Source organism: Nycticebus coucang, chromosome 18 (assembly GCF_027406575.1).
Source record: "Nycticebus coucang isolate mNycCou1 chromosome 18, mNycCou1.pri, whole genome shotgun sequence".
In the NCBI taxonomy this organism is placed as follows: Eukaryota; Metazoa; Chordata; class Mammalia; order Primates; family Lorisidae; genus Nycticebus; species Nycticebus coucang.
Window position 1 is genome coordinate 52375002 of NC_069797.1, and position 144179 is coordinate 52519180.

Below are 144179 nucleotides of genomic sequence, written 5' to 3' on the forward strand. Positions count from 1 at the left end.
TCAGTGAGTAGGGCATCAGCCACATACACTGAGGCTGGCCGGTTCCAGCACCGCCTGGGCCTGCTGAACAACAGTGACAACTGCAACCAAAAAATAGCCAGGCGTTGTGGCAGATGCCTGTAGTCCTAGCTACTCAGGAGGCTGAGGCAAGAGAATCGCTTCTTCAGAACCCCAAGAATTTGAGGTTGCTGTGAGCTGTGATACCACAGGACTCTATTGAGGGTGACAAAATGAGACTCTGTCTCCAAAATAAATAAATAAATAAATAAATAAATAAATAAAAATAAAAATAGCCAGGCATTGTGGCGGGCACCTGTAAGTACCAACTACTTGGGAGGCTGAGGCAAGAGAATTGCTTAAGCCCAAGAATTTGAGGTTGCTATGAGCTGTGACGCCACAGCACTCTACTGAGGGCAACAAAGTGAGACTCTATCTCAGAAAAAAAAGGAAAAGAAAAAGAAAATAAAATAAGAGTATGAATAGTCACCTTTCCAAGGTGAATGCAGTTCTTTTCTTTATCCTTTTTTTTTTCCTTTGTGGATGCCAGGGTGTTTTTTTTGTTTTTGTTTTTTTGTTTTTTCTTTTTTTTTTTTTTTATTGTTGGGGATTCATTGAGGGTACAATAAGCCAGTTACACTGATTGCAATTGTTAGGTAAAGTCCCTCTTGCAATCATGTCTTTTGTTTTTTCTTAAGCTACTGGCAGGATCAACCAGGTGTGTGATGCATACCTGGGTTTTTTTGTTTTGTTCTGAGACAGAGTCTCACTTTGTCACCATTGGTAAAGTGCCGTGGCATCACTGTTCACAGCAACCTCCAACTCTTGGGCCTAGGCGATTCTCTTGCCTCAGCCTCCCGAGTATCTGGGACTACAGGCGCCCGCCACAATGCCTGTCTATTTTTTATTGCAGTTTGGCTGGGGCTGGGTCCGAACCCACCACCCTCGGCATATGGGGACGGCGCCTTACCAACTGAGCCACAGGCGCCTCCCATGGATGCGGTTCTTAAAGAGATGTGTTGTTTGATGAGAAGAGTTTATCAGTCTTATGTGAGGGCCTCAGACACTGTTGTTGTTTGGAGGAAAGGTTCTATACCTGGAAAAGTTTGAAATGCATCGTCCTAGAAGCTCTTCTGAAAAGTTTCTTTCATCTCTCAAATACGCTCCGGATCCTGAGCCTGACAGGGCTGTGACCTCTGTTGTCCACCAGATGGCAGCAACTTGTCTGCTACTGCAGGTGCCCGGCTGACCAGCACAAGATGTTCAGAAAAATAACCTAGAGAAGAGCAAAAGAATGTTAGCGCCAATACTGAGGCTAAGCAAATAGGTCACAAATAGGTCGAAGTGGCCCTCTACAGATGACTTTCTTATTTGGAATCCCTTGGGCATCTGTGGTGGTAAATATACCCACTGTCCTGCTTCAACCACCAGCCAAACTGGTACTGCTCAGCCCTCTCCAGGTGGGAGACCTCCTGCTTTAACTTTTTCTTACCAAGAAGGTGAGGCTTTGGTGGCCTGAGGTCAGGTAGGGGAGCTCACCCAGTTGTGAATGAATTATTATGACACAGAGGGGACATCAGATTCTCTTTCTGAGGCTCCAAGAGTTTCCTTCCAACTTCCCAAAATATTCACAAGGAAGAAAATTAAATCCCATAGGCTGATAAATACGAGGGGAGGCTTGATTTTCTATCTTGTGGATGCTTTTATGAATGAACAGATACAAAAAAGGACTAGTGCTGTGTACCCAGTTGGTCCATTCATTCAGACAACAAATGTTATTGAGTACCTACTGTATACAGTCCTGGGCTAGATGCTTCGGGGAATTAAAAGGTGAATCAGACATAGGCTTTTTTTCTTTTCTTTCTTTCTTTATTTATTTATTTAGCTGGGACTACAGGCGCCCACCACAACGCCCAGCTATTTTTTGGTTGCAGCCATCATTGTTGTTTGGTGGGCCTGGGCTGTATTCGAACCTGCCAGCTCAGGTGTACGTGGCTGGCATCTTAGACGCTTGAGCCACAGGTGCCAAGCCTTTTCTTTTTTTTTTTTTTTTAATAGAGACAGGGTCTTGCCCTGTCACTGAGTCTGGAGTGCGGTGATGTCATCATAGCTCACTGTAACCTTGAACTCCTGAGCTCAAGTAATTCTCCTGCCTCAGCCTCCCAAGTAGCTAGAACTACAGGTGCATATCAACCTGTCTAGCTAATTTTTCAATTTTTTGTAATATGAGGGTCTCCCTATATTGTTCAGGCTTTTCTCAAACTCCTGGCCTCAAGCAATCCTCCTAAAGTGCTGGATTACATACATGAGCCACCTTGTCCAGTCCAGACACAGGTCTTTTTGGAAAAGCCTAATACAACTTAGTCCAAATGACAGGTGATTGGGTCATGTGTATTGAAGGGCTTTATGTTGGTTTTCTTCTTTTTCTTCTCCTTCTCCTCTTCCTTCATTCTTCAAATTTCTGTTCCTCACTGTTTGGCTAAGGCCATAAGTTAAATGATGAAACCATAATATGGGAAGCAAATAGGGAAAGAGAATATTTGGAAGGAAACCAGAGAGGCCTCAAACATTTGCCATAAGGAATCCACATACTTAGCAGTCCTGTTATTGATATCTGCAGATCTCAAAGCAAAGCATTTCTCCCATCTCCTCTCATTGATTTTCATGGAGAATTAATAATCCTAGCTCTCCCTTGTTTGGGCTTGCTAATGCATACTGATACTTTAAATTGTCTTAAAAAGAAGACTTATTAGTTTAAGACTTTTTTTTTTGTAGAGACAGAGTTTCACTGTACCGCCCTCGGGTAGAGTGCCGTGGCGTCACACGGCTCACAGCAACCTCTAACTCTTGGGCTTACACGATTCTCTTGCCTCAGCCTCCCAAGCAGCTGGGACTACAGGAGCCCGCCACAACACCTGACTATTTTTTTGTTGCAGTTTGGCAGGGGCTGGGTTTGAACCCGCCACCCTCGGCATATGGGGCCGGCGCCCTACTCACTGAGCCACAGGCGCCGCCCAGTTTAAGACTTTTTTATTGGCTCAGCACCTGTAGCTCAGTGGCTAGGGCGCCAGCCACATACACCAGAGCTGGCAGGTTCGAATCCAGCCCAGGCCTGCCAAACAACGACAACTACAACCAAAAAATAGCCAGGCATTATGATGGGTGCCTGTAGTCCCAGCTACTTGGGAGGCAAGAGGATCTCTTAAGCCCAAAGAGTTTGAGGTTTCTGTGAGCTGTGACGCCATGGCACTCTACCAAGAGTGACATAGTAAGACTCTGTCTCTACAAAAAAAAAAAAAGAAAGACTTTCTTATTTTATTTATTTATTTATTTTGAGACAGCGCCTCAAGCTGTTGCCCTGGGTAGAGTGCTGTGGCATCACAGCTCACAGCAACCTCACTCTTGGGCTTAAGTGATTCTCTTGCCTCAGCCTCCGAAGCAGCTGGGACCACAGGCGCCCACCACAACGCCCAGCTATTTTTTTTTGTTGTAGTTGTCATTGTTGTTTTAGCTGGCCCGGGCTGAGTTCGCACCTGCCAGGCTCAGTGCATGCGGCTGGTGCCCTACCCACTGAGCGACAAGCGCCGCCCAAGACTTTTTTATTTTAAAAGATACAGGGAAATATAAAGAATAAAGCAGGGCTGGGCACAGTAGTTCATGCCTGCAATCCTAGCACTTTGGAGAGCTGAGGCGGGAGGAAGGCTTGAGGCCAAGAGTTCAAGACCAGCCTGTGCAACATAGTGAGACCTTGTCTCTAAAAAAAGAAAAAACCTGAATAAAATAGATTGAACCATAATTTCATTGCCCATAGGTGGTAGTGTTTTTAAAATGCATACAGCTCACTGTGTAATGCCAACAGTACAGAAAGGTAAATAAAGAAAAGGGAAAGCCCTCCCACTACTTTGTTCCCACAGTTCCTCTTCCCCAAAATAACCACAGTAAAGTTGCTTAAATTTCCTTCCAGAAAAAAAAAAAAAATCATGCATTCAGCAGCACACGTATCTCTAAGCCCATATGCAAATCTCCCCTGCTATTGTAGTTATTTGCACACACTATACACACTGTTCTGCACCTTGCTGTCTTCCTTTATTAGAATACCTTGGCTCTCTCACCTGGTAGCACATACTAATCCACCTCGTTCTTTTTCATTGTTTTCCCCAGCGTGGACCCATGAGGTTTCATTGTCACCAGCTGTTGCAAGTAACTGCAATGCAATGGTGCTTGGTTCTCCTAAGGGTCCAGCTATCTTCGCACCCCATTTTCCCACAGGGTTGTGCTTAGTGTCCTAGAAAATAACCTTTGGGTGGGGGATGGTAATGCTTGAACCCCTAGAGCTACCCAGTGACTTCATGTTATGAATGTGTGGCTTTGCCTTCTTTGGGGAAGTTGGCACTCCTCTCCCTCCTGTTCCTGACAAGCTGGCATGGGTGCTGCCAGGCTGGCCATCGGAGCATGGGCTATCCTGGGATGGAGTCTTTGTATCTTCCAGCTGGCTGAGGGCTTGCTGGGTCAGCAAATGAGCAACCTGGAGCTCTTGGCTCAAGCTGGGCTTGCACGGCTTAGGTGGTGTTCATGGCTGCCCTGTGCTACTCTGAGATTCACAAACAAACAGGAAGCTAGTCCACTTCCTCCTTGCTGGGGCTTGGGCCCTGTCCTTATCAGCCAGTTAGCCCAGAGGGGAAGGAGCAGCTGGGATTCAGAAGGGAACTACCTAGTAAAGGTGATGGGGAATTGTGGCCCCACTGCCAGGGTAGGCTCCCCATCTCTGTGCACCTATTTGCCCATCAGAGGCAGCCTTCTTGGTAAAGTTGGACTTGAATTCTTCCCTTCAGGAAGCTGTTTTGTTGTTGTTTGTTTGTTTTTTGAGACAGAGTCTCTCTCTGTCCCCCTGGGTAGAGTGCCCTGGTGTCATAGCTCACAACAACCTCAAACTCTCGGGCTCAAGCGATCCTCTTGCCTCAGGCTCCCAAGTAGCTGGGACTAAAGGCACTTGCCACAATGCCCAGCTAGTTTTTCTATTTTTAGTACAGACAGGGTCTCACTCTTGCTCAGGCTGGTCTTGAACTCCTGAGCTCAAGCAATCCACCTGCCTTGGGCTCCCAGAGTGCTAGGATTATAGGGGTGAGCCACCGTGCCTGGCCAGGAAGACTTTTCTGATAAATGCCTTCCCCTTGTCCCTTTGGTTCTGAGACGGAATTCATTTGAACTCGTAGTAAGCAGTTCTCTAGGAGTTTGTGGTGTTTTCTCCCTTAAGGCAGCACCAACATATTTTCTTCTGCTTTTTTCCCAGTGCCAACTGAGCACTGCTCTCTCTGTTCCTGAAGGTGCTCAATACATGTCGTCTGAATGACCAGTACTAAGGCGGTGCCGTGCAGGGTTGCAGAATCGGCTCATGATGAGGCAGGAAGGCATTGCTACTTGGGACTGTGGGGCAGCTGAACAGGAGGGAGTGGTGAGGACAGTTACTGGGGTGTGAGGCAGAGGTGTGGCTGGGTGGAGGCTGAGATGAGTGCTGCAGATACTCCATATAGTCCTCAAGTCCTGAATGCCACTGGACCATGCAGAAAAATTTGCTAATTGAAGAGTCACTCCATTCCTGATACAGGGGCTGCCCACTTTAAAGGAATTAGAATTTTTAAAGTACAGTCAAACATAAAAATAATGCTGAACACATTTAATCCTTCGCAGTGTGACTCAAAGCACACATTAGAACGCCTCAGTGCCTCTGGCGATCATTATGACTATCAATTACTTTAGAGAACATTAGATGTGGGCCTGGCAGCCTGCAGTGAGTCACTGTCAGTTGCTCAAAAGAAAAAACAAACTCTGATATCTACCTGTTTAGTAGCCACTGTTTTCTCTATAAAGAAAGCTGGTACAGAAATCAAATTAAACAACACACATGACTGCAAAACCCCAAATGCCCAGTTGTCTCCACATTGGAATTGTTTAGGATTCAAATAAAAGTTTCTCTTCGAAGCACTTGGGGATCAGAGAAGGGCAGGTGAGGATGGAGAAGGGAATGATGAGTGAGTCAGGCTGGGGGCTGAGGGAGGAGGACAAGCGGAGGCAGAGAGCTTCAGGGATGTGAGCTCAGAAGTTGGTGCAGATGATAAAACAGCAGCTCTGGAAGTCCCCAATTCCTTCAAAGGGCATCCATACTTATGATGTGGATCTCGAGGGCGGTGCTGTGGCTCAATGGATAGGACACTGGTCCCATATACCAAGGGTGGCGGGTTCAAACCCGGCCCCGGCCAAACTGCAACAAAAAAATAGCCGGGCGTTGCGGCGGGCGCCTGTAGTCCCAGCTACTCGGGAGGCTGAGGCAGGAGAATCGCTTGAGCCCAGGAGTTGGAGGTTGCTGTGAGCTGTGTGATGCCACAGCACTCTACCAAGAGCGATAAAGTGAGACTCTGTCTCTACAAAAAAAGAAAAAAAATGTGGATCTCGAGAGTAGACCAACAGATGACCTAGTGGTTGTTCCAGGGGCCGTGTGAAATTCAAGGTGCTCCTTGATCTTTACCTAGCTCAATACACAGTCTTCACAGCATCAGTCAGGCAAATTCAGCTCCCTCTGTACCCTATGCAGTTTCTAGAGCTTCTACCCAGGGCCAGTTAGGGTGTTTCCTCTGGAGGCAGAAGGGGGAGCTCCACAGAGAAGGATCAAGTAAGGGCAAAGGCTGGGCCCAGCAGGGTAGCTTCTGAGGCGCAAAGGCTGGGCCCAGCAGTGTAGCTTCTGAGGCTGGCAAAGGCTGGGCCCAGCACTGTAGCTTCTGAGGCTGGAGAGACACTCTTAGCCCTCCCAGCATGCCAGGACCCCCAGCCCAGTCCCAATCTGACATTTAGAAATGAGTGGAAACCTCAGGTTAAAAATACCCAGTCTTGTTGTAAAGAGAATAAGAACAGGAAGGAAGTGTGGGAAGGTAAGGCAGAAGAGAGAAAAGCCCCAGACAAGGAGCAGGAGAATGGCCGGAAGCTGAGCAGGTAGAGCAGATGGGGGCGCTCTTCAGGTGCCTGCGGGATTTGTAGGCAGGGGATGGAGGCGTGGTGGACTTGGCTTTCTTGAGCATAGGTCAGGCTGGTCCTCCCAGAGGAATGATTTTGGCCCACTGAGACCAATAGTCAGATCCCTACAAAGAGTCTTGGGTCAAGATATGAGTAGAGAAGCAGAGGGCCTTCTCCAAAAGCAGTGGGTCCTGGGTGACCTGAGGGGGGCCTGTCGTGTCTGTCATTCTCCTGTCTGGGAGGGAAGAGCCACCTGAACCACCAGAACTTCAGCACTGGGCAGGATAGAATGAGTGAGCATTCAGCTGGCCTCGGTAACAGCAGCCACTCTTGTCCAGTGAAACGAAAACGAGAAGGTTGAGGCAGCATAGCATTGACGCTACAGCACAAAGGTTAAGGTCAGGGATCTGGATCTAGAATGCCTGCATCTGCATCACCTTGGACTAACATGCAACTTTTCTGTGCTACAGTTTCAACTATAAAATGGGGGTGACAACAGGTGCTGTCAGCATTATAGCTGCTAGAACAGTATCTGGTTCCTGGCGTAAGTGCTTTTTAAGTGTTAGCTGGAGTAAAAAGGAGTGCCAGCAATGGATAGGAAAGATGTTCCTAATACCTCAAGTCAACGAAACAGCCTTGCACGGAGAGCCTGGCACCACACCGAGCCAGGAGGCAGCAGGGGAAAGGAGGGCATGGAGATAAATAAGACTTGGGCCCAAGTGCTCAGGAGCCAATATCCGGTGGAGGATACAAACAGCTAAGCAATGGCTTTCAGCATAATGCAGGGGATTCCTCCAACTCCTGGGCTCAAGCGAGTCTCCTGCCTCCGCCTCCCAAGTAGCTGGGACTATAGGGGCGCCCGCTGTAACGCCCGGCTATTTTTTGGTTGCAGCCATCATTGTTATTTGGTGGGCCTGGGCTGGATTCAAACCTGCCAGCTCAGGTGTATGTGGCTGGTACCTTAGCTGCTTGAGCCACAGGCGCTGAGCCTTTTTTTTTTTTTTTTGAGACAGGGTCTCACTATGTCACCCTCGGTAGAGTGCCATAGCATCACAGCTCACAGTAATCTCAAACTCTTGGCTTAAGAAATTCTCTTGCTTCAGCCTCCCAAGTGGTTGGGACTATAGGTGTCTGCCACAACACCTGGCTATTTTTGTTGTTGTTGTTTTTGTGATTATTGTTTAGCAGGCCCAGGCTGTGTTGGAACCCACTAGCCTCGGTGCATGTGGTTGGCGCCCTAACCACTGAACTACAGGCACCAAACCTCTTCTAGCTATTTTGAAATATGCAATAAATTATTATTAACTATAGTCCTACTGTGCTATTCAACACTAGAAATAGTAATAATAATTATATAATATATAATAATAAATATAATATATAATAATAATTATTATTATATCATTATTATTTTAGACAGAGTTTTGCTTTATCGCCCTTGGTAGAGTGCCATGGTGCATGGCATCATAGCTCACAGCAACCTCAAACTCTTGGGTTCAAGCAATTCTCCAGAGCCTCTCAAGTAGCTGAGACTACAGGTGCTCCCCATAACACCTAGCTCTTTTTTAGAGATGGGAGTCTCTCACTTGCTCAGGCTGGTCTTGAACCTGTGAGCTCAGGCATTCCACCTGCCTCAGCCTCCCAGAGTGCTAGGATTATAGGCGTGAGCCACCATACCCAGCCCTACACTAGAAATTATTCTGTCTTCAAAAGTTGTTTGTTTGTTTGTTTTTTTTTTCGTAGGCTGGGTGCGATGGCTCACACCTATAATCCTAGCACTCTGGGAGGCCAAGGTGGGGGTGAATAGCTTGAGCTCACAAGTTCAAGACCAGCCTGAGCAAGAACGAGACCCCATCTCTACTAAAGATAGAAAAACTGAGGCAAGAGGATCACTTGAGTCCAAGTTGGAAGTTGCTGTGAGCTATGACAGCACAGCACTCTACCCAGGGTGACAGCTTGAGACTCTGTCTCAAAAAAAAAAAAAAGTTTCTTTTTGTAATTTGTGGTTAAAGAGGCAACTATTTGAAATGTAGACTTCCACATCTATCATTGTTATTAATAAAAGCAAACTTCAGCCCAAATATATATTGCGTCTTAAGGGATTAATGATAGTAAGTCATGTATATAACTTATAAATAATTGAACAGATACCAACTAAGGGTGTATGCTCAAGTTTTATTAGTGAGGAGATCTAACACCTCAGTTTGGGGGTTGTCAATCTCACGTAGAATCTGATTTGGGCAAACATTCTGAAGTCATAGGTTTCAGGTCCCAGGGAATGAATTGGTTTCCTGCTTTATCAGTTCTCCACATCTGAAATCCCATGTATTATGCTTAACTCTAAGAACAAAGAATGCTTGTATTCTAGAGCGTGGCCGCAATGGCTCACTTGTCTTTCATCGTCTGGGTCCTTCTCTTCCTACTGGAGATGGGGAAAAGATTAACCAAGCTCCCTGGAGAAAAGCCTTAAGTAAATACAAGGTGTTGCCAAAGTTATTGTTACTATTATTGACAACCGTAATAGGCAGCAACATTGTATGATGCTCCAAGGAATTCAAGTTAGGACCCAGGAAAGGATTTTCTAATTTCCTGACACTACATGAATCCAGGGGTGACCTATGACCTGTGTCCTATGGGACATGGAGATGTCTAGGGCTTACACAAACTGAAGCCCTGGGAAGATGAGACTGTCATTCTTTAAGGGGGGAAGAGCACAATTCCTACTAGACAGAGTCTAAATTCTAAGTGAATCAGCGATGGATTGAAGAAAGCATTTCTGTCCAAGAGCCAAGGCCAGGGAGCTGATGCCTTTGCTGAGACGTAGGTACCTGCATCCCACCTGCAGAGGAAGCTGGGTGAGGGGTTTCCCTGGCCTTTGCACTCTTGCCCTCACACTCAAACCAAGAACATACACCCATAAAATTTTATATTAAAATAATTATTTTTACTTTTTTGAAGCACATTTGTGGGAGGTTAATAGAGTGGGGATGAATATTCTCTGCAATTTTTGTCTAACACTCATCTACTGGGCACATGCCCTGTGTGCAAGGTGCTATATTTAGGCACCATATAGATACAAAACTGAATGAGACATCAGCATACTGATGACCCAGAGGCCAGTTAAGATGTGCACATAACCACAGCACAAGGTGAGCACAGGGGCTGGATAAAGAGGAACCAGGATTCCAAGGTGGGATGAGGGCCAGGTGTAGTCATAGAGAAGACTCTGGCCAGGGCCTTGAAGGCCAGGAGGGTCTCGCCAAGTGAAGATGGAGGGAATGACATTCCCAAAGAAGGAACAAAACTCCCAAATGGGAAAGTATGGGATATGTATGATCCACAGTGAGACATTACTTCTGGCAGGCATCCAGAGGGTAAAGGAGAAGGGAGGAGGGTTGGTAAGTTATTAGAACCAGATTTTAAACAGCCACATGCTGGTCTACAAGGTTAAGTTTATCCTCACCGAGTAGTGAGGAGCCTTGAAAAGTTTTTGGGCAGGTGAGGCAGTTGAATCCAAAGAAGTTAAAAATAAAACAAAACCTGTGCAGAGTCCTATGGTGAGTGAGCTTGTGGTCCAGCCCAGACTTGAACCCAGCCTGAAACTCAGACTTAGAGTGACACAAGCAAAGTACCTGGTCCCCCACACTGACCAGAGACAGATGGGAAAGAGCTCCAGGCCAGAGGTGGGCAGACTGCTTCTCCCAGGAAGCCTGGAGGCCAAGTTTCCAAGGAGTTAGGCATCCTACCCTGCTCTGGCTTGGATCTTGTTAAGCTGAATCTTCCCATGGAAACTGGGTGGTGGACAAGCTGGTGGCTAGACTGCAATTCTTGGGAACCCAAATGGGTTGGGCTGGGAATGGCCCAGTGTGGGATCACTGCAATAAAATGAAGGGAGAGGAGCCTGTGCAGTGTCCTGGGGTGTGAGGCAGAGGGCGTGGGGCCTTGCATTCCTGGATGGTTGAGACGCTGCAGCTGATGACTATCATTATTATTCCTGCTTTGGCTTCTCTGAGCTTTCATCCTGCAGGACCCTGCTTTGCTGGGACACTGTCACCAGCTAGCAAAGGGAGGGGTGGGCAGCTCCTGTTTACAAGGGAACACATGACAGGAGAGTAGGCTTTCCCCCAGTGCTGAGCTCCTTCCTAACCAAATTTATCAAGAGGAAACCGAGGCATAGAGGTAGGGAATGATTTAGCTGAGGTCCTGTAGCAGAAAACCACCCCCCACCCCGCACTCAACCATCCCCTTCTCACTAGGCCACGCTTCTGTTTCCTCCCTCAGTTGGCCTGGAGGGGAGCCAGGGAAGGTGTGGGTTCTAGAAGAAAGAACTGAGCTGGGGCCAGGACAGCAGAGCTAGTACCCTCCGTGCCAGGTGCTGCAGGCATCATGAGGTCAGGCTCCTGGTTTCACATCTCTCTGGAAGGTTCTGCCATATGGGTGGATCTTCCCCAAGCCCCCGAGGGAGGGCAACACTGCAGACATGCAAAATGCCTCCCTCCCTCCCATCAGAGGCCAGATTCAGCATCCCGGGATGAAAAGAGCCTGGTTCTCATAAAGATGGGCCAGGCCCAGGGGCAGAGGGCCAGGCAATGGCTCAGAGACAGGGCAAGGTGTGTATGTGTGTGCTGTGTGCACGTTTGCTTCCAGTGACATGTCCCTGCCTGCTGAGAAGAGATGAAAGGGAGAAAGTCTAGAAGGGAACATGAACAGCAATCTGAGGACAGGTGAGGGGCTGAGTGGAATCCTACAAAATGCATGGACCTTGCCAGACAGACAGTGGGACCCAGAGGAGGAGGAAGTCCTGCCGCACCTGTCCCTTTCCTCATGCCTACTGTCCATGTAGAGAGCAGCAATATTTGGGAACATCTGGCTTCAAGGAGAGGTGGGACAACACAGACAGGTTGGCTGAGACGGCTAGAGGAGAAATGACAAAAGTGGGGCTTCAGTGGCCTCCAGAAATTCTCACAATAGCTGTGCCTGCCTGACAGAGTTGGCCAACCAGCAGAGCATTCCTGTATCAAGCTTTTATTAGGCACCTACTATGTGCAGGGCACCCTGTTGGCAGCTGTCGGTGCAAATAAATAAGACAAACTGGCCAGGTGCAGTGGCTGACGCCTGTAATCCTAGTATGGTGAGAGGCTGAGGTTAGTGGATTGCCAGAGTTCATAAGTTTGAGACCAGCCTAAGCAAGAGTGAGATCCCGTCTCTACTAAAAATGGAAAAAATGGAGCTTTCCAACTTGGGACCTGTAGGATGGCTCCCGCAAAGAAGGGTGGCGAGAAGAAGAAGGGCCGGTCTGCCATCAACGAGGTGGTGACTCAAGAATACACTATCAATATTCACAAGCGCATCCATGGAGTGGGCCTCAAGAAGCGTGTCCCTCGGGCACTCAAAGAGATCCGGAAATTTGCCATGAAAGAGATGGGAACTCCAGATGTGCGCATTGATACCAGGCGTAACAAAGCTGTCTGGGCCAAAGGCATAAGGAATGTCCCATACCGTACCCGTGTGCGGTTATCCAGAAAATGCAATGAAGATGAAGATTCACCAAACAAGCTCTATACTTTGGCTACCTATGTACCTGTTACGACTTTCAAAAATCTACAGACAGTCAACGTGGATGAGAACTAACTGGTGATTGTCAGACATATCAAATAAAATTATAAAATCAAAAAAGAAAAAATGGAGGCAAGAGAATCACTTGAGCTCAAGAATTAGAGGCTACTGTGAGCTATGACGCCACAGCACTCTATCCAGGGTGACAACTTGAGACTCTGTCTCAAAAAAAAAAGAAGAAGAAGAAGAAGACAAGTCCTTTGTCCTCAGGAGGTTCTCTCTGGAGAAAGAAAAATTCCTTTTTGGTTTCAGCCCTCAACCATAAAACCCATCTCTTGAACATGCACTGTGATTTTGGCCATTCTAAGACTCACTGATCTTCTGTGGTCTGTCCAGACCAAATACACCTTTCAGCCTATAAAGCCTCCACCCCCTTGTCTTTTCCCATTGGTAATCTAAAGAACCTGCTGCTTATCAGATACAATATGAACTTTTGGGACTATTTTCCAGGGCTCTCCCATGCATTTTTAGCTCTTATTATTACTAAACAGTGCCCCTTCTAATCCCCCAGTACGCAAGCGTTTATAATATAACTCTCTACATCTCAACAAGGGCAAAGCCTTTTCAAGGGAATCATTTTAAGGTTTAGAGCTGACTTAATCAACATTTACTGAGTAACTGCTACATATGAGGCACTGTGACAGGTACTAAGACAGGTTTTTTTTGGGGGGGGGGTTGAGACAAAGTCTCAAGCTGGTGCCCTGAGTAGGGTGCCATGGCATCATAGCTCACAACAACCTCAAACTCTTGGGCTTAAGCGATTCTCTTGCCTCAGCCTCCCGTGTACCTGGGACTGCAGGTGTCCGCCACAATGCCTGGCTATTTTTGGTTGTAGTTGTCATGGCAGGCCTGGGCTGGATTAGAACCCGCCAGCTCCAGTGTATGTGGCTGAGCCCTAGACGCTGAGCTACAGGTGCCGAGCCACTATGACAGTTTTTTTTTTTTTTTGCAGTTTTTGGCTAGGGCTGGGTTTGAACCCACCACCTCCGGTATATGGGGCCAGCTACTCCTTTAAGCCAGAGGCGCTACCCCCACTAAGGCAGTTTTGATGGCAGACACGAGCCTCCTGCCCTGAGGGAGTCCATGAACTAACAGGGATGACAGTCACTTATGAAAACAGAATGTGGTGCATGGTCAGATAGGACAAGAATCATGGGGTCCCTAAAAGTCCCGCTGTGACCCCACAGGTCTCTTACTTCCTATCTGGGTTCTTCACAGAGCACAGTGTGCCTTGCAGGGGAAGAAGGGAAAATGTTCCAGGATGTCCACAAGGCCAGAACTAAGACATTGGCCCTCAATCTCTTCTCCTACCATGGGTGAGGTCTCTCTCTTCCCAAATTCAATGTCCTCTGGAAGTGACACAGACAGCAGGGACAGATTAAGAGTCTAAGAATTCCTGGGTGGTACCTGTGGCTCAAAGGAGTAGGGCGCCAGCCCCATATGCCAGGGGTGGTGGGTTCAAACCCAGCCCCGGCCAAAAACTGCAAAAAAAAAAGGAAAAAAATAACTCTAAGAATTCCATGTAAAAACAAGCCCTATGGACAATGAAACTGCGAAGGGCTGTAAAAGGTACTTCACAATTTCACTGTGTTAGGAAATATCAGCTTCCACCACCACTCCAGTAAGCAGCCATCTTTCTGGGTGTGAGATCCACTCTTGTCTATTGTGACTAAATTGTCTGTGACAGGTGGAGCTCCCATGCTTTTCAAACTTGTCCATGAAGGAAGGCTCTAACTCCTCATGCAGTTGTTTGATGTTGAATCAGTGTTGAATGACTATAATTGGCAGAAAAGTCTGCCAACTGCTTAACCAAGATAGGTACAAATACTACCCTCTTGCTTATCAACTATCTCTGCAGAATGGCATAATAAGGAAAAGTTGTAAGTTTTCTCTACTCCAAATGCTCCATTAAAACTCCTATAAAACTGATACAAGTAAGAAGTCTTTGGATCTGATGACCCTTGTTCTCACTTGGGGTCAACATCCCACCACATGCAATGATGCAGCCTTGTAGTCCCAGCCACTCAGGAGGCTGAGACTCATCACTTGAGTCCAGGAGTTCTGGGTTGTAGTGCATGATGCCAATTGGGTGTCCACACTACATTCAGTATCAATATAGTGACCTCCTGGGATCTGGGAGCCACCAGATTGCTTGAGGAAAGGGGAACAGGCCCAGGTCGGAAACAGAACAGGTTACAACTCCCAGTTTGGTCAGTAGTGGGATTGTGCCAGTGAATAGCCACTGGGCTCCGGCCTCGGCAACATAGGGAGACTCCATCTCTAAAACAAAGAAAAATAAGTGTCAACATCCCATATGGACTTTTTTTTGAGACAGAGTTTCCTATGTCGCCTTCAGTAGAGTGCTATAGCCTCACAGCTCACAGCAACCTCAAACTCTTGGGCTTAAGCGATTCTCTTGCCTCTCAAGTAGCTAGGACTACAGGCACCTGCCACAATGCCTGGCTATTTTGTTGTTGTTGTTGTTGTTGTTGTCATTGTCGTTTAGCAGGCCCGGGCTGGGTTTGAGCCCACCAGCCCTGGCACATGGGGCTGGTGCCCTAACCACTGAGCTACAGGTGCCAAGCCACCATATGGACGTTTTCTGATGATGTGATAGTCAGGCGAGAAAAGGAAACAAAGGGCCTAGACGTGCTTGAACACAAGCCTCCCTGTGCTTTCCCAGGGCCCTCTCCTGAGTGGGATCTTCTCCCCACTTGGTGCCTCTGTCACCAAGGCACATTGGACTGGGAGTAACACTTTTAGTTGTGGAACTGGGGTGGATCCCAAGAATGCTGAAGCAGAGGGGAGATGTGCTTAAGGAGCACAGCAGTAAAGTGTTCCTTTATAGGTGGGCTGCTAAAAGTGAAAGTGATTTGAGCTCTAAAGTTAGAAAGGTAGTAGAGCCAATTTCCAAAGGCTGCTGCTTTCTTAAATCAAAGAGCCAAATCACTACAAAAGGGTCCCCCCTTCCTCTCCTCCCTTCCCTTCCTTCCTTCTTTCCTTCTTGCTTTCTTCTAGAACTAAAACAGTGAGTCCCCGTAGAAAGATGCCTTTGTTCTTGCCATAGCCCACAGCCTGGAATAGCCTTCCCCTTTCCTCTTCTGGCTTTATCCTTCCAGCTAAAGTCCAATGTCCTTTACATGGTCTTCCTCATCCAATCAAGCTCTGACTGAACTGTCCTCTCTCCGAATTAGCGTTTACTTATTCCATAAAACTATGTGGCTTCATATGATTACATAATGTCTCAGGTTCTCTAGCTGTATGACATGCATACAGCCTTGTCCTCCCGGCCAGGTTGTAAACATCTAGAGGGCAGAGACCATGCCTCGTGTTTAGGAGTCCCTCAGAACACTGATCACAGGGCTGAGGACATTAGTAGGTCTTTACTGAAACCTTCATTTGCCTTTTGCTTCTCATTAAACATCAGAGAATTCATCATGGAGAAAACTTCCATAAATGTAATAAATGTGCATAAAAGCCTTTATTTGGGTGGAGTAACCACCTTCTGCCCCATCAGAGAATTCCCACTGGAAAGGGGAAAGAAACCCTATGTCTGGCTCTGTCCATGGGAGAGTCCTTGGGGAGAGTTTGGAAGCTTGGAAGCTGTGCCTTGTTCAACATCCCAGAAGTCTATTACCTGAATGCAGTGGTAGTGGGAAAACCTTCGTTCAAGATGATTACCAGCACAGCATACTCCTTAGAGAGAAAATAAGAATCTGTAGCACTTAAGAAAGGCTCCTCTAAGATCTTCACCAATACCACAGAACCCCCCTGAAAGTGAAGCATAGGACCCCATGGGGTGCAAAGCAGACACCATTCCTATCTTCATGAACCTTGTGTTTAGACCTTTTTCCCTGTTGAAGAGACAGACACTTGGACAGGAAGTGTTATAGACTGTGGGTACAATTGAAATAATAAAAGACTTTATTAAGTGCCCCTTTCCTTCCTTCCTTCCTTCCTTTCCTTTCCTTTCTTCCTTTTAGTTTTTATGACAGAATCTCAATCTGTAGCCCTTGGTAGAGTGCTGCTGCAGCATCATAGCTCACAGGAACTTCAAACTCTTGGGTTCAGGTGATCCTCCTGCCTCAGCCTCCCAAGTAGCTAGAACTACAGCACACCACCACGCCCAGCTAGTTTTTCTATTTTTAGTAGAGAAAATCTTGCTCTCACTCAGGCTGGTGTGGAACATCTGAGCTCAAGCAATCTGCCCATCTTGACCCCCAAAGAGTGCTGGGATTAGAGGTGTGAGCCATCGTGCCTGGCACCTTTTTCTTTCTTGAACTTTAAGTACTTACTTCTATGTTTTTGTCTCTCACTAGAGAAGGGAAGGGATGATTCACCTAATACCTGTTATTAATGGAGAATTGGGGCCAGAGGGGCTGTACCCCTGGTCCAGAGCACACTGGCAGTCAGGATAAGACCTTTAATTCCTGGGAACCTTTATTTGAGCTGCTTGGGACCATGCTAGGTGCTAAGGGAGACCAAAGGTAAAAAGGAAGGTCCCATGCCCTCAAGTAGTATATGGTTCAGTGAGGGAAGGGACAGGTCCTTAATACTTTAACAGGGGTGGATAAAAAACACAACAGAGGGGCAGCACCCCCTCAGTGGGTGGGGCGCCAGCCACATACACCCAGGCAGGCGGGTTCGAACCTAGCCCGGGCTACCTAAACAACGACAACTGCAACAACAACAACAACAACAACAAAATAGCCGGGCTTTGTGGCAGGCACCTGTAGTCCCAGCTACTTGAGAGGCTGAGGCAAGAGAATCGCTTAACCCCAAGAGTTTGAGGTTGCTGTGAGCTGTGACGCCACAGCACTCTACCCAGGGCAACAGCTTGAGACTCTGCCTCAAAAAAAAAAACCACAACAGAGGTACAGGGAAAGGCGGCCTGAGTCACTTTGGGGCAGGAGTGTCCAACCTTTAATCTTCTCTGCTACACATTGGAAGAAAATTTGTCTTGGACCAACAGGTTGAATGCCCCTGGATGGAAATAAGAAAAGCTTCAAAAAGGAGGTCCTATATGAGTTGAGATGTAAAGGACGAGGATGAGGAGTTTGCTAAATAAACAAGTAAGGAGAGAGTGTTCCAGAAGAAAAAATGGCACAGGCAAAGGCATGGAAGTAAGAAAGGGGCTACTGAGGATGCTGGAGAAGTTCATTATGTAAAACACAGGGAGAATGAGGCTGGGAGGCAGGTAGGTGAGGGCCAGACAACATGAGGCCCTGAATACTTTGCAAAGCAGTACAGGCTTGACAATGGGAGATAATATCATTTCCTACCGCTACTATAACAAATTATCACAAATTATCGCAAAAAACAACACACATATATTGTCTTCCAGTTTGGGCTAAAATCAAGGTGCTGCAGGGCTGTGTTCTTTCTGGCAGCTCTTTGCCTATCTCAGCTTCTAGGGGCTCCCTGCATTCCTTGGCTCTTGTCCTTCTCCTGTCTTCAAAGCAAGCAATCACATCTCCCCAACTTCTCTTCCATAGTCACACCTCCTCTGACCCTAATGCTCCTGCGTCCCTTATCTAAGGACCCTTGTGATTACATTGGGCCCACCAGATAATCTCTGCACTTCGAAATGTTAACCTAATCACATCAGCAAAGTCCCTTTTGTCATGTAAAGTAGTATGGTCATATCTTCTGGAGATCAGGATATGGACATCTTTGGGGACCATTGTTCTGCTCACCATAGGAGCCATTGAAGAATTCTGAGCAGGAACTGTATTAGGGTGTCAGGTCTTAAAGCACTGTGGTTAAAAGAGCAGCTTTCGGAATCTGACTACCTGAATTCAATCCTGCCTCTGCCACTGAAGAGCTATGTGACCTTGTATCATTTCCTACTTAATGTCTCTGTGCCTTGGTTTCCCCATCTGTAAAATAGAGATATCTCCCTTAAAGGGTAGTTGAAAGAATTTTATGGGATAAACAGAGAAGAAACACTCAGGACAGTAGAAAGCACGCAATACATTAGAAACATCTTGGTGTTCAGTAAGTGCTAAGAATAGTGCCCTGGTCAGGAAAAAGATGTTTGTAGTTTATGCCATGCTTTAACAGAACTTAGCTTCCCAGGGGGCCCGTCAGCCAGGGAAGGAGGCATCCAGGCATCAGAGGATCCTCTGGCACACAGGAAACAGGCAACCTCTCTGAGAGACATCACATTGCTCCGTGCAACCCTCACCTGCTTCCTCTCTGTTGGCGTAAAGAAATGAGGGATAGAAGCCGGCCCCATTTTATGATCAGATTCTGTTGGGTGTTGGATGATATTAAGAGTAGATGATATTTTGCTTTAAGCTTTCTTTCCTGAAATCTCTGGAACAACTGTTTAATTTGAAAGACTTGGCAACACCTTACCTGTGTATCCAACGTGCTGGTGAGTATGTTTGTCAGTCACTGGGTACCTGCTTCTGGGTCCTATGCTTCCCTAACGTGCCTCAGACATCTTCGTCCTCATTTCCTAGTGCTAAGAAAAAGTATCTCTCTCCCTATTGACTTTTTCTCTGGGGAACTCTCAAGGAGTGGATATGGATCTCTTAGCAGTTTACCCGCAAGTAAAGTTGCTGGATAAAATACAGGACACCTTGTTAAATTTGAATTTCAGAAAAACAATGAATGATTTTAGTTCAGATTGAGTAACCCTTATCCAAAATAATGGGGAGAAGAAGTGTTTTAGATCTGGGGTTTTTGGAGCAGGGATACTCAACTTGTATAAATCCCAAATCTTACTATACTTTGTAAACCAGACTATTTGATTAACAAGAACATGCCATCCCTCAACTTAACACTTTACTGCGTGTTCTCTGAGGTATGTTCTCTGACACAATCTACAAAGTAGAGTTTGTTTGTTTTGAGACAGAGTCTCACTCAGTTGTCCTGGAGTTGATTGAATGCTATGGAGTCATAGCTGACATCAACCTCAATCTCTTGGCCTCAAGTAATATTCTTATCTCAGCCTCTGGGGTAGATGAAACGATAGGCATACACCTCAAAGCCCAGCTAGTTTTTCTATTTTTGGTAGAGATGGGGTCTCGCTTTGCTGAGGCTGATCTTGAACTCCTGAGCTCAGGCAATCCATCCATCTCGGCCTCTCAGAATGCTAGGATTATAGGCGTGAGCCACCGCACCTGGCCCCTGTTTGTTTTTTGAAATAGGGTCTCGCTCTGTCATCTGGGCTAGAGTGCAGTAGCATCATCATAGCTCACTGCAACCTCAAACTCCTCTTTTTTTATTAGTACTAGGAAATGAGGACAAAGATGTCTGAGGCACGTTAGGGACGCATAGGACCTAGAAGCAGGTGGCCAGTGACTCTGACAAACATACTCACCAAGGGCTCAAGCAATCCTCCTGCCTCAGCCTCCCAAGCAACTGGAACTATAGGCACCTGCCACCACACGTGGGTAATTCTTTTATTTTTATTTTTTTAAGAGATAGGGTCTTGGGCAGTGCCTGTGGCTCAGTGGGTAAGGTGCCAGCGCCATATACCGAGGGTGGGGGGTTCAAACCTGGCCCCGGCCAAACTGCAACAAAAAAAATAGCTGGGCTTTGTGACGGGCACCCGTAGTCCCAGCTACTTGGAAGGCTGAGGCAAGAGAATGGCTTAAGCCCAGGAGTTGGAGGTTGCTGTGAGCTGTGTGACATCATGGCACTCAACTGAAGTCGATAAAGTGAGACTCTGTCTCTACAAAAAATAAATAAATAAATACATAAATAAATAAAATAATAATAAAAAGAGATAGGGTCTTGCTCTTGCTCAGGCTGGTCTTGAACTCCTGACCATAAATAATTCTCCTACCGTGGCCTCCTAAGTGCTAGGATTAGTGGCTCTCAGCATTAGCCACTGCACTGGCCCGTGTTCTTTGATATTTGACTGGAATAATAAGGATGACTTGCACTAACTATGGGGCACAAATATTGATACAAAGTTTGTCCTGGGATTAGGTGCACATAATGTATAGTAATCACTGTTATGCCTGAATCTGCAAGGCTAGTCACTATTGGCCCCAAGGTTTGCTCAAGGCTTTTGCTCCCAGGCTCCATTCCGCGATTTCCCCAATCTAGAAGAACCCTCTTCTTTTTGCCTCCCTCAAGTCCTCACTCTAAATTTCCCTCCTTGGCCTGCTGAGACAGATGCTTGAAGTCTTGCCCCGTTTGGAGTCGAGGCTCAGCCAGGCAGGGCCTCACCATGCAGCATCCGGGCATTTCCAATATGCTGTAACATGTTGTTCAGCGTGGTGCTCTCAGGTGAGACTTGAATTTTCACATCAAAGTGCAGGCATCTTGTGGTGGTGACTTCTATTTTTGTACTCACTGCATTTAAGCATCATTTTGTGACTCTAAATAAGACAGTTTATGAAGCCCTAAAGGAGCTCTGGATTTTACCCCTGTGTAAATGAATGAACCCACCCTGCCAAAGACAGCAGGCCTAGGAGGCTGACAGCAGGCCTAGGAGGCTGACAGCAGAATGCCAGGTTGGTCCTCAAGGACCTTTCTTTTTTTTTTTTTTTTTTACAGTTTCTAAGCCGGGGCTGGGTTTGAACCCACCACCTCCAGCATATGGGGCTGGCGCCCTACTCCTTTGAGCCAAGGACCTTTTACTTTTTAGGAAAAAGTGGCCCTGAGGGGGCAGGGGAATTAATGACTTAATGCCTACAATCTCTAAGAAGAACTTGCTCCAGATAAGGTCTTACTATCATTAATTGTTATTGTTGTTATTAAACAATAACTTTGTTAACTATCTCAGGTGAGGGGCCTAATTAATACCTCCTGTGAATGCCTAGGCCTCAGGCACCTTGTTACCACCCCCACATCCGGGCTCCACCTCCTCTGAGCGCCCTCAGGGTCCACTCCACCCCCAGGTCCTCCCAGCCTTTACCTGCGTGACTCCATACTCCATTATTCTCACTCTCACCAACTACTCCCCTCCCCCATAATCTCACATACCTCCTTTTGACCTTCCCGCCCTTTTTCTGCCGCCCCTCTTCTGCCGTTACCTAATCGCCCCAAATACTTCAGAGCCAAGCCTTTTGGAGGTGATGAAAGTGAAAAGCAGCCCCAAGCCCTGCCCTTCCCTCTGACAGCCCCTCTTCCTGTACTGTTTCCCAGAGCTCCCACCCCAGCTCCCACGAAACTTCAGGAACTGTTCCTCAGGTGGTGAGGCCGGTTGGGTGGGTTGTCTGGTTTAGGGTTACAGAATTTGGCACTAACTACCATCCCCATGCAGCTGCCTTCTTTAATTAATTAATTCCAATTAAAAAAAAAAAACATCTCGATTGGACCTCAGTGCATGCCTCTGGGGCATATGTCACATCAATTAGAGCCAACAATTAAGCATGCTGCCTAAAAGAACCTGTGAGTCTCTTTAAAGACTCAAACACCATTCAGGCCTACCTACCTTAGATCAGATTCCTATATATATTTTTTATTATTTTGTTTATTTTTTAATTATTATTCTTTTTTTTTTGAGACAAGAGTCTCACTATGTTGCCCTTGGTAGAGTGTAGTGGTGTAACAGCTCATAGCAACCTCAAACTCTTGGGCTTAAGCGATTCTCTTGCTTCAGCCTCCCAAGTAGCTGGGACTATAGGCACCCGCCACAATGCCCAGCTATTTTTGTTGTTGTTGTAGTTGTCATTGTTGTTTAGCAGGCCTGGGCCAGGTTCACACCCGCCAGCCATGGTGTATGTGGCCGTTGTCCTAACCTCTGAGCTATGGGTGCCGAGCCAGACCAGACTCCTATAGATAGACCTGAGGCAGAACCCTCAAGGGAGGAATAGAACTGTTCCCTTAGAGATGAGAGGACAGAGGATGTCCTCCCTGCACTCAGCTGCCCACACCTACCCCGGGTTCCCCTCTGCCTGGATATCTAGGAAGCTAAGCTATTTGCAGGTAGGGTGGTGGCCTCACTTCACTAGGATAGGACCAATCCCCCTCAAAATTTTAAAGTCCACCTCTTCATTGTCCTACCTAGCCATCCTGCATAGACAAGGATGTATCTCTGGCCCTCTTAACAAGGGCATAGGAGTGGAGCTAGGAGAGATAGTAGAGATGGATGCAGAGTTAACTGATGTTTCCATCACAGTGGTTTGAAATATGGAAATCACTGAAGATGTTGCTTGAGGGCAGAGATGATTTTTTAATGGTCTTTGGTTCCTACCCTGTGTTAGGATGGTAGATACTCAGGGAAGCCTTATAGAATGCCAAAGACAAGAGTTTGCAATGCAGTTCCAAATATTTTGTCTTATGTGCAAAGCAAGTAGGCATGGACGGGACCAGCCCAAAACCTTAGTCTTATTAATTAAAAAAAAAATCATATTTTTATTCTCTTCTGTGCCCCACACCCTATAGACCAGGTAAACATGCCTTTCCTTATCTGTTTAACTCATTTATTTTTGGCGTATGTGAGTTGACAGTAAATCACTTTGTCCTTTCATGTTTGCTAGAATCGTGGCTGTCCATTTGAGTCCAAACTTTTAGAGGGCAGAGACCACATCTGTTCAATTTGCTTTGTATGGTATCCAGCAAAGGGCTGCAGTATGATGTCACAGAGAAGTCCTGGACTTGGACCCTGGAGACCCAGATTTTAGTGCTGGCTGTGTGACCCTTCAAATCTGGGCCTCATTTTTATTTGCTGTTAAAAATATAGTGGGAATGGCATTTTCTGTTCTTGCTGCCCAGGGTTGAAAGAAGGATTCAATGAATTGATGCAGAAGAAAGAGTAGTAGAACCTGTCACATAAATATGTTTTTTTAAATTATAGAATGTGTTTTGATAATAAGGAGACCAGAGTAATCAAAGCTCAAATTCTGAAATGCTTCAAATGGAGAAGCTGATGTGCACAGCAGACAGCTGCTGGCTCTGGCTTCAGGCTAAGCTGCAATAGCCCACTGGCAGGACAGGAGGGCAGTATCAGGTGGAAAGAAGCTATAGCTAAAATCAAACTTTAGACCTAAGTAACACCAGCTATTCCAATAGCTTCCTTATCTCTACAGCAGCGCTCATCTATCTGGCCTTTTAGTGCAAACTCTTTTTTTTCTTCTAGGGCCATCTTGGCTTTTATTTTAACTTTTCATTAGGATTTAAGTGGGGCTGGTGGGGGGTGAGGAGGCACAGAAGGTACCCACGGTGGGAGGTGAGGAGGCACAGAAGGTACCCATGGCCCACATCTCTTTGAAAATGGACTTATTCATACTTGCGCACACATTCATGTCTCTGTAACAAACCCTATGACAGAAAAGCCAGAAGTCCAGCTCTCTGTCCTGTCTCTGGACACCGCCACTTAGAGATATGAGAAAAAGTGAGTTAAAAATGGGAATCTAGGACAACTTTTTCCATTCTGTTTAAGTTTCCTGTAGGAAGGACTTAGGGAAGAGAATTGGACAGTCATTCTTAGGAAAGGGAAAGGATTGTGATATATTAATCAAGTCTTCAGAGTACAATCTTAGGTGTCAGGTCGGAGGACCCTAAGACCCAAAGCCTAAAGGGTGAAATGATTGAGCAAAGGCCAATTATGAGTATCTAGGAGGCCATGGCCAGCACTCTGGTTCTAAGTCTGATACTGCAGGATAGGGTAATATTAGTTAACAAGTGAGCAAGGGAGCCACAGTTGTTACCCCTAAATAAGTACAAGTAGTAAAAACTATTGTCCACTGGGGGGTACATTCCTCAAAACATAGGAAGTAAGGAAATGCAGTGAGTAGGGTGCTTGTATTAGGCCATCCAGCTCACCTTACCAAAAACCAGATTTCTCTGCTATTGTTTAAATTAAATGTATAAAGATTTTAAGAGTTCTCAAAATGGGCGGTGCCTGTGGCTCAAAGGAGTAGGGCGCCAGCCCCATATGCCGGAGGTGGTGGGTTCAAACCCAGCCCCGGCCAAAAACTGCAAAAAAAAAAAAAGAGTTCTCAAAATGTATAGAACATTTTAGTAAGAATTTATAATTTAGGCTTGGCGCCTATAGCTCAAGCATCTAAGGCACCAGCCACATACATCAGAGCTGGTGGTTTGAATCCAGCCCAGGCCTGCCAAACAACAATGACAACTACAACCAAAAAATACTGGGCATCGTGGCGGGCGCCTGCAGTCCGAGCTACTTGGGAGGCTGAGGCAAGAGACTCACTTAAGCCCAGGAGTTGGAGGTTGCTGTGAGCTGTGATGCTATGGCACTCTACCCAGCTTGATAGCTTGAGGGACTGTCTCCAAAAAAAAAAGAATTTATAATTTAAAAAATATGTTCTGGGCTGGGCACAATGGCTCATGCCTGTAATCCTAGCACTTTGGGAGGCCAAGGTGTGTGGATTGCCTGAGCTCATGAGTTCGAGACCAGTGTGAGCTACAGCAAGACCCTGCCTTTAAAAATAGCTGGGGCATTAGGGCAGGCACCTATAATCCCAGTTACTAGAGAGGCTGAGGCAAGAGAATTGCTTAAGCCCAGGAGTCTAAGGTTGCTGTGAGCTATGTGCCATGGCACTCTTACCAAAGGCGACAAAGTGAGACTCTGTCCCTCCCCGCCCCCAAAAATGTTCTGTTTGTTTCTGACTATGCATTAATGAATAAAATTAGTGAAGAACTATCCACGATCTGAAAAGCAGGATGTCAGAAGCCTCATCTTCCACTAAGGTCAGATATGGGTGCTAAATGTTGCCTATAATGACTGACTACCAAGCTGCAGTGTCAGCAGCTGAATAAGGGAGGTACAATAAAAGGACTACTCCTGTTGAGTAGTGAGTAACATTGGTGGGCAACTTGCTTCCTGTGATAGGTGTGTGAAGGGGATGATTAAAGTAAGGCAGAGGAACTCGAATCTCCAGTAGGGAACTTTATTAACCCCGAGGCCCAAGCATCAAAGTTTCAGATACACAGAAGAGAGAAAGAAGCAAAAAAAAAAAAAAATCAAAGGGATGCAGAAGTAGAATTGATTATTCAAATTTCTGTCCATCTCATGTCAAGGGCATCTGTTTTTATTCCACAGGAATATGTGCCAATTTTTCAGAGCAGGCCTGTCAAATTCTCTGAAGGAGTTAGAAAACCTGGGTCCTGGTTTGGTTTTTTTGTACACTGGGTTGGGTGACTTTGAGCCAATAAAAAACATTTCTTGGCCTGAATTTCCTTCACTGAGAAAAATATCTGTCCTGTCTATGTTGCAAGGTTATTAAAAGATCTGATGAAATAACACACATAACCTCCCTGCAAAAACCATAAACCATTCTCCACATGGAAGGGCTTATTATTATCACTATTCTAATTACTGGGAGCCCTACAGAGAGTTGGCCTATGGGTGGAGAGTCATAGACACTGAGAAGGTCCCTCCTACAATTGCCATCACTCTGTACACCCCTCTTTAAGCTAGATGGCTCTGGCCAGTAGAGGGTGGGGAATGCATCAAGTGTTCAAAGAAAGCAAAGCAAGACATTATCTTAGTCAGACATTCTGGGCTCACCAGCTCCTACAGATCCAAGTTCTTTCTTACATTGAAAGTCTCTCCTTTTATTACTTAAACTTATTTCTTCCTCTTTGCCTGAAGACTTTCTCTACCTGTTGAAATAAGATGACATTTTTAGTATTTATCCACTGAAGACACTCATCATTGAAGAGCATGATTCAAAGTTGCCAAAATTATGATCTCTGGAGTGTGGAGTCCCAGTGTCATAAAAGCCTCCCGAGTCCAAGTGTCATAAAAGCCAAGAGTCTGTTTTTGGAGGGGGACAAGGGCAAAGTCAACTTTTGGGCCTCTTTATTTATAAAGTTTTAATCTCTTCCCTGATCTTGTCTTAGGCTCAGGTCATTTTTCTCCCTGCAGGATTTTTTTTTGGGGGGGGGGGCGGGTGCTTGTCTTAGTCTGTTTTGTGTTGCTCCAGCAAAATACTACAGACTGGTTAATTGATAAAGAAAAGAAATTTATTTCTCACAGTTCTGGAGGCTGAAAACCTAATATCAAGGTGCTGATATCTGGAATGGGGCTTCTCTCTGCATTATCCCATAGCAGAAGGCAGAAGGACAAGAGAGCGTGTGAGACAGAACAACAGAGCAAAGGGAGTCAAACTTGATTTTATAGCAAGCCCATTTTTGAGATAACTAATTCATTCCCTACATAACAACATTGATCCACTCTTGACAGCAAAACCCTCATGACCTAAAATCCTCTTATTAGGCCCTTCCTCCAAACACTGTTTCATTGGGGATCACATTTCCAACATATGAACTTTGGGGGCCACATTCAAACCACAGAAGTTGCCTAAGGTGGGGTGAACTGACTTAGGTCAGAAATGGAGCAGGTCAAAACACCCATGCTGATAAGCAGTGGGATAGTGTCTGTGAACAGCCACTGCACTCTAGCCTGGGCAACACAGTATGATACTGTCTTCAAAAAAAAAAATTTGGACAACTTCAAGGAAATTTAGTTTACGGTGGGAAAGGGTCATCGTGCTTCTCAGAGTTGCTGCCTTGGATCTTTTACATTCTAGGCCTTTACCTTGCCAAGTTCATTTCCTCTCCTTGTACTTTAAGCACTTCCAATTATGGACACTCTCTCTTGGCTCTCAACTTGGATAAATGCTACCTTGTTAGCTAACAGTACCATTAATTATATTAATGATTAATAGCTAATTAGTCATAATGCTGTAATACTTACGAGTGAGGCTTCCCTTTTTGCAGCAGCTCCAGATCTAAACACACACAAGGCATCCCCTTCCCTATTCCTGGCCACGAGACAAGTGCAGCTCTAAATCTGGATTTCTGACCACCGCGGCAATGTCTAAATTGCTCCAGTTATTAGCTGTCCCATTCATATGGTGAATAGCCACCACCTCTTGTATGTTGCCTCTTTTATTTCTGTCCTCTGTCACTCTCCCTCTCCTCCAGTAGTAAGGAGGTCAGGAGTCATCAAGTTTTTCTTAACTTTATACCATAATCAAAGGCTCTTTTACTTTCAAATCTCACTTCGACCCACTTTTCGACTTCCATCCTCTTTCTTGCCTTCTTTTCTCCCTCATCTTAACCCGCTCCCTAGTCGGTGGAATCCCGCAACACGCCCAGCCTACAGCCCCCTCCCACTCTACACCTACAGCCCCCGCCCACTCCACATTTTGGCTTCCTTTCAGCAACCACGCCCCCCGACTCAAGGAGAGCGGCACGCATGCGCAGCTCACGTCTTTACCTGGGCGCTCGAGAGTGGGCGGAGTGGGAGAGGGCGGGGGTGGAGCTGGGAGCCGGTGGTTTTCTGGGTGGCGGAGCGCTCACAATGTGGCAGAAGGGAGAAAAGGTGCGCCAGGGCCGGCCCTCAGATCGCGCATGCGTACTGCCGCTCCCAGCCGCCGGGATGCCGCTGGGGGGGTGCGGGGGGGCGGGAGGAGGGAGGTGTCGGGATCCCAGTTGGGCGGAGGCGCCAGCGAGGGAAGGGGCCGCGGGCGCGCGCGCGCGCGCGCTCGCCTCCCTCCCTGCCCCCCTCTCCGCACACACATCCACACACGCACACCCCCTCCCTGCCTCCCTCCCCGCGCGCCGCCCGCCCCGCCGGCCCCGCTCGCCCTCGCGCGCTCGGAAGGGAGTCGCGAGACGTCGGAGCGGCGGCCACGTAGCGCTGCGGCGGCGGCGGCGGCCGAGGCCGGGTCTGAGGAGCGGCCCTGAGGACAGACGTTGGGCAGGGGGGAGGGGCCGGCCCGGCCGGCGGTTGTTACTCCAGCGCCGCAGCTACAGGCCCCCCGCCGCAGGGATGGACCGCCGAGGCTGCGGTCGAGGCGGCGGAGGCGGAGGCGGCCGGCCCGGGTGAGTAGGGGCCCCTTCCCCCACGCACACGCCACCGTCGCGGCGGAGCCCCAGGCAGCAGTCCTTCCTTTGCGCCGCCCGCCGGGCCGGCCCGGGCTCTGGGGGCCGGCTTAACCCTTCTCCGAGGCAGCTGCGTGCACTAGGCCGGAGCAGCCCCCATCTGGCGGAGAGGCCCGGGGCGCAGCGCTCATCTGGCACCCAGCTTGGGCCAGGGGCACCCGGCTCCTGCCCTTTCGCACCCTCCCTCCCAGACTCGGGCTTGACTGTAGTTTTGCTGCAAGTCCGCTCGCCCTGAGGCCTGAGGGGAGATTGGGGCGGCACGATTAGCGGGCTGAGGGGAGGTTTGCATCGGTCCTCCTGCAAGCGTTCTCCTGCCCTGCAGCTGGTGGCTTGCACCCATTGCCTCCTCCGCCCTGCGGTTGCGCCCAAACCTCCAACCCCCCGGGAGTATTGTGCCGCCAGGAGATAAAACGCATCTGATGTACACCCGCCGCCAGCAGCCCCATGCTCACCCCAGTGGGTAATGCAGACCTTTCTCCACCCCTACCACCTCCTCCCCTCCAATCAGGCTCTGCTGAAGATTCTTAGGTCGGAGACACCAAAGGTACACCCCCCTCCCCGTTACATCTCCATATAACACGTTCATTGTCGAGAAATGTCTCCTGTAAAAAAGATAAATGCCCCTGCCTCACCTCGAAGTCCGTCTTCAGGATTTAAGATCCTATATGCTGTTTTTTGAAGAGGTCCAGCTTTGATCACATCTGGTGTGTGCTTACCCCCACAACACACACACACACACACACACTTCCTGATTGCTGTGCAACCCCTGTCACCGAGGAGCCATTGTCAGAAATGGCTTGTGCCAATCAAAGGAACGTGTTTTTGCCTTTGGAGAAGGGTGCTTTTCACAACCATGTTCTCAAGATGTTCGTGCGTGGATCTGCCTTTGATTGTCCCTGTGTTAAAGCATCATTATCATAGCCTTTCACTTATGTACATTTCCTGTGGCCCCTCAGTAACACCTGAGTGATGCTTTTTTCTCAGTTAATTAGGTAGGTATAGTGTGTGGTAATGTTTAACATCTATAATCAAGGCATAATATATAAATAGTATTTGGGGAAGAATGTGTATTTTTTTCCAGAGGATAGCCAGGCCGGTATTGTTCTGGGAATAGCAACTAGCACATGCTTTGTTGACAACATGTGAGTGTTTAGGGAAGAGCGGGAAGAGCTGCTGTTGCTGGGATGTGTGGTGTCTGAGCTGAATTCAGGTGATGTTCTGGAGTGGGGCTGTTTTGTGAATGGTGCATGGCACTGTGATTGTCAGTGCTGGCAGGCAGCTTGATTCTTTATATTACTCCTGTGCACATGTGTTCAGATTTATACTATCTTTAGAATAATTTTGTTTACAATGTTTGTTACTAAGCTTTAATGATCTTGGAAATGCCTACTTCAGTGGTTTAACCTTTTTTTAGGGTCATGAAAGCCATTGGGACCCTCTTAGTGCAGTAGGCACATAATTTTGCATGCAACTAGAGACAACTTGAAGCTGGGTGCAGAACTTCAGGTTAAGATCTGTATTATGCAAAAGTGAAAGGAATTTCAGTTTCTTTTTTTCCTTAAGGGTTAGAGTAACTTTGGCCCTGAGCAATAAACAGCAAAGTAGCTTCTGTATGTAACCTTGTGTATTGTTTTTGATTAGAGTGAGTTAAGTATTTGTAAAGTATCAGTTTCCCTGACTTGTGAAAAGGAGATGTATCTTTCAGAAAAAGTTAAAACTAAAGTCAAAATAACTTGTTTAAATTTGACCAATTGATAATGTATGTTCTGGCTACATTCTAAATGTAGCAAATTTCAACAGCAAAGTCTGAGGTCTATTTTATGCCTGTACAGAATCTCTATGTATTGGTTGAAGTTAATGTGATCTCTTAAAAGAAGACTTTATAATTCCCATTATAAAGTGATGTACCTGCTTCATGAAAAAGGTTTTAAAAACATTATTAAATATAATTTCCTATCTTTACTAATGGTGATGGTGCTATCAAAAGCATCCATTTAAAATTTTTGTTTTAATGGAGAGATTTTAATTATAGTTAGGGAATTCAGTCTTCACAGAATCTAGAAATAAGGATGCAATTTGCTCTGTTCTGTCAGTAAGCAAATAGTAAATATCAATTTTCGTTTAAATTACTGTTTACCCATCTTTTGCCTTTTGATCATACATATTTTAATCAAGAGACAGTTACTCTAGTTTGTGATAATGTTGTGGTAGGCATTGACATTAAGTAAGCACAGTTTCCAGCTCACTAGGAGCTTAGGATTCTGATAATATTTTTCACTTAAAGAATCCTTTGAGACTTTCAAAGATTTTGCATTTGGGGTTCTGAGAGGCTAAGGAATTTATGGTATCAACCAGCAGTTTGGAAGGAGTGTAGAAACTGTTCCATACACCTGAAGAATATTTATTCTAATAATTGCACAGTGTACCCTATGAAGTTTGAAAGCATACCGAGACTCAAATACTGCATATTTTATTACCTAATAAACATGCTCGAAGTGGCTTATACTACAGGTTTTATTTTTTTGTTCATGTTACAGTTGAAGTTTTACTATGGGAAATTATTTGTCTATCCTAAACCATTTCAAAGTTGAAAATACTGTATATTACTTTTCTTTGTTAGTGTAGTATAATGACAGACCATTAAAATCTCAGGGGACGGTTTGTTTCCTTGGTTTAGTATTGCAGAACATCTTCTAACCAGCCCTTTACCTAGTTAAACACCCACACACCATAGAGAAGCTGATCATATAACACATATGGCTGTGAGAACAGTATTCTCTCCCTGCCAGATTCAGACTTGGAAGCTGGAAAACAATTGCATAGCAGTGAAACACTTAAGGAGTAGTGCCAGCAGCTCACTCTCATTAATATAAACAGCTTGCTTTAGTTCCTTCAACACTCTTCCTCAGACACCCTTCCCTCAGGAGGTTTCAGATCAGCAGATCCTAGTCAAGGGAAACAGCACCTACTTTCTGCAACTGTGGCCTCAAGATCTGATTCATGACACCCAGAGCTGTTTCCATTTCTGCTCTAAGTATGGGAAGTAATCTTGTAGTGTGATAACAAAATACTTTAAAAGTTCATAGGAAAAAAAGTTGATTAGTAATGCTACTGATGTGATTTTGTTTTTGAACATCTGAAGACTGCTGAAGAAGTAAACTATAACACGAAATGTTAACAAAAGAAGTCACCCTTTTTCTCAAGGCTTTTAGATAATTTTACCCAAATTATGCATATAGTCTCTAGTTTCATTTCCCTTGTTCTAAAGTCAGTTGAGAGACAACCAAAAAGATAAATAAAAGTGGATTGTCTCGTATTTTGAACCATAGCCTTTGATTAGTTACTCTAGAGGAGGTAATTGCATCCCTCATTGGGAACTCTTGAGTCTTGTGCTACCATTTTAGGTATGATATTTTTCTCAGCTGTTGTTTCATGTAATTAGCACTTGAATTCACTTTGATAGAGATGAACTGATGTTGCAGTTAGTAATTTTCTAGAGAAGTGTCAGGGAGCTAGTTCTTGGAGCCAGGCAGAACTAGGTTTAAACCCCAGCTTTGCCATTTACTGGCTTGATGGCATTGAGCAAGTTACCTTGACCTTTTTGGCCTCAGTTTCTTCATCAGCATAATGGGATTTGTTAGGATTACAGATAATGTATGCAAGCTCTTAGCACAGTTCCTGGCACATGAGGGATTCAATAAATAATAAGATACAGGGCATGTCAGAGTGAAACTACAGATCGTTTGGCTTATGACGAGATTTAGAGGTCTGGCACTGCAATCTGTATTCTTCCATTTGTGCAGATTTGGGATGAAAAAACTGCAAATATTTGACTTGGAGCATACCTAAGTCTTGCAGGTGCACTGTACTTATTGGAACTTTCATTCGTTGCTCCATGGCTGGTTGAACTTGGTGGAGACAATAAAACCTAGTTCCAATTCTACAGTGTTACCCACAGACTGTGCTTGTTTTGAGCCTATTCAAAGCTTATGTGGTGAAAAGGGTGTTTTAGGACATTAATGTATCTCAGCGAGTTCTGTGTCCAGAGTTGAATCATGTGCAAAGCTTTGTATAAGTTTTCATGGATGGTATTGCAAACCATAGAGTGCTTGGTAAAATCAGTAAGAGACGTCACTTGCTTATGTTAATCTGTTTATGTAGCAGTTATGTTTGATTTTTTGAAATACTTAGGAACTTTTTTAAATAAAATTCTCAATGCTTTTCCAGAGTTTTGATCATAAACTGCTATTGGGGGCATAGGTTTGAGTGCCTTATGCAATTTTACTTTGGTGGGGGAAGGGAAAAGTGTAAGGCCTCTTTACCTGTCAAATTTTATGAACTCTGTGCTTTAGTCCTGTAGATTGTGTGTGTAGCTTCATCCCTTGTTTTTTTAGCCATAAAGGCCGTTTTGTGGTAAAATATGACATTCTCTTTTTTTCTTTCTAAAAAACATAGTCCAAGAGATTGATTACTTTGAAAAGTAGATTCAGTCATGGCAGTATAAACAGTTTTATTTAGTGCATATGGCTTTTAAAATAGGATTTCTTGCATTACGATAGAATTAAATTGTTCTGTCATTTTTGCAGGATAGCATTGTGATAAAGTCTGTGAGCCTAAAAGAGTTATGTAGAGACTTCAGATAAGGTAGACACATCAGTGATGCATTAGGATTTACCTCAAGGGAATCTGCTAATCCTTATTTTCTTTTGTTGTTGAGCTATATATAGGGCTTACCCATCAGTGGAATCAGTCACTAGTATTGGATTGCTGATAAAGAAGGGATTGGTAAATAATGGTGACATGTCTTAGATTTTGTAGTACACTTCAAAAAACTTAATCTTGGCCAGAATATATAATAATAAACAGCACTAATGCTATGTGAATTCAGAATGACTAAACAAACACAATTTAGATTATGGAATTACATGTTTTTTTCCCATGGGTAGGGAGGCTTTTTAAAAAAAATCTATTATTTTTCCTAGTTCACTTAAGTCAGATGGCCTACCAGATAGCTGGTTTCTTCTGTCAGTTCCTTAATAAGTATATGGTGAGAAGTGATTGTTGAGAGAGAACAGAAATAGAAAAGAATGACTCCATAGCCTGATTTCTTGGTCTTTACTGTGACATAGCATCTGAGTGGTATGGTTCTTAGCTGGATTAAATAAAGATATACAATGTTGGGTGATTCCTTTTGTCTTTTAATGCTACTGCAGAATATAGTCTTTAATAAAATATGTTTATACTTTCCAGCTTCATAATTTTTATTCCATTTTTGGGAATCAAACATAACTACTTCTTCCTTTTTTTTCTTTTTTTGTAGTCAGGGTCTTGCTTTGTCACCCAGGTCAGAGTGCCATGGCAGCGTGATTATGTAGTTCACTGCTGTCTTGAACTCCTGGGCTCAAGCAATTTTCCTTCCTCAGCCTTCCCGGTAGCTAGAACTACAGGTGCATATCATCACACCTGGCTAATTTTCCTCTTCTTTTTACATTTTTCCGTAGAAATGACTTCTTACTATGTTGCCCAGGCTAGTCTTGAATTCCTGGGCTCAAGAGATTCTCCTGCCTTGGCCTCATCAATGGAGCAGCATAAGTTCTTTTTTTTTTTTTTTTTGAGACAGAGCCTCAAGCTGTCGCCCAGGGTAGAGTGCTGTAGTATCACAGCTCACAGCAACCTCCAACTCCTGAGCTCAATCAATTCTCCTGCCTCAGCCTCCCAAGTAGCTGGAACTACAGGTGCCCGCCACAACACCCGGCTATTTTTTGGTTGTAGCCATCATTGTTGTTTGGAAGGCATGGGCTGGATTCGAATCCACCAGCTCAGGTGTATGTGGCTGGTGCCTTAGCCGCTTAAGACACAGGCGCCGAGCCGGAGCATAAAGTTCTTAACTTACACTGTGTCACTTAGAAAATGAGAATATAACTAAGCCCTTATGGATTATCTTTATCCTTTTGAATGTGACATTTTAATATATTTAAAGTAATGTCAGTGGCTGATGTACATTGAAACATGATAAAGTTGTTTTCTTGATTTTTTTTTTTTTCCTGGAGGGGAGCATGTTTGTGATCTCAATTTTATGATAAGTTTCCATCTTTTCCTCTTAAAAATGACTGAGTGGCTCGGGACTTTTCCTGCATTCATATATTATTGGAGCTAGAGTTTAAAATTACCTTATCTGAAAGGTCCTGATGGGCTCCCACATGTTTCTTTCTAACATACAAAGTTTTTTAAATTAATTCAGCAATTTGGAAACAACCTAAATGTCCATCAGTATAGAATTAATTAAATAAATTAGTGTATATTTATAGAATAGAATAAATATTACATAGCTATTAAAAAATGAAGAAACTTTATGTATTGCTGTGGAAAAATCTCTAAGCTATAATGTTAATGAAAAAAGGCAAGGACAGTGCTTAGAATGTGTTACTGTTTACATTGTGGGAGAGTGAATATAGGATTTTCCTGTATGTCATAATAACTCTAAGAAACTATTAATTTACTTCATAAGAAACTGATAGTTTTGGTTCTTTTGAGGAGTGAATTGGATAACTGAGGTACCAGGATTTGGGACAGGTGCTTTACTGTATACTTTTATGTATAGGGCGGTGCTTGTGGCTCAGGGAGTAGGGCACCGGCCCCATGTTCGAACCCAGCCCCGGCCAAACTGCAACAAAAACTAGCCAGGCGTTGTGGTGGGTGCCTGTAGTCCCAGGTACTTGGAAGGCTGAGACAAGAGAATCTCCTAAGCCCAAGAGCTGGAGGTTGCTGTGAGCTGTGATGCCACAGTACTCTACCAAGGGCGATAAAGTGAGACTGTGTCTCTAAAAAAATAATAAATAAGTAAATACATTTTATGTGTATTTTTTCTTTTTCTATCCCAACCTGAAGATGAAAATACATGTTTTCTTTTTTGCAGTTTTTGGCCAGGACTGGGTGCCTACAGGCACCACCCGAAAATACATACTTTTTATTTATTTATTTATTTATTTATTTATTGTTGCAGTTTGGCCAGGGCTGGGTTTGAACCCACCACCCTCGGTATATAGGGCTGGTGCCCTACTCACTGAGCCACAGGTGCCGCCCAAAAAGACATACTTTTTAAAAGGTAAAATTTTAGTTAAAGTAGACCATTACATATAGATAAGTAGGGAAATAATGGTATGCAGTTTGATGAATTTTCTCTGTGTAATCAGCACCTACTACAAGGAATAGATTATTAACATCCGAGAAGCCTCTCAAGTCCTTCCCAATTACTGCTTTCCCAAAAGTTTTCACTATCTTGAGTTCTGTCACCAAGGAGTAGTTTTGCCTGTTTTTTTAAACCTTACATAAATAGAATACAATATACATATACTTGTTTGTGTATGGCTTCTTTAAGCACACTGTTTTAGTTGAGATGCCATTTTTTTTCTTTTTTCTTTTTTTTTTTTGAGACAGAGTCTCACTGCGTTGCCCTTGGTAGAGTGCTGTGGCATCATAGCTCACAGCAATCTCAAACTCTGGGGCTTAAGCGATTCTCTTTTTATTTACTCGCTTAAGCGATTCTCTTGCCTCAGCCTCCCAAGTAGCTGGGACCACAGGTGCCCACCACAGCGCCTGGCTATTTTTGTTGTTGTTGTTGCAGTTTGGCGGGGGCCGGGTTTGAACTCGCCACCCTTGGTATATGGGGCCAGCACCCTACTCACTGAGCCACAGGTGCAAATGATCATTGGGTCAAATGATCATTATGCCTCAGCTTCCCAACTAGCTGGGACTACAGGCCCCTGCCACAATGCCCAGCTAGTTTTTCTGTTTTAGTAGAAATGGGGTCTCTTGTTTAGTTTGGTCTTGAACTCCTGAGTTCAAGTTGTCTGCCCACCTGGGCCTCCCAGAGTGCTAGGATTACGGGTATGAGCCACCTCACCTGGCCTAAATACTGACATGCTTAATAGGGCAAAATAATTTCAAACCATTTTGATATTCTCAAAGATCTACCTTGGATTTCCCAACATTTAACAGAATTCCTGGATCAACCTAAGAGCAAACCCTGTATTCATTTATCTTTAAATAAAGAGTGATTGTTGAATATGGTAGAAGATATCTTTAAAATGATTATAATACCTGAAAGATATTTTTTACTCTTATTTCAGAAGATTGGTATCATAATTCATCCTGAATTACTAATTATTAACAATTTTTGTATTTAATATAATTCTTATAACTGCCATATATTTGAACTTTTAATTTATTATTATTATTATTATTATTATTATTTGCAGTTTGGGGTCAGGGCTGGGTTTGAACCCGCCACCTCTGGCATATTGGGCCGGCTCCCTACTCCTTTGAGCCTCAGGCGCTGCCCTATTTGAACATTTTAGAATCTCAAAGTTCTAGACAAATAGCAACATCTGACTTAAATCTTTTTTTGAATATTTTAGAATTTGGTAAACCTCTCAACCAATTGGTTGATGGAATGGAATTGTATGTAGCCATGCTTTTTAATAACTGCTATTAAAAACTGTATTTGATCACATTTTTTTGCTTTAATTTTAGTAATGTCATTCTCCCCTCTTTTTGCCCAAACATGGAAACAACAAAGTATAAATCTGTAAAGCAGTGGCTTTCAACTGCAGGCAGTTTTTGCCTCCAGGGGACATTTGGCAATGTCTGGAGATATTTTTTGTTTGTCAGCAATAGGGGTGAGAATGTGCTGCTAGTATCTGGTGGGTAGAGGCCAGGGATACTGCTTAGCATCCTACAGTGCACAGGATAGCCCCCACCACAAAGAATTATCAGGTCTAAAATGTCCACAGTGCTAGGGCTGAGAAACCTTGCTGTAACAGCAGCTAATGACTAAGCTGATACTACTAGGCAGGTAATAATTTTAGCATTGACTTTGTTAGATGTAGTGCATGGAACTCATTTAGTTAGAGAAGAAATAAGCTAGATAACTTTGTAAATAGTAATGGGGTTTTAAATATAAAGACTTTAGAATAAATTTTAGTGGGTGAATCATTTAAAAAAAAATTAGGTTATTTATAGTCTCCTTGCAGGTAAAGCCAAATAATCTTGCAGGATAGCTTTTATCTAAAAGGTTATTCACAAAGAGAAAAAGTCTCTTTGTATATTATTCAGCAGACTTAAGTATGATTTTTTCAAAATAAATCTTTTATTTTGTGATCCTAATGTGTATCTTGCTCTGCTCTAATAGAAAACATTTGGTTCTTTGACAGAAAAAAAATTTTATTTTATTTTTTTTTGGTAGAGACAGAGTCTCACTTTATTGCCCTTGGTAGAGTGCTGTAGCGTCACAGCTCACAGCAACCTCCAGCTCTTGGGCGTAGACGATTCGCTTGCCTCAGCCTCCGAAGTAGCTGGGACTATAGGCGCTCACCACAACACCTGGCTATATTTTTGTTGCAGTTTGGCCAGGGTGGGGTTTGAACCTGCCACCCTCGGTATATGGGGCCCGCATCCTACTCACTGAGCCACAGACGCTGCTCTAAATTTTTTTTATTAATAACATAAGTTAAAAAAAATTATTGCTAAGTGAGAAGTGCTAAAATTTTGGAAAACACATACATAGTACAAAGAAATTTTTTAATTTCTAATTAAATTAATTCTAATTAATTTCTAATTAAATTAATTCTAATTTAATTTCTTTTTTAAGTGTCTAATTTCTTCCTGTCAGATTGTGGTAAAGAAATAAATACTTCTGGTGGCACCTGTGGCTCAGTGAGTAGGGCACCAGCCCCATATACCGAGGGTGGTGGGTTCAAACCCAGCCCTGGCTGAACTGCAACCAAAAAATAGCCGGGCATTGTGGCGGGCACCTGTAGTCCCAGCTGCTCGGGAGGCTGAGGCAGGAGAATCGCGGAAGCCCAAGAGCTGGAGGTTGCTGTGAGTCCTGTGACATCATGGCACTCTACCGAGGGCAGTAAAGTGAGACTCTGTCTCTACAAAAAAAAAAAAAAAAGGAAAGAAAGAAAGAAATATTTCTGTATCTATTCTCATTTGTCAGGTATTATAATAAGTATCCAAAAGATAATTTGTTCTGGCTCCGTGCCTGTAGCTCAAGTGGCTAAGGTATCAGCCACATGCAGAGCTTGCGGGTTCGAATCCAGCCCGGGCCCACCAAACAACCACAACTATAACCAAAAAATAGCCGGCGTTGTGGTGGGCATCTGTAGTCTCAGCTACTTGGAAGGCTAAGGCAAGAGGATCTCCTAAGCCCCAGAGTTTGAGGTTGCTGTGAGCAATGATGCCACAGCACTCTACCCGGGGCGACAGCTTCTGTCTCCCCCACTCCCCGCCCAAAAAACGTTAGTTCTGCTTTCCCATCTCTCCTCAATCCTTTTGTCACCTCACAGGGAAAGTTAGATATTTTTTATTTCTTTAAAGATGACTTATGCTTCTAAGGCCAAGTGGTATAGTGAGTACTAAAAGTCATGTCCACAGAAGCCAGTTGTTTCAGGATTGGACTTTTCTAAATCTAGAACTGCTATTTATTTAATTCTCTCTAGCAGTATTTCTCAAACTTTTTGAAGCAGTGTGTATGTGCCCACACAGATTCACTCTCATTCATACCTACATACCCACAACTGAAACAAAAACTTAATGAGACAGTACCTTATTCTCTCTCAGGTGGTCTGTTAGTTTTCTATTCTATTCTATTTCATTTAGAAAAATTGGATTGGGACAATTTGAAAAAAAAAGTACTGCCTTATGTAGTGCTTAACAAAAAGTATTTTCTTGAAGTAGATGCCAAACAAATGTTTACTGTATTAAGGGGGTTGAAAGAATGATAAAATTAAAAATTATTCTTAGAAGTATAGATTTGAAGTTGAAAATCATTATATTTATGGCCTTATTTGATACAGAGTGGTAGTTCTTTTCTTTTTGAGACAGTCGCATTTTGTCCCCCTCGGTAGAGTGCTGCGACATCACAGCAACCTCCAGCTCTTGGGCTTAGGTGATTCTCTTGCCTCAGCCTCCCAGGTAGCTGGGACTATAGACTCCCTCCACAATACCCAGCTATTTTTTGTTGAATACCCAGCTATTTTTTGTTGCAGTTTGACTGGGGCCAGGTTCGAATCCACCACCCTCGGTATATGGGGTCGGCACCCTACTCACTCAGCCACAGGGGCTGCCCAGAGTGGTAGTTCTTAAAAATCCCCAAAATCTGAAAAGGCAAATGGTTAGATCTCATTTTGCCTGGCATTAAAAGCTATGGTCTTCTGAGAGGTGGTACACTTGCTATTACACACACACACACACACACACACACACAGTCTGCCTGTTTGTTGTACAGGTGGAGTAGGACTAAAGAATAAGCAGAAAGAGTTTTGTTTTTTTTTTTTTAGACAGAGCCTCAAAGCTGTTGCCCTGGGTAGAGTGCTACGGCATCACAGCTCACAGCAACCTCCAACTCTTGGGCGTAAGCGAGTCTCTTGCCTCAGCCTCCTGAGTAGCTGGGACTACAGACGCTCACCACAACACCCAGCTATTTTTTGGTTGTAGTTGTCATTGTTGTTTGGCAGGTCCCGGCTGGATTCGAACCCACCAGCTCTGGTGTTATGTAGCTGGAGCGCCTTAGCCACTTGAGCTACAGGTGTCAAGTCAGCAGAAAGAGGTTTTTATTTTTTATTTTTATTTTTTTGTAGAGATAGAGTCTCACTTTATGGCCCTCGGTAGAGTGCCGTGGCCTCACACAGCTCACAGCAACCTCCAACTCCTGGGCTTAAGCGATTCTCTTGCCTCAGCCTCCTGAGTAGCTGGAACTACAGGCACCCGCCACAACACCTGGCTAAGAAAGAGGTTTTTAAAAACTGTGAATAACCTCCTTTAACACAGAACCTGGTTTAAACAATAGTATATGTGTGTAGAGTGTTTACAGAATAAAAATATAGGAAGACTCAGCAGTGAATCTCTTTATAAAAATTTATACTCTGGATTTGGATTTGAGGTATATTTCTTTCTCTTTCTTTTTTTGGGGCGGGGGTTGTAGTTGTCGTCATTGTTGTTTGGCAGGCTCGGGCTGGATTCGAACCTGCCAGCTCCAGTCTTTATGGCTGGTGCCCTAACTGCTTGAGCTACACGCGCTGAGCCTCTTTTTTTTGAGACAAGAGTCTCACTGTGTTGCTCTCAGTGGAGTGCCATGGCGTCATAGCTCCTCAAACTCTTGGGCTTAAGCGATTCTTTTGCCTCAGCCTCCAGAGTAGCTGGGACTACAGGCGCCCGCCACAGCGCCCGGCTGTTTTTAGAGATAAGGTCTCACTGGCTCAGGCTGGAACCTTTGAGCTCAAGCAATCCACCTGCCTTGGCCTCCCAAGTGCTAGGATTACAGGCGTGAGCCACCACACTCGGCACCCTTCCCCAGCTTTACTCCCATCTTGAGACATCTTTCAATATGAGTGCACATATGCATAATGAGATTGCAGCATCCCATCTTCTCATGTTCTTTACTGTTTTTTTCATATGAACTTATTTCTATGTTAGTTATTATAGATCTATCATAATTTAGATGGATGTACCATTATTTATGGTTCAAGATTTTTGTTACATGAGATAATGCTATTCCTCATTAGTATAGTGGTGAGTAAAAAAGAAATAAAAAGAATGCTATAATTACTGCTCTTATACAAGCATCTTTTTATACTTGTCACATTATCTTCTAGTGGGGAGTTTTTTGTTTTGTTTTGTTTATTTTGAGACAGGGTCTCACTCTGTAACCTGGGCTAGAATGCAGTGGTATCATCCTAGCTCACTGCAACCTCAGACCCCTGGGCTCAAGTGATCCTCCTGCCTCCCCTACCCTATTCGCTGGGAGTACAGGTGTTTGCTATGATGCCCAGCTAACTTTTTTATTTTTTGTAGAGATGGAGTCTTGACCATGCTCAGGCTGGTTTTGAGCTCCTGGCCTCAAGCAGTCTCCCCCCTCCCCCACTTGTGGTGTCCCAGAGTGTTAGGATTACAGGTGTAAGCAACCACATCTGGCCCTGTGGGGAGTTTTTGGATGGCTGCACACTCATAGTTAGGAAAATGGTTGCTGAAGGAAGGTTGTTTTGTATTCTTTTGTATTCACATGCTGTTATGAGCTATAGTCGACCATGCCATTTAATGTCAAAAGTCAGTCAGGTCATCTTGGCATTAGCCAGTTTGGGATTTATGCCATAAAACATATTTACACATGTTTTGTACATGAATTCTGGTGAAAAAGCCCATTTGCTAATTGATAATTCTTTACCAAGTGAATTTGAGAATTTTTAATAACATCAAAGTGTACAGGTTTTTGTTTTTGTTTTTGAGACAGAGTCTCACTTTGTTGCCCTCAGTAGAATGCCATGGTGTCACAGCCTCAGTAACCTCAAACTCTTGGATTTAAGTGATTCTCTTGCCTCAGCCTCCCAAGTAGGTGGGACCTACAGGCGCCCGCCACAATGCTGGGCTATTTTTAGAGATGAGGTCTCACTTTGGCTCAGGCTGGTTCCCAACACTGAGCTCAGGCAATCCACCTACCCCAGCCTCCCAGAGTGCCTGGATTACAGGCGTGAGTCACTGTGTTTGACCAAAGCTTACAGTTGTTTTGTTTTTTGTGTTTTTTTTTTTAAATCTCACTTTGGAGAAAAATAAACTGATAAGCCTGCTTTTTTTGAAACAAAGTCCAACTTTGTCACCTTTGGTAGAGTGCCATGGTCTCATAGCTCACAGCAACCTCAAACTCTTGAGCTCAAGTGATCCTTCTGCCTCAGCCTCCTGAGTAGCTGGTACTACAGGTGCCCACCACAACCCCTGGCTTTTTTTAAAGACAGGGTCTCACTCATGTTCAGGCTGGTCTCTGAAGTCCTGAGCTCAAATAATCCACCCGCCTCTAAGAGTACTAGAATTACAGGTATGAGCCACCATGTCTGGCCCAGACTGCTTTTTTAATTCAAAGAAAATCTTTCAATTAAAGTGCTTAAATGTCAACTTATGCTATTGTAATAATTTCTCTTTACAATTTTTTTTGGAATAATTTTAGATTTGTGGAAAATTCGCAAAGAGAATACCCACAGACTCTTATGGTTCTTATTGTTAAAGTCTTATATAACCTTGCTGTGTTCCTCAAAACTAAGAAACCAACACTGGTATATTATTATTAACTAAACTTAATATATAATTCAGATTTCACTACTTTTTTAGCCAATTTTTTTTGTATTTGGGAAACATCTTAAATCAAACTTATAAATTCTATACATAAACTTAAATACCTGTTCACAGAATAATTTTAGTCATAACATAGATTGTACATATGTATATATTACATAATGTGTCTAGATCTCTGTATTTGTTTAAACAAATGTAAGTTATCTTTGCCATTAATATCTTTGAAAATTATCTTTTGACATTCACAGACAGTTCTGTTCCCAAGGCCATTTTAAAGTAGGACTAAGTTTTCCCTGCCCTTCTTGTGTTCCATGCAGAAACATGATTTATACTGTCTGGGAATATGGTGTTGCACAGTCCTACCCGTTTCCATATAGCTACAAGCCCCTTTCTCCAGGAGCAAGTAGAAAATAGCCAACTTCTGTTTACTAGTAAATTAACTGTTGAGAGTGGTACTCAAATCAATAGTCTCCTATGCAGGGTGTTTTCACTATCAATGTCTTGCATTAAGCAAATTTAAATTTAGGAGTTCTTTTTTTTTTTTTTTTTTTTTTTATTGAGACAGAGTCTCACTATGTCACCCTCAGTAGAGTGCTCTGGCATCACAGCTCACAGCAACCTCAAACTCTTGGGCTTAAGCGATTCTCTTGCCTTAGCCTCCTGAGTAGCTGGGACTACAGGCACCCACCACAACACCTGGCTATTTTTTTTGATTGCAGTTGTCGTTGTTTAGTAGGCCATGGCCAGTCTCAAACCCACCAGCCTACTCACTGAGCTATGGGCGCTGAGCAAAATTTAGGAGTTCTTAAAGGCAGAATACCATTACAGATGGGATTGTGCTTGGGTATTTTTTACCCCAAACTTGCTAATACAAAGAATCCCTCCTGAGGCAAACCATGGCATCCAAACTCACTGCATTAAATTGAATCATTCTTAGAAACAATTTAGTTTATGGCAGAGGAGGAAGGAATTGAAGATATCAAGTAGATATAGATTTTGAAAAATCATTTCTCTGTGTTCTTGCCTATAATCCAGCACCTTGGAAGGCCAAGGCAGGAGGATCGCTTGAGGCTAGGAATTTGAGACCAGCCTGGGCAACATAGTGAGACCCAATTGTCTCTACAAAAAAAAAAAAAAAAAAAAAAAAACAGAAAAAAATGCTTTATGTAATGGCACACTCCTGTAGTCCTAGTTACTTGGCAGGCTGAGGCAGGAGGATCATTAGAGGCCAGGAGCCCTTGCACTCTAGAATGGGTAATAGCCAGACTCCCTCTCAAAAAACAAACAAACCAAAACAAAGCAGAAACAATAAAGTAACTTGATAGTTCCATGAAAAACCCCACCCTCACACCCACCCCCCGCCAACTAAATCTGAAGTTTCTCAAGGAAAGGGTATATTTGAATTTGGTCTTGAAAAATGGATAGGATTTTACTAGTGTTTGGGGGAGGGGAGAAGTATTCTCTGTAGAAGGAAAAATTACGCAAAATTTTAGAGGTGGAAAAAGCCAAAGTGTGTTTGAGAATAGCATGAAGATGCTGTGTGGGAGAGAAGGACTTTGGGAGCTAAGATTGGAAAAGTCAATTGGGCTTAGATGGTGGAGAGTTTTTGTCTGCTTTGCTAAGGAATTGTACTTTATTCTAGGGCTCCAGAAACCAATGAAAATTATGTAGTTAGGGAGTTACATGATCCAAATTCTTTAGGAAAATCAAAGAAGATCTCTCTTGAAAAAGAGGCAGAAAGACTAGTATAGTCTGGATCTGAGACATGTAAGGAACTGGGGTGTTATGTTAACAATCAGAACAGGGAAGACAGGACAATTTTAAGAAATACAACTTGTTGGTTCATTAGATACTGAGGGGAAAGAGAGTAGCCAAAAATGTACCTGAGATTTGGATCTTCAGTTAAAAACAAGGGCTGCTTCGTTTGGGTCTTTCACAGATTTGACCATAAAATAACTTAAAATCCTGGCCAGGTGCAGTGGCTGATATCTGTAATTATAACACTTTGGGAGTCTCAGGCGGGTCACTTGAGCTTAGGAGTTTGAGACCAGCCTGAGCAAGAGTGAGAGACTGTCTCTACTGAAAAAATAGAAAGAATTTGTCAGGCGTGGTGGTGCAATTCCTGTAGCCCTAGCTATTCAGGAAGGTGAGGCAGGAGGATCGCTTGAATACCCGAGTTTGAGGTTGCTGTGAGCTAGGAGGCTGTCACCAGAGCAACAGAGTGAGACTGTCTCAAAAAACAAAGAACTTAAAATCAAGAGTGTCTTTGAATGGATGTGGCATTCTTGTTTTAGAAACTATAAAATGTGCAGTTTAAAATTCGTAACTGGAATCTATTGACTCAGGATGGAAAGAACAAATTACAGAAGGAAGAAAGTGGGTTTTTATTTAATGGTTGAGAGTCATGGTTATAGGCTGTGCTTACATCTGATTTTTATACAGAGTGAAATGCTTCAGACCACATACTCAGAGAAAAGCATCATCTGGTGGTGCCTCTGGCTCAGTGAGTAGGGCACCCACCCTGTATACCCAGAGTGGCGGGTTCAAACCTGGCCCCAGCCAAACTGCAACAATAACAGCAACAACAACAAAAATAGCCGGGCGTTGTGGCGGGTGCCTGTAGTCCCAGCTACTTGGGAGGCTGAGGCAAGAGAATCGCCTAAACCCAAGAGCTGGAGGTTGCTATGAGCTGTGATGCCACTGCACTCTACCAAGGGTGAGACTCTGTCTCTAAAAAAAAAAAAAGAATAGCGTTATCATACTGAGTGAATAAGAAAATCTTGTGCACACTCATAGTATTGCACATTTAGAAAAACGCCTGAAATGGTCTTCTGCTAACCCTTAAGTCTCTCTCCATAAACATATGTGCATTTTGTTTGGATAATGGTCTCTTAATTGGACCTGTAGATAAAAAGGTGGCAGAAATTGATGTGTAGCTTATCACCTGGAGGGCCCACAAGTGCTAGGAACTTGAGCACTATGGATCCGAAACTTTGTCCTTTGTCTGTAGTGAGATGGGGTAGGTAAGTTCCATGTGAAGACAAAAGTTAGTTTTGGTTCAGTTTTATTGTTCTGTCTTTGAAAAATTAAAAGCTAACTAGTGTCTAGGATATAGTGAGTGCTGTCTAGAAAGCTAGATTCTAATCCTGACTGATCTTACTTGTTTTACTTCTGACCTATTTAATTCTTTTATACTTTTAATCACTGTGTGTTGAGAGGCCAAGGTAGGAGAATTACAAAAAAAAAAAAAAAATCACTGTGTGTTAGCATATTTGGGATTAAAGTTTTATTAAATCAGAAATATGCCAGATTGCTTATATTATATATGTATATAATATTATAGCTTTTAGAGATGAAATATAAGGTATATAAAGAGAAAAAAAGGAAGATTTTCACATTGGTAATTTACTTCCTCTGTAATCTCTTAGTCATATCAAAAGGTTACCTTAGATTTCATTGCAGTTACATATTTTTTCTCTATTGTCAGATTATAGTGTCCTATATGTTTTAGTCCTTTTTTTTTTCTTTTTTAGAAACAGGGTCTCCCTCTATTGAAGTACAGTGGCTATTCACAGGTATGATCATCTGATCATTGTGTACTGCAGTCTTGAACTGGCTTTAAGCAATATGCTACTTTTGGTCTTTTGAAGGAAGTAGTATTGCTTTTGAAAAAACATTTTTATAATATAGAAATTCTCAAATATAAAAAAGAGAAAAGTATGATGAACCTACCTATCCATCTACCAGGTGCAACAGTTATCATACATAGGGCCAATCTTACTCATATTCACTAAACTTTTCTGCCCATATCTTTCCCCATTGTTTTGAGCATCAGATTAAGATTCAGTTTTTCTCGCTTGGTGCCTGTAGCTCAGCAGCTAGGGAGACAGTCACAAACACCAATACACTGGAGCTGGTGAGTTCAAATCCAGCCCGGGCCTGCCAAACAACAATGACAACTACAACAACAGCAACAACAAAAAAAAATAGCCGGGCATTGTGGCAGGTGCCTGTAGTCCCAGCTATTTATTTGGGAGGCTGAGGCAAGAGAATCGCTTAAGCCCAAGAGTTGGAAGTTACTGTGAGCTGTGACACCATGGCACTCAACCTAGGGCAACAGCTTAAGACTCTTGTCTCCAAAAAAAAAAGATTCAGTTTTTCTTACAGCCATGTGGCAAGATTATTTAATAGGTGAGTAGTGTATATAATTCTACCAAGAGACATGTGGTTCTGATAATTTTCCTTTTGGATGTTATCACCCCTTAATGACCTTTGCCTAATCGATTTCATTCTTTTGTTTTGAGAGTTTCACTCTGTCGTCCTCAGAGTCACTAGAGTGTCATGGTGTCACAGCTCACAGCAACCTCAAACTCATGGGCTCAAGCAGTTCTCTCTTTTTTTTTTTAATTTTTTTTTTTTATTTTTAATTTCAGCTTGCTTGTTCATTCTTATTCGTTTGAAGTTCATTCTTCTTCTACTCTTTTTTGTTGTTGTTCATTTTCTTCTTCCTCTGGCGATGCTCTGTCCCGCTGTTTTTGATGTTAGTAGAGACGGGGTCTTACTCTGGCTCACTGCTGGTCATACTGGTCTCGAACCTCTGAGCTCAGGCAATCCACCTGCCTTGGCCTTCTTTTTTTTTTTTCTTTTAAATCGACCACAATGACTTTATTTTAGTGGCTTCCCAAGCCTCCCAAAGGGTCTCCTTCGACAGGGCTGGCACCCAGTCAACCATCTTCACAGTAGAGTCCTAATTACTTGATTCTGTTTTGTAGATCACAGAGATTCCTTTCAATGATCTCTTCTTTCATTTTCTCAAATCAGCTTACACATTCTGAAAGTATATCCTTCACTCTCTAATACTTTGAAGTGGCTTATTCTGGTCTCCTACTTTGTGTTTGAAGTAGATCGTCAAGCAGTTAGTTCTCTTGCCTCAACCTCCCAAATAGCTGGGACTACAGACACCTGCCACAATGCCTGGCTATTTTTTTTGTTTTTTTGCAGTTTTTGGCCGGGGCTGGGTTTGAGCCCGCCAACTCTGGCATATGGGGCCAACAACCTACTCCTTTGAGCCACAGGCGCCGCCCATGCCTGGCTATTTTTAGAGATGAGGTCTTGCTCTGGTCTCACATTCATGAGCTCAGGCAATCCACCCACCTTGGCCTGCACCCACCTCGGTTTCACACTCATGAGCTCAGGCAATCTACCCGCCTCAGCCTCCCAAGTGCTAGGATTACAGGCATGAGCCATCATGCCTGGCTTAGATCTATTCATTCATTAAGGGTTGTAAGGTAATGTTTAATTCTATAATTTCTTCTTCAATTATTAGCTGGAATACTACTATAAAATGAAATTTTCCCTCAACTATTTAGTCTTCTTAGGGTATCTGTCTGTTAGGAATAACGGATCAAATGCTTGATTCTTGCCCTTCATTTACCAGCTTTCTTTCTTTCTTTCTTTCTTTTTTTTTTTTTTTGTAGAGACAGTCTCACTTTATGGCCCTCGGTAGAGTGCCGTGGCCTCACACAGCTCACAGTAACCTCCAACTCCTGGGCTTAAGCGATTCTCTTGCCTCAGCCTCCAGAGTAGCTGGGACTACAGGCGCCCGCCACAACGCCCGGCTATTTTTTGGTTGCAGTTTGGCCGTGGCAGGGTTTGAACCCGCCACCCTTGGTATATGGGGCCGGCGCCTTACCGACTGAGCCATAGGCGCCGCCCTCTTTCTTTCTTTTTTAAACACAAACTCCAGAGGAATGGGGTCAGTGTTCCCCATTCACCAGTTTTCAAATAATGAGTTGGTTCTTTTAGCATCCTTTAAAGATGACCAAAGGATTTAAACATATTTGATTTTTTTGAGTTCACTACTCTTTTTTTTTTTTTTTAATATAATCTCGCTCTGTTGCTCCAGGCTAGAGTGCAGTGGCATCAGCTTAGCTCACAGCAACCTCAAACTCCTGGGTTCAAGCAATCCTTCTGCTTCAGCCTCCTGAGTATCTGGACCTACAGGCACCTACCACAATGCCTGGCTAACGTTTCTATTTCTAGTAGAGATAGGATCTTGTTCCTGCTCGGGCTAGTCTTGGACTCCTGAGCTCAAGGGAGCCTCCCACCTTGGCCTCCCAGAGTGCTAGGATTACAGGTGTGAGCCACTACATCTGGCCTCAGTTCACTGTTCCTCTTTTTTTTTTTAAAGCCCAAACTTGCCCAAAAAGTCCACTGTTCTTATTAATCCTTATTTATACTCAGTTGTCTTGTGTTTGTCCACTAGGAACTTATTTGGCTTATTTCTGAGTCTTTATGACACAACCCTGATGGTCTTTGATAGCTTCCTTTCTTTCCATGTAACAAAATGTTCTAGACTCAAATTTCCTGCCTGTTAGAACCACAATATGTTCTTACATTACTGAAGTAGCATTTTAAAGAGAGCTATCTGCCCTTAAAGTGCTTTTTTTTTTTTTTTGAGACAGAGTCTCACTTTGTCACACTGAGTAGAGTGCCGTGCCATCTTAGCTCACAGCAACCTCAAACTGTCGGGTTTAAGTGATTCTCCTGCCTCAGCCTCCCAAGTAGCTGCAACTGTAGGCGCCCACCACAACGCCTAGTTATTTTTCCTTAGAGACGAGGTCTCTCTCTGGCTCAGGCTAGTCTCCAACACGTGAATCAGGCAATCCAACTGCCTTGGCCTCCCAGAGTGCTAGGATTACAGGTGTGAGCCACCACACCTGGCCAAGGGGCTTGATTTTTTTAAATTCATTTTGTTTATTTATATTATATACATTTTGATATGATAAAATAAAATTTGCTTTCCTCTTATTTGATGAAAGCAAATCTTTGATTTTATTATGTAATAAGCATATATCAAAATGAGAAGAATTTCTAAAACAAGTTTTTTAAGGTTGAACACAGTGGCTAATGCCTGTAATCTTAGCATTTTGGGAGGCCAAGGACAGAGGATCACTTGAAACTAGGAGTTTGAGACCAGCTTGAGCAATTTGATGAGACCATGTCTCTATAAAAAATTTAAAAATTAGGTTTGGCGCCTGTAGCACAGTGGTTATGGTGCCAGCCACATGCACCAAGGCTGGCGGGTTCAAACCCAGCCTGGGCCAGCTAAACAACAATGACAGCTGCAACAAAAAATAGCCAAGCATTGGGCAGCACCTGTGGCTCAGTCGGTAAGGTGCTGGGCCCCATATACCGAGGGTGGCAGGTTCAAACCCGGCCCCGGCCAAACTGCAACCAAAAAATAGCCAGGCGTTGTGGCGGGCGCGTGTAGTCCCAGCTACTTGGGAGGCTGAGGCAAGAGAATCGTTTAAGCCCAGGAGTTGGAGGTTGCTGTAAGCTGTGTGAGGCCACGGCACTCTACCGAGGGCCATAAAGTGAGACTCTGTCTCTACAAAAAAAAAAAAAAAAAATAGCCAAGCATTGTGGTGAGTCCCAGCTACTTGGCAGGCTGAGGCAAGAGAATTGCTTAAGCCCAAGAGTTTGAGGTTGCTGTGAGCTGTGACGCTACAGCACTTTCCTGAGGGTGATATAGTGAGACTCTGTCTCAAAAAAACTTTTTTTTAGATTAGCTGGGCATGGTAGGTGCACCTGTAGTCCCAGCTACGTGGAGGGCTGAGTCAGGAGTATCACTTTAGCTCAGGGGTTTGAGGTTGCAGTGAACTGTGATGGTGCCAGTGCATTGTAGCCAAGGCAACACAGCAAGACCCTGTCTCTATTAAAAAAATAATAAATTAAGAAGTTTTAAAAAATACATAAACCTTAAAATCATATGTTTTACTAACATGTATCCCTATAGGAATAGTAGAGTTAAAAAAAAAAAATAGAGTAACCATGTAATTTATTGTCCAGACTGGGAGACGTGTGAGAGAGGCATTATTTACAATTATTCTGGGAGAAACAGATGTAAACCAGACCTTTGCCCAGCAAACTAGCACAAATGGTCACTTTAACCATTCCTGATGCTTAAATTTTCTTTGCATTTCTTTCAACTTTCATTAACACTTGCATCTAAATGTTCTGAAACTTTGGATCTGAATGGATTTGATAAATTCATTCAGTTTAAGTTTAGGATAGTTGTTTTTCTTACTATAGAAATAATGCTTGTTCATTGTAAAAAAATCTAGATAACCCCTATACTGCCACCCCTCACCAATCCTTACACACACACACACACACACAAAACACCTCACCTATCATCTAGTTGGATTTTTATCTTAAGTGAGAAAAGAACATAGCAGTTATATATTCAGCTGGTTCTTAACTCTCAAAGTCCTTCTGACTCATCCTTTAGCCACTGGGCCTTGTTTTCCTCCATTTATAAGAGAGACTAATACTAACTGGGTAGGAACTTTATGATTTCTAGATAAATATTTTTGGGGGGATGGGGAAGGATTACTTGAACAATGTTTCTGTGATCAAAACTGTCTCTGGTTGCTCTAGCTACATTCCTTAAAAATGTTACTAGATAATAAGCAGTAATAGAAAATTTGCATTAACATAAACAAGTGTGAAAATTCTTTGATTTTGGTAAGAGAAGTAAAATTTAGTAAAAATCCACATTACTAAATTTTTTCTTCAACATCAGTTGATGAAGGGAAATTAAACTTAGCCATATGTCCTCAAGACTGTGGGCAGCCTCCTTGGTCACATTGCTGGCTCAGTCATCTTGACCACATACTGGATTTGGGTTATGACAAAAGTTATTTTTAAAAAAGCTAGCAAGCAAAAACAAAACATTTATTAAGGCTTTTGACTGATTATATCTATTTATAGAACATAAGTTGTGAAGAGCTGTGGTTTTCTTCAGATTAAGAAAGTATTTTAAAGAAATCATCTTCCCACATAAATGCTTCCTCCACCTACTCACTTGTCTGTAAGCCAGGAGTCTGTTCACTTCCTCTTGGGCTCGGTGCCTTTGCTGCTCATAGGCTCAATTTTTATGTTTTTCTTTTTTTTTGGCCGGGGTTGGGTTTGAACCCGCCACCTCCGGCATATGGGGCCAGCGCCCTACCCCTTTGAGCCACAGGTGCTGCCCAAGGCTCAGTTTTTAGACAATCCAGTGCAGTTAAAATATAAATGTCTAAAGTGTGTATTGTTACTAATTAATTTATTTTATTTTCTAAAAGAAACTTCTCTGGAGTTTATGGGGAGATACTGTCCTTTTTTTTTTGGCCGGGGCTGGGTTTGAACCCACCACCTCTGGCATATGGGACCAACGCCCTACTCCTTGAGCCACAGGCACCACCCAGAGATATTGTCTTAAACAGGTTGTTCACTCAGAAGTATGGATGTTTGGGACTTTTGTCTTACTAAAATATGCATCAGTCATTTGCAGTACATTATAAAGAACCCTCATTTGGGGAAAAGTAGTTAAAAAGTCCATGTAGAAAAGGACTTGGTATATTTCAACTCTTCCATCAGCTTTCCCAGCTAAGATTATTATCTACCAGTTGTGCCACAAACAAATAGCCAAGAATAATTTTGTGTGGTGCTGAGGGTTTTTTCCTCCTTACAAGTAGATCATTAAATTGCCACATGTTCTATAGTTAAGCCTTGAGTTAAAATTATGTCACCAATAACAGAGGCTTGTCAATATGATATGTGTGTGTGTTCATAGCACTGTGCTTTTCTCTTAAACTGAAAAGGTGAGATGTTTTGTTGTGTGAAGATATATTGGTTTCTTCCCCTTTGCTTTATCTATTACCCTCACATTTAATGAAAATAATCTTGCTCGAAAGTTGCAGATGACTTGAGGGCAATGAACACTATATTCAAAATGAAACTAGGTTACTGTTTCTGCAACATGCAGTGGTTTTTATCAAAAGCTGTTTTGGTCTTAACTTTGAAATTATCCCCTTTTCTTTGAAGTGGTCATATTTTAATTTGGCGTGGTTTTAAAATTTAGAATTTCCCGAAGTGAACATAAAGATATTTTAATATTTTCTGAAGTGGTTGTTGTACGTAAGTTTATAGAAAACTTATTTTAAGACAGCATACTTCTTCAATAAGATCCAAAGGAAAATAGCAGGGTGTTGTGATGGGCGCCTGTAGTCCCAGCTACTCGGGAGGCTAAGGCAAGAGAATCACCTAAGCCCAAGAGCTGGAGGTTGCTGTGAGCTGTGATGTCACAGCATTCTACCGAGGGCGACAAAGTGAGACTGCCTCTAAAAAAAAAAAAAAAATCACAGTAAAAAATACTTAAGATTTAAGAAAGTGGCACCTGTAGCTCAATCGGCTAGGGCGCCAGCCACATACACCAGAGCTGGCGGGTTCAAATCCAGCCGGGCCTGCCAAACAACAATGGCAACTACAACAACAACAACAACAAAATAGCTGGGCATTGTGGTGGGTTCCTGTAGTCCCAGCAACTTGGGAGGCTGAGGCAAGAGAATTGCTTAAGTCCAAGAGTTGGAGGTTGCTATGAGCTGTGATGCCAGAGCACTCTACCGAGGGTGATGTAATAAGACTCTGTCTCAAAAAAAAAAGTATCACCCACAGATAGATCCAGAAGTCAGCCCAAGTTTGAGCCCTTACCCATTGTACTGATTAACTCAGGACTGGTGCTTTTCCAGGGAGAAGGAGGCTGGTGGAAGGACAAGGGGACCTTCACATTAAGGAATTATTCTGAATATTATTATACTGAATTATTCTGTCATTAAATTCAGTAGTCAGTTTTCTGTTACACTTTTTTGTTTGTTTGTTTATGACTCAAGCTGTCACCCTGGGTAGAGTGCTGTGCTATCACAGCTTATAGCAACCTCAAATTGGGCATAAGCGATTCTCTTGCCTCAGCCTCCCAAGTAACTGGGACTATAGGCACCTGCCACAACATCCAGCCGTTTTTTTGTTGTTGTTGCAGTTGTCGTTGTTTTAGCTGGTCCAGGCCAGGTTCGAACTCGCCAACCTCCATATATGTGGCCGGTGCCCTACCCATTGAGTTACGGGTGCCAACCTGTTTTATTTTTTGAATCACTTGGCTTCTGTTCACTGTAGTTTTTTTTTTTTGTTTGTTTGTTTTTGTTTTTTGTAGAGACAGACTCTCACTTTGTTGCCCTCAGTAGAGTGCTGTGGCATCACACAGCTCACAGCAACCTCCAGCTCCTGGGCTTAGACGATTCTCTTGCCTCAACCTCCCGAATAGCTGGGACTACAGGCGTCTGCCACAATGCCTGGCTATTTTTTTGTTGTTGTTGCAGTTTGGCTGGGGCCGGGTTTGATATATGGGGCCCGTACCCTACCCACTGAGCCATAGGCACCACCCCATGCACTATAGTTTTGTGTTTTTGTTTTACCTCATTGTTGTTTTCTTCTTTCTTTGTTAGTTTTTTCTCCTCTGCCCTTGGAGTTCCCTAAGGCTTGGTGCTCAGCCACTTTTTTTTTTCCATCCTGTCTTCCCGGACCCCAAATGTAAATTCTTTCTGTAGGCTGATGTCTCCCAAGTACGTAGCTACAGCTTTGACTTCTCCCATGATCGGGAGACTCTTCTACCCAATTAAGTACTTGACAATGCTGCTTGTCTAATTTATGTCTCAAACACAACTATACAAATTAGAGTGCACTGGGCTTCAAATAATAGAAAATCAAATTCAAAATAATCTGAAAATGAGGAAAATTTATCCTCACAAATAACAAGTACCTCGGTCTAGGATTGGTTTAAATCTTCTGGTTTAGCATCATCGTTCAGGACTCCCATTCATTTCACCTTTCTGCTCTGCCAGATTGAACATGTCTGCCTTGTCCTTTGGCCAACACCCATCATGGATGCAAGACGGGTACCACAGTTACATCACGTCCAGACAAGATGACCTCCAGCAGAAGGTGGTGGTTCTCTCTTCCTTATGCTTTTTAAGAGTTCAGAAGCTTTTCTCAAGAGCCTCCCAGCAGACTTCTACTTAAATCTTATAGTTCAAAACTTGGTCATGGGCTTGGCGCCTGTGGCTCAAACGACTAAGGCGCCAGCCACATACACCTAAATCCAGCCCGAGGCCCACCAGACAACAGTCACGGCCGCAACCAAAAAAATAGCCGGGTGTTGTGGCGGGCACCTGTAGTCCCAGCTATTTGGGAGGCGGAGGCAGAAGAATCACTTGAGCCCAGGAGTTTGAGGTTGCTGTGAGCTGTGATGCCATAGCACTCTACCTAGGGTGAAAGCTTGAGGCTCTGTCTCAAAAAAAACAAAACAAAAAAAAACTTGGTCATGGACCCATCAGTCATTGGCAAGGAGAATGTAGACATACAAACAATTTTCATACAAAATAGAATGATATAATAAATACAGTAGAACCATCCAAGGGACTAACTGGTCAATATACAGAGGTGGTCAACATAAAGAACTAGGTCTACTGTACTGATAACATACATGTGGTGCATATCTTGTCTATGAAAATTAGGTCTACTTAAGGAGGTGGTCAGCTATGGAGGTTCTGTTGTCTTATATAACAGAAATAGGAGCAGTAGAGTGGAAATACCCAAGGGAGAAGTGATAGGGGCTGGAGACTTTCGGAAAGACCTTCCAATATAAGTGGTATTTGACTGAATATTGAAAGATTAGTGAAATCCAGCTTTTAGGGAAGAAGATAAAAGGATTGAAGGGGCAGAATATGCTCCTGACTGACACAGAGAAATTATATGGTGTGCTCAGGGAATATTGAGTAGATCCCTAAGGCTGGTGGCTAGGGTTTATGGAGGGGTGGAGGGAAATGATGTTGAAAGGCAAAGTAGGCATCCTGATCTTGAAGGAAATTTGGATTTAATTTGTTAGTGGTTGTCACTGTAAGAATTTTTTGCAATATTTAGCAAAAAGCTTATCTAGATACTGGAGAAAAGAATAGAATTAGATACTATGTCTAAATTTGAGGCTTATTGTCTTAAAAATAATTTTTAAAATACCTTATCTCGGGTGGCGCCTGTGGCTCAGTGGGTAGGGCGCCAGCCCCATATACCAAGGGTGGCGGGTTCAAACTGGGCCTTAGGCAAACTGCAACAAAAAAATAGTTGTGGTCCTAGCTACTCAGGAGGCTGAGGCAAGAGAATCACCTAAGCCCAAGAGTTGGAGGTTGCTATAGCTGTGTGACACCATGGCATTCTACTGAGGGAGATAAAGTGAGACTGTCTCTACAAAAAAAAAAAAATGCCTTCTTTCCCACCTATGTTTTCTCACTAGAAATTCTTTTCTTTTTTTAAACTGTCTCACTCTGTTGTCTCAGACTAGAGGACAGTGATGTCAGCCTCATTCACAGCAACCTCAAACTACTAGGTTCAAGTTATCCTCCTGTCTCAGCCTCCCAAGTAGCTGGGACTACAGGTGCCCACCACAAGGCCCAGCTAATATTTTCTATGATTAGTAGAGATGGGTCTCACTCTGGCTCAGGCTGGTCTCGAACTCCTGAGCTCAAGCAATCCACCCGCCTCGGCCTCCCAGAGTGCTAGGATTACAGCCATGAGCCACTGCTCCTGGCCATCATTTTCTTATTTATCTTTTATTAAAGTATAATCAATAGTTTTTTTTTTTATTTTATTTGAGACAGAGTCTCGCTATGTCACCCTAGGTAGAGTGCTGTGGCATCACAGCTCACAGCAACGTCAAACTCCTGGGTTTAAGCAATTCTCTTGCCTCAGCCTCTCAAGTAGCTGGGTCTACAGGCTGCCCGCCACAACACCCAGCTATTTTTTTGTTGTAATTGTCATTGTTGTTTAGCTGGCCAGGCTGGGTTCGAACTTACCAGCCTCTGTGTATGTGGCCAGTGCGGTAACCACTGTGCTATGGGTGCTAAACCTCAGTAGTGGTTTTTAGTATATTCACAAGGTTGTACAACTATCACCAATGTCTAATTCCAGATCATTAGCATTCTCCCCAATAAGAAACCTGGAACCCATTAGCAGTTACTTACCATTCTTCTCTACCTCCAGCTCTTGTTAATCACTGATTCACTTTCTTTTCATATGTCTTTGCTTATTCTAGCCATTTCACGTAAATGGAATCATAAGTTATATAGCCTTTTATGTCTGGCTTTCTCTCAGCATAATGTTTTCAGGGCTCATCCGTGTTGTACCACATATCAGTACTTCATTCCTTTATGGCTGACAATATTCCATTATGTGGATATACATTTTATTGTTTCATCAGTTGATGTACATTTGGATTATAATGCTTCTGTGAATATTTGTTTACAAGTTTTCATATGAGCATAGATTTTTAGTTCTCTTGAGTATTTACCTAGCTAGGAACTCTGCATTTAACTTTGAGAACTGCCAGACTGTTCTCCAGAGTATACCATTTTATATTCCACTAGTAATGTTTGAGGCTTCCAGTTTTGGGCCAGGTGAGGTGGCTTATGCCTGTAATCCTAGAACTCTGGAAGGTTGAAGCAGGTAGACTGCTGAACTCTGGAGTTTGAGACTAGCCTGAGCAAGAGTGAGACTTCATCTCTACTAAAAATAGAAAAACTAGCTGGGCATTGTGGCAGGCTGAGGCAAGAGCATTACTCAAGCCCAAGAGTTTGAGATTACTATGAGCTATGACACCAGGGCTGGGCATTGAACTTTTTTTTTTTTTTTTTTTTGAGACAGAATCTCACTTTGTCATCCTTGGTAGAGTGCCGTGGTGTCATAGCTCATAGCAGCCTCCAACTCTTGGACTCTTGCCTCAACCTCCCAAGTAGCTGGGACTATAAGCTAGGCTATTTTTATTTTGTTTTTTTTTTTTTTTTTTAGAGATGAAGTCTCACTCTGGCTTAGGCTGGTCTCGAACCTGTGAGCTCAGGCAGTCCACCTGCCTTGGCCTCCCAGAGTGCAGGTATGAGCCACTGTGCCCAGCCTTACTTAGGTTTTAATGGAAATGATCACAGTAATATACACAAAACTTCTTACTCTACTTTTAAAAATATCTTCTTTGAGCAGGGCCCGGTGGCTCATGCAAAATCCAAATCCCTAGCATTCTGAGAGGCTGAGGCAGTAGGATCCCTTGGGTTTAGGATTTTGAGATTAGCCTGAGCAAGAGCAAGACCCTGTCTCTAGTAAAAATAGAAAAATTAGTCAGGCATTGTGGCAGGCACCTCCCAGTTATTCAGGAGTCTGAGGCAGAAAGATTGCTTACCCCAGGAGTTTGAGGTTGCTATGAGCTAGGTTGACACCATGGCACTCTATACCGGGCAACAGAGTGAGACTCTGTCTCAAAAGGAAAAAAAAAACTTCTTTGTTAAAATTATATTCTCTTATCTGTGGATGATGTTTGTGAATGGACTTGAATAACAGCAAAATGTTCTGAATATACATTGTGATCATGTAGGTCCTGCAGTATAGCTTATTTAGTATTTGATTTCTTCTTTGGCCCTGGAGTTATTGGTGAAAGTTAAGATTGCTTAAGCTGTGTGATGAGTAATGTGCTTTAGTTTTTATTGTCTTACATAGAAAGGTGGAAACTATTGATGCTTGAAGGTAATTAGATAGTACCTAAGAGAAATACCTCTCTTTTGTCCTCTTCCTCTGGCTGCACTGGCATGTTATTGGGGGAAACACAATGGCAGTCTCATTTAAATGCGTGTGTATAAAACTACAGTGAAATTTTATTTTTACAATAGCTTAGTCTAAAACTGAAGGTGACAGGCATTTCTGAATAACATTTCTTAACAGAGAATGAATTATTAGATGGGCTACTTAAAAAATTGTTTGACATGTTAAATTTTTATTAAATGAGGTTGCATTGAAATTAGTTCAGTTTTTTAACCATATAAAATAGAAGCATTTGAACACTTAGTGATATGTCATTTGAGGTTTTTGTTTATTGTAAAGATGACTCTTACAAAGTGGTGTGGTAGCTTTTCTGGTATATTCCAAGTTGATAATGTAAGCACTTTTGGAAATAAGGGACATTTATCAGTATGCTACTGATCCTATGGTATTAGAATCGAACCTTTTTTCACTGTTATTTTTGTTTCTGTAACTTCTACTTTATATGCTAAGTTCAAAGTCCACAAATTTATTTGTTATTTATTTCAGATTTACCTATTTGAAAGCTTAACCATTCTGTTGCAAGAAGGTGAATTAGGCTGGACGTGGTGGCTCACACCTTGTAATCTTAGCACTCTGGAAGGCCCAGGTGGGTGGATCTCCTGAGCAGGAGTTGGAGACCAGCCTGAGCAAGGTGAAACCCTGTCTATAATAAAAATGGAAAAACTAGCCAGGTACTATGGTGGGTGCCTAGAGTCCTAACTACTTGGAGGCTGAAACCAGAGGATCTCTTGAGGTTGCTGTAAGCTATGATGTCAGAGCATTCAGCCCCAGGGTGATTGAATGAGACACTGTCTCAAACAAAAAAAAAAAAAAAAGAAGAAGATGATGATGAATTAAAACATAATTTAAATTTTGGGTCTTTAATTTGACAAAACTGGTTACTATGAAACACAGACTGTAGATGGATCCAATTGAAAATATATCCACATCGGCTCGGCGCCTGTGACTCAAACGGCTAAGGCGCCAACCACATACACCTGAGCTGACGGGTTCTAATCCATCCTGGGCCGCCAAACAATGACGGCTGCAACCAAAAAATAGCCGGGCATTATGGTGGGCGCCTATAGTCCCAGCTACTTGGGAGGTGGAGGCAGGAGAATCACCTGAGCTCAGGAATTGGAGGTTGCTGTGAGCTGTGATGCTATGGCCCTCTACCCAGGGCAACAGCTTGAGGCTGTCTCAAAAAAAAGAAAATATATCCACGTCAATTAATATAACATTCTGGGTATTCTGAAGGGAGATGTGAATTCTACCAGCTAATGATAAAATTCAGACTCTCAAACACTAATTTGAAATTTTATTTATTTATTTTTTTTGTAGAGACAGAGTCTCACTTCATGGCCCTGGGTAGAGTGCCATGGCATCACACAGCTCACAGCAACCCCCAACTCCTGGGCTTAAGCGATTCTCTTGCCTCCCGAGTAGCTGGAAATTTTATTTTTTTTTACTTGGTGTGGCGTAGGTATTTTTTTGTTCACAACCTATGTGTATCTTTTGAGGTAATTGTTTCCCATTAATTCAGTAGGAGACAGGGTAGTAAACTGGGACTATGAGTTAGGAAACCAGCATCCCAGCATTTGCTGCATCACTTATGAGCAGTGACAATGGAAATGTTGTTGAATTGAACCTCAGCTATAAAGGTATTTTAGGATGCTGGTGCTTAAATATAATAAAACCTATGAAGTTTCATTTCTGTCATTTTCATGAGGTATTTCTTATATGCAGCATTCCTACCTACCTTTTCCCTTCACCCTTAGACTTCTGCCTTGTCCTTCAAGACCAGCTCCAGCTTTATCTTATCTCTCAAACTTTCCTTGACACGTTACCACCTTTTACCCTACTTAACTCCCTTTCCACACTGCCATCATATATTATGTGTATAATGAATGTGTTTAATTAACAAATACTTATATTAGTGCTTTCTATTACGAGATATTTTCACAAGCATTTATACCAGTAATAATCCCAGGGGGTAGATATTATTATTATCTACGTTTTATAGAAAATGAATAATTTGCCCAAAGTCACTCAGCTAGTAGGTGCTAGAGCCAGATTTTTATTTATTATTTATTATTTATTTTTTTTGAGACAGAGCCTCAAGCTATTGCCCTGGGTAGAGTGCCGTGGCATCACAGCTCACAGCAACCTCCAACTCCTGGGCTCAAGCGATTCTCCTGCGTCTGCTTCCCAAGAAGCTGGGACTACAGGCGCCTGCCACAACACCTGGCTATTTTTTTGGTTGCAACCGTCATTGTTGTTTGACTGGCCTGGGCTGGATTTGAACCCGCCAGCTCAGGTGTATGTGGCTGGTGCCTTAGCCGCTTGAGCCACAGGTGCTGAGCTTAGAGCCAGAGTTTTAATGCTAGCAGTCTGGTTTCAGAGTTTGTTTTGTTTTTGTTTTGAGACAGTCTTACTATGTCACCCTCTATAGAATGCTGTGGCATCACAGCTCACAACAACCTCAAACTCTTGGGCTTAAGCAACTCTCTTGCCTTAGCTTCCCCAAGTAGCTGGGATTATAGGCGCCCGCCACAACACCTGGCTATTTTTTTGTTGCTGTTGTCATTGTTTAGCTGGTCCGGTCCAGATTCAAACCTGTCAGCCTTGGTGTACGTGGTTGGCCTTGTAACCACTGTGTTACAGGCACCAAGCCAGGTTTCAGAGTTTGTGCTCTCAGCCACTATGATGTGTTTTCTTTTTCTTTTTTCTTTTTTTTTTTTTTTTGCAGTTTTTGGCAGGGGCTGGGTTTGAACCCACCACCTCCAGCATATGGGGCCGGTGCCCTACTCCCTTGAGCCACAGGCGCCACCCTTCTTTTTTTTTTGAGACCCTCAAGCTGTCTCCCTGGGTAGAGTGCCATGGCATCACAGAACTCACAGCAACCTCCAACTCCTGGGCTTAAGTGATTCTCTTGCCTCCGCCTGCCAAGTAGCTGGGACTACAGGTGCTTGCCACATTGCCTGGCTAATTTTTTTTTTTTTTTTTTTTTTTTTTGCAGTTGTCGTTGTTGTTTGGCAGGCCTGGGGTGGATTCGAACCCTCCAGCTCAGGTATCTGTGGCTTGCACCTTAGCCACTTGAGCTATAGGTGCCGAGCCTCACTATGGTGTGTTTTCTTTCTTTCTTTTTTTTTTAATGGTGTGTTTTCATATCTGCCTCCCGGGCAGACAGACCTTTGTGCATCTTAATGACTCTAGCTGCTATAATACCTAACATATAGTAGGCTTGTAATGAATGTTTAACAAATGTATGATAAACATGTTTTTTCTTAAACTGTCATATAAAATGTCATCATATAAATACAAATTATAACCATGACCATTTTGTAAATCAGAGAGTAGAATTTACCAAGTATTTTAGTTTTGCAGATTATTTTCTTTGGCTGCCACTTCTCAACTTGATAAATTACTAAGGTCTAGATTGGTAAAATTTATATATTTTTATTTGTATTTTTTTGCAGTTTTTGGCCGAGGCCGGGTTTGAACCCACCACTTCTGGTATATGGGGCCAGTGCCCTACTCCTTTGAGTCACAGACACCACCCAGATTGGTAAAATTTAAAGATTGACAGTACCAAAATTTGAATTAAAAAATGAACCCACAGCTGGGCGTGGTGACTCATGCCTATAATCCTAGCACTCTGGGTGGCCAAGGCACATGGATTGCTTGAGCTCAGGAGTTCAAGACCAGCTTGAGCAAGAATGAAACCCCATCTCTACTAAAAATAGAAAGAAAAAAAAAAACTAGCTAGGCATAGTGGCATGTGCCTTTGATCCCAGCTACTTGGGAGGGTGAGACAGGAGATCACTTGATCCCAGGAGTTTGATGTTACAATTAGCTATGATGACACCACTGCATTGTAGCTGGGCAACAGAGCAAGACTTTGTCTTGAAAAATCAAAAAGAAATACATTTTGGGCTCAGCACCTATAGCTCAGCGGCTAGGGTACCACCCTCATACACCTGGGCTGGCAGGTTCAAACCCGGCCTGGGCCTGCTAAACAACGACAACTACAACAAAAAGACGAGTGTTGTGGCGGGCTCCTGTAGTCCTAGCTACTTGGGAGGCTGAGGCAAGAGAATCACTTGGAGCCCAAGAGTTTGAGGTTGCTGTGAACTGTGATGCTACAGCACTCTACCGAGGGTGGCATAGTGAGACTTTGTCTCAAAAAAAAAAAAAGAAGAAGAAATACATTTTGTAAGAATATAGCTGGCATGAATAGTTTTTTTTTAATGTATCTGGACAAAATAAATTGAAATCTTCTAGAAAGGATTCATTATTCTAGATGCCATCAAAAACATTCATGATTAATGAAAGGAGGTCAGAATATCATCAATAGGAGTTTGGAAGAAGTAGATTTCAACCCTCATGAATAACTTTAGGGGCTCAGAACTTCAGTGGAGGAAGAAACCACAGATAGCGAAGAAATAGTAAGAGCATTAGAAGTAGAGTCTGAAGATGGGACTGAATTGCTGCAATCCCATAATAAAATTAGAATGGATGAGGTGTTACTTCTTGTGGACAAGCAGAGAGTGGTTTCATAAAATGGAATCTACTCATTGTGAAGATGTTGTGAATATTATTGAAATTAAATATTATTGTAAACACTGTTGAATTTAATATTACCTGAACTTAGTTGAATATTACCTAAACAATGACAGAGTTTGAGAGGATTGACTTCAATTTTGACAGTTCTGTTAGTAAGATGGTATGAAACAGCATCACATGCTATAGAGAAATTTTTCATGAAAGGAAGAGTCAATCCACATGGCAAACTTCGTTGCTGTCTTATTTTAAGAAATCGCCACAGCCACCTCACCTTTAGCAACCACCACCCTAATCAGTCAGCATTGACATCAAGGCAAGACCCTCTACCAGCAAAAAGATTGCAAGTTACCGAAGGATTAGATGATCATTGGCATTTTTTAGCAATGAATCATTTTCAATTAAGGTACAGGTATGTACGTTAGTTTTTAGACATAATGCTGTTGCACGCTATTATAGACTACAGCATAGTGTAGACTTATATTCACAAGAAAACTAAAAGATTCATGTGACTTGCTTTATTTTATTTATTTATTTATTATTTGTTTTTGAGACAGAGCCTCAAGCTGTTGCCCTGAGTAGAGTGCGGTGGCATCACAGCTCGTAGCAACCTCCAACTCCTGGGCTTAAACTCTGGGGCTCAACCTCCAACTCTTGCCTCAGCCTTCCAAGTAGCTGGGACTATAGGCACCCACCACAACGCCTGGCTATTTTTTGGTTGTAGTTGTCATTGTTGTTTGGCAGGCTGGGGCTGGATTCGAACCCACCAGGTCTGGTGTATGTGTCTGGCTCCTTAGCCGCTTAAGCTACAGGCGCCGAGCCATGACTTGCTGTATTGTGCTATTTGCTTTATTGCAGTGCTCTGCAATAAAGATGTGGGAACCAAACCCACATCTCCAAAGTGGGCCTGCACTCTTCTTCACCAGGCATAATGTTAAAAGTGTAGTGGCTTATGAAGCCACTGAACAAACCAGTGCTTGCTTTTAAGGAAGATATAGAATTAGGGTGTTTAGCTTTTTTGTTATGGTCTTTATGTAAGGCTTTCTTTTTAATTGTGAGAAAGCTTGCTCCTGGCTTTAAACATTAACTCACTGGGGAAAGTCTTGAATAAACCAACATTACTTCTGAGTTATACTGACATAATTTCTTTGTTTACTAGTAGCATTTGAAGTAATTCACATCAGAGAAATATGCTTTGTAGCATCTTTAGTCTCTTTTTAGAAAAGCTTTTTTTTTTTTTTTTTTGAGATAGGCTCTCATTCTGTCCCCCAGGCTGGAGTGTAGTAGTGTCAGCTGACTGCAACCTCAAACTCCTGGCCTCAAATGACCCTCCCATCTCAGCCTCCCAATGTGTTAGGATTATAGGTGTGAGCCACTGTGCCTGGCCTAGAAAAGCTATTTTATTGACCACCACCTTAATTAGGCGGTGTTATGAATGATTGTGAAGTCCAAATCTTTAATTTCTTCCTTGTCTCAAGACTGAATTGTATTCAGCCTTTGTGGCTCAAAGACCTCAGTTTTACATTAAGCATTTGATTCTTCTAAACTCTATGAATACCTAATTTGCTAGACTTTTTTCATTCTTGATTATAAACTGATCATTTCTTTTCTAAATTTATCCTTTTCATGCAATAATTTGTTAAAAAAAAACAAAAACAAATGAACACACTCATAATAGTCCATTTTCCCACCAGAGCTCCTAGCTTTTGTGGTACATTATCTACCTTCTGAGATAATTCACTGGTAATTTCACCACTGCATAATATAAATTGCTAATATTATAGCCTCCAGTAACTTTCCTTGCCCCCTTCCACCTGCTCCTAAGCCTTTGCCATATGTTTTAGATTTCTTGATAAAGCAGCACCCCACTCTGGGTTCTACCTGTACCAGCTAGGATAAGCCAGATTATGCTGCAGTCTTAAGCAATGTCATATCTCAGTGGCTTTAAAAACATGCTGTGCGGGCGGCGCCTGTGGCTCAGTGAGTAGGGCACCGGCCCCATATACTGAGGGTGGCAGGTTCGAACCCAGCCCCAGCCAAACTGCAACAAAAAATAGCTGGATGTTGTGGCGGGCGCCTATAGTTCCACCTACTCCAGAGGCTGAAGCAAGAGAATCGCCTAAACCCAAGAGCTGGAGGTTGCTGTGAGCTGTGACACCATAGCACTCTACAGAGGGCAACAAAGTGAGACTCTGTCTTTAATAAAAATAAAAACATGCTGTGTGTATCCTATAGGTTATCTCAGTCATTTGAGGGCTTAGGCTTATAGCAACCATCACTTTGAAGATTGCTAGTCACTGTGACAGTGGGAAAAGAAGTCTGAAGGGTCTCATAATGGTTAGTAAATAACCTGTCCTTCCCCTGTTACTGGCCAGAAGTAGTCATAGGGCACCACTCAGCTACAGAGGAGGTGGGAATTATAGAGTATAGTCCTATCACGTGCTCAGAAAGCCAAGAACTAGAAATACTTGGAAAATGAATTGATGACCACCACAGAGGATTTTCTTTCTTTTTTTAATTTGTTTTTTTTTTAGTTTTGTTTATTTCCTAGCTTTTGCTAGTTAATTGAATTTCACTGTCACTCCTTGCTTAATTTGAGAAAATTTATATGAATAAATTTATTTAAATGATGTTTATAGTGGTTTGTGTTCTTTGCATAGGTCAAAAGTTTTGGTGCATGTAGAATAAAGCTCCTAGGATTTTCCTACATTATATAGGGTATGAAACTATTTGTTGATGCAAAAGAATTACTGAGTTTAAATTATTTCAGGGCATCATTTGTCATAATAGAAATAGACTATGGGCTTTGAAGTCAGGCAGGCCTAGAGTCAAACACTGCCTTTGTCATTAGATATGTGATCTTAGCCAAATTATTTAGCCTCTCTGAGCCATAATTTGAATGAATTATGAATTCATAATTCATTTATGAATATAAGAAAGTATATATGTGTATGATTGTCTATATTTATATATGTCCATTTATGTGTCAAATAAAACATGGTAGCATTAATTACCACTCCTTTCTGAAATTCCACTGAAGGTGAAAGTAAAATAATTTCTTTAGAAAAGAAAGACTGGCTCAGTGCCTGTAGCTCAAGTGGCTAAAGTGCCAGCCACATACACCTGAGCTGGCAGGTTCGAATCCAGCCCAGGCCTGCCAAACAACAATGACGGCTGCAACCAAAAAAAAAAAAAAAAAAAAATAGCTGGGCGTTGTAGCAGGCGCCTGTAGTCCCAGCTACTTGGGAGGTGGAGACAGAAGAATCACTTGAGCTCAGGAGTTGGAGGTTGCTGTGAGCTGTGATACCACAGCAGTCTACCCAGGGCGACAGCTTGAAGCTGTCTCAAAAAGAAAAAAGAAAGGCTTGGCCTTACAGGCTCACTAATCTCAGTACTTTGAGAGGCTAATGTAGGAGGATCACTTGAGGCCAGGTGTTCAAGGCCAGCCTGAGCAACATAGTGAAATCCTGGTTGTATAAAAAATTTTTAAATATAATTTCAAGGCTCAGAGCCCGTAAAACAGTGGCTACAGCACCAGCCACATGCACTGAGGCTGGCGGGTTTGAACCTGGCCCAGGCATCGTAAGCAACAATGACAACTGCAACAGAAAAATACCCAGGTGTTGTGGAGGGCACATGTAGTCCCAACTATTTGGGAGGCTGAGGCAAGAGAATCACTTAAGCCCAAGAATTTGAGGTTGCTGTGAGCTGTGACGCCATAGTACTCTACCAAGGGCGACATAGTGAGATTCTGTCTCTCTCTCTTTCACTAACACATACACAAATATATATATATATATATTACATTTCATAAAGGAAAAAGTAAATCCATAAGTACAAAGAAAATGGAGAGAAAATGAAAGAAGATAATAGCAAAGGGCTGATAATTATAGTTGTGAACATACATAGTCATCATAATATAAGCAATATTGATTATTAAAAAGTTGTGATATAGCTATATTGGAAGGATGAGGAGAGTTGGGAACAATAAGGTAAGAAAACTATGTGGGTGATAAGATATTATCTGAAGTTGGGGAAAAAGTCAAGAAATAGAAATAAAATTATATTGTATAGAAATAACAGAAATAGGGTGGCACCTATGGCTCAGTGAGTAGGGTGCCGGCCCCATATGCTGAGGGTGGTGGGTTTGAGCCTGTTCCCAGCCTAACTTCAACTAAAAAATAGCCAGGCGTTGTGGCTGGTGCCTGTGGTCCCAGTTATTCGGGAAGCTGAGGCAGGAGAATTGCCTAAGCCCAGGAGTTGGAGGTTGCTGTGAGGTGTGACGCCATGGCTCTCTTCCGAGAGCGATAAAGTGAGACTCTGTCTCTAAAAGAAAAGAAAGAAATAACAGAAATAAACACATGGGTTGGAGGGGACAGCTAAAATAGCATTATTTTCCCAGGGGAGAATGAGACTCACGGTTTAGAGTATATTTGACTTATAGGACTATGGATGGATGGGTGGGTTTTTTTTTAATGCTTACTTTGATTAAGAATATGAGTTTAAAAACAACCCAGACTTTTGTGGTGGATATTGAAATAATGAACAATGAAAGCTTTTATAGTGCCTATGCACATAGCAGGCATTTAATAGATACTGTTTCCTTTTGTCAGCTAGACAGGGTATATGCTTGCAGTAATATTCATATGACTCAGAGGTTAGGTGGTTGGCTAAACAGCAATGTGCGGTATGTCACAGAGCAAATTATATGCCTTTCTAACCTGTTTTTTTTTAATGGGTGGTTTTATTTTTCTTGGAACCGTAACAACCTGATGGTTACTGTTTCTTAGAATTTAGACTTCTGTGTAACCAGAACATGAAAAGTGACCTAGTTATTGAGTAGTTCTAGTAAACTATACCTGGAACAACTTTAAAAATAATTAGCAACCTTCAAGTTACTCTAATAAACCTGAAAACAATTATATCTACACCTACATTATACATTATTTAAAGCCAGGACATTTTCTTTCTCTGCTGTAGTTATTTCTTACTTTGGGCGGGGAGTGGTTTGTTTGTTTGCTTGAGACAGGGTCTACTGCCCAGGCTAGGATACCAGGTTGTTAGCCTAGCTCACAGAAACCTCAAACTCCTGGCCTCAAGCAATCCTCCTGCCTCAGTCTCCCAAGTACCTGGGACTACAGGTGCTTGCTACTATGCCTGGCTAATTTTTCTATTTTTTAGTAGAGATGGGGTCTCACTGCTGCTCAGACTGGTCTTGAACTCCTGAGCTCAAGGGATCCTCCTGCCTTGGCCTCCCAGAGTGCTAGGATTACAGGCATGAGCTACTCGCCTGGCCTCTCTTCTATAGTTATTTCAATTAAGTGTTTTATTTCCATGGTCTACTGTACCTATCCCACTACTACCTTTGTTCTGTGAGCTCTTACTGCAATGCATGTACTGATCGATGTTGAAAGCAAACCAGTAGTATAATGCTCTTGTGTGTTTCATGTATAACTATCCTGAAAAGGCCTTGTGGACAAAGACCGTATATTTTGCCATATGAATATGTCCCATAGTATCCAAGAAAATGAGTGCTATGCAATAGCAGATATTTATTCATTAGGTATATACTCTGTTCTTGGCATTACACTAAGCTCTAAGCATATCTTGGTGAACTGGACAGATGTAGATCTTGCTGTTAAAATTTACATTTTAGGCTCAGCGCCCGTCGCTCAGTGAGTAGGGTGCCGGCCACATACACCAAAGCTGGCAGGTTTGAGCCCAGCCCAGGCCTGCTAAAAAACGACAATGATAACTACAACCCACCCCCTCCAAAAATAGCAGGGCATTGTGGCAGGCACCTGTAGTCCCAGCTACTAGGGAGGCTAAGGCAAGAGAATCATTTAAGCCCAAGAGTTTGAGGTTGCTAGGAGCTGTGACGCCATGGTACTCTACTGAGGGCAACATAGTGAAACTCTATCTCAAAAAAGAATTTACATTTTAGTAGAATGTGAATTCCTGTAATCCAGAAAAATAAAGGCCGGTGCTAAACTGTTCAAGTAGTAAAAAGCTTTAAAGAGTTTTAATAATTTTGAGCTATGTTTGTTGTGACTTAAATGCATGCTATAAAAAGGAAATGGTGACATCTGATTTTTTTCCTCTTTGCTTTGTAGATAAGATGCTCCAAGTCCCTTGCAGCTCTCTTCAGAAGAAAAATCGCTAGTGCTCTGCTCTTGCCATAATACCAAACCTTTTTGACTTATACTTTGGTGCTGCAACACGGGAAGAATTACACACAGGTTCCAGGAATAACTTTTTTTTTTTCATTTGAGTGCTTCTTTGTGGATGGAAAATGATTTGAGTCTTAATAATTACTTTGTTTTTAAAGCTATTTCTCTATAGTCTGAACTCTTTAATAAAGTGGGCCACTTAACCAATGAGCCACACAGCCAGTTCTTGTCAGGAGCTGGTTGAAAACTGTGCTGTGCATGTAGCAGGGATGGCACAAGAAGACAGCCGTCGTGGTCAAGTGCCATCTACATTTTATCATGGTGCCAACCAAGAACTTGACCTGTCCACCAAAGTGTACAAAAGGGAATCAGGAAGTCCTTATTCTGTGTTAGTGGACACCAAGATGAGCAAACCGCACCTCCATGAAACAGAGGAACAGCCATATTTCAGGGAGACAAGAGCAGTGTCTGACGTGCATGCTGTTAAAGAAGACCGGGAGAATTCTGATGACACGGAAGAGGAGGAAGAGGAAGAAGTCTCTTACAAAAGGGAGCAGATCATAGTAGAGGTAAACCTTAATAATCAAACATTAAATGTATCTAAAGGGGAAAAGGGTGTCTCTTCACAGTCCAAAGAGACTCCTGTTCTTAAGACAAGCAGTGAGGAGGAAGAGGAAGAAAGTGAGGAAGAGGCCACAGATGACAGCAACGACTATGGAGAGAATGAAAAGCAGAAGAAAAAGGAGAAGATAGTGGAGAAAGTTAGCGTCACACAAAGGAGAACAAGAAGAGCTGCCTCTGTTGCTGCAGCTACGACTTCCCCTACTCCTAGAACTACAAGAGGTCGTAGGAAGAGTGTAGAGCCACCTAAGCGTAAGAAGCGGGCTGCAAAGGAGCCCAAAGCACCAGTCCAGAAAGCTAAGTGTGAAGAGAAAGAGACTCTGACCTGTGAGAAGTGCCCCAGGGTATTTAACACTCGCTGGTACCTGGAGAAGCACATGAACGTTACTCATAGGCGCATGCAGATTTGTGATAAGTGTGGCAAGAAGTTTGTCCTGGAAAGTGAGCTGTCCCTTCACCAGCAAACAGACTGTGAAAAAAACATTCAGGTAGGTTTCATCACCAAGAGGGCAAACTTTTCAGGATAGAACCTGGCTGTTGAGATTCATCTTGTGTCTGCCCAAGAGAATAAATACGATAGAGGCTGAAAGGACAGATTTCACCAATTTATCATTTGAAAAGCTCCTGCTTTGGTCTTTTCAAAACTGAGGCTTAACATTCTATTTCAAAGGCATTAAATTTAACTGACGCTGGACTAGTGGGAACCCAGGTACACTGGAAGGGGGATCTGTTATAGATGATTGACCAGAATGTAAAATCAACACCAACTTTGCACTGAGATTCACTGTTGTAGAACATGTAATTTAATTCATTCTGGCATCTTCTGTGTCGGGAGATACTGAGTAAAGGTCAGGAGTAGAGAAAGGTCCCTTTCTAGCCTTAAAAGGATGCCAGATTCTAGTGCAGCTGATTGGGACAAAAACCATAATGACTCAGACCGGTGGAAATGGAAGATCTCCAGGAGTGAGTTTGCTTTTACCATTGGAGAGATGACAACACTAAATTTATCAAGAGGCTGAGCCCATGGGAATATGCAAACTTTAAACAGAGCCTGAGCTGGTTAAAAATGTTGCCCACCTGCCCAGTAGGGGTACATAATATTACTACAGTATTGTTAAGGTAACAAAATACGGTATTCAAACCAACCTGGCATCTTGAACGGACTATATTGCAGTAATTTAAGAGGTGTGCTAATTATATTATGTTGAGTGGATTACAGCTATATTGGTTTGCCCATGTGAATGCATATTATTGAATATTCATAAAAGGTAAGTCTATTAATATCTACATAAGATTTGTAAAATAGAAATATCTTGTACCATATTTAAGCCAAACTATTTAAAAAAGATAAATCATTTTGATTTGTGTTTTGGAGTACTGCTAATATTGGTAGTCACTTGGAAGTTTGACTTTTCTCCTGCTCTTTTAATCAACAACTGGGATCGTTGCTTTACTTAAAAAAATGTTTTGAAAAATAGAAATTACGTTTGCTAAAAATTCACTGCTTTTGATTCATCAATTATGACTTGATCTCCGACATGCTGGGTAAATGAAAGAAGAAAGAGTCATGGCGCCCATATCCTCCAATAACTGCTAACACCCTGGCATGATTATGAATTGGTTGCAACACTTCAGGCCATAAGGAGTGATGCAGTGCTGCACCCTAGAGGTCAAACTGGACTCTGTAATGATTCATTATTGAAAAGGTGTTCTTAATCTTTTTATATATATATATATATTATTTTTTTTAACTTAAATTTGCTTTATTAAGTTACAGAAAACATTTGATAAATCCTTTTTTGGTGACTTTCTTTGCTGTTCTTCATCATAATATTTTTAAATTTGTGTTTAAGTTTTGTGGATTCTGCTAAATGAACGAACTCTCTTCCCAAAGAATAGTGTGCTTTATAATGTTTAGATCCTAATAATCTTGATGATGTGGTAGCATGCAAAAATTAAAACCCTGCCCTACAAAATGGCTTACAGGACTAGTCTATCTTTTTCTAGCACAATATCCAGTCAGAGGCTTATGTTTTATAACTTTTCTCAGAGTTCTTATTTCCTGGAGTGGCATTGGTACTCAGATTTTTATTTATAGTGAATACTAACTAGTTCTCTTAAGTATCCCAGAGTCTGATAATTAACCATAAACCTTCTGATATTGTTTTGCTTTAATGAGAAGTATTTTATTTTGATATACTTGGTCTGATATTCCAGGTTATTAATGATTCATAATGTAAAGCACTAAGGAGCATGGCATATTTTTTCTGTAGATGCATGTAAAGGGAGCTCTAGATCTGGGCTAAAGGGGAAGAGAGGAGGGATACTAATAGTTTAGAGATTGTTAAATTCTGCCAGAGGGAAATGTTTAATAGAATAAATTACATTTGGGAAAATATAACAAAACTCAATTTTTTTTTTTTAAGAGAGAGTCTCACTTTGTCACCCTCTGTAGAGTATTGTGACATCATAGCTCACAGCAACCTCCGGCTCTTGGGCTTAGCTGATTCTCTTGCCTCAGCCTCCTGAGTAGCTGGGACTACAGGCGCCTACCACAATGCCTGGCTATTTTTTTGTTGCAGTTTGGCCGGGGCCGGGTTCGAACCTGCCATCCTCGGTATATGGGGCCAGCATCCCACTCACTGAGCCACAGGCGCCACCCCACAAAACTTAGTTGTTTTTTTTTTTTTTTTGCAGTTTTTGGCCGGGGCTGGGTTTGAACCCACCACCTCCAGCATATAGGGCCGGTGCCCTACTCTGTTGAGCTACAGGCGTGGCCCAAAACTTAGTTTTTTATTAATGAAGGCCATAAATGCTTTTTATAAGGTACAAAAAACGTTTTATACTCCTACAGATCTATAACCATTAATATGCTGTTTTATTTTTATTTATGCTAATTTATTTTAATTTTTTTTTTTTTGAGACAGAACCTCACTTTGTCACCCTTGATAGAGTGATATGGCTTCATAGCTCACAGCAACCTCAAATTCTTGGGCTCAAGTGATTCTCTTTCTTCAGCCTCCTGAGTAGCTGGGACTACAGGCGCCCACCACAGCGCCCACTATTTTTAGAGATAGGGGTCTCGCTGTTGCTCAGGCTGGTCTCGAACCTGTGAGCTCTGGCAATCCACTGCCTTGGCCTCCCAGCGCGCTGGCAATCCACCACACCTGGCCCTATTTATGCTAATTTAAATTAGTTTGTGTTCTCTGGTAAAAACCTATTAACTGCATGGTGACCCCTGTGTAGGAGGCAGCTGTTCTTGCTAATTCATACATTAAAAAAACTTGAAAGTTCTTTTCATAACACTAGATAATAACAGTCAATTTTTTTTTTTTTTTTTTGAGACACAGTCTCACTATGTCACCCTCGGTAGAGTATCATGGCATCACGGCTCACAGCAACCTCCAACTATTGGGCTTAAGCGATTCTCTTGCCTCAGCCTCCCAAGTAGCTAGGACTATAGGTGCCTGCCACAATGCCTGGCTATTTTTTTGTTGCTGTTGTCATCGTTGTTTAGCAGGCCCAGGCGGGATTCGAACCCATCAGACCAATGTATGTGGCTGTTGCACTAACCACTGAGATATTGGCACCAAGCCAAGCCGATTTTTTTTTTTTTTTTTGTAGAGACAGAGTCTCACTTTACTGCCCTCGGTAGAGTGCCGTGGCGTCACACGGCTCACAGCAACCTCCAGCTCTTGAGCTTATGTGATTCTCTTGCCTCAGCCTCCCGAGTAGCTGGGACTACAGGCGCCCGGCCACAACGCCCGGCTATTTTTTTGTTGCAGTTTGGCCGGGGCTGGGTTTGAACCCGCCACCTTCGGCATATGGGGCTGGTGCCCTACTCACTGAGCCACAGGCGCCGCCCCGATTTTTTTTATATTAGTTGAACTTTCCACTTTTTATCTTAGTTTTTGCCATTGTTTTCATACTCCCAAAGTATGTCTAAAAGATGCATCTTGGACAATAGAACATACAGATGTTCGTGTTGGAATCTGGACTCTGTGAAAGAATAGCATTTATCTGGATTCTGGCTTTGTGCCATGAACTGAAAGCACATCCATTTCATCTGCCTATAGGCTGGTATGGCTTTCTGCAAGCCCCTGTAAATAAAGATTTTTTTCTATTTATCCTGTTCAGTGTGTTTCCTGTAACAAATCATTCAAGAAACTCTGGTCCCTTCATGAACATATCAAGATTGTCCATGGATATGCAGAAAAGAAATTTTCCTGTGAAATTTGTGAGAAGAAATTCTATACCATGGCTCACGTGCGGAAACACATGGTTGGTAAGTTTTTTCTGCTTTTCTCTTACACCTGTATTTTACTCTTGTCTTTCGGTGTGCTTTATACCCTGGATTGGGCAAGATATGAAAAATTATCTATCTTACCTTAATCAGTTTTGACATGTTGAAACTAAATGCAGCGGGTCCTTTATAAGCATCACCAAATTGGATAGTGTAGTCTTCCACACCCAGATTTCTTTTCAACATTGTTATTTTTCTCTTCAGTACAGTGCTATTAAAGACTCACAAATCAGGTGTAGAAAACTAAGATGGCATAATTGCTTTATAGCAGGATAATTGTCTTTTCTAGTTTGAAATTTCTGGTGGATTTGTTTTGAATATAAGTGTATTTCTGTGTTGCAGCACACACGAAAGACATGCCATTTACATGTGAAACCTGTGGAAAATCATTCAAACGCAGTATGTCACTCAAGGTGCACTCATTGCAGCATTCTGGAGAGAAGCCCTTCAGATGCGAGGTAAGAATGTGCTACCCACAGGCCCAGACCTCGGGATGAAGGTGGCAGTGAGGGAGAGGTGTGCTGAGCACAAGGTGCTATCCCCGGGGCCTTCAGACACACTCTCGGCTTTGTGTGTTCTCTTGCTGCCAGGTAGAGAAACACCATTTTTTTTCTAGAGACAGAGTCTCACTTTATCGCCCTTGGTAGAGTGCCGTGGCATCACAGCTCACAGCAACCTCCAACTCTTGGGCTTAGCGATTCTCTTGCCTCAGCCTCCCGAGTAGCTGGAACTACAAGTGCCCACCACAATGCCCAGTTATTTTTTGTTGCAGTTTGGCCGGGACCAGGTTCAAGCCTGCCACCCTCAGTGTATGGGGCCAGCACCCTACCCACTGAGCCACAGGCACTGCCCCAGAAATGCCATTTTTAATACACTGCTAACCCTCTTAGTGTAGTGTAACTTGGGAATAATACATAATGACTTATTTTTCTTTTCTCAGTGACTCAGAAAATATGAGTATACTTCACTGATAATTATATGAGGAAATTTCCCTTTTGTTAGTAACTGAGCTGCAGAATTTTGGCAAAGCCAAATAACAGACACAGCAGGTTCTATTCTGAGTATGAAAAATAAACCTAATTTCAAAGACTATGTTAGGGTGGGCTCAGGTGAAGCTGCTGTGCTTGGCATTCAAAAATCTCCACTGTGTCCAACACAGAACTGTGACGAGAGGTTTCAGTACAAGTACCAGCTGCGCTCCCATATGAGCATCCACATTGGGCACAAGCAGTTCATGTGCCAGTGGTGCGGCAAGGACTTCAACATGAAGCAGTACTTCGACGAACACATGAAAACACACACTGGTAAGAATTTCTTGGGAAAAGTACAGATATGTTTCAAGCACTTGTTGATGATCATCTGTGGGTCTGTGGTTCAAAAATATAAACCACAAATTTGCATCCTGAGGCCGGGTACAATGCCTAACGCCTGTAATCCTAGCACTCTGGGAGGCTGAGGTGGATGGATTGCCTGAGCTCAGGTGTCTGAGACCAGCCTGAGTAAGAGTAAGACCCCATCTCTAAAAATAGCTGGGTGTTGTGGCGGCCACCCATAGTCCCAGCTACTTGGGAGGCTGAGGCAAGAGAATCACTTGAGCCCAAGAGTTTGAGGCTGTTGTGAGCTATGATGTTACAGCGCTCTATAGGGGTCGACAAAGTGAGACTCTGTCCCCCAAAAATAAAAATTTGCATTCTGAGTGAAAATCCCACTTTAATAAATCTGATAGATAAAAATATGAATTTATAATGTTGAAAAATTAGGTTCTCATAACTGTTTAAAAAAGGATTATTTCTGAGAGTCTTAACTATGAATTCTTTTTTTTTTTTTTTTTTGAGACAGAGTCTTACTGTGCCACCTCAGAAAAGTGCTGTGGTGTCGCAGCTCACAGCAACTTCAAAATCTTGGGATTAAGCGATTCTCTTGCCTCAGTCTCCCAAGTAGCTGGGACTACAGGCATCGGCCACAATGCCCCACTGTTTTTTTGTTGCAGTAGTCATTGTTGTTTACCTGGCCCAAGGCAGGGTTCAGACCCGCCAGCCTCAGTGTATGTGGCCAATGCCATAATCAGTGTGCTACTAGCGCCAAGCCAGTACTCAGTTCTTTTAAGACAATGAGTTCTTTACTTGGGGTTCAGATCTGCTGAAATTCTATGAAACTTGTCTTGTGTATGTGCATATATTATTTTCTTCCAGTTCTAGACCTTGAGTGAAAAAATTTTTCTGAGTGAAAATCCCACTTTAATAAATCTGATAGATAAAAATATGAATTTATAATGTTGAAAAATTAGGTTCTCATAACTGTTTAAAAAAGGATTATTTCTGAGAGTCTTAACTATGAATTCTTTTTTTTTTTTTTTTTGAGACAGAGTCTTACTGTGCCACCTCAGAAAAGGACAAATTTTAATGTGTCCTAAAAAAAGAAGAAGGGCACTAACTGCTTATTTAATACCCTCTCAACATTCTCAAAGTTTGATTGGATTTGATGTTCCAAAATTGACTGCTCTTCAGGAGCAAATCCATTAAATGAGATTAAATAATATTTTAGCCACTTTGTGATTTTAAGGATATATGCTCCTTAGCATAGATTTGAATCTTATGAGCATTTGAGAACTGACTAAAATAACAGCTCCCCTCTTAAATACCATCGTTGTTGTATCTCAGTTTGAACTTGATGTTCTAGGATTAGCCATCTTTGCATAAATTGAGCAGCATGAAACATTTTTCAGCTTTCTAAATAAAATATCATAGGATTCTAGATTTTATTAGTCTGAGAGTAGCAGAGCTAGAAAAAAACATGAGATTATCTCAATTAACCTGATATTCTTTTTGCTTAACTTGTGGTGAGGAAATTTTGCCCATGCCTAGATCTCTTTAGTTCCCATTTCTCTGTTGAAGTCCAAAGTAAATGCCTGCCTGTTGGGCATCTTTCTCATTCAGAATAGAACACCTTCAGATTTTAAGGATTAGGCTAGATAAAGAGTCATGAGAATAGTTTAATTAGTTAAATTAGACCTCAAAAAGTAATGCTAACTTTCCTTCCTTTCGGCCGGAGACACCATCTTCCAGTAATTCACCAAAATGGCAAACACAAAGGGAAAGAGGAGAGGCGCCCGATACATGTTCTCTAGGCCTTTTAGAAAACATGGAGTTGTTCCTTTGGCCACATATATGCGCATCTATAAGAAAGGTGATATTGTAGACATCAAGGGAATGGGTACTGTTCAAAAAGGCATGCCACACAAATGTTACCATGGCAAAACTGGAAGAGTTTACAATGTTACCCAGCATGCTGTTGGCATTGTTGTAAACAAACAAGTTAAGGGCAAGATCCTCGCGAAGAGGATTAATGTTCGTATTGAGCATATTAAGCACTCTAAGAGCCGAGATAGCTTCCTGAAACGTGTGAAGGAAAATGATCAGAGAAAGAAGGAAGCCAAAGAGAAAGGTACCTGGGTTCAACTGAAGCGCCAGCCTGCACCACCCAGAGAACTAATGGAAAGGAGCCTGAGCTCCTGGAACCCATTCCCTATGAATTCATGGCATAATAAGCATATAACATAGCACACAGGAGTACCAGTGGACCCATGTTTTTAGGAGCAAGAACCTATTTATTCCCCATGAGCTCATGGCATAATATGTGTACAGCAGGGGCACACAAGATAACCAGTAGTCCCCATGTAACAGTGATACAAGGTGCTGGGACCTATTTCCCACAAATTCAAATGTCAGTCAACACTTTGTCACATTAAATGGCAAGGTGCCTCCCTGAGCTTCTGGAACCTCTTCCCCTATGAATTCATGGCATGGTAGATACAAATAATAGCATAAAAATGTTTCTTGTTCATTCACTACAAGTGTGGTTTTTTTTCCCCCCCAAAGAAGTATTAAAGCAAATTTTAATGTGTCCTAAAAAAAAAAAAAAGTAATGCTAACTTTCAAGATTTAGCTAAGTGGATAGCAAGATATACCACATCTCTTATAATTTGGTGGCTCTTAGATAGGCTCTTAGTTTTAAGTAAGTCACTTTTAGGATTCAGGTTTTTCTGTTATTTGGCAGGTAACTATGGACCTAGACAGAACAGAAGGCAGAAGGCAGAAATTGTACCATATACATACCCAGTACTTAGCGTGGAGGTGCTTGATAAAGGAACCTCCAGCATTGTCTCTGCCTCTGTATCCACTTTCTCTTCTCTGCAGCTTTCCTTCTTTTCTTCTGAATTTCTCTCTCTCTCTCTTTGTCCCCTTTCTCCTTAATTTTTTTTCTTCAGACCCTTAGGTTTCTGTAATATGAAAGCAAAGTGTATATTTTGTGATTATTTTAGTTGTGGAATAAAATTTTATGTTAAGTATTCTTCTTTGACCAAATAAGCAAGTCAAACATTTCCTATTTCTTCTAAAGGAATACAACCTTAAATTCATGTAAGCTTTATTTTCTCCTTAAAAGGATAATAGGGCGGCGCCTGTGGCTCAGTCAGTAAGGCACCGGCCCCATATACCGAGGGTGGCGGGTTCAAACCCGGCCCCGGCTGAACTGCAACCAAAAAATAGCCGGGCGTTGTGGCAGGTGCCTGTAGTCCCAGCTACTCGGGAGGCTGAGGCAAGAGAATCGCTTAAGCCCAGGAGTTGGAGGTTGCTGTGAGCTGTGTGATGCCCTGGCACTCTACCGAGGGCCATAAAAGTGAGACTCTTGTCTCCACAAAAAAAAAAAAAAAAAAAAAAGGATAATATATACCTGTATTTATTAAAGTATGTTAGAGGCTCAGCGCCTGTAGCTCAAGGGGCTAAGGCACCAGCCACATACACCAAAGCTGGCGAGTTTGAATCCACCCCGGGCCTACCAAACAGCAACAACAACTGTAACCAAAAAATAGCTGGGCTTTGTGGCCGGCACCTGTAGTCCCAGCTACTTGGGAGGCTGAGGCAAGAGAATTACTTAAGCCCAGGAGTTGGAGGTTGCTGTGAGCTGTGACGCTATGGCACTCTACCCAGAGCGACAGCTTGAAGCACTGTCTCAAAAAACAAAAATAATAAAAAAAATAAAAAAATAAAGTATGTTAGAAACTATGAAAATTGCAAACAAAAGAAAAATAAAAGCTTACCACCAAGAAATTACCACTACTAACATTTTGACATATACCCATTTAAAAAAAGATTCTTTAGTTTCTTTTTTTTTTTTTTTTTTTTTTTGTTGAGACAGGGTCTCACTATGTCACCCTTGGTAGAGTGCTGTGCTATCACAGCTCACAGCCACCTCCAACTCTTGGGCTTAAGCTGTTCTCTTGTCTCAGCCTCCCAAGTAGCTGGGACTGCAGGTGCCCACCACAACACCCAGCTATTTTTATTGTTGTTGTTGTAGTTGTCATTGTTGTTTAGCAGAGGCGGGCTGAGTTCGAACCCGCCAACCCCATTATATGTGGCCAGCACCCTAAGCACTGAGCTACGGGCACCAAGCAGATTCCTTAGTTTCTTACCACGCATATAGACAGATACTATGCATATGTGTTCATGTGTATATTAATAGTAATAAAACAAAAGTTGTGTCTTTATACTTATTGTAACCTGCTTTTTATTTTGCTGTATTATTCATTATTAGCAATATAGCTGTTTAATTTTCCTTTTTGTAAATTTGCTTCCTTAATAGCTGTTATTTATTATGCACATATATAGCAAGCATTATCTTAAGTACTTTAAATACATTATCTTATTTAATCAGTATAACCTTTACAACAGTCCTATAAGTGAAGGATGTTTTCTCCATTTAAATCAGTTCTCTGTGAGACATCTAGGTTATTTCTGTTTGCAATTTTTCTACTGTTTTAAATAATACTTTGATAAATATCTTTGTAGCTAAAGCTTCTAAGATTATTTACTTAGGATAAATTCCTGGAAGTAAGATTATTAGAGCAAAGAGATATACACCTTTTTTTTTTGTAGAGACAGTCTCACTTTATCACCCTCGGTAGAGTGCCGTGGCATCACACAGCTCCCAGCAACCTCCAACTCCTGGGCTTAGGTGATTCTCTTGCCTCAGCCTCCCAAGTAGCTGGGACTACAGGCACCCGCCACAATACCCAGCTATTTTTTTGTTGTAGCTTGGCCAGGTATGAACCTGCCACCCTCAGTATGTGGGGCTGGTGCCCTACCCACTGAGCCACAGGCACCACCTGAGATACACACTTTTCGAACTCTTGGTGACATATTTTGCAATATAGCCCTCCCCATATGTTCCCATCAGCTATGCCCAAAAATACCTGTTTGCCCAACTCTCCCCCTTCTTTTGAGGCAGGGTCTTGCTCTATTTCCCAGGCAAGAGTGCAGTAACATCATAGTTCACTGCAATTTCAAACTCCTGGGTTCAAGTAGTCTTCCTGCTTCAGCCTCCCAAGTTGCTAGAACTACTGGTATGTACCACCACAACAGCAATTTGTTTATTTTTTGTAGAGATGGGGTTTTGCTAACTTGCCCAGATTGGTCTCAAACTCTTGACCTCAAGCAGTCCTCCCTCTTTGGCCTCCCAAAGTTTTAGGATTATAGGTGTGAGCCACTGTACCTGACCTCAACTCTTTCTAATAGTACATAAAATCCTTGCTGATTTGATAGATGAGAAATGGTTCTTATTATATTAATTTGCATTTCCATAGCTACTAAGCCTGAACAGTTGTTCATATGCTTATGGATATCTGTATACTTTCTTCCCTGACTTGTTTTTTGTGCCTTTTCTGTGTTCATCTTTACATTGCAGTGTTGTTTTTTGTTTTTTTTGTTTTCTATTTCAAAATATTGGTTAAGAGGGTAAGGAATGCTTTTGTTACGTGGATATCTTGTATGATGCTTAAGTGAGGGCTTTTGATATGCCCATTACCAGAATAGTGTTCATTGTAGCCAATAGGCAAATTTTTATCCCACCCTCACTCTCCCGCCCTCCCCCCTTCTAGCTTTCTTGTGTTCTTTATTGCTTTGTGTCCATGTATATCTGCCTATTAGCTCCTATTTATTAGTGAGAACATGTGATGTTTGCTTTTCCATTCCTGAGGTACTTCATGTAGGATAATGGTCTCTAGTTCCATCCAAGTTGCTGCAAATGACATTTTATTCCTTTTTTATGGCTGAGTAGTACTCCATGGTATGTATGTATATGTGTATATGTGTGTGTGTGTATATCTATATACACATTTATGTGTATGTGTATATATACCCCACATTTTCTTTTGCTTTTTCTTTGTTTTTTTTTTCAGCCTCCCGAGCAGCTGGGACTACAGGTGCCCTCTACAACGCCGGGCTATTTTTTTTGTTGCAGTTTGGCCGGGGCTGGGTTTGAACCCGCCACCCTCGGCATATGGGGCTGGCGCCCCACTCACTGAGCCACAGGTGCCGCCCTCTTTTTCTTTTTTTTCTTTTTTTTCTTTTTTTTGAGACAGTCTCATTTTGTCGTCCTTGGTGGAGTGCCATGGCATTACAGCTCATAGCAAGCTCCAGCTCCTGGACTTAGGCGGTTCTCTTGCCTCAGCCTCCCAAGTAGCTGAGACTATAGGCACCCGCCATAACACCCAGCTATTTTTTTATTGTGGTTGCAGTTTGGCCGGGGCTGGGTTCAAACCCTCCACCCTCGGTATATGGGACCAGCACCCTACCCACTGAGCCACAGGTGCCACCCAATATACCCCACATTTTCTTTATCCACTCATGAATTGAGAAGTACTTAGGTTGGTTCCATATCTTAGCAATTGTGAATTGTGCTAAGATAAATGGCTTTTCTTATTATTTATAATAGCTCTTTATATATTAAGTATACTGTACCTGTTTAACACTAATATTGAAATACTTTTCCCTGATTTTATTATCTGCCTTTTAATGTTGTCAGTAATACTCAAATTGGGAAAGCAGCTGGATGATGGAGTTGGAAAACCTTGGCTCTACCCCTCCCTAGTAGAACTGTGTGGCCTCCATAGACCTCTGGTTTCTTGATATTAAATAAGAATGACAATATGGGGGTAGGACACAATTACAAGAGGGACTTCACCTAACAGACACAATCAGTGTAACTTAATTCTTTGTACCCCCAGTGAATCCCAAACAATAAAAAAAGAAAAAAGAAAAAAAAAAAGAATGACAAAAGTACTTGAGAGGTTATAGGAAAAGAATTAGCTTTAAAGAAAGAAAAGGATAGGTCTTATAAGGCTGGATGAAACTACATTTAGAGATAGCAGTATGTTTTAGTGGGGACTAAGGACATTGTAGGAACTGATATTGAATGGGCTGCTTTTTGCAGTTAAGAAGAAGTGGAATAGGCCAGATGTGGTGGCTCATACCTATAATCCCAGCTACATGGGAGGCTGAGGAGGGCACATCGCTTGAATCCAGGAGATTGAGGTGGCAGTGAGCTATGATGATGGCACTGCACTCTAGTGTGGGGGACGGAGTGGACTCTGTCTCAAAAAAAGAGAGAGAGAGAAAAGTAAGGCAGGTCTTATCTAGGGAAGCTGACCAGCCATCAGGCAGGTTTCCTAGGATTGTATGGACATGAGGTAAGTTCAAAGTAGAATGCTTCCTGATTCTTCTTGTACCAGTGCTAAGTGCATAGGGACACAAGGATAAATTAAAATCTAGTTTCTGCTTTCAAGGAGCTTATAGTCTGATGAATGGTAATGGGAGTAATGATGATGATGGCAGCTAAAATGCCTTGATTATCTACTGTGTACCAGATATTGTTCTAAGCACTTTGTGTTTTGTACCACAATAAAATATTAGGTAGGTTATTTATTTTTCAGATGAGGAATCTGAATGTGAGAAATTAAATAACTTGCCCAAGGAGGTCTGATTCCAGAACCACATACTTAATGATTCTGATAGAAATTTAATGTAGCAAATAGAGGAATATACAGAACATCATGAGTATAAAAAGCACCATTGTAAGATCTAGTTCACAGCATCCAGGATTTGCCGGTGTACTCAAGTAGATCAAGATCAGAAGGACTGATATGTGCTAAATAGATCTAATAATATTACCAATTTATTAATTTACAGTGAAAAGGCTGAATGGCAAGTAGTTCAGAACTCTTAATATTCTTTGTTCAGGGACTAGGTGTGGTGGCTCACGCCTATAATCCTCGTACTCTGGGAGGCTGAGGTGGGTGGATTGCCTAAGCTCAGGAGTTCAAGACCAGCCTGAGCTAAGAACAAGACCCCTGTCTCTAAAAATAGCTGGACATTGTGGCAGGTGCCTATAGTCCCAGCTACTTGGGAGGTTGAGGCAAGAGAATCACTTGAGCCTAAGAATTTGAGGTTGGTGTGAGCTATGACACCATGGCACTCTCTGAGAATGACAAAATGAGACTCTTGTCTCAAAAATATATATGTATATATTCTTTGTTCAGCTTATTCTTTGCCTAAAGGAAAATCCATATTAGAAGCTAAATTATAATCAGAAGATTATCAGGGAATTAGAACAAAGAAAGGCAATGGAATGATCTTAATAGTGTCATAATTCATAGAATCCAAGAAGCCATCAGTTGCAAAACAAAATTTATATATACTGCTAAGGAAATGCTGCAAATGAAACAGTGACATGTCATTGATTGTTAGGTATATGCCAATTTCCAAGATGTTGAAATGTGGCAGGAAATGCACATCTTAGAATTAATGGAGATATTTACTTATAAATATTTATTAAAATTCTACTAAATTGAGCCATTGAGGAGAGTGAGACTGAAATATTCCCTAGGTCTATAGAACTGATATTCACAAGCAAGGCCTAACGGTATTTTGGTGGTAAGAACATAGCAAGTAGGTAGAACTAAAGTTGAGTTTGGATGTTTGAGGGGTCAAGGAGTATGATATGACACGACACTGAAGAACAGCAGATAGGTACTAGATCACAAAGAACCTCATAGGGACAATGAGAAGTTCTTAAAGGGCAGAGTATGGCATACTATTTGCACGTTTATTCTGGCTACAATGTGGAAAGTACACTGGAGGGTCAAATCAGAGTTGGTGAAACTAGCCAGGTGGATATTGCATAATCCAGGTGACAGTTGTGATGATAAAGCTATGGTAATAGCAATGGATAAAATTAAAGCCATAAACAAGGTAGAATCAAATGAACTTGATGATTAGGTGGCTAGCATCAGTATAGGAGGAAAGGAGTAAAGGGTAGGCTGAGCACAGTGGCTCACAGTGTAATTCTAGCTCTCTGGGAGGTCAAGGCAGGTGGATTGTTGGAACTCAGGAGTTCCAGACCACCCTGAGCAAGAGCAAGATCCCATCTCTACTAAAAACAGAAAATCTAGCCAGGCATTGTGGCAGGTACCTGTAGTCCCAGCTACTTGGGAAGCTGAGGCAAGAGGATTGCTCAAGCCCAAGAGTTTGAGGTTGCTGTGAGCTATGATGATGCCATGGCACTCTATCCAGGGTGATAGAGACTCTGTCTCAAAAAAAAAAAAAATCAAGGGTTAGTCCCAGATTTGGGGGTTTTATACCATTTGTCAAGATAGAGAATAGCAGAGGGAGAAGCAGCTTTGTTAGGTAGGATAATGTTTTAATTTCTTACTTTTGAGATATCTATGGGATATTTGAGTGGAAATATCCAGTAAGCAGTTTGAAAAATGTATTTACAGCTCAAGAAAGAGATTTAGGTTAGAAATACAAGGTGAGTGTGGTAACTCACACCTGTATTCCCAGCACTTTGGGAAGCCAAAACAGGAGGATCACTTTGAGGCCAGGAGGTTGGGACCAGCCTGGGCAACATAACAAGACACCTACACCTTTTTAGCTGGGGCTGGGTGCAGTAGCTCATGCCTATAATCCTAGCACTTGGGAGGCTGAGGCAGGTGGATTGCCTGAGCTCACAGGTTCGAGACCAGCCTGAGGCAGAGTGAGACCCCGTCTCTAAAAATAGCCAGATATTGTGGCGGGCACCTCTAGTCCCCACTACTTGGGAGGCTGAGGCAAGAGGATCTCTTGAGCCCAAGAGTTTGAGGTTGCTGTGTGCTAAGATGCCATGGCACTCTACCCAGGGCAACAAAGTGAGACTCTGTCTCAAAAAAAAAATACAAAACTTAGCCGGGCATGGTGACATGCTCCTCTGGTCCCAACTATTCTGGAGGCTGAGGTGGGAGGATTGTTTAAGCTCAGGAGTTCAAGGCTGCAGTAAGCTATGATTTGCCTCTGTGCTTCTGCCTGGGCAACAGAGTGAGACCCTGTCTCATACATACATACATACATGCATACATAAAGTAGAACATCACTCATAATCCCATCACCTAGAGATAATCACTAGTAACATTTATTGTGTTTCCATATTTTTTCTATGCATATTTTTATTAAAGGTGGATAATACCATGCATACATTCTTATAACTTGCTTGTTTTGCTCAATAAGTTATAGATAATCTTAATAGATTATGGATTTTCATGTTAATAATTACATTTCTATACTTTATTTATTTATTTATTTATTTATTTTGGCCGGGGCTGGGTTTGAACCTGCCACCTCCAGCATATGGGATCGGCACCCTACCCCTTTGAGCCACAGGCGCCACCCACATTTCTGTACTTTAAAACATTGTTTTCAATGGCATTTTCCATCATGGTATGGAAACTGTGGTATTTTCATATACCTTAATTGATTTAATCAATTCATTTCACATGTGACTTGAAATTAAGATAATTTGAGAAATAGTTTTTTGGTGTTTTGTTTTGTTTAAGATAGAGTCTTACTATGTCACCCTCGGTAGAGTGCCATGGTGTCATAGCTCACAGCAACCTCAAACTCTTAGGCTTAAGCAATTCTCTTGCCTCAACCTCCCACGTAGCTAGGACTATAGGCACCCACCACAATGCCTGGTTATTTTTCGGTTGCAGTTGTCATTGTTGTTTTAGCAGGCCCTGGGCCGGGCTCCAACCCGCCACCTTCGGTGTATGTGGCCAGCGTCCTACTCACTGAGCAACAGGCGCCAAGCTGAGAAAATAGTTTTAAAAGAAGAAAACAGGCTGGGCCCAGAACTCATCCAGAAAGATGAAAATTAATCACAGTGAGGAACCTAGCAGGGGCAGTGATCAAATAATGAAAAGTCGAAAGAGGAGGGAAATAGAATAGCCTGAAAATAGTACTGACAATTAATTGCAGAGAAAACTGATCCTGACTCTTCAATCTTTTATCAGGAAAGTGAGAAAAATTCTGGCTTCCATGGAAGGCAGTAGGGGATGTCAGTTTTCTATAGAATGAGAAGGTGTAGAGAAGAAATAGGGCTATGATGTGGGAAAGAGATGTTTGCTCCTGTTAGTATAAGGAGTCCCAAAGTGGAGAAAACAGTATGAAAACGCATTCCTTCCTGTATGCAGAAGTGCTATGAGGTGTGAAGTGTTGTGGTTTACATGTCAAAGCATAGACTCTGGAGCCAATTTTTTTTAAATCCCAATTTTCCACTAATGAATAACTTTGGGCAAGTTTCTTAATTTCCTCATCAGTAAAATAGGGGTAATACTATACCTACCTTAAACACATACAGTGTCTGTGAGGATCACCAAGGTGCGTAGATATAAAGTGAGTTCAATAGAGCAGTTCCTAGTCCTCAGTGTGACTCTGTACACTGAGTAGAATAAGCACACTCTTGGGAGGAAGGGAGCAGCAATTGAATTGATAGCAAACTCTCTTGTAGCAGGACTTGGTGTAAAGATAGGAACCACAGAGAACTGATGCGGGAATTGACTTGAAACAAACAAGTATATGGTGACCAAAGTGGATGGACACTGGGTGGTGCCTGTGGCTCAGTGGGTAGGGCGCTGGCCCCATATACTGAGAGTGGCAGGTTCAAACCTGGCCCCAGCCAAATCGCAACAAAAAAATGGCCAGGCGTTGTGGCGGGCACCTGTAGTCCCAGCTACTCAGGAGGCTGAGGCAAGAGAATTGCCCTAAGCCCCAAAGTTGGAGGTTGCTGTGAGCTGTGTGAGGCCACGGCACTCTACCGAGGGCAATAAAGTGAGACTCTGTCTCTACAAAAAAAAAAAACAAAGTGCCTGGACACAGCTATTCCACACCTCATCTCAGCATCCCGTATGAAATGATTAACGAACATACAGACTCAAAAACCCTTTTATTTTCTCTCTATAGCTCAGGTAGAGAAGCAGGCAGACAGTATGGAACTAAGCAATAAGTTCAAAGGAAAGTTAAGGACCCTGGTGGCGCCTATGGCTCAGTGAGTAGGGCGCCAGCCCCATATGCCGAGGGTGGCAGGTTCAAACCCAGCCCTGGCCAAACTGCAACAACAACAACAAAAATAGCCGGGCGTTGTGGCGGGCGCCTGTAGTCCCAGCTACTCGGGAGGCTGAGACAAGAGAATCACGTAAGCCCAAGAGTTAGAGGTTGCTGTGAGCTGTGTGACGCCACGGCACTCTACCCGAGGGCAGTACAGTGAGACTCTGTCTCTACAAAAAAAAAAAGAAAAAAAGAAAGTTAAGGACCCTTAAAAATTAAGGCTTCATGGCTTGGCACCTGTAGCTCAAGGGCTGAGGCACCAACCATATATACCTGAGCTGGTGGGTTTTAATCCAGCTCGGACCCCCCAAACAACAATGTCAGCTGCAACCAAAAAATAGCCGGGTATTGTGGTGGGCGCCTGTAGTCCCAGCTACTTGGGAGGTAGAGGCAGGAGAATCGCTCGAGCCCAGGAGTTGGAAGTTGCTGTGAGCTGTGATGCCACAGCTCTCTACCCAGGGTGACAGCTTGAGGCTCTGTCTGGGAAAAAAAAAAATTAAGGCGTCACAACCCAAACCTAGTTTTCTCCCTAAGCACCTTAAGGCGATGGGATTCTGTTTCTTTTTTGACACATTGGCCTAGTAGTTCTCAACCCAGAGCAATGGCCCCCCCGCCCCCTTTCCACAACCATGGACATTTAGAAATGATGTGGGGGCATTTTTGATTGTCAGACTATCTTGTGGGCATTTATTTGGTAGGCTGGCACTAGAAATGTTACTCTTCAATGCTACGCACTTCAATGTGCCAGGTAGTCCCACACAGTGAAGAATTATCTGCGAAAATGCCTATACCTCTCCCATTGAGAAACAATGCAGTGTGAGATTCATGTTGTAGGGTGAGTCAGGCCAGTATTATCCAAGTTCAGTATCCAAGGTACATGCTATGGGATTCTGTGTAAGTAGACATGAGGAAACTTATTTGCTCCAAAGGACATTTTCAGCAGCCTTACTTTTGGTTGGGAAGTCAAAAATGTCTTGCCTGAATTTAAAGGCAGAGACTCATCTGTGATATTAGTTCCCTTGAGCATGGGAAAGCCATTTGAACAGTTTTTGTGTAGGATGTGGAGGGTCACTAATCTAAACACCTCTTGCTCCTTTTAACCAAGCCTAGATGGTAGGTTGTAGGTAAGTTTTGCTTGTATTTACTCTGCTCTGTGAAGTCCCAGTTTGGGACACTATTTTATGACTCTAGAATATATTAATAACATGCCATGAAGGAGAGAAAAGCTAATCTACTTTTTAAATATGAGGAATAACATAAGCACATAATTATCACCTATGTTAATAATTTTTTGTGTCTGTGTTCATTCAGGAGAGAAACCCTTTATCTGTGAAATCTGTGGCAAAAGTTTCACCAGCCGCCCCAACATGAAGAGGCACCGCAGAACTCACACAGGCGAGAAGCCCTATCCATGTGATGTTTGTGGCCAGCGGTTCCGCTTCTCTAACATGCTTAAGGCCCACAAGGAGAAGTGCTTTCGAGTGACCAGCCCCGTGAATGTGCCGCCTGCTGTCCAGATCCCACTTACAACTTCCCCAGCCACCCCAGTTCCTTCTGTGGTGAATACACCCACAACCCCAGCTCCTCCAATCAATATGAATCCTGTAAGCACTCTTCCCCCCCGGCCCATCCCCCACCCCTTCTCACACCTTCATATCCACCCACACCCTCACCACCCACACCACCTTCCCATCCCTCCAGTCCCTCACCTCCCGCCACCTCCGGCTCTCTTTAAGAGTGAGCCTTTAAATCATAGAGGCCAGAGTGAGGACAACTTTCTGCGGCACCTGGCAGAGAAGAACACTTCAGCACAGCATCATTAACATCCATCTCCTTAAGTGTGTTCTCCAGGAGTTATATGTTCCCATGTGTGAGTTGGCAGAGAGGGAGTTGGTGAGCATGTCTGTAGTTCTCAGACTCTCCTCAGTCTCTACCAGAATCTTTGTCATTGTCTTGGTGAATCAACAGATCCAAGGGAATGAACAAGAAGACTACCTTGAGCTCACAGAGGGAACTGTCTTCTAAACCAGGGGAACCACCGAACTAAAGCCCAATTTGCTTGCATTTTTCTGGTGACTTTTGTAAGTTTCAAATACTCAGACTTGTGGAATTTTATAATTTCATATCAGCTGATGAGGTATGCTTGCTTTTATATCCTGGACTTCTCCTCAAAGAGGGGATAGGCCTGGTTTCCTTTGTACTAATTGGGAAGGCTGTGAAATTAATCCAGAGCATTAATTGTATCACTGTGTATTGTAAGGAATTCTTTTCAGCTTTTGGTGCTGGCTACAGAGTTGAGCTGGCTATGTTTCACAGTTTATCAAGCATTATAGAGAAAGATGGAAATTTTCTTCTTTGTGTAGCTCTTCTAATGCACTCTTTATTTTACTACAGAAATTATTTTAGAGTTTTTGTATAGACTTCTTTAGTAGTGTTTCTAAAATGAAATGTATTTCAATAAGCGTTGTAATTTTTTCAGTGTAGCTGAACCTACGTTGTAAAATAGAAAAAAATTTTATAATCATCAAAATGTGATTCTTAAAGATGCATATAACTTCTATAATTCAAAGTTATTCTTACATCCGTACAACTCAAAGGTGCTTCAAAGACTAGATGTATCTGAGAGGGTCTCCAGACCAGGTTACTGCAAAAATGAGGTTTTGCTTTCAAAACTTGACATAAGTACTTGGTAGTTTTTAACTCTCTGCTTAACACTCAAATATCTGTTAGACTCAGTGACATGCTCCATCCTCCATATTCCATTTGGCTCATTTAGTGCATTAAATAAAATGATTTGCAGGGGGTTGGGCCTTTTCCAGGGAAGTCCCCTAGAACTTTCATGTTTTGAAAATTTGAGTCAGGCTGTTCACCAATAAGAAGAGGAAGTAGTGGAGATTGTTTCATCTCTGTCACTTCCTTTAGGAACTGGCTCATGTTTAACTTTTACGGGATGACAAATTGAAATCTCTCATTTTGAGGTTGCTTTATTTTTCTAGAATTGTTATGAGAAGCTAAAATAGTAAACTAAAATCATAAACATGATGTTGCTGACAGTAGTTGAGAAATTTGGGTGAGAAAACAATTGGTTATGAGTTTTAATGTCTGTTATATAGAGAGAGTGCCCAAAAAATATATACACATTTTAAGAAAGGAAAAAACTGTATTAAAATTGTAATACCCAATATATACTGATAACAAGATGAATATGTCACGTTTGACTTATGCAATTACAAGAGGTGCTCAAAATATATACATAATATATAATGCATAGATAACATCTCTTATGTGTATATATTTTTTTGGTACCCCCATATAGTATAAAATGTCGATATAGCCACAACTTTGAGCTGTTCTAACTCAGTTTAACTTGCAGTGAGGGAAAACATTAATTTTGCTGCCCTGTCCTCTGCAAATAATTATGTGATAACAGCATTTTTAGGTGATAAAGAGAGTAGCACCAACTTTAGGCAGGTTCTGTTTCCATGTTTGGGGAACTTCAAAAGAGCGTGGTCCACTAGGAGCTTATAGGAAAAGCTGAACAGAAGAGCTAATGAATTGATTACATTTAGTGGATCAAATTTATCCAGGCTCATTATAGCTTAAATTTTTGTATTTCTTTATCTCAGAGAACTGTGTTCCCTAGCTAGGTCACTCCTTTGTCCTTTGTTTTGTTTTGTTTTCTTTTAAGAGACGTGTTCTCACTTTGTTGCCTGGGCTAGAGTGCAGTGGCTATTCACAGGTGCAATCATAGCTCATGGCAGCCTCAAACTCCTGGGCTCAAGTGATCCTCCTGCCTCAGCCTCCCAAGTAGCTGGGACTACAGGCACAATCCCCTGCGCCCAGTCCTTTTTGTAATCTTGAAATCTTTATTTTTATTTCTTCAGGCTCTTAAATCATTGCCTGAATCAGAACTCTGGCTTTTATTTATTTTTAATATTAAATGTGCAGATATGCCTCAAGCACTTTTCTAGCTTATTAACTCCATGGTAGGAAAAAATGAAACTCCTTCAATTGAGGTCAACTCTCTATTTTTAAAATATCACATTCTCTATTACCTTTTTCGTTTAATATTTTTAAATTTTCTTCTGATTTTTGCCTATCCTTTGTAATGAGCATAGGAAAATTTGGGAATGAGGCAGTGAAGTATCTCAAGACATATTTTTCTTCCTGTTTTTGGATATAAGTTTTAAAGAATGGTATTTTTAATATTTGTATACATTCTTTGAGTACCCAGGTACCTAAGCCAATGAGGAAAGTTAATTCCTTGCTTATGACTGTTATATCTTTAGTGGTTGAATGGTTGTCTCCCCCTACCCTTCACAATCTCCTTAGCATTCCAGGACAAGTTTGTAAATCTACACTTTTATATGGATATATCATCATCTCATGGTCAAGCCTGTAGCACTAAAGTGATTTTTTTTTTTAAAAAGATGTAAATTGTAGCTTAATTGGTTACAACTTACTTTATTCTAAATTAATTTACAGTATTGGGCAGTGATTCTGAATTCACCATTTAGCCATTTCATGAGGTGTACTATAGTTATACACTGGAAAATTCAGGTAGTCATCTTTAATTTTTTTCAAGTAACTATAGCCATAAGAAAATAATCTGCTACAAAAGAAAATCAGTATTAAGCAAATGTCACCACCATCCTTAACAGAAGCAGAAAAGGATTATTAAAAAATATATATCATCGTCACACAGTACAATTCTTAGTGAACTGTGCTGTTGAACTATCTAGAAACTTCTAATTTTTTTTTCCCTAGATAAGTATACCTTCCCTGACTTGGGATTTGTGGTCTTCAGGAAAATTGCTCAGAATATTACGACTTCTTATCATTGTCACATTACATATGAATAATGAAATGCGTTAAGAATATTCACAACATTAATGCTTCTGAATATAAGAACTGCAGGATTAAGCCTTAAACATGTTTGCATCAGGTTAACATGCTCAAGACTCAAACTCAGGGCTGGTAATTTGCATGGGGTCCTGTACTGAGATAAAAGTTGCGTTATGTGGTATATTCTCTTCCACATATGCTGTTGTACCCCATCAGTTCTTCAAAACCTATTACCTGTTATCTGTTTATGAAAAAAAAAAAAAGAATTATGGAGGAGTTTGAGTTCTCAGCCATTATCTGTACTTACGTCTTTGAAAGACAACAAAGGCCACATTTCATCATTATATAGATGTCAAATTGAAGCTGTTTCTCTTAGTTTTACTGTCTTCAAAGGCTTGTATCATTGCTAGGGTTAAGACTTATTTGAAGAAGATCCCAAGGACTTTTTTGAGTTGGCATTGCATTTTTTTGTGGAAATTTTTGCTTATTTTTGTGTTGTTTTCATTTTTCTATTCTTAGATTTATCGTTCAAATATAAACTCTTCCTGAGCCTTAATGAAAGGCTGCTGCTTTCTCAAATTGAGTCAGGTAGCTCATACTGTGTTAGATTTTTAAATTTGAATGCAGAAAAGGATGAACAATTTAAAGGCATGTCGCTTCATCTCCATGCATATTTGTGATTCGACTTATTTTTTAGCAAACAAGGGAGGTCTCCACAAAAAAACTTTACTAAAAGAAACCTTTACAAATCAGTTACATATACTTTTATAGTGTACCATTTACATTAGCTATTCTAAATTAATGACTGAATGTGGACATAACCACAGTTGGACTACTCTTTTAAACTATGTTGTTGGAAGTACCTTTTTATTGTGGTTAGAACTTTCCTTATAATTTAATTGTCCCTACTATACTAACAGAAGGCAAAATGCTCTGAAATGATACTTTTATACTTTGAATTTTTTACTTCTTGAAATTGCTTTCAGTTTTCTGTTTATTGAATGGATATGAATGTTTAGTTTCATTTTGATTTCACTGAAGTTTTAAATTTTGAGAAGTTGATGCAGAAATAGAAATTCATTGCAGACATACATATGTCTACCCCATCTTGCAGATTCTGCTTAGTAAAATGGAATGGTAGGTGGGTTTTAATGTAAAAAAAAAAAAAGCTAACTAAAAAACTAAAGAAACCCTTCTGTTTGAGTTACTGTATAGAAAAGACAACTTTTATTGCCTTGCTGATCCACATGATGAATATGTCAATGCTGTTCTAGACTATATGGGAAATAGTTCATGAAATGGGGGATACGTTGCATTTAAGAATTTTATCAGCTAACTATCATTAAAAATAATCACTTCATTTGAAATTTTTCAGATTATAAAATTGAGCAAGTAAATATTGGGTTTTAATTTTCCTTTACCCAAATCAAGATAGGAAATTTCCCAAAAGATTGTTTTTTTCTGGAATGAAAGGTCATAAGCCACTAGAGGTAAGTGGCGTTGTTATGCAATAACAACACTCTAGCTAACCTGCATTTGTCATCTGTAGCATTTATAATAAATGATGACCTTCCAACCCTGGACACTACCTCGATGAAGCAAATCAGAGATCCTCTCTACACTTTCTATGGAAGCCATAAAAGTTGCCATCAATATATCCACTTTCATAGCTCTATACTTTTATACTCTCTAGACTTTTTATAGACTTTATGATCAGATCTTTTTGTCTTAGAGGATAGGTTTTGCAAGATTCAAAGAAGATCAAACACTCTGGTTGTCTCAATTATGAAGCTTTAGCTTCAGTAAATTTGTTTAAAGAACCAGATAACTAACATAACATTTCTCAAATTCTTTAAGTCAAAACTACTTTGCAAAGTTGCATATCTGGAAAATAAACTTCTCTTTCTTATTCCCTAGGTAGAAGGTATATTGTTATAAGAAACTACTTATAAAGTGGCTTTCTTTCTACCTTGTTACTCTTTGTATTCCTTAATAATATATCGTCACAGTTCTTGGAGTTGTTTTTATTTCTTTATGACAGATACGTGAGTATACGCCTCTCTCTAATCTCACTGCAGCTTCAGTCTCTCTCACTCTGTTCTTGAGTGCCTTCAAAAAGCCAGCATCCTGGAACATTCTTTTCTTAGTCTAAATCCTACCTCTGATAATTTCATTCTCCATGTATATTGGAATTCACCCTTATTCCAATGAGTTTAACTCTACAAACTAGCTAAAACCTTGGACAAAAATTTTGGACTTCTCTTTTGTTCCCCCATGTCATTTTTAGGTTACAATTTCAACTTTTGTTTATATCTTCTTTCTTTACATATCACATCTCTAGTGTTGAAAGATACTATCCTTATTTAACTCTTCACCTTCTTTCATCAGAAACTAAATGTTCCTTTAAAATTAAAGGTCATTGAGTGTGTCTTTCGAGGATGACCTTTTCTCATCTGAAGTCTTCTAAATGCCTCCCCTTTCTGATTAAGGGATCCCGAATGCTGCTGTTGCTGTGCCCTGTTCGTACGTGCCCTCTCTCTTCCGTAAACGTTTTGTAAGGCTGTACCCATCATCTTAGTCAAATTAATTTAAAACTGGTCTCTAGGTTCTCTGCAGCCCTATCAGGGGTCCTCAAACTATGGCCTGTGGGCCACATATGGTTGGTGGTGTGATTGTATTTGTTCCCATTTTGTTTTTTTACTTCAAAATAAGATATGTGCAGCGTGCATAGGAATTTGTTCATAGTTGTTTTTTTTTAAACTATGGTCCAGCCCTCCAATGGTCTCAGGGACAGTGAACTGGCCCCCTGTTTAAAAAGTTTGAGGCCCCTGCAGCCTGCCTCTCTCATCCCCCATCCCTCAAAAACCTCTATTTACTTTCTTTTCTAGTTGTTTTTATCTAAATCATTTTAAAAGTATGACTGATGCATAATATATGAAGGATGTAGTAAAAAGAGGCTTGTAGTGTTCTCCATGTGATACGAGCATCTCCATTGTAAAACATTTTAGCAATTGGCTAGTCTTTCACAGCTAAAAGTGAAGTTTGTGCTCTTGCTTCTTTTCAATTCTCTTTCAAAACTGAAAGGCTGGGCGGCAGAGAGCTCTTTAAAATGAGGAAATAGAATTGCATTTTGTTTTTTTTTTTTTTTTTAGATAAATGAAAGCTATTAAGTATTTTGGCCTTAGTCAAAATCATTTCTTTCTGGCTTTTAAAATCTCATGCCTTTTTCCTTAAAGTTAATAGTACTCAGGTTTTTAAGACTAATAACCACACAAAGTGGGAATCTAAGAAGGCAGCTGTTAACAAATTCTTAATCTTTTTTGTCTGGTGGGACAGTGCAGAATTGTGACAATTGGCTGTTTGATAATAAATAAATTCAAGACATTTGAAGGCTTCAATGGCTATTTGGAATAGGAAAACTTGTTTACAAGGAAAAAGGCAGATTACTGTATTATAGAAATCAATAACAAGTTTTCTAGTTTTAAATACCTTTCACTTAATTTGCCTTGATGTTCCCCAATATTGACCGAGAAGTTTGCCTCTTTTGTAATACCTGGCTACCTAAAGTATCTACTTTAAAATTTGTGGCTTTTCTCTTTAGAGTCCTAGGCAATAAAACAATGGAGAGCCACGCTTGCTTGTCACTTGAAGGCAAACTGCTGTGTTGTTTTATGTCTTCAATGGGAAACATTTGGCACAGTATCAAAGGGAGTCCTTTCCCTGAGAAGAGTTCCCAGCTTTCTAGTTGTAGGTTACTTTCACACTACTTTAGCTTCTCTGGTGTGATCAGGGATGTTAGAAACTACTTGAAAATGATTTGGGATACATGTAGGAAATGGGGAGGGGACAAAAAGGCGTAGAAGCTGAATTTTGCTTAAGGAAAATCAGAAAGACATCTGATACTTGCATTGGCTAGTTTTGATCAAATCAAGAGCAGGTCTCTGTACTGGCTGTGCCAAAGAATCAAGTTTCTTAATATCCAGCTCCTCTGAATGAACACAGCTTCCTCTCTACCTGCATTTTTACAGGTGAATAAGGGACTATGTTATCAGTAGGACAGAGATTGCAGCTCACATCCTGCATAGGACTTGAGACGGTATTTTATTGCATTTGAAAGTTGGTGGGATCTGTTCATGTTTGATTATTTAGTGCATTAATTTAAAAAGAAATAAGTAGTATGGCATAATTTTGGTGTTTACTTCCCAAGGTTATATATGTAGCCTCTAAAAATCAGATGAATTCTCAGTCTTCCGTAAGTTTGTATATGCATTTTATTTGCTTCTTGACATGGGCTATCCCAATTCGCTTCCATCAGCAGTTCTAGCTTTGTCCACAAGGGAGCAATAATGTACTTTAGCTGCTTTTTTCTTGCCCTTCTAAAGAAACATCCCATTTTTAAGTCTCTTCTGGAATATCCTCTCTTGGCTCAATGTTTATTTATACATTTTTATTATTATAAGAAATGTTCCCTTATTAATAATTCCAGAAGTTGTTCAGTCCTCATGATGCAAGCAAAGATTGATGTGAGGATCTGGAGTCCTTGTGGGTCAGGCATCTTAATTAGACTTTTTAAATATTGGTGACCCAAGACTGAAAGCTAGGGGCTCCACTGTGTGCTAAATGCAGAGTGGGAAGGCTACCCTCATTTCTTTCTTCCACATCCCACCACCAGCATGAGACCATCCTATCTCTGAGAGGGACAAGAGCAGCAGGTGAGCTCTAGAGCATCAGAACTTCCCACCTTCTCAGTTCCAGAGGATATCTGTTACATCAGGGAACACACGCACTGCTCGGATCCCGCGTCCTCACCCGCCTGTGCAGTGGGCACTTCTCCAGGTTAGAATTCAGTTTGTTCTCCTTCTGCCAGTTACCTTCAGGTTCCTAAATCTTCTTAGCTCTCCAACCATGAGTTTTGTTTATTGCAGCATCTCCACAACAAACAGGTCAGTAATCGAGGACAGGGAAACGCCAGACTAACTATTTCCTTGTAGAGCCAGGAGGCATTTACACTTCAACAGGCCTTCTGAACTGATTTCTGCCTGGCCCCTTTTCCTCCAGCCACATGTGAACCTGAGCAATACCAGACACACATAGTGCTGTCAACTTGTGACTCCATCACCTGACAACAAATCCTGAAGCTGTGATTGGTCTAGGTAGCAGGTGGCCAGATGTGACTTGTTTGTTTTTTTGTTTTCTCTAACAGTACTGAAATCACTTGCACTTTTCCTCATTTCTTAAAGAAAAGAAAATCCAGTTTGCTTGCCAGGAATTGTTTAGCATTAGGTTTACAAAGTTTGTTGTTGAATGTTGAATATTTGTCCAAAGGTGTTTGACAAAACAGAAGCTGCTTGGTCCCTATTCTGCCTGCTAAGTCATAAGGATTAAGGCCATGTGGCTGGGGTACTTATGTCAAGTCCGGAATGGGGCAGTATCCCTCTCCTACCTCTCTGCGGAGACGCAATTGAAGGTCAAGTTGGACTCAGTGTAGGGCAGGTATCTGTCATGCTACAAAGAAGTTTAAAGGAGTCTTTTTGGTTGGGGAGGTAACAAGTAGGTAGGACGGAATCTCTTAAGATGGGAAAGATACTGGGGAGAGGAGGGCTGCTTGGCCCAAGGGAACTGCAGTGAGGTGGAACTGAGCTCCACTCCTTAATCTCCAAACTAGCCCGCACTGTCTAGCTTCCCTGAGTCATCTTTTTTCCAGCATCCTGTCAGATCCCTCATTGTACTGATTTTCCCCTTTGTGTTAACTATACCAATATTATTTTTTTAGCAATTGAAATGCACTTTTTTATTTCAACTCAATCATGATTTTAAGTATAAAGAATTTATAGATTGTTAAAACTACTTTTTCTGTGTATTTTTAACCACTCAATGTAGCATTGTATATTTTATTCTTGTGAGACTCTGGTACAAGGTGTGCCGCTTAATGATTTTTCCAAGATGCTGGGCCTTTGGATGTGTACGGTAACCAACTCAATGCTAATGTTCAAAGTAAAAAAAAAAAAAAGCAGCCCTAACCCTTGTGTGTCTTTCTTCACATCATTTCTTCCTCAATTGACAACATTTTAAGCTCCTCTTGCTTAGTGAATTGCCCTTTTTATGTAAAAACGAACAGTCCTACCATTCTCATCTGCTATCAGTTGTTATCTCTAGTGATGGTAATGGGCTACCCCAAACCCCAAATCCTGCCTGACACTGAATAACATGTTTTCAAGGTTGTTGACTAAACTGAGATTGATTCATTCTCTCTTTGCAGTACTGCCTGGCTGAGTGCTGATTGCTTTTACTAATACCGTCCAGCTGAGCAATAATCTGAAATGCCCTTCAGAACAGTATTTAGGAAGAGTCAGGATTGAGCCCTGAACCAGTTTGAAGAGTAATAAACACAGATGGAAACAGTTTACAAAGTACAGTCAGTGAAAAGCAGTGATTGCAAAATACAGCACTTGGGTTTAGGCTCCTACCCCTACCCCCATTCAATTATTTTGGGTGCCCAGTGTGTGCTGGGCTCTGACCTGACCCCTGGGGATTTAGTAGTAAGCAAAACAAAGTCCCTGCTCTCATGGAGCCTGCTTTTCAGTGACAAAGCCCAATAAGAAACAAAGAAATATTATCTAATATGATGTCAGGGGGTGTGGCCCCTTGTGATGTTGAAACTTGCCCTCAGAGCTGTGACCACAGTCAACTGGGAGATAACTGGTTTCTGTCCTAAGGCTTTCCAGCTCACAGCGCAACCCATTTTGTTTCTTCTAAGGATGCCAATGAGATAGGGAGTTTAGCATATAGGAAGGAACTCTTATTCAAATTCTGCCTTATTTGAAATCTCTTAGCCTATGGCTCAAGGAGTAGGGCGCCCACCCCATATACCAGAGGTGGTGGGTTCAAACCCAGCCCTGGCCAAAGACTGCAAAAAAAAAAAAAAAAAAAAAGAATGGAATAAACTGCCCAAATTATAGAGTTATCATTTTTATTCTCCACCATCTCATATCTCTGACTAGATGTAGATGAGATTTCTTTTGCGGTACAAGGTAGATACTTGCCCCCCACCTTGGTATATACTAAACTAGGGACTTTAAATCTTTGACCATGACCCATGGAAAGAAATGTATTTTACTTTGCTATTCAATATACATATATATGAACTTATTTTCTTGAATAATAAATTCAAGAAAAATATCTGGGCCAAGTGTAGTGGCTCATGCCTATAATCCCAGCACTTTGAGAGGCTGAGGTGGGAGGATTGTTTTAGGCCAGGAGTTTAAGACCAGCCTGGGCAATGTAGCAAGATCCCCATATCTACAAAATTTTTTTTTAATTAACCAGTATGGTGGTGTGATGTGTGCCTGTGTTCCTAGTTAACTTGGGAGGCTGAGACAGGTTACAGTGAGCTCTGATGACACCACTGGACTCCAGCTTGGGCAACAGAGCAAGATCTCTATCTCTTAACAAAACAAAAGAACAAAAGAAAAATATCTGAATGTGCTGTACTTTATATCTTTTTTTTTTAACCCACCATTATACAAACGAGGTTTTTGTTTTGTTTTGTTTTGGCAGAGTTTCACTTTATTGCCCTTGGTAGAGTGCTGTGCCATCTTAGCTCACAGCAACCTCAAACTCTTAGGTTCAAGGTATTCTCTTGCCTCAGCCTCCCAAGTAGCTGGTACTATAGGCACCCACCACAAAGCCCGGCTAGTTTTTGTTGCAGTTGTCGTTGTTTAGCAGGCCCTGGCGGAGTTCAAACCCACCAGCCCCAGTATATGAGGCCGGCACCTTAACCACTGAACTACAGGCGCCGAGCCTCAGGCTGGTCTTAAACCTGTGAGCTCAGGCAATCCACCTGTCTCAGCCTCCCAGAGTGCTAGGATTACAGACATAAAGAATCTTTTTTTTAAAGGCCCATGCTAATCTCTGTATCATTTCAGTTTTCTTATACATTTATGTACTTCTTATATTTCTATATTCTATATTTTAAAATGTTGGTCATGGGCCGCCAAATTAATTATAAGCCTCATCAATGAGTTGTACCTGGAATTTGAAAAACCCTCTCCCAAAATGACATGTATTTGCATTATTTTATTCAATCCCTTTCCAACAGCAGCCTGATTTTAATTTCATACAGAATCACGTTTTAACTGGATCTTCCAACATTGTAAGCCTTATGTGTTTCTATTTCTGACTGGGCTCAAACTCTCAGGCTCCCTGTACACATTACCTCTTTCTTGCTCATTCCAATGCCCTGCAGTGGAGATAGTTCACAATCCAGGTTCATTGCAGTCCATTCTCACTGGAGCCTGTAACCCACTGCTGGTGTCACAGTAGGTAACTAGGACTGCTTCCTGGAAATTTAAACGTAACCTCCCTTTTCTAGGAGGGGTAAATCCTTATAATAATGATTAGTGATGAGAACCCACCTCTTTACATCCACACCCTTTTGTGATGTGTCCTTGCCCCTCCTTCCATCAAGTTCCCCGTAAGAGGTATGGTCATTCTCCACTCCCGTGACTGGGTTGGTCTTGTGACTTCTTTGACCAAAAAAAAAAAATGTTGTGAAAAGGACGTGCAAGTTCTGGAGTCTATGCCTCAAGACACCTTGCAGCTTCTACCTTTATTTTCTTGGAACACATATACCACATAAAGCAGTTCAGGCTAGACCGCTGAGTGATGAGAGCAGCATGGAGAGAGTTTCCAGCTGTCCTTGCCAAGGCTCCAGATAGAATGAAGGTGTCACAGATCCACTAGCTCAGCTACCCACCAAATTAATGCAGGCTTAGGAGCCTACATGAACCCACAGGATCACGAGAAATAAATTATTGTAGAAGCCACTAAGATTTGGAGTAGTTTGTCATGCAGCAATAGACAACTTGAAATAGCCCCCAGATTTAGGTCTGACAGTTACTAAGAGCTAGTATCTTCAGAGATCCTTCTGCAGGAAGCTTAACTTCTTTGGTCATAACTGAGTACGGTTGAGCATCCCTAATCCAAAATCTGAAATGCTCCAAATTTGAAAATTCGAGTGCCAACATGATGCTCAAAGGAACATGCTTTAAAGAAATACTCATGGGACTCAGCACCTGTAGCACAGTGGTTATGGCGCCAGCCACATACACCAAGGGTGAGGGGTTCGAACCCCGCCCAGGCCAGCTAAAACAATGATGACAACTGCAACAAAAAATATCCGGGCATTGTGGCGGGCGCCTGTAGTCCCAGCTACTTGGGAGGCTGTAACAAGAGAGAGTCGCTTGAGCCAAAGAGTTTGAGGTTGCTGTGAGCTGTGACGCCACAGCACTCTACCAAGGGCAACATAGTAAAACTCTGTCTCAAAAAAAAAAGAAAAGAAAAAAAGGGTGGCTCCTGTAGCTCAGTGAATAGGGCGCCGTTCCCATATACCGAGGGTGGTGGGTTTAAACCCAGCCCCGGCCTCTAGCCCTGGCCAAATGGCAACAAAAAAATAGCCAGGCATTGTGGCGAGCGCCTGTAGTCCCAGCTACTTGGGAGGCTGAGGCAAGAGAATTGTCTAAGCCTAAGAGCTGGAGGTTGCCGTGAGCTGTGACGCTATGGCACTCTACCGAGGGTGACAAGATGAGAAAAAAAAAGAAAGAAATACTCATTGGAGCATTTTGGATTTTGGATTAGGGATACTCACTTGGTAAGTACATAATGCAAATATTCCAAAATCTGAAAAAAATCTAAAATCTGAAACACTTCTAGTTTTAAGCACTTTTCATAAGGGATATTCAACCTGTAATAGTTTTATCTTTTTTCCCCATTTTAGGGGGTGTTACCTCTATTTCCAATCCCTATTTAGCAACCGTGAGCTAGAAAGTAAGGAAGGTTTCCACATGTCTACAGCAGATTGCACCAACACAACAATCATTTCAGGATTCCTTTCCACCTCACATTCTGGCCCACTTTTCCATGTTCCCAACCTTATTCCTGAACTTTTGGGTTAGGAAGTGCCTGGTTTTAGAGTCCTCTGTCTATACATCTCACCCTCAGTCCCTGCATCTAACACATAGTAGCACCATATTTAGCTTCAATATTCCGCAACAACTTCGATCCTTCCCGAGATGTTAGTGAGGGACACAGTATAGCAAAAGAGAAACACACAGGCTTGTTCGCGAGCAAACTTAGCCTAAATCTTTTCTTTCATACATAGTAATTCTCTTGTCTATAACCAAGTAATTTAACCACTCTGAGCCTGTTTCCATATCTGCAAAAGGGATATTAATAACAAGTACCTCAAGGTCATTGTAAAGATTAAATTAAGAAATGCAGGTAAGATGCTCAGCTCAGTGTTTGGCAGGTAATATTTGTGACAGGCTGCCCTAAGATGTCCCCAGTGATCTGCACTTCCTGGTATTCACACGTTGGCATAATAATCCCTCCGCCCCTTGAGTTGGACTGGACTCAGTGACTTGCTTCTAACAAATACAGCCGTCCACATGCACTGGAGCTGGCAGTTTCGAACCCAGCCCAGGCCTGCCAAGCAACGATGACAACTACAATCAAAAAATAGTTGGGCATTGTGGTGTGTGCCTGTAGTCCCAGCTACTTGGGAGGCTGAGGTGAGAGAATCGCTTAAACCCAAGAGTCGGTGGTTGCTGTGAGCTGTAACACCACAGCACTCGAGGGCAAAATAGTGAGATTTTTGTCTCAAAAAAAAAAAACCCAAAACAAAAACAAATACAATATGGCAAAAGTGATGTGATGTCACTTCCAAGGTTAATTACAAAAAGACTCTTGGTGTTGTAAGATTCTTGGTCTCTTGTTCTTCGATCACCAGCTGCCATGTTACAAGGACACTTAGGCAGCCTATGGAGGATGTGCCTTGGAATTCAAACCTGCCAGCAACCTTGTGAGTGAACTGGGAAGTGGATCTTCTGAGGCCTGCCAACACAAGAGTGAGCTTGGAAGTGTGTTCCCCAGCCACGGCAAGGTCTTGAGGGGATTCTGAGCCAGCAGCTTGGTGACAACCCCATGAGATCTCCTGAGCCAAATACACAACTAAACCAAACTCAGACTCATGGCCAGCAGAAACTACAAGGTAATAGATGTGTTAAGCCATCAGGTTTGGGGAGCAATTTCTTGTGCAGCAATAGAAAATTAATACAAAGTATTAATGTAAATATTAAATATTAGTGGCTGGGTGCAGTGGCTCATGCCTATAATCCCAGCACTCTGGGAGGTCATGACGGATGGATTGCCTGAGCTCAGGAGTTTAAGAACAGCCTGAGCAAGAGCAAGATCCCGTCTCTATTAAAAACAGAAAAACTAGCCAGGCATTGGTGGCACACGCTTATGGTCCCAGCTACCCGGGAAGCTGAGGTAAGAGGATCGCTTGAGCACAGGAGTTGGAGGTTGCTGTGAGCTATAATGCCATAGCACTCTCTCTACCCAGGGTGGCAAGAGTGAGACTCTGTCTCAAAAAAAAAATTAAATATTAGAAAACAAAAAAAAATCATGGTGGGTGGCGCCTGTGGCTCAAAGAAGTAGGGCGCTGGCCCCATATGCCGGAGGTGGTGGGTTCAAACCCAGCCCTGGGCAAAAACTGTAAATTAATAATAATAATAATAATAATCATGGGAATAGATGCCGTGTCGTGCCCTCCAGACCCTCTCCCATCAGGGCTGAGGTGCTCACCCTCCCACCGTTCTGGAGTGTTTGCTCTCGGTCGTGTCCTTCTCCAGGAATTGCTGTCAGCTGAGGAGAGCCACCACCCCTGCCCAGGGGCAGCCCACATCCAAGGACTGGTTGATGAAGAGGTATACAGACCCACACCTGTTGCCCTGAGGTGGGGCAACTGTGAAGATTCCCCTCTCTAGAACACTCATGAGATCATCTGAGGCCTTTGTTGTGACTGCATCACAGTCCAACTCTGTCCCCAGCTTGACCTCTGTGAAGTCCTACTTCCTTCAATCCCGAGGTTCTAAGTTCTGGTTTCATTTCCTAGGAAACCTGATCTAATGCAATTGGCACTAGGAGTGGTTCACAGGAGCAGACTTTGAGATTTGAGACCTGGATCATTTGCTGGCCCTCTAGTGAAGAGGGCCCTTCAGTAGTGGTGGGTGGACGGATGCCCCTAGCATGCTAGGTTAGTGCAGCCCCTCAAACTTTCACTAACAGTAAGCCAATAGAAAGAAATACACTGGTGATGCGTTATCACCAGATCATACTAATTCTGAAGGTGGTAGAATCTGAAGTATTTTGTGAGCACCATTAACGGGAGTTTAGTCGCCAATTGAAGGCACATGTGAAAGTCACAAGGCCTTGTGTTGTTCAAAGCCACCACATTTGTGATATGCAGCAAGAGAAAACTACAACAACCAGTGGCTCCCTGGAAGTGGGATGCCATGACAAAGACCTTAAAGATATGACAGTGGCTTTGGACTTGGGAAGTGGGTAGATACTAGAAGAATTTAGAAGAGCTTTGATAGAAAAAAAACATAGAACAGACCTTTAGTAGAAATGTGGACACTTGGTAGTACCCATAACTCAGTGGGTAGGGCGCCATATATACCAAGGCTGGCGGGTTTGAACCTGGCCTGGGCCAGCTAAAACAACAATGGCAACAACAACAACAAAAATAGCCGAGTGTTGTGGTGGGCACCTGTAGTCCCAGCTACTTGGGAGGCTGAGGCAAGAAGATGGTTGAGCCCTAGAGTTTGAGGTTGCTATGAGCTGTGATACCACCGCTACTAAGGGTGACAAAGGGAGACTCTGTCTCAAAAAAAAAAAAAAAGAAAAAGAAGAAATATGGATGCTTAAGATGCTGCTGAGCAGAAAAAAGTGAAGAAAATTATAAATTCCATAGAAGTTATAGAAATCCTAAATTGCTTTAGAGAAAGCCTTGCTCACTGTCCATGAATAGAACATTAGCAGAAAACCAGACTTGACATCGACAGCGCTCAGGAGGAAGTGAGGAATACGTTATAGGAAGCTGGAGGAAGGACGAAGATTCTCGCTATGTAGTGGCAGAAAGCTGAGTGGAATTGTGTCTAGCAGTTCTGTAGAAAACAGAACTTACAAGCGATACCTTAGATATTTAGCAGAGGAGATTTTCTAGGCAAAACCTGGTTTCTTTTTGCTGCTTATAGTAAAATGCAAGAGGATAGAAATAAATTTAGGGGAAGAACTGTTAAATAAAAAAGAACCAGGACTTGGTAATTTGGGGAGTTCTCAGACTATCCAGATTGCAAAAGGTGCTAAAATTCACCGATGGCTGCCGAAAACTGAGAGAAAAGTCCAAGTACGGAACTGTACAAACTTTTGCTGAACTCTCAGAGAGATCAGAGTCACAAGAGGCTAAAGGCTGTATTAGTTTCCCAAGGCGGCTGTAATGAAGTATCACAAATCAGGTGGTTTAAACAACAAAAACGTGTTGCCTCACAGTTCTAGGGTCAGCAGGGTGGGTCCTTCTCGGAGTCAAGGACCATCTGTTTGTGCCTCTCATCTTACAATGTTTGGAGTTCCTTGGCTTATAGAAGTATCAGCCTGATCTTTGTCTTCGCATGGTGTTCCCCCTGCATTCGTGTCCATGTTCAGATTTCCTCTTTTTATAAGGACACAGGTTATCCTGGATTAAGGACCCAACCTATTCCATGTTGACCTTAACGAATTATTTAGGAAGCTTACAAGGTTCTGTCTCAGTAGCAAACAAATATAAGGAAGAGACTAGTTAGGAAGATTTGTGGAAGAGCCTTTTTTCTCTTTTTTTTTTTAAGAGATACAGTTTCGGGCAGTGCCTATGGCTCAAAGGAGTAGGGCGCTGGTCCCATATGCCAGAGGTGGTGGGTTCAAACCCAGCCCCGGCCAAAAACCGCAAAATAAATAAATAAATAAAAAGAAAAGAAAAGAAAGAAAGAAAAGAAAAGAAAACCTGAGAAGAAATTAAAAAAAAAAGAGAGAGAGTTTCACGCCATTGCCCTCTGTAGAGTCCTGTAGCGTCATAGCTTACAGCAACCTCCAGCTCTTGGGCTTAGAGTGCTGTAACATCATAGCTTACAGCAACCTCCAGCTCTTGGGCTTAGAGTGCTGTGGCATCATAACTTACAGCAACCTCTAGCTCTTGGGCTTAGAGTGCCGTGGCATCATAGCTTACAGCAACCTCCAGCTCTTGGGCTTGGGCAATTTTCTTGCCTCAGCCTCCCAGTAGCTGGGACTACAGGCACCCACCACAAAGCCCAGCTATTTTTTGTTGCAGTTTGGCTGAGGCCGGGTTTGAACCCACCACCCTTGGTATATGGGGCCGGCGCCCTACTCACTGAGCCACAGGCACCACCCTGGAAGAGCCTTTTGTCTAATGGATTGAATTCCTGTAAAATCCATGCAAAGCCCGTAGGTTCTGTTTGTTTGTTTGTTTGTTTTTGAGACTGGGTCTCTGTAGTGCCGTGGCCTCAGCCTAGCTCACAGCAACCTCAAACTCCTGGGGTCAAGTGACCTCAGTGCCTCAACCTCCTGAGTAGCAGGGACTACAGCAGCACCACACCCAACTAATTTTTCTATTTTTGGTAGAGACGGGGTCTCGCTTTGCTCAGGCTAGTCTCCAACACCTGACCTCAAATGATATTCCTGCCTTGTCCTCTCAGAGTGCTAGGATTACAGGAGTGACCCACTGCACTTGGCCAAGCCCACAGGTTCTTGAGAAGTGTTTATGCCAGCAGAAAGACTATGAACTTGGGCTAGGAGGGACAGAGTACAAAATAAAAGAGGTTTTTGGGTCCCCCAAATTTTACTGGCAGAAAGCCAGTTGATAAACTTAATGGCAGGCTGGGCATGGTGGCTCATGTCTGTAATCTCAGCACTCTGAGAGGCTGAAGAGGATGGATTGCTTGAGCTCAGGAGCTGAAGACCAGCCTGAGCAAGAGTGAGACCCTGTCTCTACTAAAAATAGGAAAACTAGCTGGGGCCAGGTGTGGTGGGTCATGCCTATAATACTAGCCCTCCGGGAGGTCAAGATGGGTGGATTGCCTGAGCTCACAAATTCGAAACCAGCCTGAGCCAGAGCAAGATCCCTGTCTCTAAAAACATAGCCGGGGATTGTGGCAGGCGCCTGTAGTCCCAGCTACTTGGGAGGCTGAGGCAAGAGAATCACTTAAGCCCAAGAGTTGGAGGTTGCTGTGAGCTGTGATGCCAGAGCACACAAAGTGGGTGACAAACTAAGACTCTGTCTCAAAAAAATTAAAGAAAAAAAAGAAAAACTAGCCGGCTGTAATGGTACATGCCTGTAGTCCCAGCTACTTGGGAGGTTGAGGCAAGAGGATTGCTCAAGCCCAAGAGTTTGAGGTTGCTATGAGCTAGGATGCCAAGGCATTCTACCCAGGGCAACAAAGTGATACTGTCTCAAAAATAAAATAAAATAAAATTAGGGCAGCATCTGTGGCTCAAAGAAGTAGGGCGCCAGCCCCATATGCCGGAGGTGGTGAGTTCAAACCCAGCCCTGGCCAAAAAAAAAAAAAAAAAATTATGGCAAACTTTTTTTTTTTTGAGGCAGGGTCTCACTGTTTTGTCTAGGCTAGAGTGCAGTGGCATAACATAGCTCACAGCAACCTCAAACTCCTGAGTTTAAGCCATCCTCCTGCCTCAGCCCCCAAGTAACTGGGACTACAGGCTAAACTCAACCCTGGCTAAATTTTCTGGGGTTTGTAGAGATAGTGTCTTGATCTTAGCTTAGACTCCTGGCCTCAAACGATCCTCCTGCTTCCCAAAGTGCCAGGATTACAGATGTGAACCACTGTACCAGGCCAACATGTGCTATCTTTCATGAAAAAGAAAGGATGACTCAGAGGGTGGCTCCAAAAGCACAGAGTGCAGAGCCAAGGGCCATGAAGGATTATTCCCAGACCTTGAAATCTAATGAAGTTTGGTTGACAGAATTTAAGAATTGCTTTCAACTGGTAACATTTCCCACCCATTGAACCAGAATATAACTGTTACCCTGTGCCTGTCCCAGGAACATACAACTTGCTTCTTTAATTTCCCAGGTCCATAGATAGAGAGGAACTGCCCTGGAGATGCGTAATGGGTCATTCTCAGGGGATTATATCTGTGTCTGATTTATGGTAGGTGATAAAATTTTGGACTTTTGAGCTGATGACCGCAGATGACCTTTTAGACTTTGAATTAATGTTGTAACAGGATGTGACCCTTGGGAACCTTGACAGGAGGCAAATGTATTTTGCACTGGGGATCTTTGGGAGCCAGACTGTGGTAAGGAGAATTCTAAAAATGGCCCCTCAAGATTTCATACCCTAAACTCTGGGACCTGTTAATAAGATGGGATATTACTCCTGTGGGTTATGGTATGTTATATGGCACAGTTGACTTGACAGCTGAGGAGAAGCCAGTCAAGCGGCCCGACTCCTGACTTGCATAATTGCATGATAATAAATAGATGTTGTATCAAGCTGCTGTTTGTGTTGATTTGTTATACAGCCACAGAAAACTAACACGGCTTTCTTGGCAGCATATAAGAAGAATTCATCTTCTGTAGCCAGAAGGCAGAAATCTGGGGATTATGCCCAGGATATAATTATAAGAGGAGCAGGACTCCAGATAAAGTTGAATTCTCATCCACTTCAAGCTTTTTATGACAAGGTCAAGGACCTGGTTGGAAAGGGGTGAGACCCTGAGATTTGGGATGGGAATATCTGGGTCTATGAAGTCCCAAATCTCCCTGAATCCTCTGGAATGCACTTCTCCCTCCAGGAGACTAATGTTCCCCTCTTGCTTAAAGATACAGAGGCCTGTGCCTTGCAATAATGTACACTTCTCTGGATCTACTCCCCAAATCTTTTCCTTTCCACCAGACCAATAGCTAGGGTCAAGTCAAAATATAACCTAGCCGAGAAGTTGTGCCTTGTGAAAGGAAGGAAAGGACTGTGCTTGTTGTCAATTTTTTGTCTTTTAGCCTCCAATTACATTCTTCATTGCCTACTCTGTGAAAATGGTTCTGACCTCCTTAAATACCTGTCAAGTTTGTCATTAGAGAAGATTGGAGAACTTTGCAGGAGGAGGGAGGTATTTTCCTTCCTAGTTCTTTTCATTTCTTTCTTTTTTTTTTTTGAGACAGGGGCTTGCTTTATAACCTATGCTAGACTACAGTGGTGTTATCATAGTTCACAGCAACCTCAAACTCCTGGGATCAAGAGATCCTCCTGTCTCAGCCTCCTGCTGCACTACAGGTGAGCATCACCACACCCAACTAATTTTTCTACCCTTTTTTATTTTTAAGACAGAATCTCACTTTGTTCCTCCTAGTAGAGTGCTGTGGTGTCATAACTCACAGCAACCTCAGACTCCTGGGCTCAAGCAATTCTCGTGCCTAACCTCCCAAGTAGCTAGGATTACAAGCACCCATCACAATGCTGGGTTATTTTTAGAGACGAGGTCTCGCACTAGCTCAGGCTGGTCTTGAACTTGTGAGCTTAGGCGATCCACCTGCCTCGGCCTCCCAGAGTGCTGGGATTACAGATGTAAGCCACTGTGCCCGGCTTACTTTTCTACTTTTGGTAGAGACAGGGTCTCACTCTTGCTCAGGCTGGTCTTGAACTCCTTGCCTCCAGGGATCCTCCTGCCTCCCAAAGTGCTAGGAATACAGGCGTGGGCCACTGCACCAGGCCTTATTTTCCTCCCTGGTTCTAGTGTGCTGCTCTTGGCAGCTTCCTGTGGCTTCTCTAGTTCCCTGTTTCTGCAGGACAGGCAGCTTCTCAATCATCCAGCTCTGGCGCATGGCAGGCAGCATCCTCCAGAGGCCAACAGCCTTCCTGAGCACTCCCCTTGGGAGCTTCATAGTGGAGCATCCTATAGGGTAGATTTCTGGTGAGTTTTGCAGGGCATATTAGCTCAGCACCATAGTGACTTCTTTGCTATCCAAGGAGCTATAACCATGTCCTGCTAATGTCCTGCTAACAAAATCTGGATCTTAGCCCTAGGATGGCCCCTTCCTTAGGGCTTTATCTCAACATTAGGGGTAATGGCATTTCCTCATATCTGCTATTCATATACTCTTTAGAGTTTTCTTTACTTTTTTTTTTTTAAACAGAGCCTCAAGCTGTCGCCCTGGGTAGAGTGCCATGGCATCACAGCTCACAGCATCCTCCAACTTCTGGGCTCAAGCAATTCTCCTGCCCCCACCTCCCAAGTAGCTGGGACTACAGGCGCCCCTGCTATTTTTTTTTCTTTTTTTTTTTTTAGAGACAGAGTCTCACTTTATCGCCCTCAGCCCTCAGTAGAGTGCTGTGGCGTCACACAGCTCACAACAACCTCCAGCTTCTGGGCTTAGGCGATTCTCTTGCCTCAGCCTCCCAAGTAGCTGGGACTACAGGCACCTGCCACAATGCCCGGCTATTTTTTGTTGCAGTTTGTCCAGAGCTGGGTTTGAACCCACCACCGTCAGTATATGGGGCCGGCACCCTACTCACTGAGCCACAGGCGCCGCCCGAAGCCCTGCTATTTTTTGTTGCAGCCGTCATCGCTGTTTGGCGTGCCCGGGCTGGATTCAAACCCACCAGCTCAGGTGTATGTGGCTGGCGCCTTAGCCGCTTGAGCCACAGGCACTGAGTCAGAGTTTTCTTTACTTTTTACTACCCAATCTTTCATTACTCCAATTACCAATTAGTCTATGTATCAAAATTTTCCTGTTCAAATTACTAAATGTTTTTCTCTCCTGGTTGGACTCTGACTGATTCAGGAGACAAAGCGGGTGAAGCAGGGGTTGCATATGGTTGGATAAGTGAAAGTTTAGTGATTGGAGCATATTAAGGAGCATTCTGATAATGGAGCCTAGCAAATATCCCATGGTGCTAATATGTTACTGGGATGGCTCTTGGAAGCTGGAAGAAAGCAATGACCCACAGTAAGTGAAACAGAAAAGCTAAAATTACTATGGAAGATAAAACTCAGAGAAGTGGGCATCCTTGAGTGAATACACTGTGAAAAGCTGGAAAATCTACCAGCAACTGTATTCCATAGAAGAGACTGCAGGATATCTCAGAGGGATAAGTAATCTCTGGTGAGAGGTACACTGTCAACATTGAGAAGATCAACGTGGCTGTCCTCTGTAAGCCAGAGCTGACTCCCTAAAAGCAATGATGATGATGATGACAGGATTCTACATAATAGAGATCAGATGGTTGCACTTAAGCATCAGAAATGAGGTGCATTCAATGGACATCAATTGAATGCTGAGTTCAATGGTAGGGTTGTTATTCTATAGAGAGCTACGCAGGTGATTAATAGGATGTGACAGGAGTGGTAATTTCCATGATGTCTTTATTATATTCACCAATCTGGCCCCTGCAAAACCCAGACAGATCCTAAAGGATTAACATGGACTACTGCAAACTCAACATGCAATGGCTCCTACTTGAAACCATTATGCCAGATGTGGCGTCTTGGCTGAAGCTGATTAATACAGCCTCAGGTACACGGCTTATAGCCATTGACCTAATAAATGTTTTTTTCTTCCATCTCTATCAAGAAGGAGGATTGGAAAAAATATGCATTCACTTTAAATGGGTAAAAGTATACATTTGGGACTAGGCAAAGTGGCTCCCTATAATCCTAGCACTCTGGGAGGACAAGGCAGGAGGATTGCTTGAGTTCAGGAGTTGGAGACCAGCCTGCACAAGAGCAAGACCCCATCTCTACCAAAAATAGAAAAAAATTAGCTGGGCATGGTGGGTGCTGTGGTCCCAGCTGCTCGGGAGGCTGAGGCAGGAGGATTGCTAGAGCCCAGAAGTTTGAGGTTGCTGTGAGCTACGATGATGCCTCTGTACTCTGGAGCAACAGAGTGAAACCCTGTGCAAAAAAAAAGATGCATTTATGGTCTTACTCCATCCTCTACCCCCCCACTGCCACATACCCTGCCTATGTTATCCGTCTCATCCTCTGATATCTAGCCCAAATGGACCTAACTGGGCATTCGAAGAACATCCACAACACTGGTGATGTTAATTAGACTGGATGGACAAGAAATGGCAAGTATGTTGGAGCCTTTACTAAGAAACATACACTCCAGAGGGTGAAAAAGAACCTTTAAGATTCAAGGGCCTGGCTGGGTGCGGTGGTTAACGCCTATGATCCCACCACTCTGGGAGACTGAGGCAGGTGGACGGCCTGAGCTCAGGAGTTTGAGACCATGCTGAGCAAGAGCGAGACCCTGTCTCTAAAAATAGCCGGGCATTGTGGTGGGTGCCTGTAGTCCCAGCTACTCATGAGGCTAAGGCAAAAGAATTGCTTGAGCCCAAGAGGTTGCTGTGAGTTGTGACACCGTGACGCTCTACCCAGGGAGACAAGGTGAGACTCTGTCTAAAACAAACAAACAAAAAAGATTCAAGGGCCTGCCACATCAGTGGAATGTGTAGAGGCCCAGGGATCCAGGGAATCCAAAATAAAAGGCAAATTATTTCATCTCACCTCTCTCACCCCTAAGAAAAAAGCGCAATGTCTGGTGGGCCTCTACAGGTTCTGGGGGCCCATTTCCATACTTTGTAATTCCGCTTCAACTCATATAACTAGTGGTACAAAGAGTTGGCAACTTTGACTGTGATCCAGAATAGAAAAGGATTTTACAGCTGGTTCAGGCCTACCGTTGGCAGATACAAGCATACAGCCGTGGTATTGGAATATCTTTGAAGAAACTACGTGCCATTTATGGAAAGCCCCCATAGAGTTATGTAGACACACAGTGTTCTGGAGTAAGTCCCTGGCATCTGCATAAGAGCATCATAAACTTTTGCTAAACAGCTTCTGGAATGCCACTGGAGCCCGACAGAAATGGAACAACTGACCATGGTCATCAATGTTGGTGCAGCCCTTCATAGGTTCAGTTCTATCAGACTCACCAATTCCTTAAGTCAGCTGAGCCCAGCAGTACTCTAGGATGCAAAGAGTATACCCTGAATTGAACTCGAACAAGACCAGGGTACACAATAAGAGGTACAAGTATGCCGCCCAACCTTGTGGCCGAGAGCCCCATGTCATCCACCACTATGGCACCGGTACCTCTCCTTTGGCTTACATGAATGGTGGCTGCATGGGGAGGTGGGAATCTTGGTGACTATCCGAAAGAAGAGGAAAAGAAGCAGAGCTTATTTCGCAGATGGGTTGGCTCAGAGGATGCAAGCTGGGAATAGACTACTGCTGTACTCGAGTCCTATTTTGGATTGTCCTGAAAAACAGCAGTGAGGGAAAATACTGTCAGTGGACAGAGCTTTAGCAGTGCCCCTGGATACCCATTATCTATGGAAAAAGAAAGAGCCCCAGGTAAGAATGTACCAGAGTCATATGCAGAGGCAAATGGCTTGACTGCTTGGCCATGGACTTAAGAAAGATGAGAAGATGGCTCGGCACCTGTGGCTCAAGTGGCTAAGGCACCAGCCACAAACACCTGAGCTGGTGGGTTCCAATCCAGCCTGGGGCTGCCAAATAACAATGACAGCTGCAACCAAAAAATAGCTGGGCGTTGTGGCGGGTGCCTGTAGTCCCAGCTACTTGGGAGGCAGAGGCAGGAGAATCACTTGAGCCCAGAAGTTGGAAGTTGCTGTGAGCTGTGATGCCAGGGCACTCTACCCAGGGTGACAGCTTGAGGCTCTGTCTCAAAAAAAAAAAAGAAAGAAAGATGAGAAGATAAGGGACAAGGAGACATGGTAAAGAGACATGTGAATGGACATGTGGGAGTGAACATAAAGTGCAAAGATCTTTGTATGACACATCAATTCCCATCAGAGGGCATCCACCATGGAAGATGCACTTACATAAGTTAGTAGACAGAGCAACTGGGTCAGGTGACATTAGCTGGCTTCTGTCATTGGTTTGGGGCTCACACATGGGAACATGAATGGAGACCCAAGGTGGTAAGAAATGAAAGCTATCACGGGACACAACAGTATGGGGTCTGACTCACCAAAATTCATTTTCATACTGCCAACCAATGCCATGCCCCAATATGGCACCATCATTCCTCAAAGAGATCAATTAGCCATGTGATAACAAGTTGATCACATTGGATCCCTTCCACTCTGAATGAGGCTACAATTTTTCTTGATTGGAATTGACACAAATTCTGGGTGTAGATTTGCTTTTCCAGCCACAGGACCTGTGATGGTTCGTTTTTTCTGTCAAATTGTCTGGGTTATAGTACTCTTATTCGATCAAATGCTAGTCTAGGAGTTACTTCGATGGTATTTTGTAGATGTGATTAGGCACAGGGAGTTGACTTTAAGTAAAAGAGACTATCTTTGATAATTTTCATGGGCCTCATTTATTCAGTTGAAGGGCTTTCCAAGATTCCCTTGAGGCAAAAGAAATTCTGCCTATAGACTGCAGCATCAGTTCAGCCTGTTGGCTTGCCTTAGGGATTTTTTTTTTTTTTGAGACAGAGTCTCACTTTGTTGCCCCAGGCTAGAGTTCTATGGCATCACAGCTCACAGCAACCTCAAACTCCTGGGCTCAAGCAATCCTCTTGCCTCAGCCTCCCAAGTAGCAGGGACTATAAACGCCTACAGCAACACCCAGCTAGTTTTTCTATTTTTATTTTTTATTTTTTTAGAGATAGAGTCTTACTTTGTCACCCTCGGTAGAGTGCTATGGCGTCACAGCTCACAGCAACCTCCAGCTCTTGAGCTTAGGCATTTCTCTTGCCTCAGCCTCCTAAGTAGCGGGGACTACAGGCTCCCACCACAATGCCTGGCAGTATTTTTTTGTTGCAGTTTGGCCGGAGCTGGGTTAGAACCGGCCACCCTCGGTGTATGGGGCCGGTGCCCTCCATACTGAGGCACAGGTGCCGCCCCTTTTCTATTTTTAGTGGAGATGGGATCTTGCTTTTGCTTAAGCTGGTCTCGAACTCCAAACTCGAGCACTTTGGCCTCCCAAAGTGCTAGGATTACAGGCATGAGTCCACGTGCCTGCCCTGCCTTATGGATTTTGGACTTGCCTATCTAGCCCCCACAATTTCATAAATCCGTTCCTTGCAATAAATCATTATATATATAAAATGTATATATACATGTGTGTATATATAAATGTATACACACACACACACACACACACACACAATCTTCTATTGATCCTATTTTTCAGGTAGAGTCTTGACTTGCTGGTACAAGGCCTGTGCCAGCATCGCTATGATTTGAATATATGTGTCCTGCCAGAATTCATATGTTGAAACTTCAGCTTCATGGTGATGGTATTAAGAGGTGAGGACTTGGTGGGCGGTACCCGTGGCTCAAAGGGTAGGGCGCCGGCCCCATATGCCAGAGGTGGTGGCTTCAAACCAAGCCCCGGCCAAAAACTACAAAAAAAAAAAAATAATAATAATAAGGGCGGCACCTGTGGCTCAGTCGGTAAGGCGCCGGCCCCATATATCGAGGGTGGCAGGTTCAAGCCCAGCCCCAGCCAAACTGCAACCAAAAAATAGCCGGGCGTTGTGGCGGGCGCCTGTAGTCCCAGCTACTCGGGAGGCTGAGGCAAGAGAATCGCTTAAGCCCAGGAGTTGGAGGTTGCTGTGAGTTGTGTGAGGCCACGGCACTCTACCGAGGGCAATAAAGTGAGACTCTGTCTCTACAAAAAAAATAAATAAATAAATAAATAAAATAAAATAAAATAAGAGGTGAGGACTTGGGAAAGTGATTAGGTCCTGAGGGCCCTGTCCTCATGCGGGGATTAATGCTCTAATGGAAGAGGATGAAGGACGCTCTCTAGTGCCTTTTGCTCTCCTAGCTCTTCCTCCAAGTGAGGATGCAACATTCATTCACTCCAGGGGAGTCAGCAACAAGGTGCCATCTTGGAAGCAGAGAGAGCCCTCACCAGCCACCACATTCGCAGGCACCTTGATCGTAGAATTCCCAGCCTGCAGAGCTATGAGAAATAAATTTCTCATATACTTCTTTGTGTGGGGGGGGGCGGGGGGCGTTGGGGTCTGGGGCTGGGTTTGAACCTACCACCTCTGGCATATGGGACTAGCGCCCTACCCCTTTGAGCCACAGGCGCCGCCCCTCATATACGTCTTTATAAATTACCCAGTCTAAGGTATTTTGTCATAGCAGTCAGAACTGACTACGATGCTATCTGAGGGCTTCAAAACAACAAGGAACAGCAGTGGGCAGTGAACCTCCCACTTCCAAATCGCCTGTTTCCAGGGCACTGACCGTAGGACTGAGTGCCTCTCACATGGTATTGGATAATCTGGACTTGATGTTAAGGGAAAAAAACAGAGATGAGGAAAACCATATTTGGGGCCAGAACTCTCTGGGCTGGTAATCAGTGCTGCCCACTGATTCCTGGTAAGTGTTAACAACCACAGATGGTGGTAAGTCACATTTTGTAATACTGTCCATTGATGGTAGGAATGTAACCACAGAGTGTAGTCAGCCTGGTGGGTGGGTACAGATTAATCCAAAGAAGACTTCTGCTGAAGAATCACCCCTTGAGTTAATGGGCAAGTGTTGACTTTGGGAGGGGAAGGCAGAGAGTCCCTGCAAGATGAATACTGAAACAGCCCCCTGCAGTCCCATATGTGTGAAGTGACCAGGTCAAGCCCTGAAAAGGGTCAGAAGCCGAGGAATGCTAGATCCACCAGCCAGAGCAATGAGGGATGCTGCCCTGGAGTCAGGAATATTGAACTGAAAATGAGAACCATCAGCATTCAGTAAGTGGAAATTACTTTTCTGGCTATCCAGTTGTGACTTTGTGAAAATCAGTTTAGGAAGCCACTGAGCTGTTTTGACTGATGCACTGATTTCACAGCTGGGGTTTTTCTTCTTCTCACACTGGGCCCAGGTGAGAGGATATTCATTAGTGTAGGCCAGCACAGCAGTGCATTAAAATCCAGCAAAATCCTTAGGAAAATGCCAGCCCAATGCAGACCTGGCCAGCCGTAGTTTTAAAGAACGGGCGGGGGTGAATGCTGGTGGCTCGGATTAGCAAATAACATCCCAGACAATCCTCAACCACAAAATAGTGCTCACCCTGGAAAGCTACAAAATTAGAACTTTAAATATCAGCCAGTTACAAATTAAGACTATTTTATTTACCTTCCTCACTTCTGGGAGGCCACATCTTTCTGCCTAGGTGGCTACCACAAAGAGAATAAATAGAATTATGTATTTGGGAATGATGCCACATGTTTGAGGTGGGTCTATTAAGGTTCACATCCCATGTCTTGAGTGAAAGAACAGGGATCTTTTCAAAGGAGTTGGGTTTTTCCACTTCTTTTTGATCCAGGTTTCCAGACCCTAGGAAAGGGTCAAGGAGAGATCTGGGGACTTCAGCTCAGGAGACCATTGCAAAGAATCTGAGAGCTCCACCAAACTCAGGTTCCCACTGTAGTGAAGGGAGCTGCCCCGCAAGTTGAACCAAAGGTGGTGGGAATGACAGAAGAGCAGGCTCCTTCAAGGTCAGGAACTGGCAAAAGTGTCTGCAGCATCTCTGTCTCCTCTGCTTTCCCCCTCAGAGCAGTCATCTCATGCTTGGCCTGTCCTGAGCCCATGCATTCCCAGCCTCCCCTCCACATGCTCAGCCAGGCCTAGGTCCTGGGTGCATGCTTCTCCTCCCCCACGTCAGCTTCATTCCTTTACATCTGTACTCTAGGCTCACGGGAAGGAAAATTACCAATAGACACTGTTTCCCACTGTTTTTAAAATTAGGAAGCTGGGCCAGGCACAGTAGCTCACTCCTGTGATCCTAACAACTTGCGAGGCCAAGGCAGGAGAATAACTTGAGGACAGGAGTTTGAGAACAGCCTGGACACTGGACAACATGGTGAGACCCCGTCTCTTTAAAAAAAGAAGAAGGCGCGGCGCCTGTAGTACAGTGGTTACGGCGCCAGTCACATGCACTGAGGCTAGCGGGTTCAAGCCCAGCCCAGGTCAGCTAACCAACAATAACAATTACAACAACAAAAATAAATAAATAAATAAATAAATCAGAAGGAAAAAATGAACATTAAAAAAAAGAAGAAGAAGAAGAAGAAGAAGAAAAATTAGCTGGATGTTGTGGTGTGCACCTGTAGTCCCAGCTACTCAAAAGACAGAGGCAGGAGGATCACTTGAGTGCAGGAGTTCAAGGTTACAGTGAGCTATGGGTCAGTAACTGCATTCCAGTCTGGAAAAAAAAAAAAGAAAGGAAAGAAAAAGAAAATCAAACAGCAGACTTTATAATAGAACTCTGAGTCAAAACTCCATGTTACACATACCTTGGAGTCTCACCCCTCCCTCAATTTATAGATGAGGAAACTGACCACCACCCAAGGCCATACTACAAGTTCATGGCAGAGCTGAGGCTGCATTCCTCAGGAAGTCAGCCTCAAGACCTCCCATGGTGGTCAGCCATGGTGGCTCATGTCTATAATCCTAGCACTCTGGAAGACTGAGGCAGGTGGATTGCTTGAGCTCAAGAATTTGAGACCAGGCCCAGACTCTGTCTCTAAAAATAGCTAGGTGTTGTGGCGGATGCCTGTAGTCTCAGCTACTTGGGAGGCTGAAGCAAGAGGATCGCTGGAGCCCAAGAGTTTGAGTTGCTGTGAGCTATGATGCCACAGCACTCTACTGAGGACAACAAAGTAAGACTTTGTCTTAAAAGAAGAAAATGAGACCTCCTTGGAGCATTCCGTTCTCTTGCATATAGGTACATCTTTTGTTCTACTCTTTCAAAATAATACAGAAATTCTCATTTGTTCATCTGTTAAAGCAATAGAGAGACTGTTCCAAAAGAGAGCAATGGGTTCCAGATCCATTTTTATTGAATATTCATTCTGTAATCGCATGTTGAATGTAGCAAGTTTCCGTTCCGAGTTGGTTCGACTTCTGCTAAGACATTTGTTTGCTCTGAACACCTCATGCCAGATGGCAGGGACCAGGAAGTCTGGGAAGCAGTTTCTTCACTAGCGGATAAGCCACGCACAGACGGGCAAGAAGCAAATGTTCAGTTTCACCAGGCTATACTTCTGGTGCCTACAAATGGAGACAGAAATGGAAATTACCTCCCCTCTCCTTCTCCAGGGTAAACGGAATAACCAGACCAACCAGACTCTGGTTTCCCTCCGGGCTAAGCCACCATTTGAAGGATTCAGATCTTCACCGCCCTGCCCAGCACAGTCTATCTGCATGGGCGGCTGTCACTCATTCCCACCCCCTACTGCCCAGGCAGGTCTGGTCCTGCTGATGGATGCTGAGTCAAGACTGAACCCAACAATGGCTTTCCCAGGCTGCTGTGAAAGTACCTACTATGCTCCCCTCCTCCACCTTCAGGCAGCTGGCAACTCAGGTCTCCAGCCTTCCCAGCAAATCATCTCAAGGTGATAGAAATACTGACTACAATATCCAACAATTAAGTTTGTGAACTCATCTTAGAAGAAAGTGCTACAGTCACCTCCAAAGTACTCCCCTTGGGAAGCTGTGCACCAAGGCCAACACCTAGTCTACCCCTCAAAGCAATTTTTCTAGGATGAGTTCATGAACTTAATTGTCAGGTCTTGTGAGTTGACAGCTCTGATGGCCGTTTCAGAAAAAGAGTTCCAAAATTATTTTGAAGGGTGGACTAGGGGCTGATGTCAGTGCATAGCTTCCCAAGGGGAGTACTTCAAAGGCGACCATGAGTACATAACACTTTTTCTAGGATGAGTTTTTGCCAACTTAATTGTCCAAGCTCTTATGTTTGGAAAGAGCACTGTCTAGAAAATGGGTTCTTGGGCGGCACCTGTGGCTCAGTTAGCAGGGCGCCGGCCCCCTATACCGAAGGTGGTGGGTTCAAACCCGGCCCTGGCCAAACTGCAACAAAAAAATAGCCGGACGTTGTGGCAGGCGCCTGTGGTCCCAGCTACTCAGGAGGCTGAGGCAAGAGAATCATCTAAGCCCAAGAGCTGGAGGTTGCTGTGAGCTGTGATGCCATGGCCCTCTACCAAGTGTGACAAAGTGAGACTCTGTCTCTAAAAAAAAAAATGGGTTCTTGTCCTAACTCAACCTCTATCCCAACCTGCCTTTCTAGGCCAATCATTCATCCTTCAAAAGCCAGCTCCAGCATCCTTTCCTGTGTCTGTGATTTTCCTCTGTGTGTCACTCCTGCGCTCCGCACGTAACTGTCACAGTACTTACCACATTGCTTGTAATTAGTGGCAGACTTGTTTGTCTCCTAGTCCTGTGAGCTCCTCCAGGGAGGAAAATTGTCTTGATCATCTCATCTTTTTATCTATAGCACTTGGCAGGTATTCAATATACCAATAAATAATTATGGACTCTCTCCAAAATAAGAGGGTGGGGTTGGGTGATCTTAAAGGTCACTTTCTTACAGAAAAGTCTGTGGGGGCCATTTTGCAGTGGCTCATGTCCGTAATTCTAGCACTTTGGGAAGATGAGATGGAAGGATCGATTGAGGCCAGGAGTTTGGGCAACATAGTGAGACCCCCATCTCTACCACAAATTTAAAAATTAGTTGGGCATAATTGCAGGCACCTGTAGTCACAGATACTTGGGAGGCTGAGACAGGAGGAACACTTGAGCCCAAGAGTTTGAGGTTGCTGTGAGCTATGATCACACCACTGGTCTGGGTAACAGAGCTAGATCCTATCTCAAATAAATAAATAGAAATTAAAAGCATTTTGTCTGTTATCATAGAGTCCCTCTTGTAATGATATTTCTCTGATGGATTTGAACATGGAGTAGTTCTCCAAGGGAATGGGGATGAAAGCAAAGAATATCTGGAGGGGCTGAATGATGCTCAGTCATACACAGTTGAGGAGCCATCCAGATTCTCAGCTGGTAACCTCAGTTCCCTGCCCCAGGTCATCTTAAGCAAAGGTCTTGACCAGGCTGAGGTTTGCAATCTGCCGCAGGAGGTGACAGCTGGTTGTTTCTTCTCTGCATTGTTTGGGAGCAGAGCAGAGATCTAGGGAAGAGCTACTTTTAATGTGGGACTTTTAAGCAAAGGTTCCTCTTTGGTGTGGTTTGAAATAGTGCCATGGTGTGTTTGGATAATGGCTAAATTAGCCCTCTGTAAAGACTGGGAATGAAGGAATGTCTAAATATAAGTGTGAAGGCTGGGGTGGTGGCTCATGACTGTAATCCTATCACTCTGGGAGGCCGAGGAGGGAGGATCCCTTCAGCTCAGAAGTTTGAGACCAGCCTGAGCAAGAAAGAGTGAGAAACAGAAATAGAAAAATTAGGCTTGGCGCCTGTCTCTCAAGTGGCTAAGACGCCAGCCACATACACCTGAGCTGGCGAGTTCGAATGCAGCCTGGGCCGCCAAACAACAATGATGGCTGCAACCAAAAAAAAATAGCTGGGCATTGTGGTGGGTGCCTATAGTCCCAGCTACTTGGGAGGTGGAGGTAGGAGAATAGCTTGAACCCAGCAGTTGGAGGTTGCTGTGAGCTGTGATGTCACAGCATTCTACCCAGGGTGACAGCTTGAGGCTCTGTCTCGGAAAAAAAAAAAAAATAGAAAAATTAGCTGGGCATGGTGGCAGGTCCCTGGAGTGCCAGCTACTTTGGAGGCTGTGGCAAGAGGAGTGCTTAAACCCAGGAGTTTGAGGTTGCTGTGAATTAGGCTGTTGTCATGTCACTCTGTGCAACAGCGTGACACTCGGTCTCAAATATAAATAACTGTGGGAAATAGATTGAGAACTGCTTATGGGTAGAGTGGAAGAACCTCTTCCAGGATATAAGACAGTAGAAAAATCTAATCCACCTATCATCCTCACTTGCCAGCTCTCGGCATTTTTTAAAAGTAGAGAAAAAGTACAGCAGTGGGTTGGACGGGGAGGGTATTGTTCTTGCTAGCAATGGTGGTGGGGTGTTTTAGGACTCAGATAACTCATCTGTAAAAAAGAAGTTCATGTTTTGGGGGTGCCTACAACTATGGGCTGGGGGCTAGATACAGCTCATCTAATTCTCAGCAGCCTTTCCCATGCTGCAAGAAGAGAACACCACTTATGAATGGGGGCCCAAAGTCACGCAGCTGGTTAGTATCAGGGCAGAGTCTCATTTTGCCTCTCAGGATGGAGACAGCAGTCCTTTCCTGTCCCGCATTGCAGGCCTGTAAGAAGGAAGAGATAATGAACTGGAAAGCATATCTTAAGAGAAAAAGAGCTCCTCGAACATAGAAAATGTCCTGCTTGTCATAAGACAGCCCTATGGGCTGTTACAGAAGCACCTGTGGTCTAACTCAGGAGCACAGAGCCACCTGAAAGACCCTCAGAAACGTAGCACTGATGGGTGATCTTCAGAACTGGGTCTCCTTGGAGAAACCAAATCTGCAAACAGGAGACAAGAGGGTGCCTGCAGCAAAGCAATTCTAGAGACAGAAATAAATAGAAAGAGAAGTGGGGTCAAATAGGGTCTCTGGGCATTTCAGCCCCTTCCAGATGCCATGGTAGAAAATGCCATTGTGTGTATGTGTGGGAGAGTGGGGGTGGAGTGGAGAACTCTGGGGCCACAGGTTGCAGACGTCCAGCAAGGTTGTGCAGGTGACGGTGGAGCCAGTGGGTGAGAGCTGGTAACACTCTGGGCCTGTGAAGAGAAGCTTTTATTAGAAACCTTCCATTTTTTTGGCATCTGCCTAATTTGGCCAAACCACTCTTGGCAAAATGTCTGGATGTCCTTAGACCCAGGGTAGTTGTGATTTAACTTGGGGTAGGGTTGTGGAGTGTTGGGGAAAGGGAACAGGGCTGGGCCACAAAAACATGGGCTCCATTTTCTCACAGTGGTACCTGAAGTAAGTCAGCCCTGCCCTGGGCCTCAATTTCCTCATCAGTAAAACCCGAAGGGTTGGTCCACGGGCTCTCCACGCCCCCTCCGCCGCAGGGTGTCAGATCCCACAGTACGATTGGCTCAGGGTGGAGAAACACTCTCAGACCGACCCCAGGCAGGGGGCGACCCAGCTGAAGTCGTCAGAGCCCCTTTCCCTGTTGTCTTTCAGCCTCCCAAGTTGCCAACTTTTATCTGAGCAAGTGTCCGGAGCTGAAAAAGGTCAGCTGGAGACAGTGCGCCCTCCAACTGCGAGCTGTCGCCCGCGCTAAGCTGGGGAAACTCCAAGACTGGCAGCGAGGGGACGCGGCGGGGACGCGGGGCTCCGGGCCCTGCCCCGCCGCAGCCCCGCGCAGGTTGACGGCGTCGCGCCCGCCCGGGACGTGGCGCCTGCAGAGGTGTGGCCGAGGCTGGGCGGAGGCCGCGCCCGCGGGACGCCGGGTCCCCGCCGCGGGGGGATTCGTCCTTCCTGGACGTGCCACGCTCGGCGCTGGCGACCACAAACAAGGAAGCTCGGGGCACGCCCGGCGGGCGCCGAGGCCCGTGCGAGGCCGGGGCTGCGTGTGGGCGTCCAGCCAGCGGGCGCGGGAGGAGGGCGGCCATGGCAACCGCGGGGGCCGGGCGGGGACGCGTGTGGCAGGAGCACTGCTTTCTGCACACTTCGCGCGCCGCCCCCGCCGTCTGAATAGCTTTTCTGTCTCGGCGGATCCCCGTGTTGGGGCTGCCGATTGTTTAACTCGGAGACTGGCTGACTCTGTTCAATTTCCAGAAGCCTCTCGGGGACAGGTTCTGGGGGAGGGAGAAGAAATCTGTTTTCAGGAAAAGCCAGGCACAAATAACCTTACCTCTCCTCTCTTCCCTTGATCCTTTTATACCGTCCTGGCCTGCGACTATGGTAGGGACAATGGCCCGTTTTACAGATGGCAAAACTGAGAAGTGATACATTTAGCAGAAAAGAGAGGAGAATCCCCACCTGCCTATAGTCAGGCCCTGGAAAGCCTTCCCTTGCTGGTCTCGGAATCTAACAAGCCCATCTCCCTCTTTTCCTGGCTGCTGCCTCCGGTGAGGGGCTAGCAGGCTTCCAGGATCTCCCTGAAGGGAGGGAGGCAGCTAGGGATCCAGGTCTGGGCCCCCTGGCTACCTTTTGGAGTTACTCCACCCTCTCCTTCATGTCTTCTCAAGTCCCTCAGGACACAGGACTGGGCTGCAAAAATGTGCACAGCTTGAATAAGGAAGACTTGAATAAGTCTTACTCCCTCCCCCCCCCACACACACAAACACACACCTTGGTTTTCTCTATTCCCTCCATCAGGACTGGAGGTTAAGGACTAACACTCCTGTTTTCTCATTAATACATTTAATTAAAGGCCACTCTAGTGTTTCAATCTGTAACTTGGGCAAATCCCTTCCCCATTCTGGGCCTCCGTTTTCCCATCTATATAAAAAGACTCCCGGCACTAATATTCTGGGATTCTTAGGCACATACTTTGTTTGCAGGCAACAACCTGCCAATAAGGAGTTAGTGGTTTTGTTTTTGTCTTTTTTTGTGTTTGTTTTGTTTTGTTTTTTTTGCTGTATCTTAACTATACGTGCCTCTCCAGCACCTGTGCACATGGTAGGTTCTCAGCGAAAGATTGTTAATTAAGTATAAAGGTACTTTTTCTCATCCCCTCTCTGCCAACAAATTATTAGTAATGACCAAAAGGAAGAAGAGAAAAAAAGTGGGTTTGTTCACCCTGTTATCTCTGCATCACCAGGGTTGATTGGGAGTAGACTGGCACTTCCTGAGACTGGTGAGGAGCAGAAATATTTCCCCTCAGAATCTAGATTTGAACTTCATCTCTGCCTCCCTACCCCCCACTGATTCTGGCCACAAAGCCACTTTAAACCTTTGATTCTTTTTTTTTTTTTTGGTTTTTGGCCGGGGCTGGGTTTGAACCCGCCACCTCCGGCATATGAGACCCGCGCCCTACCCCTTGAGCCACAGGCGCCGCCCAAAAACCCTTGATTCTTATTTCTTGGCTTGTGGGTATGTCAGAAACAGTGGCTCCCATTTTACAGGTGACAAGACCAAAGGAATGAAATGACTCAGCCGATAGTATAGCACAAAACACAAAATGGAAAATGCCAGGAAGGCTATGTTAACCAGTGTGATGAAAATATGTCAAATGGTCTATAAAACCAGTGTATGGTGCTCCATGATCGCATTAATGTACACAGCTACGAAAAAACACAAAATGGTAGACCCAAGACCATTTTCACCTTTAGTTCAATGGAGAAGATAATGATAGTGTCTGTTTACAGAACTGTAGGACCCTCAGCTGCCAGAGAAGGGAACTACTGGTTGGGAGATACAGTGGGAGCCCGGAGGCCGGGTGAGGTTCTGTGAGCAACTTTCTTCCCTTAGGTACTTCCCTCTAGGTCATAAACAGGGCTGGGTATGGGCCCTGGACACAGGAGGATGAACAAGACAGTCTCTGCTTGGAGGAACTGACACTGTAGGGGGTAGGGGACAGCCTAGTACACAGATTAGCCTAACGCCTTGAGGCAGTTTTATAACATGTACAGCCAGTGTTGTGGGAGCCCAGGCCGAAACTTCTGAGTGTACTGGGTTTGTTTGTTTGTTTTAACATCTCTCTCTTTCTGAGCAAGTCCTTTAAGAAAAACATGGGCAGTTCAGGACCAGCCACCCTTAACCCAGCTTGGGGGCCACACCTGAGGGAGAGGTCTGTTGGATGACAACCCCAATGCCTTTTCCTCGGGTCTCTGGGTGACGTTGAGTGATTCAGGCAGGCATTGGTGCATGAGCTTCCCAAAGGAACAAGTCTGCTGGCTTTCCCTGGGTTTCAGTGTCAATCTGTACAGGGAGATCACATCAGGTGGTCATATTTGGTGTGTTTGATTTCTTACCTTGTACTTGATTAATGCTCTCTCTCTCTCTATATATATATATATATATATATATATATTTTTTTTTTTTTTTTTTTCAGTTTTTGGCCAGGGCTGGGCTTGAACCTGCCACCTCTGGCATATGGGGCCAGTACCCTACTCCTTTGAGCCACAGGTGCCGCCCTAATGCTCTAAATATTTTAAATGTATTTTTCAAATAAATTTATTTATACCTGCATATGGGTCAGATATCCAGCATGTGATACAAAATGCAAGAGATTCTAAAAAGGTAAGTCTTCTCTCTCCCCTGCCCTCAGCCTCCCAATTCCCCTCCCCGAAGGAAACTACCCTTATTAGTTTCTTATACATGCTTTCAGAAATCAACTATTCTTTTCCAGGATTCTTTTTTTTTTTTTTTTGAGACAGAGTCTCACCATGTTGCCCTCAGTAGAGTGCTGTGCTGTCACAGCTCACAGCAACTTCATACACTTGGGCTTAAGTGATTCTCTTGCCTCAGCCTCCTGAGTAGCTGGGACTATAGGCGCCCACCACAAGGCCCGGCCATTTTTATTTATTTATTTATTTATTTTTTTTTGGTTGCAGTTGTCATTGTTGTTTAGCAGGCCCAGGCAGTGCTCGAACCCACCACCCTTGGTGTATGTGGCTGGTGCCCTGCTCACTGAGTTATGGACGCTGAGCCAGGATTTTTTTTTTTTTTTGAGAGTTTCACTCTGTTGCCCCAGGCTAAAGTGTCCTGGCATCATCATAGCTCACAGCAACCTCAAACTCTTGGGCTTGAACAATCCTCTTGCCTCAGCCTCCCAGGTAGCTAAGACTACAGATACCTGCCACAATGCCTGGCTAGTTTTTCTACTTTTGGTATTGATGGAGTCTCACTCTTGCTTAGGCTGGTCTCGAACTCCTGAGCTCAAGCTATCTACCCGTCTCAGCCTCCCAGAGTGCTAGGATTACAGATGTGGCCTTCCTTGGACCCCAAGGGTAGAAAGAACAAGTCTCATCTTAGGTGACATCCTAGAGGTGATAGGAATTTGATTTCACCTGGCCAAATCCAAGGTGAGAAAAGAGGAATCAGAAGTTATCTCTCAACTCTCTTGATGTGACCCCCAGATGTCCCCTGCCAGTGCATCCGCAAGCCCACCCTGAGCTGTTGAACGGAGAAGGCTGCTTGCAATCCATGCACACCACAAAGAAAGGTGGCCTCCTTGGAGTGTCTACGTTCCTGATCAATTTAAGTGTATTTAATAAGACCTCCATTGTGCCCAGTGCCATAAACCAGGTTAAAACTAAACCCCACTCACCAGTTGCTCTCAGTTGAGCTGGAAAGAGAAAATACAAAAGTGACAACATTAGGCAAGTGTGGCTTCCAAGTGAGGGTGATGGCAGATAGGCAGGCAGGTAAGTCCTCGGGTGGTGGGCGGGTGGAGGAGGATTCAGGGAAATGGAAGAATAGCTGGGCAGGGCAGAAGGCCAGGGTTGACCAGAAAGAAACTAAAGCTCAGCCCTCTCCCTTGGGATTTGGTAGGGACTCAGGAAACAGCCAATTCGGCTCTAAAGTTTTTTTTTGTTGTTGTTTGTTTTTTTTTTTTTTTTGAGACAGAGTCTCGCTCTGTCACCCTGGGTAGAGTGCGGTGGCATCATAGCTCACAGCAACCTCAAACTCTTGGGCTCAAGTGATCCCCTTGCCTCAGCCTCCAGAGTAGCTGAGACTATAAGCCACAATGTTTGGACAGTTTTTTCTATTTTAGTAGAGACAGTGTCTCTTGCTCAGACTGGTCTGGAACTCCTGAGCTCAAGAGATCCACCGGCCTCAGCCTCCCGGAGTGCTAGGATTATAGATGTGAGCCACCGTGTCCGGCCAGGCCCTGAATTCTAATCCTCAGCTTTATTAAGCTAACTGGTTTGAGGAACTTGGGTCAGCATTTAGGAAGATCTTCATAGCAGAGATTTTTGTCCTTCCAACACCTTTCATCATAAATCACAACTCTATCTTTCCGATAGCTCCCTGGGCTCACTCTACTGCACCTCATGCTGGCCACACAGGAAGATCTGAACATGTGAGCACCTGCTCCTTCCTCTGCTGGAAGACTCTCCCCACCAGCATCTGCATGGCCAGATGCCTCCTTTCTTTCCCTCACTCAGCTCAACACCTGATCAGTGAGGTGTTTTCTAACTGCCCTTGAATGCCTGTCCCCCTCTCTTTATGTTAGCCACAGACTGTATCATTATCTGGCATTTGATATACAGTAGACTTGCCATACTGGACCACATTGAGCATCTTCTCACCACATGTACATATCAGACAGTGGCCTAGTTCCTGGTGTGGATCATGTTAGTATGTTGACCAGTTTGCTACAGTCCCTTGGGTGGTCAACTTACAGAGGTTCTACTGTGTTTACTTGTTGGTTGTTGCTCCCATTAGTGTGAGCTCCATGAGGGCAACCTTTGTGCCCTGGTGCCCTGGTGCCTAGAACAGCACCAGGCACATAGTAGGTGTGCACACCATAAGCACTCATTGAATGAATGAGTGATTCCTTGTTAATAATTCTCTGCAGAACCCTCCCTAGGATGGAGGCAGGTGTTCACACTGGCCCAGAGCTTTGATCTCATGGGCAGTAGAGATCCTAGTGCAAGTTTACATGCCACCAGCAGTTGTAAAGACACAATTGTAAATCTCACCAGCAAGTGACAGGTGCCAAGGGGACAGCTTCTGGTGGTGGATTATGAGGAACCTGGGGGCAGAGGGGAAGACCTGGCCTTGGAAAGAGAGCATTGTAGGACTTGGCAAGAGCAGGCGAAAGCCATGGTTCTCAGCTCCCTACGTGGTGCTTGGTCCCTAGACACTGAGTCAGGCATAAGGTGTGGGGAGGCAGTTATCATCATGATGGCAGCGTCGATGAAACTGCCAGGCAAGTTTCTCCTCCCATTCCAAGCTCAGTGTCCTTAACCTGTCCTTGCCTCTCCACATGAATAAGCAAATTCCAGCCTCTGGGGTTCATTTCCACACTTCTCTTGGGGCAGATTAGAGGATCTTGCATGACATTAAGTAATACATCTGGGAGGGCAGGAAGCTCAGAAAGCCAGCAGCAGCCTGGAGATAAGGGTCATCTGGGCTGAACCTGTGCTCTGTATGGAGCCCCCAGCCCAGGGGACAGCTGGTGCTAGGAAGTCAGGGATGGGAGTTTCTGAGTGTCAGCTGGAAATTGGTATGTTGGCTACAACCAGTTGAAAAAAGACAGTTTTTGATTTGGGTTTTGTTTTACTTTTTTGAGACAGAGTCTCACTTTCTTGCCCCCATAGAGTGTCATGGCATCATAGCTCACAGCAATCTCAGACTCTCAGGCTCAAGCAATTCTCTTGCCTCAGCCTCCCGAGTAGCTGGGACTACAGGTGCCCGCCACAACGCCCAGCTGTTTTTAGAGATGGGGTCTCGCTCTAGCTTAGGCTGGTCTCAAACTCATGAGCTCATGCAATCCACCTGCCTTGGCCTCCCAGAGGGCTGGAATTAAAGACACGAGCCACTGAGCTGGGCCAGGATTGTGTTTTGTTTTGTTTTGTTTTTCAGACAGTGTCTTGTTCTGTCACCTAGGTTAGAGAGTCATTGTATCATAGCTCACAGCAACCTTAAACTCCTGGGTGCAAGCCATCCTTCTGCCTCAGCCTCCCAAGTAGCTGGGACTACTCCACCATGACAGCCTGGCTAATTTTTCTATTTTTTGTAGCAATGGGATCTTCCTCTTGGTCAGGCTGATCTCAAACTCCTGGCCTCAAGCAATTCTCCTGCGTCAGCCTCCCAAAGTGCTAGGATTACAGGCATAAACTACTGTGCCCAGCTGAAAAAGATAGTTTTAAGGTAGCAAATCCTCCTAGAAAATGAATACATGTGTGCTTTGCTTAAGCCACCCCTTACAGGAAAACTGACTCTCTCTCAAGAATGAACAAGGGGGTAATTCCTCATTTAAAGAGGGATGCTTTCCCAAGTGTCGTGGCTCACACCTCTAATCCTAGCACTCTGGGAGACTGAGGCGGAAGGATCCCTTGAGCTCAGGAGTTCAAGACCAACATGACTAAGAGCGAGACCTTGTCTCTACTAAAAATAGAAAAATTAGCTGGGCATTGTGGTGGGCACTTGTAGTTCAAGCTACTCCGGAGGCTGAGGCAAGAGGATTGCTTGAGCACAGAGTCTGAGGTTGCTGTGAGCTAAGCTGATGCGCCACACTCTAGCCTCAAAAAAAGGAGGTGGGGATGCTCCTTGGAGACGAATAGGAGCTCCCTTAGGGAACTGGATATCCCTGCCTTTATAAATATTCAGGTTTCACATAACTTGTAATATGGCACTTTCTAATTTATAAACTACCTTCATAGACATGAATATTTTCTTTTTTTGTAGAGACAGACTCTCACTTTGTTGCCCTCGGTAGAGTGCCATGACGTCACACAGCTCACAGCAAGCTCCAGCTCTTGGGCTTAGGCAATTCTCTTGCTTCAGCCTCCCGAGTAGCTGGGACTACAGGCGCCCGCCACAACGCCCGGCTATTTGTTTGTTATAGTTTGGCCAGGGCCGGGTTTCAACCTGCTACACTTGGTATATGGGGCCAGCGCCCTACTCACTGAGCTACAGGCGCTGACCCAACATGAATATTTTCACACATATACAATCTAATCACATTCTCAGAGGAACCTATGATGTAATTATCCCCATTTTACAGATGAGGAAACAGAGACTTGGTGTGGATAAATCAGTTTGGCTAGCTCTTTAGACTTGAAGCTCTTCCCAGAGCATCAAACTCCCCATGTGAGTCTGATGACAGCTCCTGGAGGCTGACACAGAGCAAGAGACCATGATCCCATGTGATAGATGAGAAGTGAAGGGCTGCAAATAAATTCCTGCACTCTGAGACCAGGCTTTAGTGTTGTCAGACAAACCTGGGTTCATGTCCTAGGTTTACCACTCACTGGCTCTACTTGCCACATACTTGACCTCTTGGGACCTCTGTTTCCACACCTGTAAAATGGGGATACTGATGCCTACATATTGGATGTAGGGTGAAGTGATGTTTCTATTGCTTAAAGCAATGCCTGACACATGGCTGTAGTTCGTAAGCCTGTCATTCTTATTATTATTAGAGTATTTCACACTTCTTATAGGAAATATCCACAGGATGAGTGACGGAAAGTCTTCTCAAGGGGCAGGTAAGATGTTACCCTTCCCTGATGCTGGCCCTTCCCTCCCCTCACTATCCTTACATCCTTACCCCTTCCAGAAGGTCACACTGAGCTGGTTCTCTCCAAACTCCCAAGACCCACCCTCTGGCCACTGTCTGGCCCCACCGTGAAGCTGCTCCACTGCCTTGAATGGCGCCTCTCAGGGCCCCACCCGGCATGTGGTCATCCCGTGGCAGGGCCTGGAGCCCGGGAGTGCCTTGCAGGCTGCCAGGGCTTCCTTGGTAGGATGCCCCAAACTCCCTCTGGGTCCTCTATTCTGGGAGGTGTAATTTAGAAAGGCTTCTCCACCCCAATTGCTATCTGTGGTAGCAGTCACCATTCCCAAGGGCCCTGCCCACCCCTTACTCAGCTGCCTTTTCATAAACAGCTCCCAGGCTGCCCTGTTATCTTGGGCACCAGGGCTCTGGGGAAGAGGCCCTGCCACCCTGGAGATACAAATGACCCCTCCATCCCACAGAGAGGCTGGTCCCATGTGGGCAGAGATGAGATGGAGCTCTCACCCCCCAGAGCCCAATATAGCTGCCCTCAGAAGCCAACCTGAAGTCTGCTTGATGGGGTGGGGTACAGAGAAAAGGAGAGCCTGTTATTATCCCCCCGAAACCCTGGGGACGTGTCAGCCTGGACTATGGTCTCCCCCCAAGGCTGTGCATATTCAGCCATAGCCGTGAAAAAGTGTGTGTGTGTGTGTGTGTGTGCATGTGCTGGGGTATCCACAACAGCAACAAAATGATGTTTCTAAAATGCAAATGTGGGGCGGTGCCCATAGCTCAGTGGTTAAAGCACCAGCCACATATACCCAGGCTGGCAGATTCAAACCCAGCCCGGGCCAGCTAAACAACAAAGACAACTGCAACAAAAAACTAGTGGGGCGTTGTGGCAGGCGCCTGTAGTCCCATTTACTTGGGAGGCTGAAGCAAGAGAATATCTTAAGCCCAAGAATTTGAGGTTGCTATGAGCTGTGACACCATAGCACTCTACTGAGGGTGACATAGTGAGACTCTGTCTCAGATTAAAAAAATAATAAAATAAAATGCAAATGTGATTGTGTCACTTCCTGACTCCAAACCTTCAGTGTTTCCCCACAGCCCTTAGGGACGAAACTCAAAAGGCCAACCACCCTCTGCCTCTCCTACCACCTTTCTTACCTCAGGACCTTTGCACAAACTCCCCCAACCCCTACCTGGACACTGTTCTCCTCCTCCCCAACTCCTATTCATCCTGCAGCTCTCTCCTTTAGAAGTCATTTTTAGGCCAATGTGGTGGCTCATGCCTGTAGAGCTCAGCACTCTGAGAGGCCAAGGCAGGAGGATCCCTTGAGCACAGGAGTTTGAGACCAGCCTGAGCAAGAGTGAGACCCCATCTCTACTAAAAAATAGAAAAATTAGCCAGGCATGGTGGCAAGCACCTATAGTCCCAGGTACTCAGGAGACTGAGGCAGGAGGATTGCTTGAGGCCAGGAGTTTGAGGTTGCTGTGAGCTAGGACACCACAGCACTGTAGGCGGGGCAACATAGTAAGACTCTGTCTCAAAAAAAAAAAATGTGATAAGTGATTTCTCACAAAACCCTTCCCTCCCCCCTCCCCCCGACATCACATTCCCCTCCCAGGTCTTTCTTTAGACTAGGATGGGTGTCCCTCCTGAGTTCAGTAGCAGCACCAGGCCCTGGTCTGTGCACTTGTCTATTGCCCTACCCAACTATAAGCACTGCCAGGACAGCAACTCCATCTTGCTCACTACTGTTTCCCCAGCACCTAGCCCAGTCCTGGCACACAGTAGAAGTCAAAAAAATATTTGATAAACTAGGTGAGGTGGCTCACCTGTAATCCTAGTACTCTGGGAGGCTGAGGCAGGTGGATTGCTTGAGCTCAGGAGTTCAAGTCCAGCCTGGGCATGAGCAAGACCCCAGATCCAGGCTCTGTGATGGGCGCCTGTAGTCCCACCTACCTGGGAGACTGAGGCAAACTCCAGATCACTGGAGTTTGAGGTTGCTGTGAGCTGTAATGACACCACAGCACTCTACCCAGGTCATCAGAGTGAGACTCTATTTCAAAAAAAAAATTGGAGTGGGGGTGGCGCCTGTGGCTCAGTGAGTAGGGAGCCAGCCCCACATACCAAGGGTTGCGGGTTTGAACCCAACCCTGGCCAAACACAACAAAAAAATAGCTGGGCATTGTGGTGGGCACCTGTAGTCCCAGCTACTTGGGAGGCTGAGGCAAGAGAATTTACCTCAACCCAAGAGCTGGCGGTTGCTGTGAGCTGTGAGGCCATAGCACTCTACCCAGGGCAACAAAGTGAGACTCTGTCTCTAAAAAAAAAATTTTTTTTTTTTTTTTGATGAAAGAATATGTGAATGAATAAATGAAGGACTCATTTGCCCCTCGAGGATGTGTGAATCTCTTGGGGTTATTTGGTTACTTCGTGCTTTCCATTTTCCAGGAAGCCCAAACTTTAGTCTTCTGTCCCCTCGTCCTCTACCCATAATCTCAGGCTTGCTGCTCTGTCTGTCTATCCTGATCTGGAAAACATGGTTGCTATGGCCGTGGGCCCCAGGAGATCTCCTAGGTTGAGAAAAAGGAATGGGTAGGAAGAGGATGCTCTCAGGCTGTGGGTCACTTACAAGCAGCAAATCTGTACTGGGACAGAAGACAGGCCAAATGGACAGGTCAGACTCTTATTTGGCACTTTCTGCACTTTCTGCTGTGATATGGAGACATACTTCATATTGTGCTTGCTCCAAAGAGGGAAATTGCTAAGAACAGCCTATGACAACAGCCTCCATGCTGTAGTTAGATTATTTTACCTGTTATCCCCATGAACTATTGGCAGACCTTGGAAATTTGAGTATTTCTGCATCTAAATAGCATCTCCTCCATCATTTCTTTCATCTGGCAGTTTCACTTGAATTTGGCCCAGAACTTCCCCAATTGAAGGCTCAGAAAATATGGTCCCTGTAGCTGCTTCCATCTCCTGGGAGCATAAGACCCTCCCAGGAAGGGAGCCATGGAGCCAAGATCTCGGGCTCAGACTTTTCTGGGAGAGAACAGTGTAGGCCTCAAACACACCACCTCCCTGCTCCTCGGGGCAGTGTGATGAGGTGGCCAAAGCTGAGCCTGGTACGGACAATATATCTGCTGGCAAAGTACACAAAATAGGACAGTCACGTGATCCCGCCACGCTCCGTTTCAGGGCCTTTGCACTAGCTGTTCCCTCTCCACCCATGCTCCTCCCTTCCTCCTGCCTTTGTTTAAATGTAGTCAGTCTTCCCTGATGTCGTGTGTAAATGGACCTTCCTTTACTGCTACCTCATCTGCTCACTTTAATTTTCTGAGTTTTTTTCTTTTCTGGTCTCTTTTTTTAGACAAAGTCTTACTTTGCCACCCTGGCTAGAGTGCTGTGGCATCATAGCCCACAGCAACCTCAAACTCTTGGGCTCAAGTGATTCTTCTGCCTTTAGGCTCCCAAGTAGCTGGGAGGTGCCCACCACAATACCTGGCTAGTTTTAGAGACAGGATCTCACTCTTACTCATGCTGGTCTCGAACTCCTGAGCTCAGGTGACCCACCCGCTTCAGCCCACCAGAGAGCTAGGATTACAGGCAAATTTTCTGGTGTTCTTCTTTTGTTTTGTTTTCTTTGGAGACAGAGTCTTCCTATGTCACCCTGTACTGTGGCATCACAGCTCACAGCAACCTCAAACTCTTGGGCTTGAGCGATTCTCTTGCCTCAGCCTCCTAAGTAGCTGGGACTACTAGGAGGTGCCTATCACAACTCCTGGCTATTTTTGTTTAGCTGGCCCACCAGCCCTGGTGTATATAACCAATGCCTTAACCACTGAGCTACAGGCGCTGAGCCATCTGGTGTTTTTTTTTTTTTAATCTAGTTGTTATGTTTAAAATTTACTGTCTGACTCCTCCATAGAATGTAAGAGCCTTGTCGGTTTTGTTTACTGATATATCCTCGATTTAGTTTTCTATTACTAGATTAGTAATTTTCTATTACTGTATAATGGATTATTCCTCAAACTAACAGCTTACAACAAGCATCCATTCTCTCCCACCAGATAGACTCCTTGAGCAAGAGTCCTCATGAGATTGTAGTCATTTTAAGGCCTGACCAAGCTCACCCATGTGGTGGTTGGCAGCCCCGGTTCGTCACTGGCTGTTGTTGACAGAGGGTTCAGTTCCTCCCTTGGTGGACCTCTCGCAACATGGCCTCTTGCTTCCCCTGGAGCAAGTGATCCAAAGAAGGAGGAGAGCAAGAGAGTAAGAGTATTCCAGATAGAAGCTGCAGTTTTTTATAAGCCAATGTAGGTCATGATGGCACTTTGATTCCTGGTTGTGGTAAGGGACTGGCCAAGGGTGTGGACACTAGAAGGTGGGCATCAAGGAGACATGTGGAGGCTGGCTACCAAACACGGCACATAGAAGATGCTCAAGAAAGACAGTAGAATGAAAAGAATGGGACCAGGCTCAATGGCTCATGCCTGTAATCCTAGCAGTCTGGGAGGCCAAGGCAGATGGATTGCCTGAGTTCATGGGTTCGAGACAAGCCTGAGCCAGAGCAAGACCTTGTCGCTAAAACATAGCTGGGCACTGTGGCAGGTGCCTGTAGTCCCAGCTACTTGGGAGACTGCAGTAAGAGAATTGCTTGAGCCCAAGAGTTTGAGGTTGCTGTGAGCTGTGACACCATGGCACTCTGCCAAGGGTGACAAAGTGAAACTCTGCCTCCAAAAAAGAAAAAATAAAAGAACAAAGATGAAAATGATCTTAGCATAATTTGAAGTCTGCTCTTCAGTTCTCATGGGGCTAACAGCCTTGACCTTTGCCCCATCCCTGAAGGATCTTGAATGCATTTAGGATTTCCTTAACACCCCCTCCAACCCCAAAGATACTCTCTAATCATTCACCTCCACCTCTTCCCAGTCCTGTAACCAAGGGCAAATTCCAAAACTCACAGGCCTGGTGCAGGGATTAAAGACACAGGAGTGTAAGCACCACAATGTCTGGCCCACACAAGCCCCCAATATGTAGCCATCATGGCCGTGTGTTATCAGCACTGCAGGGGAAGAGCAAAGTGTCTCCCTGGAGTCAGGTGCAGTGTGGAGCTGGGGGTGTCAGAGCCAGCGTGTTGATGTGTGTGCTTCTAGTGTCTGCTCTTCCAACAGAAGCTGGCCTTGGTCGTGTGGTCTATCCAGGTTTATCACTTGGGCCAGAGATAGTCACGTGCTGGGGCCTTAGTCACCCAAACAGGCAGGAGATACTGATGAGCACATGTGATACCGTCTGTTTACACTACCTAGCATGTGTTGCACCAGTGGTCATCAAAGGCCAAGCAATGGGCTCACACCTGTAATCCACTCTGGAAGGCTGAGGTGGGTGGATTGCCTGAGCCTAGAAGTTTGAAACCAGTCTGAGCAGCGATGCCTCTGGCTCAGTGGGTAGAGCGCCGGCCCCATATACGGAGGGTGGCAGGTTCAAACCCAGCCCCAGCCAAACTGCAACAAAAAAATAGCTGGGCATTGTGGCAGGTGCCTGTAGTCTCAGCCACTTGGGAGGTTAAGGCAAGAGAATCGCCTAAGCCCAGGAGTTGGAGGTTGCTGTGAGCTGTGTGATGCCCTGGCACTCTACCGAGGGCCATAAAGTGAGACTCTGTCTCTACAAAAAAAAAAAAAAAGAAAGAAAGAAACCAGTCTGAGCAAGAGCAAGACCGAGTCTTTACTAAAAATAGAAAAACTAGCTGGGCATTGTGACGGATGCCTGTAGTTCCAGTTTCTCAGGAGGCCAAAGCAAGAGGATTGCTTGAGCCCAAGAATTTGAGGTTGCTGTGATCTAGGATGATGCCACAGCACTCTACCCAGGGTGACAGAGTGAGACTCTGTCTCAAAAAAAAGAAAGAAGAAGAAGAAGAGCTAAGAGCTAAGGGATGAAGTGTCATGGAACCTTTTAAAAGTCTGCAAGAAAAAAATGCACATATATATGCATACCACTAAAAAGTATATACAGTAAGCTCAGGCCGTTCCCAGAACTTAGACCCAAACCTAGACCTAGACTGTGGTCTCCTTGAAGGCATGCATGACTGCAGCTTGTGTCTCCCGAGCAAATGAGTGAATGTGTGAACGAAGGAACAGAACAAAAGTAGCAAACAACTACCAAAATTTCCAGAAGCTTAGAATCTATTCTAGTTAGCACATCCTCTCCCCTTGTACAACTGCCTCCAGAAAACTGACTGGCTTCAAAGATCTGCATTCAAGTGTTGACTTCACCCTCTTGCTAATTGTATGACCTTGGCCTTGTCAGCTCACCTCTCTCAGCTTCATTTTCCTTATCAGAATAGTAACATGAATTATAAAGAGTATTTTGTAGGCTAAAAAACCTGCATAGGGGACTCTTACTTTTGGAATATGCATCAAGAGTGAGACAAAAGTTGAATGTTCAGATCAACCTGCCATCTGGGTCCAGCCGCCATCAACACAGGCCCACCTTGGGGATGGAAGGATTCCTGGATGGGGAAGTTTACTCAGGAAAAGGTGTGAACATGTATGCAGCCAGTCCTGTCCTTTGTTAGCATATCCATAGTCATATGACCAAGTTACAAATATGCTACAATACAATTGAGGCTAGGGTAGCCTGCTCTGGTCTCCTTCTAGGCCTAAGACAACACCTTATCCAAATAGACTGGACTGAGAATCCCGGACTCATTCAAGCAGTAAGTATTTACTGAGCAGCTACTATAGGCCAAGGCTTATACCAGGTGCTGGGGATACCATGGGAGCAAAACCACTATGTTCCTTGACCTCTTGGAGTTGACAGTCTAGCAGGGGGCAGATATTAGTTCATCACCCAGGAGAAGTACACGGTGCTGTGAACACAGGTAGTGGGAGCTCCTGAGCTTGGGTGGGGCGTGGGGTTATGAGTGGGACAAGCTTCCTGTAGAGATGCCATATCCACTGAGCCCTGAACTCAGTGAGAGCTGTAACTGGGGTGGGAGGTACACTGGGCAGAGGCTACAGCAAGTGCAAAGGGCCTGTGGTTTTCTTTTGAGAATGTGAAGGCAGGCTGGTGTGGTTAGGATGCACAGAGTGAACGGGACAGTAACTCAAGATGTGGTTAGAGAGTTAGCCAGGGACATGAGGCAGGCAGAAGCCAAATTGCTTTGTTCTCTTTAATATGATGTTTGTAAAGACGGAAGGAACTGGAATGGCAGATTTCAAGTTTCTGAATTGTTGTTACACAGAAGGAGGGTGGCTGAGAAGCTAAATGAGAGGAAATACCCCAGCAAATGGGATTTGAGTCAGATAGTAAGGACTTGCGGCTGAGAGGGGAGTCTGTGGGGTTACTCTCACTACTTCACCTGTTGGGCGTATCTGCCAGGAGGCACAAAGGGGTTCATTTGTTTGTCCATTCACTTCTTTTTCATGTTCCCTCTGCTACATCTCCCCCCCACCCCAGATTGCTGCCAATTGAGGACAGTTGACAGCTGTCAGGGTGAGTCTATTGCAGTGAAAAGGGCCTGGGACTGGGGAAGGCAGGGAGAAAGGGGTGCAGTGGTGCCTCTGAGCTGCAGAGGGGAGGGTCCAGCTTACAGCAGCAGAGAACAAAAAGTGGATGGGACAGCAAAAGAGGGTGGTCAGGACTCCACAGACATTTAGGCATCTTGGAAACAATGGTGAGTGGTGAGCCAGATTAACGTAACTCAGTCTTTATGAAATGTATTTTCCAGTGGGAAAGGCATAAAATAGACCAACATTTATATATGGAATTACGAATTGTTACAAACACTTTGAAGGTAAAGAACACGGCCAATGAAAAGTAGCAGCTGAAACCTGCCCAGGTGGGACCTGTTAGACGTAAAGGAACCCACAGTATCTCAGTGGAAAGAAGCAGGCATCGCGTACAGAGGCTCCAAGGCTGGAACAAGCTGGGGTTCAAGGAACTGAAAGAAGATACCAGGGAAGTGCTGAGAGATGGGCAGGGGCTGAACAGAGTAGCTGCAGCCTCATGGAGCACAAGCTGGTATTTGTACTTTATCCAAGGGCAACAGGGAATTTGGGGGTGTTTTTAGCAGGAAAGTGACCTGTCCAGTTTCTATTTTGTAAAGAGAGGCCCTCTCTCCTGGCATCTAATGTCACTTCTCACTGGCAATGTCCTAGAAGATTCTCTGGAACCCTTGTCCTTGAGGAGGCTGGTTTCCCCCTCCACTTTTCCAACCCTTTCTTGTAGGTCAGGGAAGACAAAATCTTGATCCACTTGCCAGACTCCAGAAGGGTCTTAAAAATCTGCTAGTGGGGGCGGTGCCTGTGGCTCAGTTGGTAAGGTGCCGGCCCCATATACCAAGGGTGGCGGGTTCAAACCCGGCCCCGGCTGAACTGCAAACCAAAAGATAGCTGGGCGTTGTGGCGGGCGCCTGTGGTCCCAGCTGCTCGGGAGGCTGAGGCAAGAGAATAGCTTAAGCCTAGGAGTTGGAGGTTGCTGTGAGCTGTGTGATGCCATGGCACTCTACCGAGGGTGATGAAGTGAGACTCTGTCTCTACAAAAAAAAAAAAAAAAAAAAAAAATCTGCTAGTGGGGCGGCACCTGTGGCTCAGTGAGTAGGGCGCCGGCCCCATATGCCGAGGGTGGTGGGTTCAAACCCAGCCCCAACGAAACTGTAACAACAAAAAAATAGCCGGGCGTTGTGGCGGGCACCTGTAGTCCCAGCTGCTCGGGAGGCTGAGGCAAGAGAATCACATAAGCCCAAGAGCTGGAGGTTGCTGTGAGCCGTGTGACGCACGGCACTCTACCAAGGGTGGTACAGTGAGACTCTGTCTCTACAAAAAAAAAAAAATCTGCTAGTGGAGGCTCGGCACCTGTGGCTCAAGCTGCTAAGGCACCAGCCGCATACACCTGAGCTGCCAGGTTCGAATCCAGCCCAGGCCTGCCAAACAACAATGACAGCTGCAACCAAAAAATAGCCAGGCATTGTGGCGGACGCCTGTAGTCCCAGCTACTTGGGAGGTGGAGGCAGGAGAATCGTTTGAGCCCAGGAGTTGGAGGTTGCTGTGAGCTATAATGCCACAGCACTCTACCCAGGGTGACAGCTTGAAACTCTGTCTCAAAAAAAAAAAAAAAGAAAAGAAAATCTGCTAGTGGGAAAGGTATGGGTACTATCAGATGCTGGAAGCCTTCCTTTAGCACCACCACCCCCTGCAAACATGTGAGACCTTCTGTTATCATCTACCAGGACTTCCCCAGCTGCTTCCTCACCTAATCTTCTATTGGGCCTGCAGGGTAGACAGGGTAGCAGTACATCCATTTTGTAGCTGAGAGAATTGAGGCTCAGAAAGGAAGAGGCTGGGTGCCTGGGCTAAGGTTACATGGCTAGGGAGGACCACGCCTAGTACTTGAACCTGAATTTTTCACACTCTTTTCCTGCTCCCTCTGCCATGGTTATCCCCGCTATTGCTGCTTACTGTGGGAGGGCAGGGTGAATTTGCTGTAGGGAGAGGGGGCCAGGATTAGGGAAGGCAGTGGAGGTGGGCAGGTTATCCTGGAGCGTCTCTGGGCTGCACGGGGAGGGTGGAGAGAGGAGGGGACAGCGAGCAACAGCAAAGAACAATAGCTAGGCATAGGATGGGCGTCTCTGGGGGACTCAGCCCCTGGATTATGGGTCTCCTAGGGGCACCTTGATACCTTCCGGGTGCCTCACCTACTAAAGGATGAGACAGAATTCCCTGGTGGACACAGGTAGAGCAGACCTCTCCCTGGTACTGGTTTGGGAAGGCCTGTTTGCTCAGGTCTCTTCTCTGACTATAAGCTCCTCAAGGGCAAGGTCTATGTCTTGCTCAGCATTAGTTAATATTTATTCAGTGAATGAGAGCACAGACAAGTGAGTAGCCATACTGCCATGATACCTGGGACAGTAGGAGAATAGAGATTGTTCACATGGTGGGGTCCAGCTCCAAAGGTATGAACCTGGATCTATGTCATTGTCAGACTCTTCCAAGTATAGGGAGTGGGACAGCCAATTTGGATCCATAAAAGGAAAATTCAAAATTCAGGTTGAACAAGCCAGAACCTAAGCCCACAGGGCCAATTCATAGTCCAGGCCTTGATTTTTATTATTATTACTTTTTTATTTATTTTTTTTTTTTGTAGAGACAGAGTCTCACTTTTTCCCCCTCGGTAGAGTGCCGTGGCGTCACACAGCTCACAGCAACCTCCAACTCCTGGGCTTAGGCGATTCTCTTGCCTCAGCCTCCCGAGTAGCTGGGACTGCAGGCGGCTATTTTGTTGTTGTTGCAGTTTGGCCGGGGCTGGGTTTGAACCCAGCACCCTCGGTATATGGGGCTGGCGCCCTACCCACTGAGCCACAGGCGCCATCCTTTTTATTTCTTCTCACTCTGTTGCTCAGGCTAGAGTGCTGTGGTGTCAGCCTAGCTCACTGCAACCTCAAACTCCTGGACTCAAAAGATCCTCCTGTCTTAGCCTGCTGAGTACCTGGGACTATAGGCACACACCACTGTGCCTGGCTAATTTTTTCTATTTTTAGTAGAGACGGGGTCTTGTTCTTGCTCTGGCTGGTCTTGAACTCCTGACTTCTAGCAATCCTCCTGCCTGTTCTCTCAGAGTGCCAGGATTACAGGCCTGAGCCTTTGAAAATGAAACTAAGCCCTTTTCCTTTGGGGCAGGAATTGGGGGGTGGGTGGATTTTGGAAAAGCACCAAGGGAAGCAGACAGGTTTTTGCATGTTTGGGTGAGCCCAGGGACTCAGGCCAGACTATTTATTTGGGGTTTTTTTTCTTTTTCTTTTTTCCTTTTTTTTTTTTTTGAGTCAGAGTCTCACATCACAGCTCACAGCAACCTCAAACTCTTGGGCTTAAGGGATTCTCTTGCCTCAGTCTCCCAAGTAGCTGGGACTACAGACACCCCCCACAACACACAGCTATTTTTTGGTTGCAGTTGTCATTGTTGTTGAGCAGGCCTTGGCCGAGCTTGAACCCGGCAGCCCCGGTGCATGCGGCCAGGGCCCTAGCCACTGAGCTACAGGTGCCGATCAGGCCAGACTATTTAAAAAATGCTTATCGCCATGCTCTCCCAGGGCTGTGGTCCCAAGTGCCCTGCTAGGTTGCTGCCTGTGCACAGAGGGGAGCAGGGATGTTTTTGCCCCCAGCTCCTCCTCTACTGTCTAAGAGCCCTCTGGTCCCTGTCACTGTAACGTGTCCCTGCCCTTGGGACCTCCACACAGGGGCTCTGAGGAGAATCTGGGGCTAGCTCTGGTTTGGAAATGAGGATTCTTGTGAAGCTGTTTGGCTTCTACTGTGCTGTGCTGGGAGAAGCCAACAAGACTCCCTCTCTGGTCACCTTTAGAGGATTCTTGAAACTGATCAGATTCCAGTCTTCTGCCCAACTAAGGAAATGAGGTCCAAAGGGGGAGCAACTTGTCTGAAGTCACACAAATTCAAACTCAGCTGTGCTAATTCCAAATCAGACTATTCTATAAGCCAAAGCTCAAGGAACTCTCAACCTTCTAACTTAATAGATAGCAACTGATAGGCCAAAAAGTATGATCAGTGCAGAAACTACTTGATTTAAGAATACAAGCCTCGGGCGGCGCCTGTGGCTCAAAGGAATAGGGCAGGGGCCCCATATACTGATGGCGAGTTCAAACCCAGCCCAGCCAAAAACTGCAAAAAAAAACAATAAGAATACAAGCTTCACTCTACCACCTTTTCCCCTGGGGCATCACCTTTGTCTCGTGCTGGGGGTGGGAATGCTGTTTTTAAGGCAGGCTTTCTGACCTTCTGAAAGAATGCAGCTCCTGGCACTTCCTAGCTCTGGGACTAGTTACACACCACCCAGTTCCTTATTGTTCTCTTCTATAAAATGGGGAAAGGAGGCTTGGTGTCCATAGCATAGTGGTTACAGAGCCAGCCACATACACCAAAGGTGGCGGGTTCAAACCTGACCCAGGCCCGCTAAACAACTGCAACAACAAAAAAATAAAAATAGTCAGACATTGTGGCAGGTGCCTGTAGTGCCAATTACTTGGGAGGCTGAGGCAAGAGAATCGCTTAAAGCCAAGAGTTTGAGGTTGCTGTGAGCTGTGACGCCACAGCACCCTACTGAGGGCAACATAGTGAGACTCTGTCTCAAAAAAAAAAAAAAAATGCGGGAAGGAATAGATTACAGGGCTGATAGCAGAATGAGGTGATGTGAGCCTTTTAGACACTGCTTACTGGCAGACAGTAAGCACTCTATCGGTGTTAGCAATTGTTGTCTAGGAAGGGGATTGTGAGGGTTGGAAGGGATTTATTCAGCCCTTAGTCAATACATGACCTTGTACACAGAGTGCCCTATAACAGATCTTGCAAAATTGTCAGAATGAGACCCTCTCAGGGTCCTCTACCCCTCAGCCCACCCTCCTCCATCCACAGATCATAGGAGGGCCTTGTCTTTTTGCTGTTTGGGGGTAGTAGAGAGGTATGGACCTGCACCATCTGGCCTGACCCACACTTGCTACACAGCATCCTTGGACAAGGCACTTTCTTAATAACCCGAGCTTCTGCTTTTTCATTTGTAAAAATGGGAATACTGCACTAAACCCCATCTGCCAGGATAGTTGTGGGGGACTGTGTGCCCAGCACCCAGTTGAGAGGTGCTTCTCCTTCCCCAGGTGGAATGTGTGGATTAAACTCAAGCTGACTCCCCCTCCTTGCACCTCCCACCTTTAGGCCTATTGAAGAGCAGAGGGCCAAGTTCTTGGATTCCGGGCTTTTTTGGCTCTAACACTGAAACCTTAGGCAAAGGACATGCCCTCTGCAAAGACCAGGTCAATTGCATCATCCCTAGCCTCGAGTCATACAGTTCACCAGGGACTCAAGTGAGCCCTGTCACCTAAGATGACTCCCATTCACACACGTGGTCTTCAAGGTCCGCTAACCTGAGTCCTAAGTTGAAAACCACAATGAGAGACAGATCCTCAGCCTGTGTGCTAGGCAGAGGTCCCAACCAGATGTTTTTCCCTGTCCATTTCTGTCCCCATCTTTAGGCACATGAATGATCATCCAACTTGCTTATGCACTGGCACAATGAGAGGGAAAAGTAAAGAAAGTTGAAAGAACAATAAGATTGTGTTTTGATATTTTGGGAGTAGGAAGAATTAGGAGTGTTCACACTTAATTCACAAAGGTGCTTTGCAGGTAACAAACACCTTGAAGCTCTGGAATTTCTACCACTTGAGGGCCACTAGTGGCCACAGGACATCATCTGCCCACCCTTTTTCCACCCCCAACAGTGAATTTGGAAAACTGGTTGAAACTGCCGCTAATTGCATGAAAGGGTCAGGATTCAATCACTTGCCTCCAAGGCACTTATGTGACCCACCCCAACAAATCATTTTATCTCACGTCTCAATTTCCCTTGTAAAAGAGGATAGATAATACTGGAGCAACTTGTTATTATAAAGATAAAAGGAGGGAATACAAATAGATCACTATGCTGGAGCCTGAACATAGCAGCGG

At 43.9% G+C, this 144179-nt stretch overlaps 2 protein-coding genes across 7 annotated transcripts; both read left to right on the forward strand.

Annotated features, from left to right (window-relative positions):
- The first annotated feature begins 12246 nt into the window (after positions 1 to 12246).
- On the forward strand, positions 12247 to 12641 carry LOC128570699 (60S ribosomal protein L31-like). The gene has a single exon (XM_053570079.1). The coding sequence runs from the start codon at positions 12256 to 12258 to the stop codon at positions 12631 to 12633; it is 378 nt and encodes a 125-aa protein (XP_053426054.1). The 5' UTR covers positions 12247 to 12255; the 3' UTR covers positions 12634 to 12641.
- A 15398-nt stretch (positions 12642 to 28039) lies between these two features.
- On the forward strand, positions 28040 to 97827 carry ZNF652 (zinc finger protein 652). 6 transcript variants are annotated; one of them, XM_053569483.1, is made up of 8 exons: positions 28040 to 28383; positions 54288 to 54387; positions 58567 to 58666; positions 68736 to 69901; positions 73551 to 73698; positions 74059 to 74174; positions 74876 to 75020; positions 88278 to 97827. In XM_053569483.1, exons 4-8 carry the CDS (start codon positions 68999 to 69001, stop codon positions 88787 to 88789), a joined length of 1824 nt encoding a protein of 607 aa, XP_053425458.1. In that variant the 5' UTR covers positions 28040 to 28383; positions 54288 to 54387; positions 58567 to 58666; positions 68736 to 68998; the 3' UTR covers positions 88790 to 97827. The 6 variants fall into 6 exon arrangements, with proteins under 6 accessions (XP_053425458.1, XP_053425461.1, XP_053425457.1 ...); XM_053569486.1 differs by lacking the exon at positions 58567 to 58666 and having other exon boundaries at positions 88278 to 88570; positions 88935 to 97827; XM_053569482.1 differs by lacking the exon at positions 58567 to 58666.
- Positions 97828 to 144179: the final 46352 nt, after the last annotated feature.

Coding starts and splice junctions, on each gene's coding strand:
- LOC128570699 (XM_053570079.1), top strand. CDS start 12,256: ATGGCTCCCGCAAAGAAGGGTGGCGAGAAGAAGAAGGGCCGGTCTGCC.
- ZNF652 (XM_053569483.1), top strand. CDS start 68,999: ATGAGCCACACAGCCAGTTCTTGTCAGGAGCTGGTTGAAAACTGTGCT. Junction 74,175..74,875: donor AGAAGCCCTTCAGATGCGAG/GTAAGAATGTGC, acceptor TGTCCAACACAG/AACTGTGACGAGAGGTTTCA. Junction 75,021..88,277: donor ACACATGAAAACACACACTG/GTAAGAATTTCT, acceptor GTGTTCATTCAG/GAGAGAAACCCTTTATCTGT.